The following is a 129,078-nucleotide window of genomic DNA, read 5'->3' as shown; positions in this document are numbered from 1 at the left end:
TTACGTATATGCTTTTTCCCAAAATGCAGCTGTCATCGATATTGAACCTTGTTCAAGCAATCAGGGTATGGATTAAATTTAAGTTACATGTGACGCAATGCTGATTGCATATGCAAAACTTTATATTTCAACAAAGTGTTTATTGACTGTAAACAAATGGGGGAGTATTGTCATCGCATATGTTTGTTGTGCTATTACATATTTTACTCTGTTTATAGTGGATACTGCGTACGAGCATGTGAGTTCACGTGATATGGTATTATGAACCGTTCATGTCTACGAATGTATGAGAAACATTCCTAAACATAAGTCATATATATGGGTATTACATTATGATGATGATTTATAGTTATATTGATTAATATGAATTTGAGAGAATGCTTATAGTAAACAAATGTTTTATAACAAATAACATCGTCCATTTACGCACTTAAATGATATCACGAGGATGGTTTTTGTTTGAATTGGATTTTTTTGTTGCACAATAGCATTCACTTGTAAAATGTAGTCTAAATGGTTTGCAATCATTTATACGTAGACTGTCCATGTCAAATGCAGTGTCTATATTCAACAGGCGAGAAGTCAACATATGGAGATATAAAAGAAATGCAATGATTTATTTGTTACGGAATATCTGAACAGTATGTTAATGATATATTTCATTACTGATGGATTTGTTAAAGGGGCCTTTTCACGTTTGGTAAATTGACAAGATTTAAAAAAGTTGTTTCGGATCTCAAATTTTCGATTTAGTTATGATATGTGTGTGGTGGCAGTTATACTAAACATTTACCATGCTTTAATATAGCCATTATATGCATATTTTGACGATTTAAAAATCTTAAAAAATTATAAAGCGTTTGACACGCGAAACAAATGAATGATTTGTAGAGTTATGTTGTTGTCGCTAGATTTTGTTGAACTACGATGATTGCTATATATAGTATAAAATACATCTAATATGGTATGCAGAAGAAGAACGGTCGAGAGATCTAAGTCGGAGACATTTTACGCCAGGACTCCAAGGGTCAGTGGTTCGAGTCCTGTTGAGGGTTACTTTTTTCTTATTTTAATTGTATTCTTGATTTTAACGGGAACTTTTTAGAACAAATGTTTACATTATCAATAGAAAGCATTTTATTACAAACTTCAAAACATGCCAAAATCTGTGAAAATGCCGCTTTAACATATAATTTTAAAATGTACATGCACATGTATTGACGATAGTTTATCCCATCGGGACTCAAAACCATGTTCTGTGCAACAAATAGGCCTTCGCCACGCGGTCATTCTAGTTGGTCATTTCCGCTGTTATTTTCAACATTAAAACGATCAAAATCATTTATCAATTTTAATGCGCGACATTTCCAGATTATTCCATCTTTATAGAATTTAAACGGCTACAGCTTTCGATTACCCATAATCGTTACTGGTTTAATTGTATTATCATAATCGTTACTGGTTTAATTGTATTATCATCCATAATCGTTACTGGTTTAATTGTATTATCATTTAAGGTCCGTACTCCATAATCGTTACTGGTTTAATTGTATTATCATTAAGGTCCGTACGGTTATTGCGATACGGCATGTCGCTTTTTAATTTTCGAAGCTGTGATAAGAGTTGACTTAAAGGGATCTTTTCACGCTTTGGTAATTGACAAAATTGAAAAAAAGTTGTTTCAGATTCGCAAATTTTCGTTTTAGTTATGATATTTGTGAGGAGGAAACAGTAATACTGAACATTTACCATGGTCTATATAGCCATTATATGCATCTTTGACGATTTTAAAACCTAAAAATTATTAAGTGTTGCAACGCGAAACGATGAATAATTTGGAGAGTTCTGTTTTTGTCGTTAAATTTTGTGAAACTACGAAGATTGCTTATATAAGGTATAAAATACATCAAGTATGTGTCCTCGGCGGAATAGCTCAGTAGGCTAAAGCGTTTTACTTCAGGACTCTGGCAGGACTCCAGGGGTCACTGGTTCGAGACCTGGTCCGGGCAATGTTCTTTCCTTTTTTTAATTTTATTCTTGATTTTTACTGGAGCTTTTACGATCCAATGTTTACATTTATCGATATAAAGCATTTAATGAATAAGTTAAAAAATGCCAAAATCTGTGAAAAGGCCCCTTTAAAGTCTAATCGTCATTCACACTTTGAACCTTTAATAATGCCCCATTGATTATTCACCTGTGTATAGGCCGCGTTTTAGAATTACTTGAATACTATATTGTTCTTTTGTTTTCTAACAGATCACGTTCCAGTAAAAGAGTTCGTCTCAACTATATTTACTCACAAAAAGCAAGCAGCCAAACTTGTTGGAAGTACAACTTGTTTCAGAAATGCTAGCCCTTTAAATATTGAAGTTAGCTGTTGGTATGTTGTTATCCGCGATTTTTGTGAAAGTTTTTTAAACGATGTAACCTATTATTATACGACCACCTGTTATAATGGGTAGTGAACTCACACATTGAAGGCGCATTTCATACACAATGCTTTATCCGTACCTGTTGGAATAAATTAATTGCTAGTTGGACACTGGGTAAATCAGTATCGGTCGTATAAATTTGACTTTAATGGATATGTATAATGAAAGATTTTCCCCAAAATTATCACGAACTGCTTGTGACCATTATATGCTCTACTTGCAAACAAACAGGGTTCCTCAGAAACGGGTGTCCAGCTTTTGCATGGTCGACTGATTGTACCTTTCACGGAATATCTGATTTATTCTTCCGTCCACCATCGGTTACAGAGCAGCTTACCCGGATGACAAGAAAGCGTAGACGAGACACCTTTGGTCAGGCATGCAATATACCGGTTTCAACAGCCAGCTATGTCACGATCACGAGTTGGCATCAACCCGTCGAGACCATATAGACTGCAATTGCGCAGTAGTCGGTGCTTTTTAAAACTGTAATATCTACATTGGTAGAAGTACAGACCGGTGATGAAATATCTGTCGAACTGAATGACTTTTTCCCTCATTCATTTGGAGGCAAATTATTTGGACTGCGTTTGGTTTAACCATTCGTAGGTTATGATATATTAATTTAAATGATACAAAATCCATTTTAAAATGTTAAGCATATATTACCGGAAATTTATGATTGATGTTTATAAATATTCCATTTTAAGACATAACTCTATTAATATTGTGCATTGTTTAAATAATTATATATAATATTACTTTTTGTTGACACAAGGAAGACGCAAATAGTTATCAGTGTAAGCTTTCAGTCATTATGCATTATTTGTGCGAAATTTCACTTAACTAGAAGTTTCGTTAGGTACTGAGGTTATTAAGTATATCTTATTCCGTCATGCTTACTTTTGATTTGGTTTGCATATAGATAACTACATTTTGTATAACATAGCAAATAAATATTTTGACTAAAAACGGTAATGGGATTTTGAAATTAACGGTTTTAATGTACTGAGACTACCCCGTTATCAAACAAATTTCGAGGATTAAAATTTCTGCAAGGATGTTCTCTTGAGCATGACTACTCGACATGTGCATTGATTCATAATGAATCGCTTCGGTATAAACAATGTATATATGTACAGAATAGTAGAAAATATTCTACATCATTTTTAAGAACATTAATCATCATAACGTTGTGTGTAAATGAGGCAGGGATATGAAGAACCATGCTCGTGATCAGTTGCGCGCAAAAACTCGGATATTAATAGTTCGAATACAATGATATTGAATAAAAACAGCCATTTAAAATGAGTATGCGCACATCATTTGGTTGTTTCAATATGATGAATTATGAAGGACTTTCCATGTAATTGTTTGTCTTGCCCATTGAATATAACCAGCGCAATGTTATACTGTATAGAGCTACTATATAACCAGCGCAATGCTATACTGTATAGAGCTACTATATAAGCAGCGCAATGCTATACTGTCTAGAGCTACTATTTGCTACAATGTGCCAGCGCAATACTATACTGTATAGAACTACTATTTGCTACAATGTGCCAGCGCAATGCTATAGTGTATAGAGCTACTATTTGCTACAATGTGCCAGCAATGCTATAGTGTATAGAACTACTATTTGCTACAATGTGCCAGCGCAATGCTATACTGTATAGAGCTACTATTTGCTACAATGTGCCAGCAATGCTATAGTGTATAGAGCTACTATTTGCTACAATTGCCAGTGCAATGCTATACTGTATAGACTACTATTGCTACAATGTGCCAGCGCAATGCTATACTGTATAGAGCTACTATTCGCTACAATGTGCCAGCGCAATGCTATACTGTATAGAACTACTATTTGCTACAATGTGCCAGCGCAATGCTATACTGTATAGAGCTACTATTTGCTACAATGTGCCGTATAATCAGCGCAATGCTATACTGTATAGAGCTACTATTTGCTACAATGTGCCAGCAATGCTATACTGTATAGGCTACTTTTGCTACAATGTGCCGTTGATCAGCGCAATGCTATACTGTATAGAACTACTATTTGCTACAATGTGCCAGCGCATGCTATAGTGTATAGAGCACTATTTGCTACAATGTGCCAGCGCAATGCTATACTGTATAGAACTACTATTTGCTACAATGTGCCAGCGCAATGCTATACTGTATAGAACTACTATTTGCTACAATGTGCCAGCGCAATGCTATACTGTATAGAACTACTATTTGCTACAATGTGCCAGCGCAATGCTATACTGTATAGAACTACTATTTGCTACAATGTGCCAGCGCAATGCTATACTGTATAGAGCTACTATTTGCTACAATGTGCCAGCGAAATGCTTACTTATAGAACTACTATTTGCTACAATGTGCCAGCGCAATGCTTTTGTATAGAGCTACTATATAAGCAGCGCAATGCTATACTGTATAGAACTCTATTTGCTACATGTGCCAGCGCAATGCTATACTGTATAGAACTACTATTTGCTACAATGTCCAGCGCAATGCTATACTGTATAGAACTACTATTCGCTACAATGTGCCAGCACAATGCTATAGTATAGAACTACTATTTGCTACAATGTGCCAGCGCAATGCTATACTGTATAGAACTACTATTTGCTACAATGTGCCAGCGCGATGCTATAGTGTATAAACTACTATTTGCTACAATGTGCCAGCGCAATGCTTTACTGTATAGAACTACTATGTGCTACAATGTGCCAGAATAATGCTAAGTGTATACAGTTACTATTTGCTACAATGTGCCAGCGCAGTTATATTGTAAAGCGATGTTATTATACTTACTCTGGATTAAATGAGCATGTTGTTTTTTTCTACAGTGACAATTTAAATGCATTGCAATGCTATACTGTATAGAACTACTATTTGCTACATAATGTGCCAGCGCAAGCTATGTCCTAGTAACGTACTATTTGCTACAATGTGCCAGCGCAATGCTATACTGTATAGAGCTACTATATAAGCAGCGCAATGCTATACTGTATAGAACTACTATTTGCTACAATAAGCCAGCGCAATGCTTTACTGTATAGAACTACTATTTGCTACAATGTGCCAGCGCAATGCTATACTGTATAGAGCTACTATTTGCTACAATGTGCCAGCGCAATGCTATACTGTATAGAGCTACTATTTTCTACAATGTGCCAGCAATGCTATACTGTATAGAACTACTATTTGCTACAATGTGCCAGCGCAATGCTATACTGTATAGAGCTACTATTTGCTACAATGTGCCAGCGCAATGCTATACTGTATAGAGCTACTATTTGCTACAATGTGCCGTATAATCAGCGCAATGCTATACTGTATAGAGCTACTATTTGCTACAATGTGCCATTTGTTGGTTCAAGCAATGCTATACTGTATAGAGCTACTTTTTGCTACAATGTGCCATTTGTTGGTTCAAGCAATGCTATACTGCATAGAGCTACTATTTGCTACAATGTGCCATTTGTTGGTTCAAGCAATGCTATACTGTATAGAGCTACTATTTGCTACAATGTGCCATTTGTTGGTTCAAAGCTTTTTAGCGATAACATGAAACAACTGTAGGTAAATTGCCACAGTGATATCTTTAGAACGACAAAACAAGCGTGCAAAGACAACAAGTTTGTAATCGTCAGATCGACAGCATGACACAAAACTAATTTTGTTATTATTGTGGATATATTTGTTTCATAGTTTGAGCATCTGATGTTTCGTTCTGGTGCGTAAACATTTTAACGGGCGCGAACACGAATATATACAACAATGTAGGCGTACGTCATACTTAGTTTTGGTGATGTGAAGGGCGAAGGCATAACAACAAGCAAACACGAAAATACTAAATATGTATATTATAAATGTTATTTTCTAACACGTTTTATTTTATATTTTTGTTCTAGTCGTGAGATCAAATTCCACATGGATTGTGTCTGAAAAACTACTGTTTATTTATTATTTCTTTACGATACACTTCATATAAGTGTTGCTTGTCCAAATTATGTGCGAACTCTGAATACAGTTGCTATTCACATTTAATCCTTTTTTTAATTGAATAACAAACGAGAAATACATTTGTATTTGTTTTTATGACGCAACTCATTCTTAGAATATATATGCTTTACATGCATTTAAGTTGATACATTAAAGAATAATACTAGTAAAAAAATAAAATTTTATAATTTGAAATATTGCTTTCTCACCACTTAGTTAAACTCCTATGAACCAACGCTTTTAAGGCGCGAAACAACCCTCGCCCTACTCGAGAGTTTGCGTGCTACCGGTCTTACCCACCCCAGCATCGATTGTTCGTTTCTAGAAATGCAAACACTACGTATTTATACCCATGTGAATGTATTCATTATGTTAACAGCTGAGGCGACGGGCGGGCTCTGGGTGAACGATGTCCACCTTCTTAATGTAATAGTTTAAATCGGATCGTCATGAACTTGAATGATAATGTGATTATGTTTATGGGCATAATGTCTCGGCCATGTTTAATTGAAGCTCACATATCTTGATACACTTAAAGTTGCCAGCTCTGTAACTCAAGCAATTTAAATAGGATCATCATGAACAAGGTATGCCTATTTCCCGACCAGGCTCGATTATAAGAAAAATAATTGAAGCACTTTATAAGAAAGACACTGGAATGATACAAATGCTAAAATAAGCTTTTTTTTGCTCTCTAACTCCAACAAGTTAAATCGGCTAATCAAAAAATTGTGGGATGATGCATTCGATCTAAACTAAACAGACACAGAATAGATTCGTTATTCACATTGATAAAATGGTTTCTTGTGTTTCAATAGTCATGAACGCAAAGTCTTTTTATTACTTATATTTATGTAAATTTGCTTTTTTAATCAGCAATAGTATCATGTTTAAAGCAGCACATTAACTGTTTGTATTGAATGGGCTATTACACACACACACACACGCGCACGCACGCACGCACGCATACACACACACACACGCACACACACACACATACGTACAATCGCATTCGATTGAGGACATCGGTCAAACTACCGTCAAATGAGTACACATAGTGCAAATGCATTTACAGCAACCAAACTTTGAGAAGATGTACATTAGAAGTCTGCGAACTCATTTGCATGTTTTCTTTACTGAATATTCCACTGGTTATGAGTCGGATATTATACCGCCAACTTGAGACGTGACATATACACAGCGCCAAATAGAGACAAAGCTACACACCTTCAACTAAGAACAAATACACAGGCCAAATAAGGACAAAATACATGCACACCTTCAATTGAAATTCTAATGAGGACGATTATACACAACTTTAAATAAGACGATTGCTAACTGTTTAATAAGGACGATTATAAAAAATCAAAGTCCAAATGGAAGATGTAAGTAAAATTGAATAAAACAAACAATTAATTTTGTTGGTTGTGAAATAATTCGAGACATATTTATAGAAATGTTAACTAGTCTTCAGTCGCCGCTTTGTAAACTTGTATCCGTCTCCAAACGAATGTACATGATATATATTAAATATATTTACAAAGCTGATTTTACAATAGCTAGAAAACGACTCAGTCTGGTAAGAAGAAGCATAATTATACTCATAGCATATGCACAAAACTGAAGCCCGCTCGTGATCACACATAGACAATGTTACTCATGGCATGAATATTTAGCAACATAAAATAACTTCAGTATGTCCTACTTGTTATGTTGCATCTTTGTCTCAGTCGGGTTCATAAATAGTCTACAATTTAAACTGTGTTACCTGATTATTATCTTCAGTGCTTAGATTTGGTGACATTGTTGTATTAAAATTAAAATAACATTTTTAATTCCTGTTGATGTCATGACCAAATCGAGTTAAAGCGCACATATATGCAGCGTATTGATCCCATGGCGTCTCTTTTCGTTTCAAAGTTATTTGCGTTACTACACTAATTGCTATGAAGTTTAATATACAGTCGATTGGTGTATAGCGGATTTAAGTGAGTAACGGATAGCTTAAACGTTTTTTTTTGCAAAATACTTTTATCTTATGATTTATAGTTGTCTATTAATTGAATACAAATAGCCTATCATTGTTAAGTCGATTCATGTTTTTGTTGATGCGTGTCAATGTTTACAACTGTTTCTTTTTTCGAAAGCAAAACAAGGTCACGTTATGTACGCGCCGTTTTTGTGACGACAGGAAAAGTGCAGGAAAAGTGCAGACGAATGGTTTCTTGAATTTTGCAGATTTTGTTTGGTAAACATAATGTTCATTGATGTAATATTTTAGTATTATGTGTCCTTTACAAAAGTAAGAATGCTCAGAAACCAGATTGACGCGTACCATATAAAATAGGCATGAAAGCTGCAACTCGGGATTTAGTGAATAACGGACATGTGGTGACCCATATTCAGGAAAGTGGGGATTGTCTCAAAATAAATATAAACCCAATTGAAGTTGTCCAATACACATGTGGTAAGCGTGTGGCTATGATATTAATAAATAAAAACATCATTTTTAATGAAAAATAATCAAATTATAACGAAAAATCGGTTTCTCTGAAAACATGTTTTCCGCAATCAAATCTATATATAGATTCAACTCAAAATGACCCGAATATAGGGTGCATCGCTTTGAACAGCAATTACTTCATCAATTGTGCAGCGATTTCCATGCATTTGGTCTTATTAAACGCAGAAATGAATTTCCTTTCTGGAAATGTACATATATTGCAATTATTTTATACAAATGATGTGTCAAATTTCAAGAAATAACACGATACACATGTTATCCGATAAAGACCTAAGCGATCCGGTAATGGCTGAATCAGTGTACCATGAAATTCGCGCTGTAAACAAATAGTATTATTCGGAAATTTAAAACCGCTGACATGTTTCAATAGGAAAGACATGTGTCTATCTAGGTTTAGTGGTTTAATTACTGAATGCATGGTGTTTACGTTGAAATGACACTCGAAGTCCTTAGCTATCCGTTATACACCAATCGACTGTATTCTAAGCCAGGGTTCAGATGTTTGAAAGTGTCCAATTATAAACAAGTGGCATTATCATCTTGATGTTTGAATCAAGACAAAACAAAGAAAATATGGGAATTTTCTTTCTCGTCCTGGCTTCGGCGTCGGCGTTGATGTCCATGTGGTACATTCGTAAAGTGTTTTTAAGCTCTGCTGTTTTCGGAGAAAACCCGAGGTATTGTCATAGCCAGATCGTCGTGTCGTGTCGTCCGCTGGCGTCGTGCTCAAACCTTAACATTGGCTCTAAAATCAAAGTGCTTCCACCTACAGCTTTGAAACTTCATATGTAGATGCACCCTGATGAGTTCTACACGCCACACCTATTTTTGGGTCACTGGGTCAAAGGTCAAGATCACTGTGACCTCTAAAAAATATTCTGACATGCTTTCATTTATTCAAAACTGCACCCGCAGCCGAGCGTTGGCACCCATTATGCGGTGCTCTTGTAAAATCCGTTTTTTCCTTAACCCTTCGGAATAACGTTTTGAATCTTGAAACACTTGTTAACAGTCAAGGCGCCATGCGTATGAAAGAGAACACATCAGTCTACCAACCACTCTTTTAATATTTGCTGCTGGAATCATAGGACACCATTTAGTCCAGGGGCAATTCTTGTTCATGCATAGGAGCATTTCGTTTCGGAAATTTAACGATGCATATAGCTTGCAACGACCATCGATAGCTATTGAATTTTGAACACAGAATGGATGTAGATATAGTTCAATTAAGATATATAGATAATTAGATACAGATTAGGTAGAGCTACATATCTTACACACTAATTTAAATGTATTCTATCAATGTACGACGATTCAGCCAATCCCTGTTTATACATGTAGTTCCGAAATTATGCTCCGGCAAAGAAAACTTAATTGAAGTCCAGGCCATTATACTGTACTTCTCTTCGTGTCTCTCTTATATTGTATGGCGTTTTAAACCAAATCCCGCCTTTAACTTTGAAGTTATGTTCCAAACAACAATATTCAAAGTTAAAAAACCTGGACCAGAACATTGCACTTTCTCTTAATGCCGTCAATTGTAATGTGACGGTTCGATCAAATTCATTTAATAATTTTGAAGTTTTTTTCTGAGCAAAGTTGTTTCGGACGGACAGACAAAATGTCAACATAACTTTATCCCTTAAGCCATTCAACCGGCGATTTTCATCATTGTAGGTAAGGCATCAAGCTTGATTTCCTCCTATAAAATTGTCAGAAAATGTATATAGTTACTAGTATTATGTTTTATTGTTGAAAATCACTTAATGAACCACATGGGTGTCGGTTTAATTCGTACGCGTGGTGTGTACACAATCATCGGGTGCAATCGCACATTCTCGGCCCTTTCCGTCAAACATCGGATAAGTACCTCGAAGGAGATAGTATGAATACACATTTCGGAAGCGGTATTGCGGTCTACCTACGCGGGCCTACGCGAATCAAAATTACATAGTAAAAACAAACATGGCCGGTTTTGCGAGTTGTTTACATTTTGCAAAGATGAAAATGGGGATTTTCTATGCTCTGAAGCCAGAGCAAGTACAAACTCTACAGGAATTATGGACGCCATCGTTGTTATTGTTTTTGTTGTTGTAACATTCTTAGAATGGTATCACGTGGGCGGACTACTTTCAACCCGTATTTCTCCCGAGTCCGATTATGATAATCTGCGAGGGGTACCGAATGAATCATCGGGTGTAAACAAAAGCCATACAAGGGACACCATTGACACTTTACTACAAGAACACTGTACTGAAGAAAATATTCTTTATTTTAGAAGTCACATCTTACACATGTAAAAAATAATTGTTCACATGAGTACATGTGCAAAGACATAATAACGCAGCATACATGTACATGCATACATGTATATTTTTTTCCCAACACGTTTTATTACAAGACAGGAAAACAGCTACATATATATGTACATATGCAACACAAACTATCATATGAGTCGCGTTCTGAGAAAACTGAGCATAATGCATGTGCGAAAAGTGTTGTCCCAGATTAGCCTGCGCAGTCTGCACATGCTAATCTGGGACGACACTTTACGCACATGCATCATGCCCAGTTTTCTCAGAACATGACTCATATAATTATAGACAGTGACATACAAAAGTACACATGCAAACGATTAATGTCACAGTGTCATACTTTATATATATATGGTTGTAGATAGTGACATACAAAAACAAAGCATTTTGCATAGAAGTTTGAAAACAAGAGATGTGTTTGTCAGAAACAAAATGCCCCCTACTTTGCCGCTTTGAAGCCATATATTTGACCTTTGACCTTGAAGGATGACCTTGACCTTCACCACTCAAGATGTGCAGCCACATGAGATACACAAGCATGCCAAATATCAAGTTGATATCTTCAATATTGCAAAAGTTATGACCAATGTTAAAGTTTTGGGACACACCCAATGAATGAATCCAGGAATGGATGACAGGCAGACAGGCCAAAAACAATGTATCCTTCGATCAGGGGGCATAAAACACACCATACCTTTATCATAGATGACAGAATGACTGACACATAATACACAGCATCTAGAGCAAACGCTTAATGCCTTAGACCATGTCTAATTGTTTTCTTAAATATTCTACAAAAGCTTATCATATAATTAATACATTATACTCTTAAGAGTGTATATATTACTTTTGTTTATAAACAAAATCACAAACCAAATCATGTCTTTGTTAGCTTTTACATAACCAATATTTACAACAGAAAAAACACAGATTCATGTCAACAGACATTCAGAGTTTAAAAAATGCTGTAACTATAAGACTGTTGCATGCAATTGTGTGTTGGAAAAACATTAAACAATTATTAATAGACAACAAAAGTAAAAAACTAGATATTTCAGTATATAAACATATTAAAAGTATGTATTAATTGTTATAAGAAATTAGTATATGCAAATTCAGATGAATAGAAAGCATAAAAAAGCAAAAATAGGTACATTTTCAATACAAGAGCACCGCCTTGCGGGTGCAGACCGCTCATCTATTTTCTTTTTAAAGGTGAAGGGACTCTCATTTTCAATCACAAAGGAGGGAGGGGTAGAGTGAAGAGGGGTGTATAGTGTGGGGGTGTGGACATTTATTACAATATCTTCCAAAAATGCGAAAAAAATGCAAAAAAAAAAAATTGGGGGGGGAGAGGGTGGGGGGTGGGGATGGGGATTCTTGGGTGGGATTGTTTGACGGTATTACAAACATAAAATAATAAAAATAAATATTTTTGTTTTTTAACCGTTTCAAAAAAAAAATTGGGGGTTGAGGTGGGGGGGGGGTATAGTGTGAGGGTGTGGTGGTAATTTGTGAGATGATATTAAAAAAAAAAAATAGGGGGGGGGATTCGGGTGGGGGGAGCGGGAGTGGGGGGGATTCTTGTGTGCGATGGTTGGACGGTATTTCAAACATAAAATTTAAAAAAAAATTAATAGTTGTGTTTTTTAACCGTTTAAAAAAAAAATTGGGGGGTGGGGTGGGGGGGGGTATAGTGTGAGGGTGTGGTGGTCATTTGTGAGATGATCTTAAAAAAAAATAAATAAATAAATTAAGCAAAAATAGGGGGGAGATTCGGGGGGGGGGCACGGGGGATGGTTTGGGTGGAGTCTATTGTGGTATGTCAGGTAAGAGTAGTTATGTCAAAGTATCAATCAAATCTAATCATAAATAAAGAAGTTATAGAAATTTTAGCAAATTTTAATAATTTGACCTTGAGAGTCAATGTCATTCAAAGGTCAAGGTAAAATTCAACTTGCCAGGTACAGTAACCTCATGATAGCATGAAAGTATTTGAAGTTTGAAAGCAATAGCCTTGATACTTAAGAAGTAAAGTGGATCAAAACACAAAATTTAACCATATATTCAAAGTTACTAAGTAAAAAAATGGCCATAATTCCGTAAAAATGACATCCAGAGTTATTCAACTTGTCCTTTTACTGTACCCTTATGTTTGCGAGTGTTCCAAGTATGAAAGCAATATCTATGATACTTTAGGGGTAAAGTGGACCAAAACACAAAACTTAAACAAATTTTCAATTTTATAAGTATAAAGGGCCCATAATTCCGTCCAAATGCCAGTCAGAGTTACATAACTGTGCCTGCACAGTCCCCTTATGATAGTTAATAAGTGTTGCAAGTATGAAAGCAATAGCTTTGATACTGTAGGAATAAAGTGGACCTAAACACAAAACTTAATCAAATTTTCAATTTTCTAAGTATGAAAAGGGCACATAATTCTGTCAAAATGCACGCCAGAGTTATCTAACTTTGCCTGCCCAGTCCCCTCATGATAGTAAGTAAGTGTACCGAGTTTGAATGCAATAGCATTGATACTTTCTGAAAAAAAGTGGACCTAAACGCAAAACTTAACCAAAATTTTCAATTTTCTAAGTATAAAAAGGGCACATAATTCAGTCAAAATGCACGCCAGAGTTATCTAACTTTGCCTGCCCAGTCCCTTCATGATAGTTAGTAAGTGTACCAAGTTTGAATGCAATAGCATTGATACTTTCTGAGAAAAGTGGACCTAAAAGCAAAACTTAACGGGACGCCGACGCAGACGCCAATGCCGACGCCAACGCCAAGGTGATAACAATAGCTCATTTTTTTTTTCAAAAAATAGATGAGCTAATAAGGACATTTGCCAGCGTACATAAATATTTTAAGTACCTGTGTGTATAAATTAAAGTAAGCGAATAGTGTTTGCATATGCAGATGAAAAAAAATGTATAGAAAAAAACAAAAAAGGTACATGTAATTGTGATTTATGACACAAAGGTTCTACCTATAATTTCTTTAAATATGTCATCATGGTCCTTTGAGCTAAAACAAAACAAAATGCATATTTATACAAAGTTGTAAAGAACAATATTAATTAAATTTAAATACTAAGTTTGGTCTACAATGGTAGTTAACAATACCCATTCCCTGACAAAGGATTCTGTATTATTATTTGAAATTGCTATTTTTTACAAGTTATCATATTCATACTATATGTTTTTTGGCTCCTGTTTGGGATGAATTTATTCATTTTACACTTGTATAAGTATAGCTTGATAAACAAAATAACATTATTTGTGGCTATAGCCGACTTTTTTATATACCCAAGTAGAAAACTTTTCTTATTCATAAAAGGAAACAATTAACCTGGTAATATCTCATCAATTAATGCTTTAGATATCTGACATTCCCCAAATTAATATTCTAAATTTTCCTCACTTTGTTTGCAAAAGGAGCACAATGGATCATTTGTTATTTTCATTTTGCTCAAAAGACTATTTGTTCCAAGTACATGTACCCTATGAATTATTCTGTATTGGAACCACTGTACCTTTACATCATTTGTTATTAAAAAGGGTAGTTCAAAAATGTAGTTCCATTCATTTTCATTAATTATGGTATTGAGTTTTATACCCCATTTTGCTTTAACTGAAGGTTGTTCATTGTTCTTATTTACAATATTATATTGTCTTTTAGCACCAGATTAGTTTTTCAATATGAGATGTAATAATGGGGGAAAAACGGTTTTATCATTTGTTGGGTAGGACAGGGTAAACAACATTTGTTCACAAATTTATCTATTGCTCTTGTCAACCCTATATAATTAATAAAATTTATTGTTAAACTGTACATTTCACTCAATTCATCTACAGAAATAATGGTTCCATTTTTTAATATATCACCTATACAGTAAATTCAAGCATCAAAACATGACTTAAAGTAAAACTTTTATTTCCTATCAATATATTTGGATTATAAAAAAGTGAATAATACAACAATTCTGCTTTTACTTCTAATTTACTACAATAAATTGAAAAGCTTTTTGAGACATCTACCCAAAAAGGTTTGAAATTCTGTTGGATATATTTAAAGCATAATGATAACTGCAATTAAAAAACATACATGTTTATTTTATAGAAAATGACGGTCGCCAAAAATGTCTTCAACGAGACTGCGATTACTTAACTTTATATTAAAATTAATAATTGAGCATACTCCATTTCTGAAACGATACTTTCCCTACAGAATATGAAACATGGATAAAATTCGTTTCACAATATAACTTTATAGTTCAAAATTTCAAACCGGCTTATCAACAAATGTTTGTTAAAAAGTGTAATATATTGTTTACTGTTACATAATGATATCGTCAGTTTTGGATTGTTTCCAAAACACTTTTGCAAATTGCCAATAACAGCATTCAAATCTACAGCATGTTGTTCTTTCCTCAGTCATTATAATTTTCCTGATGCTTGATAAATGTCTTTGTCTTATTTCGAACGAAGTCTTTAATATTTCTCCAACTTCTACTTAAACACGGGTTTTTTTAGCAATGTCTGGCATTTGGACTTCCCAGGCAATTTGTTTAGATGCATATATTTTTCAAATTCACTCATCACAACTCGTTGTTCCTGCGGCGTTGACTTCTTTTTTCCTGAAATATAAAACACCAAGATGCATACCATAACATGAATCAACAAGATGTGTTTGTGAAACACAATGTCCCCCTATATGATGTTTGACCTTGAAGGATGACCTTGACCCCTATATGATGTTTGACCTTGAAGGATGACCTTGACCTTGACCCTTCACCACTCAAAATGTGCAGCTCCATGAGATACACATGCATTTCAAATATAAAATTGCTAGCTTCAATATCGCAGAAGTGACATTACATGAGCAATTTTGACCCATATATTTGCCCTTAAAGGATGACCTTGACCTTTCACCACTCAAAAAATGTGCAGCTCCATGAGATACACATGCATGCCAAATATCAAGTTGCTATCTTCAATATTGCAAAAGTATTCATAAAATAAGCGATTTGGGCCACATATATTTGACCTTTGACCTTGAAGGATGACCTTGACCCTGACCTTTCACCACTCAAAATGTGCAGCTCCATGAAATACACATGCATGCCAAATATCAAGTTGCTATCTTCAATATTGCAAAAGTACTCATAAAATGAGCGATTTTGGCCACATATATTTGACATCTGACCTTGAAGGATGACCTTGACCTTGACCTTTCACCACTCAAAATGTGCAGCTCCATGAGATACACATGCATGCCAAATATCAAGTTGCTATCTTGAATATTGAAATACTGCAAAAGTGTACATTAAATGACCGATTTTGACCTATATATTTGACCTTTGACCTTGAAGGTTGACCTTGAACTTTCACCACTCAAAATGTGCAGCTCCATGAGATACATATGCATGCCAAATATCAAGTTGCTATCTTCAATATTGCAAAAGTTATTGCAAATGTTAAAGTTGGCGCAAACCAACCAACCAACCAACCAACAGACCAACCAACAGCCAGGGCAAAAACAATATGTCCCCCACTACAATAGTGGGGGACATAAAAAAAAATTGACAACTGCAACATTTTACGTTTATCTGTGTCGTCCACATAATAATGATATGATATGAACAACATTTCAAATTATAGGATGAGGACATCATGTTAAAAATAAGCAATGCTGAACCAAATATATACAATAAGAACAATTTTGCTGTTTCATGTAGCCAGAAATATACAGAGTACAAGTTATATCAAAGATAACAATTATACTATTAAGCAAAGTAATGCAAATATTCCTCCAAACAATTATTACACACGCAAATAACTATATTCGGGTTTAATGAATTGGTTCACTGGAAGGTGTGGTATAGCCTACATTCTAATAGCGCCTCCTAGTGGTATATCGTAAGCAACTCTGTACATGAAACAAGAGGGCCAAGATTGCCCTAGTTCGCTCACCTGAGAGGAGTCGGTTCATTCAATCTTTACCAAAAATCTTTACCAAACGTCAAACTTGACCTAGATATTGTCCAGACAAACATCCTGTTCAAGTTTCATCATTATTGAACCAAAACTCTGGCATATGGAGTGATTTTATGTTTGTAAGATTTGACCTGGTGACCTTTATTTTGAGTTGACCCCCCTCACCATACATCAAACGTTGCTTACAAAATAAATATTATGACCAAGATTCATAAAATCTGAAACAAAATTGTGACCTCTAGAGTGTTTACTAGGATTTTGTATAATTTAATGAAAATTTGGACAATCTAAAGGCAATAATTATGGCATTAATTATGTGACATATATAAGACCAATCTTTTCACCAAGTTTCATGATGATTGGGCAAAAAATGTGACTTCTAGAGTGTTCACAAGCTTTTTTTACTATATAAATATGAGAAAACTGCCACCCCCCCCCCGGCAGCCATGTTATTCAACTGACCGGAACCATTTTCAAACTCAACTCTCATATCAAGGAAACAAATGTTCTGAACAAATTTCATGAACAGGCCTCGACACTAACGGTGGTCCGGGGACCCGAGGCCCCCAGATTTTGGCGAGGACCACCAGTTCTATCAAGCTGGGTGGTCCTCCGGGAACCCTAAATTTATAGAACCACTTTGTCTTGATTGACCATTTGATTTTTAAAAGTGTCTCCAATTTTTAAAGAGCGGCATATAAAAAAAAATCGGTAAAATCTTATCCGAAAATGTACTGCGAATCGAAAGCATGCGACTGAGCATGAGCGGCCAGCGTCTGTCAGTTGTAAATATTGATTTTCGACGATGTAAGCGACCTACAGTGCAGAGTGTATATTGAAATCACTGAAGCGTGTAAGTGTTACAAACGGTGTTTTTACTGCTTTTGTCAAGTTTTATGGGGGTTATTATCGGATTATTAATGGCTCCTTTATGATATTGAGCCCCCAAAAAAGTAACACTGGGACAAACTGTCATGACGATCAGTAATTATTATAATTATTAGAGCCGCTATTTCTTTAATCAAAACCATAGGCGATCGGGCTGGCAAAAGCATTTAATTTCTCCACAAAACACATGCTGGTATACACTTTTTTCTACAGGTATTTGTGAGCATTTCTGTTTAATAGTTCCATTATTATAATGACCTTGGAAGGATATAATTTGATTAAGATACCAACAATTTCTGAAATAAAAAGTATATCGTTCACTTGGTGTACTATATTTCGGATATGTTAAAATTCTGACATTTTAAGACAGTGACATGCATGTGTTTGTTTGTTGTTGATAGTTTGTAAAAAAAAATTCTTTTGTTATTTCAGGCAACTAGAATAGATGGTGGTAATTATCTGGGCCTTTCTGTCAGGAAATAGGCGTGAACAATTTTAATTTAATTGATCCTGGAAATCATCCACCACTAACAGAAAACGTTTTAACAACAGAAGCTGATGTATGACATGTCCAAATGACCATATATAACTGTTTAACAAATTAAGTGAGATGATTTACTTTCTGATGTTTTATATTTCTTTTTCCCTTTCAAATGATGTAAATTGGTGTGATTCTATGTTTAAATAATTAATTTTGAAACATTTAGGCAGCATACTGTTTAATACATTGAAGTTATATTATTTTGGTTATCTGTGTTGTTTATCAAGTTGAAAAAAATGGTATTTATATACAAATAAAGCTTATTAAGACTTATGAAGGTATGACTTATGAAGGTACTTATTGTTTTTTATGTAATAATAAACTTTTTAAAGTGATAATATAGGCAATGACATTAATGTAGTAAGGTTTCTTTAAATGATTGTTCTTCTTAATAAGGTTGGAATAATCGACAGTTTTCACGACGCGAAAAAGTTGCAACAAGTTTTGTTGAGCCAGTGAAACCCCTGAATGCGCGTAATTACCTTTTCTTTCTTAAAAGTTTATAATAAGAACTTCCGAAACGCTAAGTTCTGGCGGCGAAGGGCAATGCTGAAGATGATAATGCTGAAGATGATTATGACAAGGATGACGATGCTGATGATATTGATGAAATACATGATATCAAAAGTTTACAAGACAAGGCTATGAGCTTTTAATGGGTCTGCTTTAAATGGCAACAGAATTGAATATAGGATATAAAAATGTGTACAAGTATGCTTCTTGTACTTATTTGCCCTTACGCCGAGAGTAGCTGTGTGTTGAAACAAGAGGACTCCCTAGTTTGGGTGAGGGCCACCAAAAGTTGAAAGTAGGGTTCCCTCCGGGTACCCTGTCAAAAAAGTTAGTGTCAAGGCCTGATGAAAATTGGGCCAAAAATATAACTTCTAGAGTGTTCACATGTTTTCACTATATACATACATGTATATAGAAAAATGCCCCGCCCATTTGCGGCCATGTTTTTTCACCGATCTGGATCATTTTCAAACTCGTCTGAGATATCAATAAAACCAATGTTTTGAGCAACTTTCATGATGATTGGGCTAAAATTGTGACTTCACGAGTGGTTACAAAGTTTCTCTATAGCCAAATAAGAAAAACTGCCCCCCCCCGCCCTGGCAGCCATGTTATTCAACTGACCGGAACCATTTTCGAACTCAACTCTCATATCAAGAAAACAAATGTTCTGACCAAATTTCATGAAAATTGGGCCAAAAATGTGACTTCTAGAGTGTTCACATATTTTCACTATATACATAGAGAAAAATGCCCCACCCACTGGCGGCCATGTTTATCAACGATCTGCACCATTTTTGAACTCGTCCGAGATATCAATAAAAACAATGTTCAGACCTGTTTACCCTACCGATTGCTTCTCATTAGTATGGAGGGCATCTCTCAGTAGTTTGGGGCTGTTGTCAGTAGTTTTAAACTTTTCAATCATTTTGAGCATTAAAACACCATGACTGGGTCACATATCAGTTTAACGGTACATAAAACATTAGATAAATTTACTTGCTAATAATAAAATCTGTTAGTTGATTTTTTTTTTGCTTTGATGTTTTACAGCCTGTGCCATTTGGATTGGTAAAATTAGCGCGATAAACCATGAAATTGGAAAAAACGCGATAAACCATGAAATTTGTAGACATTAAGCATTATACATATGAATATAAGTAACAAAATTAAAATTGTTTTTAAGTGCATGTTTGACAGCATTTTATATTATAAAGTGCTGCTTCAATGTCTTCTTAAAATATTTTGATAATATCCATCCATATGCATATTAAACTTGCAATAATCTATAGATTCTTAAATACACCATTTGATCATAAGCTCTTTAAGAGTAGCTATTAATTTAATTCAGTATTTTTTAAAATAAATATCATAAGGGGAAAACATAAACAAATATTGACAAACATCCTTTAGTGTTCTTGTTGTGTTAATGATGTTACAGTATTAAATGGAGTTAGAATAATATATTTTATTTGTTTACCTTTCAATATCTTGCACTTGACAACCTCAGTTCAATGCTATTTCATTAAACTGTACAGCGTAACAAACATAATAAAGCAGAATATGCATATGAATCTGATTAGACACAGATCAACTAACATATAAATCAAATCATGTTTGTCTCTTTCCATTTTCGAACGATACTCATCTTATTATAACAAATGCTCTAAGTTTGTGAGTAGACTAAACTCCAATTTTCCAACACTCGTTTCCGTGACGCACATTCACTGTGCAGATTTCTGATACATATTTGTGTTTTTTTAAATCTCAAACGTAGTATGTTGCGTTAATTGACACACGCATTACATTATTCCCTTATGACCATATGATATTATCCATTTTTAATTTGAATGGTATTTATTATTTTCGCCGTTAATCGCAATTTCTCGTCTGCTTGCCGCCATCTTGGACGTGTGTAAAAACGGGCGTGCTCAATCCCGATACATTGACTATCGTCGGTATTCTCCGCAATAGAAAGAGAGATGTGTATACTGGATAGCAACGTAAAATCGTATATATTCGGCTAAATTTGCGAACCAATACACATGTCAGTTCGGTGACGACTCGACAAGCTTGATCAGCATTCGTTCCCCGGGAGGCTTGAATTTCAACGTTTTTTACTACGCAAGCGCCAAATGATTATGATTGATAAATTACCCGTTAAGACCGAAAATAAGCGAAAGTACGATTAAAATCTGAAATTTGACCATTTTGATCAATGGATCCGTAGTTTTTAAGTACAAATCCGTAGTGCGTAGTTTAGCCAAATAATCCGTAGTAACTACGGCGAATCCGTAGAAGTAAACAGGTCTGAATGTTTCGACCAATTTTCATGATGATTGGGCAAAAATTGTGACTTCTAGAGTGTTTACAAGGTTTCTCTATAGCCAAATTAGGAAAACTGCCCCGCCTACTGGCCGCCATGTTTTTCAACGGACCGGAACCACTTTTAAACTCAACCAACATATCATTAAGACGAACATTTTGACAAAGTTACTTGAAGATTGGGCATGAAATGTTACTTCTACAGTGTTTACAATGTTGTTTGTTTTTTGACCTAGTGACCTAGTTTTTGACCCGGCACAACCCAGATTCCAACTCGACCGAGACTTCATTAAGGCAAAGCTTCTGACCAAGTTTGATGACGATCGGACAATAAATGTGGATTCTAGAGTGTTTACGAACAAATGTGGACGGACGGATGACAGACAGACGGACGACGGACAAAGACCGGTCACAAAAGCTCACCTGAGCAGTCAGGTCAGCTCCAAATATACCTAATTGCAGTGGATATATGATTGTTTTCCTTTTTCTTGTACAATAACCTTGACTTTTAAAATGGGGCAGAGTTCTTATGACGGGGGTCAACAATTTTCACCAGGGATGCTTTCTGCAAAAAATGGGGATCCAAAGCAAATGTCGAGATGTGTGTGCACTGTCTATGAATGCTTTATTGATAAAAAAATAGAAAAAATAACACCAACATACTTCTTTTTAGACTTGTTGAAAGTATAGCAAGTATGATGACAATTGTTTTATTTGAACTGGTTCAGATAAAGTAAAATTATATGCAATCATCAACACATGCATATTCCGTCAGACTAGTGGATTCTTATTAGACAACATTATCCTGGTTAAAATTTGCTTTACACAACAATTAAGTATTTCTATCACATAAACATTCTAAAATACATAATAAGATAATTGATCAATAGATCTAAACAATTAAATATCAGAGAAAGATTGAACTCATAAAATAATTAATCATAAAGACGGCTATGTTGATTAACATTTCAATGTTAATGCTCTGTAACCCTGCGAGCTCAATTTGGTGTAGACCAGATTTTGACCCAAACTTATGTATACACACTGCAGTGCGTTTGATATGTTTTTGTTTCGATATTTTGTAATAGCAATTATAGAAGTGGTTTGAAGAAGTACGCAATCTTATCATTGGCTATAGTATAGTTTTTGTTGAAATAATGTCCAATGCCTTATTAATTCAGAAGTGTAAATAAAATCAAACGCTAATGCGCACAGTCCATTTTAAGTTGTATTACCTGTAATGGTGGGAAGTTCAGAATCAGGTCCGATCTGCTTACAAGTATACACCGGGCTTTTTTTCAAATATATTCACCTACATTATGTTAGATTTATTATTTTAACATTGAACGCCAAACGAAACGCCAACTTGGAACAAAAGCTTAAAGCAACTGCCTATATATTAATTAATCGTAAACCAGCAAAGGTTGTCAAGACACACAATTATTACTATTACATAATACAAGCACCATTCCGGGCACTGTGACCTTGACCTTTGACCTAGTAACCTCAAAATCAATAGGGGTCATCTGCCAGTCATGAGCAATGTACCTATGAAGTTTCATGATCCTTGGCCTAAGCATTCTTGAGTTATCATCCGATCTACCCACCTACCGACATGTGCAAAACAATATACCCCCTATTCTTCGAAGGGGGCATAATAATGATAACAATATATCCTTCAAATTTCTAATTTACTTACTTTTGTATTTATGTTTGCAATGTATGCATTGATCGCATGATAAATAGTAACCGACATTAACATACTCCTGCACCCCACTTAACCCCTAAACCAGGAACCTATCCAAAAATGTTTGTATAGGTCTATGCGTTAACCTTTTATTGAGATACCTTCAATGGGAAATCTCAGAGCGATATTTTTGGGAAGCACTTAAATGGATACTTAACAGCGCTCATCATTTTGAAAAACAAATATTGCAAAGTTCTATCTTAAATATTAATAATAGTAATTAAAGGTAAATTTTAATTTGATAAACAGTATTTACAGTTTGTTCACAGGTTAAATGTATATAATGTATACAATGAATCTTATGTAAGTAAATGTTTGTTATGTGTGTATAAATTTAATGATGTATCAAGAGGTTTCTATATCATACCATGTTTTCATTATAAAAACAATGTTAAGCTTCTCATTTAGGTAACGCATTTATAAACAATTTACACACAAATATTGACCAAAACAAAAAACAATCGTGTCCCAAAACAAAGACAAGAGCACCGCATAACGGGTGCCACGCTCGGCTGCGAAAACTTGTTCGAATTTTTTTTCACAGTGACCTTGACCTTTGATCTAGTGACCCAAAAATGGGTGTGGCATGTAGAACTCATCAAGGCGCATCTATTTATGAAGTTTCAAAGGTGTAAAGGGAAGCAATTTGATTTTAGGGCCTATGTTAAAGTTTTATATTAGAGGTCACAGTGACCTTGACCTTTGACCTACTGACCCGAAAATGGGTGTGGCTTGGTGAACGCAACAAGGTGCATCTACATATGAAGTTTCAAAGTTGTATGTGGAAGCACTTTGATTTTAGAGCCAATGTTAAGGTTTTAGCACAACGCCTACGGCGGACGACGAGCTGGCTATTACAATACCTCAGGTTTTCTCTGAAAACAGCAGTGTTCTGCCGTGAATCTTTACTGCTGGGGACAGGGACCCATTAGGGTTTAAAAAGTGGGGACAAAAAGGAAAAATCTGGGGACACCGTAATATATTTGTAGCAGAATTAAATTTTCAGAAACTAATTAATGGAGTTTGTTTTCTTCGACTGGTCACTTTCCGCCATTTTGATAAGTATGGAAATTTCCTTGATATCTTATTGGTTGTTATAATCTCAACTTACCAATGCAATAAAGTGTTATTAATGTAGATTAACCATTGGCTGCAAAATGACGTCACGTCCAATTAAATAATTTTCTAGTTACACATTCACTCGATTACTATACCGACTTACAGATTGAATCAATGAGTTTTTATTCTTAATTTCTTTGCGCCCGCGGGCCCATATACGGAAAACGGGTGGGGACAAATCTTTTATTTTTGCGCCAATGACGCAAGGGCGCATCCACGGCAGAACACTGAAACAAGCCTAGCTCAAAATGGGTCTGGTGTGTAGAACTCAAGGTGCATGTACATGTGAAATTTAAAAGTTGTAGTTGGAAGCACATTTATTGTAGAGCCTATGTTAAGTGTAATATTAGAGGTCACAGACATTGACCTTTGACCTCGTGACCCAAAAATGGGTGTGGCGTGTAGAACACATCAAGGTGCATGTACATGTGAAATTCAAAAATTGTAGGTGGAAGCACATTTATTGTAGAGCCTATGTTAAAGTTTAATATTAGAGGTCACAGGGACCTTGACCTTTGACCTCGTGACCCAAAAATTGACAAATCAATCATTTGAGTTACAAATAATGAAAATAATAAATATGTACAGTAACAATGAAAAGAACTTAAATTCTTGGTAAGAAAATATATAATATGAGATTTATTATTATATAAATTACTTCCCTTCAAAATAATTCTCTCTAACAATTCTCTATTTTTAGTAGCAAATAATTAAAAGCCACTACCGTGACTGTAGATTCACCACTCAATATGTGCAGCTCCATGAGATACACATGCATGCCAAATATATAAAGTCGTTATGTTCAATATTGAATAATTATCTCCCTTTAAAGCTTATTACTTCCCTTAAATGTGTATTTTTTATCGTAGACCTTGAAGGATGACCTTGACGTTGACAGATTACCACAATGTGTTTGTCAGAAACACAATGCCGCCTACTGCGCCGCTTCGATTTATTTAACAAAAATATATACCTGGGCAGGTCAGATAACTATGTCCATTTAAAGCTTATTACTTCCCTTGACTTTGTTATTTCGACCCTAGACCTTGAAGGATGATGTTCATCTTGAAATTTTACCACTCAAAATGTGCAGCTCCATAAAATACACATGCATGCCAAATAGCAAGTTGTTATGTTCAAGATTTAAAACGTTATGGCCAATGTTAAGGTTTAAGCACGACGCCTACAGCGGTCGGCGGACAAAGAGCTGGCAATGACAATAGCTCGGGTTTACTCCGAAAACAGCCGAGCTAAAAAACTAGTTCCATAAAATTTATTAAGCTTGTAGTGACTTATTGTGTTTAAATATGACTCGATATAGTGAGCCTAATGATTCAGATTTATTAAAGATTGATTTTGAGGGGTAAATAGTTTTGAAAATAAAGTGCATGCATAAGCCAGGGGGGTTTTTTAGAGAAAGGGGAAGACGCTGGGTGAAAGGGGAAAAAAGAGTGCGAAATAGACATACCGGGTATTAGGAAAAAAAATAAAAACTGTTCATTTCAATGTCTATAACTCATCAAAAGAGGCTTGTCTCTGTCCTTTTTGTTCTTAAACACATTTAACACGTATTAAAGTCAAAGTCCTTAATTAAGTTGCAGGTGTAGATCTAATTATGGGAAATGTTTTCAACTATATTTTTGTACTGGGGCCGGGGGACGATGTCAATTTTGTGATTCCAATTTCATGATGAATGGGTTGAGGATCTTGATCTGCTACAGTATTGGAAGGGAAAGGAGCGGCAGCTGCCGATTGTCTACTTTCACTTTCACAATGTTCGATGTTGATTACCTCAGAATCCTGCTGGGTATTAACGGTTTTCGATGATTCTTTCTTAAAAATTGCCTCGATGCGTTCAGTATCTTCCGAGTCCGAATGTTTTATTTTGTTTGTGTAAGAACGCCAATTGTGAGACATTTTTTTCTGTTTTCACGTTTATATCTTGGCTTGCACATAACCCGGATGAAAATTCGACTGGTTTCTGGTAATTTATTGACGAAACACCCTTCTCGCGCAAGACCGGAATCCAGTAAAATAGTCACATGATTATTACGATTAGTTGCCCAGTTTACATGACGTAATTTAAGAGCTATATTTAGAATAACTGGGATTCCCAGATTATTTGTGTTCGTCTGGAGAGAGAGAGAAAGATCGTTGTGCATGGTGCAAATTGGGTAATTGTCGAATGCCCAAAGGAAAAATAAACATTTTGTTGAGAGAAAATATTATTTTTTGGTGAAAAATGATATTTTTGGTGGGGAAATTGTATTTTGATGGGAAAAATTCTGGTAGGGGAAGACACTTTCTTAGTAAAAAAAAAACCTGTAAGCGTATGTAAATCAAGTTTATTGTTGTCTTAATATAAAATTTGACTTCTAGAGCATTCAAAAACGCCCACTGGCACTCATATTGGTAGAAGAGATAGACCATTTTCAAACTCACAAGAGATGTCACTCATATTGGTAGAAGAGATAGACCATTTTCAAACTCACTAGAGATGCCACTCATATTGGTAGAAGAGATTGACCATTTTCAAACTCACTAGAGATGCCACTCATATTGGTAGAAGAGATAGACCATTTTCAAACTCACTAGAGATGCCACTCATATTGGTAGAAGAGATAGACCATTTTCAAACTCACTAGAGATGCCACTCATATTGGTAGAAGAGATAGACCATTTTCAAACTCACTAGAGATGCCACTCATATTGGTAGAAGAGATAGACCATTTTCAAACTCACTAGATATGTCACTCATATTGGTAGAAGAGATAGACCATTTTCAAACTCACTAGAGATGCCACTCATATTGGTAGAAGAGATAGACCATTTTCAAACTCACTAGAGATGCCACTCATATTGGTAGAAGAGATAGACCATTTTCAAACTCACTAGAGATGCCACTCATATTGGTAGAAGAGATAGACCATTTTCAAACTCACAAGAGATGTCAGTCATATTGGTAGAAGAGATAGACCATTTTCAAACTCACAAGAGATGTCACTCATATTGGTAGAAAAGATAGACCATTTTCAAACTCACTAGAGATGCCACTCATATTGGTAGAAGAGATAGACCATTTTCAAACTCACTAGAGATGCCACTCATATTGGTAGAAGAGATAGACCATTTTCAAACTCACAAGAGATGTCACTCATATTGGTAGAAGAGATAGACCATTTTCAAACTCACAAGAGATGTCATTCAAAAGCATCTTGTGAGCAAGTTTTGTGAGGAAAAAATGCCTGTAGAGTGTTTAGAATATTTTCATTCAATTTGAGCTAGCAACCTTGTGTTTGAACCCAGTTTTGTACTTCGCAGAGATATCAATGAAACGATTGTTTTCATGAAGCACAGATCATGTGTTTAATGACAATGAACTCAACAAAAAATTTAAACAAGAGCTGTGTTTGTAAAACAAAATGCCCCCTACTGAGCTTTGAAGCCGCACTGCAGCTATTTTAGTAAAAAAAGACCTTTGACCTTGAAGGATGACCTTGGCCTTGACCTTTCACCACTCAAACTGTGCAGCTTCATGAGATGCACATGCCTGCCAAATATCAAGTTGCTATCTTCAATATTGAAAAAGTTATGACCACCCTTAATGTTTTGAGACAGACACACACATACAATGACAAACAGATGGGCCAAAAACAATTAAACCCCCAATCATTTGACCCGGCGGCATAAAATTTCCTAACTAAACAGATGAAAATTACACAAATAATAAACACACACATAAAAATGAACAAATTAAAAGCTGTCTGATTTCTAACTACATGTTTCTTTTTAAGTATTATGCCAGCTAAACTGAATGTTTCAACGCAAGTTAATGATGCAATACAATGAGGACTTTGTAATGAAAGAGTATAGATTATCACTAACAAGGTCACTTTCAAGATATTAACTCATGCTATGAATAGTTAAATGCTTGTCTGCAACATGTTGATTCAATGGTCAAAAGTTTTTGTATTTAACTAGCAGCACCATTAACATGTTTGAACTTTGATATTTAGCATGACCTTGACCTTCGATAAAGGCTTTCAGGACTTGCACGTAAAACGCCTTCTGCACGTAATGAACATTTTTGGCAAATTACTTTTAAACATTGCATGATGCATAGTTCAAGTTACAGTGCAGAAAATCTGTAATTTTCTAAAAATCAAACATTTGACCTGTAAGGTATGTTTGAATCTGACCTTTGATCTCTGATTCTTAACTTGACATTTGAGCTACTAGAGAGAAGATTGTTACACATGACACACATTTGATCTCTGATTCTTTACTTGACGTTTGAGCTACTAGAGAGAAGACTGTTACACATGACACACATTTGATCTCTGATTCTTAACTTGACATTTGAGCTACTAGAGAGAAGGTTGTTACACATGACACACATTTGATCTCTGATTCTTTACTTATCATTTGAGCTACTAGAGAGAAGATTGTTACACATGACACACATTTGATCTCTGATTCTTAACTTGACATTTGAGCTACTAGAGAGAAGATTGTTACACATGACACACATTTGATCTCTGATTCTTTACTTGACATTTGAGCAATCATGAACACATGCATATGCCGTCAGACTATTGGATTCTTATTAGGTAACAAATACAATATCCTGATAAAAATTTGCTTTACAAAACAATTAAGTATTAATATCACATAAACATTCTAAAATACACAATAAGATAATTGATCTATATATCTAAACAAGAGCAGCGCACAATGGGTGCCAGCACTCAGCTGCGAGTGCAGTTTTAAATAAATGAAAGCTTGTCAGATTTTTTTTAGAGGTCACAGTTACCTTGACCTTTGACCTAGTGACCCCAAAATGGGTGTGGCGTGTAGAACTCATCAAAATGTATCTACATACAGTGATTTTTTTTGCCCAAAATTACTGCCGATATTCGACTGCTTCCCAATAGCAAAGCATGACGTTTTTTCCCAAAATATGACCAAAATTTCCCCCAAAAATGACCAAATTTTCCCCAAAAAGCCAAAAGATTACAATGTCATTTAGCGTTAATTTCGTAGAACGAGTGCCGATCGAGCTTGTCTAGTCTTCGCCGAATGACAACTGACTTACGAATGTTCGCGAATGTAGCCAAATGCGATTTTACGTTGCTATCCACACATCTATCTCTATATTGCGGAGGATACCGACGATAGTCGATGTATCCCAATTATTAACGCCTGTTTTTACACACGTCCAAGATGGCGACAAGCAGATGAGAAGTTCGCGATGAGCATTGAAAATGATCACTCAAATTAACAGCGGATATCACATGGTTATTAGGAGATTATTTAATGTGTGTGTCAATTTACGCAAAATACTACGTTTGAGATGAACAACAACACATATTTATAAGAAATCTTCACAGTAAATGTGTGTCACGGAAAATCAGTGTTGGGAAATTGGAGTTAGTTTAGTATACCCACAAAGTTAAAGCATTTAAGATGAGAATCGTTCGAAAATGGAAAGAGACAAACATGATTTGATTTATATGTAAGTGGATCTGTGTTTAATCAGATTCATATGCATATTCTGCTTTATTATGTTTGTCACGCTGTATAGTTTGGTGAAATAGCATTGAACTGAGGATGTCAATTGTGAAAGATATTAAAAGGTAAACAAATGAAATGTATTATTTTAGCTCCATTTAATAGAAATGTATTATTTTAGCTCCATTTAATACAACATTAACACAGCAAGAACACTAAAGCTTGTTTGTTAACATTTTTTAATGTTTTCACCATATCATATTTTACTTTAAAAAACATCCTGAATTAAATTCATACTCTTAAAGAGATTATGATTAAATCATAATGGTACATGTATATTGAAGAATCTTTAGATTATTGCAAGTTAAATATGCATGTGGAAGGATATTAACTAAACGTTGTAAGAAGACATGAAAGCAACACTTTATAATATAAAAATGCTGACAAACAAGAACTAAGCAATTTTTATTCTGTTCTTGTAATCATATTTATAATGTTTCCCAATTTCATGGTTTATCGCGCTATTTTTCCCCAATTTCATGGTTTATCGCGCTAATTTTCCCAATCCAAATGCCACAGGCTGTAACCAAAAAAAAACAAAAAAAATCACTGACATGAATTTTCAAAGATGTAGGTGGAAGCACTTTGATTTTAAAGCAAAATGTAAAGGTTTTAGCACGATGCGGACGGCGGATGACAAGACTAGCTGGCTATGACATTACCTCGGGTTTTCTCTGAAAACAGCCGTGCTAAAAAATAAATTTCAGAGAAAGATTGAACTCATTAATCATTTAATCATACAGACGGCTTTGTTGATTAACATTTCCATGTTAATGCATTGTAACTCTGGGAGCTCACTTTGGTGAAAACCAGATATTGACCCACACTTAGGTATACACACTGCCGTGCGTTTGATATGTTTTTGTTTCAATATTTTGTAATATAAATTATAAAAGTGGTTTGAAGTGGTACGCCATCTTATCATTGGCTATAGTATAGTTATTGTTGAAATAATGTTCAATGCCTTATTAATTCAGAAGTGTAAATAAAACAAAACGCTTATAATGTGTGTTCAGTCCTTTTTGAGTTGTATTAACTGTAATGGTGGGAAGTTCAGAATCAGGTCCGTTCTTCTAACAACCATACTCCAGACTTTTTTTCAAATCTATTTGCCTACATTATGCTATCTTTGTTATTTCAACATTGAATGCTAAACGAAACCCCAGCTTGGAACAAAAGCTTAAAGTCACAGCCTATAGATTAATAAATCCTTGTTCATGATGGGAAACTCTGAAAACCAGCAAAGGTTGTCAAGACACACTATTATTACACTTACATGATACAAGCACCATTCCAGGCAAGGATACTACAGGAATAAAAGCTACATGTTTAAGAAATTATCAACGTGTAAGCGTTGGTTATTGCGGTAATAACCAATGGTTTGCTTATTAATTAAACCACAAGTGGTTTGATAACAAGCCTCGGAACAACAAACGTGCAGACGATGTTAGACAATTTGCAGACAATTTGTAATTGGCTAAAATCAGACATTTGGCCTGTACGGGACGTTTGAACCTGACCTTTAATCTCTGAATCTTTACTTGACATTTGAGCTACTAGAGAAGATTGTTACACATGACACAAATTTGATCTCTGATTCTTTACTTGTCATTTAAGCTACTAGAGAGAAGATTGTTACACATGACACACATTTGATCTCTGATTCTTTACTTGACATTTGAACTACTAGAGAAAAGATTGTTACACATGACACAAATTTGATCTCTGATTCTTTACTTGTCATTTAAGCTACTAGAGAGAAGATTGTTACACATGACACACATTTGATCTCTGATTCTTTACTTGACATTTGAACTACTAGAGAAAAGATTGTTACACATGACACACATTTGATCTCTGATTCTTTACTTGACATTTGAACTACTAGAGAGAAGATTGTTACACATGACACACATTTGATCTCTGATTCTTTACTTGACATTTGAACTACTAGAGAAAAGATTGTTACACATGACACACATTTGATCTCTGATTCTTTACTTGACATTTGAACTACTAGAGAGAAGATTGTTACACATGACACACATTTGATCTCTGATTCTTTACTTGACTTTTGAACTACTAGAGAAAAGATTGTTACACATGACACACATTTGATCTCTGATTCTTTACTTGACATTTGAACTACTAGAAAGAAGATTGTTACACATGACACACATTTACTTGACGTCTGGGCTACTAGAGATAAGATTGTTACACATGACACACATTAAAATTTTGATCTCTGATTCTTTACTTGACATTTGAGCTACTTGAGAGTAGATTGTTACACATGACACACATTTGATCTCCGATTCTTTACTTGACATTTGAGCTACTAGAGAGAAGATTGTTACACATGATACACATTTGATCTTTGATTCTTTACTTGACATTTGAGCTACTAGAGAGAACAATTTTACACATGATACACATTTGATCTCTGATTGTTTTCTTGACATTTGAGCTACTAGAGAGAAGATTGTTACACATGACACACATTTGATCTCTGATTCTTAACTTGACATTTGAGCTACTAGAGAGAAGATTGTTACACATGACACACATTTGATCTCTGATTCTGTTCTTAACATTTGAGCTACTTGAGAGTAGATTGTTACACATGACACACATTTGATCTCTGATATTTTCTTGACATTTGAACTACTAGAGAGAAGATTGTTACACATGACACACATTTGATCTCTGATTCTTTACTTGACATTTGAGCTACTAGAGAGAATATTGTTACACATGACACACATTTGATCTCTGATTCTTTACTTGACATTTGGGCTACTAGAGAGAAGATTGTTACACATGACACACATTTGATCTCTGATTCTTAACTTGACATTTGAGCTACTAGAGAGAACAATTTTACACATGACACACATTTGATCTCTGATTGTTTTCTTGACATTTGAGCTACTAGAGAGAAGATTGTTACACATGATACACATTTGATCTCTGATTCTTTACTTGACATTTGAGCTACTAGAGAGAAGATTGTTACACATGATACACATTTGATCTCTGATTCTTTACTTGACATTTGAGCTACTAGAGAGAAGATTGTTACACATGACACACATTTGATCTCTGATTCTTTACTTGACATTTGAGCTACTAGAGAGAAGATTGTTACACATGACACACATTTGATCTCTGATTCTTTACTTGACATTTGAGCTACTAGAGAGAAGATTGTTACACATGACACACATTTGATCTCTGATTCTTTACTTGACATTTGAGCTACTAGAGAGAAGATTGTTACACATGACACACATTTGATCTCTGATTCTGTTCTTAACATTTGAGCTACTTGAGAGTAGATTGTTACACATGACACACATTTGATCTCTGATTGTTTTCTTGACATTTGAACTACTAGAGAGAAGATTGTTACACATGACACACATTTGATCTCTGATTCTTTACTTGACATTTGAGCTACTAGAGAGAAGATTGTTACACATGACACACATTTGATCTCTGATTCTTTACTTGACATTTGGGCTACTAGAGAGAAGATTGTTACACATGACACACATTTGATCTCTGATTCTTAACTTGACATTTGAGCTACTTGAGAGAAGATTGTTACACATGATACACATTTGATCTCTGATTCTTTACTTGACATTTGAGCTACTAGAGAGAAGATTGTTACACATGACACACATTTGATCTCTGATTCTGTTCTTAACATTTGAGCTACTAGAGAGAAGATTGTTACACATGACACACATTTGATCTCTGATTCTTTACTCGACATTTGAGCTACTAGAGAAGATTGTTACACATGATACACATTTGATCTCTGATTCTTTACTTGACATTTGAGCTACTAGAGAGAAGATTGTTACACATGACACACATTTGATCTCTGATTCTTTACTTGACATTTGAGCTACTAGAGAAGATTGTTACACATGATACACATTTGATCTCTGATTCTTTACTTGACATTTGAGCTACTAGAGAGAAGATTGTTACACATGACACACATTTGATCTCTGATTCTGTTCTAAACATTTGAGCTACTAGAGAAGATTGTTACACATGATACACATTTGATTTCTCTGATTCTTTACTTGACATTTGGGCTACTAGAGAGAAGATTGTTACACATGACACACATTTGATCTCTGATTCTTAACTTGACATTTGAGCTACTAGAGAGAAGATTGTTACACATGATACACATTTGATCTCTGATTCTTTACTTGACATTTGAGCTACTAGAGAGAAGATTGTTACACATGACACACAATCTCCAATGGATAACATGTGAAGTGCATCAAATTAAAATAGCATGATGAATGACAAAGGCACTGTCAGTGAACAATGTGCTTTCAGTCTAAATATTAAGATGGTGGTAATCAATTTTTAAATAGCGGAATGAATGAAAAATTACAGTGCAGACGACTGTGTCGTAATGCATGCAGGCAAATAAAAGCCACAGTCACATTGAATCTTATAAAAGCAATAAAAGTTGTTGAAATGATAAACTTTGTTTATGGATCGGTGCAAATACCTTGATAAACAGTATAATAATTAAGTGTGGAAATTAAAAGGTAGTAATAAGTGTAAGGTAATGGTGTTAATGAATTGCAATTCTCCTCATTGATATCTGCACAGTACACACCCATGACAGTTCATGTTGAAATACTGTAGTCTATATAAGATACATGGAAAGCCTTAAACGTTACATCATACAAACACAACAAAGGGCAATAACTCTTAAAAAAGTGCAGGGTTATGGTTATTGTACATTGCACATCTTCCTATTACTTTCTACACATTCATAAAGTTTCATGTTGAAATAGTGTAGCCTATCTGAGATATTGCCCTGAAATGTTCTATCATACAAATAAAACAAACACTTCTCACTATCAATATACCATCTGTCTATAATCTTCCTTGTTAAGAAGAACACTCACTGTTCTCAAGAAGTGGTTGAAGTGTGCGCTTATGACTTGGTATTAAATCTTCATTCTGCAGTATTTAGAGGGTGAATATTAAATTACAAGAATTTAATGTGGCCATACAAATTGTTAAATTAAAACTTTTAATATCATTTACAATGTATAGGCTTCAAACTTTGAAATGGTGTTATGAAGTCTGAGAAAACATATAGGGATCAACCTTATATATTCATCCAATGATCCAAAATCTGCAAAATTAAGCTTGTAGGAAAATGATGTCTTACATATGGCCTAATTTGAACATTTTTAGATATCTCTTTTGCATAGTTTTTAGAACATTTGTTCAAAGTAGTTTTATCTATTAAGTCTTAATAAAATATATCCTTCCAGAAATTGACACACAGACGCATGACAAAACAAGACTATTGCTCCACCATTGTCAGAAATTCCACCATTGTCAGATTTTTTTTTATTTGTTGCCATAGCAACCTGAATTTTTTACGTAGGACAAAACATTGAAATTGCGTGCATAATGTCCATATTGCCATCTATCCATGTTCCAAGTTTCATGAACAAATGTTAATAACTTTTTAAGTTATCAAAGGATCCAGAAAAGTGTGACTGACTGACAGACAGACAGACAGACAGAGCCCTAGTGGGCATCAAACGTTGTGCGAACATTGCTGCAACGTAATATTTAGGTCGCAACGTCGGCAACCATTACCGAACGTTGCCACAACGTTGCATACAAAACATTACCTGGATGTCCGGGTAATGTTTTGTATGCAACGTTGTGGCAACGTAACATTTAGGTCGCAACATCGGCATCCATTACAGAACGTTGCCACAACGTTGCATACAAAACATTACCCGGACGTTTCATCAAATGTTGCAGTTGGGTTGTCACAATGGTGTATATGAAATTTTTCCCCGACCTTTTTTTTCCAACGTTTCTGCAACGTTGTATTTAGGTTGCATTCAAAGGTTGCAGTTTGGTTGTCACAATGGTGTATATGAAAGTTGTCCCGACATTTTTTTCCCAACATTGCTGCAACGTTGTATTTAGGTTGCATTCAAACCTTGCAGTGTGGTTGTCACAATGGTGTATATGATTGTTTTCTTGACGTTTTTTTCCAACGTTGCTGCAACGTTGTATTTAGGTTGCATTCAAACGTTGCAGTTTGGTTGTCACAATGGTGTATATGAAAGTTTTCCCCACGTTTTTTTCCAACATTACTGCAACGTTGTATTTAGGTTGCATTCAACTTTGCAGTTTGGTTGTCACAATGGTGTATATGAAAGTTTTCCCGAATTTTTTTTCCAAAGTGGCTGCAACGTTGCAGTTAGGTTGCATTGTAACGTTGCAGATTGGTAGTCACAATGGTGTTTATGAAAGTTTTCCCAACGTTTTTTTTCCAAACATTGCTGCAACGTTGTATTGAGGTTGCATTCAAACGTAGTATTTTTTAATTCTTTTTTTAAAATAATAACAAGATGTGTTTGTGAAACACAATGTCCCCCTATATGATGTTTGACCTTGAAGGATGACCTTGCAATATAGCAAAAGTTATTGCAAAATGTTAAAGTTGGCGCAAACAGACAGACAGACCAACCAACCAACAGACAGGGCAAAAACAATATGTCCCCCACTACTATAGTGGGGGACATAAAAATAAACAAACTATTTACTGCCAACCGCTCTTTCGAGTATTATCGGCAGATATGCACACTGTCGAATCTGTTTCCTAGAAAGAACCAGTACTTATTGTCTAAAGAGGAGATAATAAAACGCTCCCCGAGTAGGAATCGTACTTCATAATCATATAGTTCATGCATAGCATCAATGAAAATCTGATTTCTTGTAAATTTTAGCAATTCAATTTTTTAAATTTTACAGATCAGTTGCTTAAACTTAAAGATGCTAAAGATGAACTTTAACTCAAAATCGCCAGATAAAATAATTTGTTTAAGTTGTGTTATGCATTAAAATGGTATAATCTAGTTTCAAAGTGTCAACAAAAAATAAATAGTCAGCATTTTTTGTCTGAAACTTTCAATTGTCGCCTTGGTGTAGTGGATAAGGTGTCCGCCTAGCGATCGGGAGTTGGTGGGTTCGATTCCCACTCGGGGAGCTGCTCCATTTCATTAACTCCTCTATAGACATCATATTTTGGTTCTTTCTAAGAAATGAACTCGAAAATGTCCATAACTGCCGATAGGTATCGAAAGAGCGGTTGGCAGTAAATAATTTTTTTTAAATTCTATATTATTTAAAAAAAAAGAATTTAAAAATACTGCGTTTTAATGCAACCTAAATACAACGTTGCAGCAGCGTTGGGAAAAAACGTCGGGAAAACTTTCATAAAGACCATTGGTACAACAAAACTGCAACGTTCGAATGCAACCTAAATACAACGTTGCAGCAACGTTGGATGCCCACTGGGGCGCAAACCATTATGTCCCCTCCGGTGAAACCGGTAGGGGACAAAAACATATTTGTAAGGCCATCCTTAAAAAATTGTTTGTTTGGCATAACCCGACCCAGGTAAATTTGGGTGGGTCGGTAGGTAGGGATTTTATTTTTTTTAGTAATTTTTTTTCCTGACATTAAACTCCGACATATACCAAACTGAAAGGTAATTATCAAATAAAGCTCCAAGTCTTCTGCCTCATGAAAGGAAATTGGTAAAGATTTTTCTGCACCGTCCGTATCACCGCACGTGTATTCATAAGTCTATTTTTTCTATAAAGAGCTTCTTTTCATTTACTTAATTTTTTATGCGACTTTTGCCATCGGCCGTAATATTGTAGGCAGACGACAATATCAACTGTGTATTCCATTATCAGCGCATGAATGACCCAATATTACCCGATAGCGAACTCAATGTTGATTGGCCCGCTTCCATTGCGCTTTAAATTGTTCATGGAAACAAAGAGAACAAGAGCACCGCCTTGCGGGTGCAGACCGCTCATCTATTTTCTTTTTAAAGGTGAAGGGACTCTCATTTTCAATCACAAAGGAGGGAGGAGTGGAGTGAAGAAGGGTGTATAGTGTGGGGTTGTGGACATTTATTACATTATCTTCCAAAAAAGCGAAAAAAAAAAAAAAAAAAAAATCGGGGGGGGGGGGGTTTTGGCTGCGATGGTTGGACGGTATTTCAAACATAACCGTTTTAAAAAAAAAATGGGGGGGTATAGTGTGAGGGTGTGGTGATAATTTGTGAGATGATCTTAAAAAAAAAAAAAAAAAAAAAAAAAAATCAAAAAAAAAAATTGGGGGGGGGGGGGGGTGGGGGGGGTATAGTGTGAGGGTGTGGTGGTCATTTGTGAGATGATCTTAAAAAAAAAAAAAAAAAAAAAATAGGGGGGGGGGGAGGGGGGGAGGGCACGGGGGATGGTTTGGGTGAAGTCTATTGTGGTATGTCAGGTAAGAGTAGTTTCATCAAAGTATCAATCAAATCTAATCATAAATAAAGAAGTTATGGCAATTTTAGCAAAATTTAATAATTTGACCTTGAGAGTCAAGGTCATTCAAAGGTCAAAGTAAAATTCAAGTTGCCAGGTACAGTAACCTCATGATAGCATGTAAGTATTTGAAGTTTGAAAGCAATAGCCTTGATACTTCGAGTGGATCGAAACACAAAATTTAACCATATATTAAAAGTTACTAAGTCAAAAAAGGGCCATAATTCCATAACAATGACAACCAGAGTTATGCAACGTGTCCTTTTACTGTACCCTTATGATAGTTTGTGAGTGTTCCAAGTATGAAAGCAATATCTATGATACTTTAGGGGTAAAGTGGACCAAAACATAAATCTTAACCAAATTTTAAATTTTCTAAGTATAAAGGGCCCATAATTCCGTCCAAATGCCAGTCAGAGCTACATAACTTTGCCTGCACCGTCCCCTTATGATAGTTCATAAATCTTGCAAGTATGAAAGCAATAGCTTTGATACTGTAGGAATAAAGTGGACCTAAACACAAAACTTAATCAAATTTTCAATTTTCTAAGTATAAAAAGGGCACATAATTCTGTCAAAATGCCAGTCAGAGTTACATTACTTTGCCTGCACAGTCCCCTTATGATAGTTAGTAAGTGTTGCAAGTATGAAAGCAATAGCTTTGATGCTTAAGGAATAAAATGGACCTAAACACAAAACTTAACCAAAATTGTCAATTTTCTAAGTATAAAAAGGGCACATAATTCTGTCAAAATGCATGCCAGAGTTATCTAACTTTGCCTGCCCAGTCCCCTCATGATAGTAAGTAAGTGTACCAAGTTTGAATGCAATAGCATTGATACTCACTGAGAAAAGTGGAACTAAACGCAAAACTTAACCAAAATTTTCAATTTTTTAAGTATAAAAAGGGCACATAATTGTGTCAAAATGCACGCCAGAGTTATCTAACTTTGCCTGCCCAGTCCCCTCATGATAGTAAGTAAGTGTACCAAGTTTGAATGCAATAGCATTGATACTTCCTGAGAAAAGTGGACCTAAACGCAAAACTTAACCGGAAGCCGACGCCAACGCCAACGCCGACGCCGACGCCGACGCCAAGGTGATGACAATAGCTCATAATTTTTTTTCAAAAAATAGATGAGCTAAAAATGGTTTTAAAAAAACACTCCGGATTAAAATGGCGGATGTTTTTAATGAAATTTAAAAAGATTTAAACATATTCGCAAATTATATTTTTCTTGAGCCAAATTCGCTATACTTTCGCAAATGGCGAACGACAGCGCGAGCCCTGAATTAGTGAGCATTTATTCCAATAATAACACGTTCACAATGCTCGCGCTGTCGTTCACCATTTGAGTCATTTGCAAAACTATTGAAAATTTGGCTTAAAAAAAATCTCAATGGCAAAAATGTGAAAATCTAGTGAAAGTCCGTTGAAAACATCCGCCTTTTTTAATCCGGACTGGTTTTCTATATTTGTCTCTTTGTTTCAATGAAAGTGTTTGCAATTCAAACAGTTAACGAAAGCCAGTCTGTACCCGATTGGACATTGCTTGACCTTATTGTTAATGAAGTGCACATGGTAGCTGGCCAATCAGCATTGAGCTTGCTTACACATGACATGACGTTGTCAAATGAAACGTGAGAACGGTTTGAGCTATCGGATAATATTGGGTCATTCATGCGCAGATGTTGTATAATTTGAATACACATTTAATATCGCCGTCTGCCTCCAAAATAGCGACCGGTCGGAAAGTCGTATAAAGAGATAAGCAAATGAAACAAAAACGTGACAATACCCGTCAATAAATATTTCTAAGCTGACCACTTTTTATCTTTCTACCGAATATTTACCGATCTGAATTAAAGAGTGATAATTAATTAATTAGTTTTATGGCGATAATATTACACATCTCTGCCGATTGCCGAATTGAATTGAACGGTGATAATTAATGAAATTGTTTTTTTTACTCCCAAACTATCCTCAATGACAGCAGCGTATTTTAAATAAAGGGATACGAGGAAAGTAAGAGCAGTTTAATTGTATTTTAAGTCTAATTAATCGCATATGCATATGTCAAACAAGGGCTGTTTGTAAAACATGCATGCCCCCCATACGGGCTTTCCGTTGTAGTGGCAGCCATTGTGTGAATATGATTTTTGTCACTGTGACCTTGACCTTTGACCTAGTGACCTGAAAATCAATAGGGGTCATCTGCGGGTCACGATTAATGTACCTATGAAGTGTCATGATCCTAGGCAAAAGCGTTCTTGAGATATCATCCGAAAATCATTTTACTATTTCGGGTGAGCGTGACCTTGACCTTTGACCTTGTGACCTCAAAATCAATAGGGGTCATCTGCAAGTCATGATCAATCTACCTATGAAGTTTCATGATCCTAGGCGTAAACGTTCTTGAGTTATCATCCGAAAACCATTTTACTATTTCGGGTCACCGCGACCTTGACCTTTGACCTAGTGACCTCAAAATCAATAGGGGTCATCTGCAAGTCATGATCAATCTACCCATGAAGTTTCATGATCCTAGGCGTATGCGTTCTTGAGTTATCATTTTTTGGAAAGTAACAAAAAAAAGTCAGTCAAAGACTGACCAATAACCACATTAGCTAACAATCATTGTAAAAGACACACACACACTGACAAATGACCATATTAGCTAACAATCGTTGTAGAAGACACACAAAGACTGACCAATAACCACATTAGCTAACAATTGTTGTAGGCTTGTAAGAAAATTCCATGCAAATTCTGTACAGAGTCTGTACAATATCTGCCCAGAATCAAGACATAATTTATTTTTTCTGTCCAGAGAGGACACATACCCAGAATATACCTTGAAATCTGTACAGATTTTCTAAGCAGAATTACAATGAAGCAGAATTGTATCTGTACAGATTCTGACACCAGACAGAATTTGAACACTTATAATTCTTTAAAAAACAAATTCTTATCACTTTGCATTTAAGTAAGGCAGAATTTTTGTTCTTGGTAGAAAAATTAGGCAGAATGTTGGACTTAAAAAAAAATCTGATACAAAATTTCAAAATGGGGCTTGCATAATTTAAGAAACATACTACTGATTTCAGTTTCTAATTGTTTATTGCAGGAAACATTTCTGTATTCACCAAAAACAAACATTAATGTTAAATGCATACAATAGTTAAAATTACCAAAAAAATACAGCATATTATTAGCAACAAAAAAATACAGCAGTCTTGTTCATGCAGGGATGGAAATTAGTGGTTGCCCGTGAGCCCCCGGCAAGTAGATTTTAGCCTGGGCAACTTAAATGCAAAAGTTGGTATTCCAGCCGGGCAACTAGCTTTTTTAAGCTTGAAACATTCAAGTACAATTAAACATTTAATAAAATTGGCGACTGTTGATAAATAATTTTAATAATATTTATTCATAAAGGCCAAGGAAATCATTCAACTCAGACTCATATTAAGACATTATACACAGAAAGAGTGTAATGTAAGCAATTTTGTTCAGTTATCTTTTATTTAAAGAAAGTATTGAATACACATGACAATACATGTACATTGTACAGGGCTCGTTAGTCTTTAGCTGGGCAACCAAAATAGTAAAGATGGTTGCCCGTGTGGGCAACCAATTGTAAAACGTTAGTTTCCATCCATGTCATGCCATAAGGAACATAGAAAGTTTTCAACTTAAACCAACAGGCATCAAGAAAAATCCATATTGGAGTAAAATAAGGTTTTTATTATTTTCTTATTGGTGGATTAATTGTCCAAAAATACTGAAAATCGCTGGAAAATGTCTGTTGTGTCTCAGCAGTGACATTTTAACTGATACTGAAAGATAGAGAGATCCAATAACGATTATGAGGTTATATCCGCTGTCTGTCCGTCCTGGTCACTATCTTCTCCTACACTTTTAGCACTAGAACCTGGAAACTTACACTCATGGTATATATGAGCATAAGTGCGACAGCGGCAGAACTTTGATCTGACCACTGGGTCAAAAGTTATGGGGGTTGGGGTTGGACTGGATCAGAGATTTCCTGCGATTGCGATTCGAAAAAGGCTCATAACTACTGTGTCCCTTCAGCTATTGCTTTCATATTTGGTATGCATGTGTATGTAGACAAAACCTTTCCATGCGCATACAAATTTGTACCGCTGTGACCTTGACCTTGAACTTGAAGTCAGCGTTCAGGTTTTGAAATCTGAGACCGCGATTCGAAAAAGGCCCATAACTACTGTGCCCCTTCAAATACTGCTTTCATATTTGGTATGCATGTTTATCTGGACAACACCTTTCCATGCGCATACAATTGTTGACCCTTTTGACCTTGACCTTGAACTTGAGGTAAGCATTCAGGTTTCGAAATATGCGACCGCGATTCGAAAAGGCTCATACCTACTGTGTCCCTTCAAATATTACTTTCATATTCGGTACGCATGTGCATCTGGACAACACCTTTCCATGCGCATGAATTTGGGATTTGCGTTCAGGTTTGTTTCAAAATCTGCGACCGCGATTCAAAAACAGCTACTAACTTCAGTGTCCCTTCAGATATTGCTTTCATATTTGATACACATGTGTATCTAGACAACACCTTTCCATGCGCATAAAAGTGTTGACCCCTGTAACCTTCACCTTGAATTTAGGGTCCGCATTTTTTTGAAATCTATTATGTGGTTATCTCCGCGGTCTGTCCGTCCCTCCTGGCCACTATTGTCTAATACACTATTAGCACTAGAACCTTGATACTTACACACATGGCAGCTATGAGCATATGTGCGACAGTCCACAATTTGGAATTTTGATCTGCCCCCTGGGTTAAAAAGTTATGGGGGTTGGGGTGGGGCCGGGTCAGATATTTTCACTCATTTTTTTAGGTAATTTTACATTATATTCTTCATTTCTGCACCGATCTACTTCAAATTGATACTGAACATATCTTATGATAATACGGTCAATCTTAACTATGCATGGCCCCATTACCAACCCTTGGGCGCCACTGGGTCAAACATGCTGCGTGGGTATACGCGTCGGCTTCTGCTTGCCATTTCTAGTTATGAATTGCAATTCTCCTCATTGATATCTACACACCCAAGAAGTTTCATGCTGAAATCTTGTAGCGTATCTGAGATATAGCCTTGAAAAGTCACATCATACAACAAAAACAAAGGGCAATAACTTTTAATTTAAAAAGTGCAGGGTTATGGATCTTGTGCATGGCAATTCTTCCCATATATTTCTACACACCCATTAAGTTACACGTTGAACTTTTGTATCGTATCTGAGATAAAATTAGCCCTGAAAAGTTGAATAATACAAAAAAGGGCAATAGCTCTTATTAAATAAAGTGTAGGATTATGGTTCTTGTGCATTACATGTCTCTGCATTGATATCTATATAACTATGAAGATATGTTGTTATAGTTTCTAAGATTTAGGTAGCCCAAACAGGTTTTGTGACAGACGGACGGACAACGCCAATTCTATATTTCAATAAACATTTGAATCTAACATGATTTTTTGTTATATAATTGGCACGTTTTCCACCAAACAATACATAAATGTGTTTTCGTGATGTCTACACACCAAAACAATATCAGGTCCATTAACATTATTTGAGATAATTACATTAAATAAGATATTATTGCTTACTGTATAATGCTAATTCAATACAAAATAAACACAACGAAAGCATGTTTGGGAACTAATATATATATAAAGTGACTACGACTTGGAAAGTTTTACTGTCCTGAAAGCAGAAATTATATGTTTTTTAAATGTTTCCTATATTGCAAATTTAAGGAGGCCCATTTTGCTGAACTGAACTTTTTGGGATTTGTGGAACTACCATCGCAACACAGGGCTTTCTTTCTTACTTTTGTATAGCAGAAGTAAACTGATCAATTAATGAAATAGTCACAAACATTTTAAACTCTTCAAAATTGTTTTCTTTTTTAAAACTAGTCACAAACTTGTAGAAATTATGAAAGTATGTTTTTGTATTCACGAACATAGTAAAATATTATAATATTTTCATTTGCTGGACACTTTTGCTTTCAACAAATAACATCATACATCTTCTATAAATTAAAAAAATTCAGACAGGTTAACTATTGTCAATCATATCAAATTCAATAGTAAATATATTTGACAAATATTAAAATGTATGTATATGATTGTGTTGTCTGTTGTTTGGCTGTACACATAAGTTATACATTGAATTTGTGTTCCTTTGTATGTCATTATTATTTACCAAAACCTTTGTCAATAACAATTGCCAGGCCACATAGGATTCCCTACACATAACAAATATTTACACTGTTTGAAAGTTTAATGTATTTCATAAAAATCCAATTTAATTAATTTGAATAGAAATGAATCAAACTTTAATTAATGTTAACGCATATACATGGATACAAATACAATAATCAACTCTAGATTGCTTCACTTGTCTCGCAATTAGCCACCACTTAATTACTCATGGGTTTTGACTTTTGTCCCATGATCTTTCTTATTCAAGCCATTTCCGTTGTAAAAGTGACTGCTTAATCTTACTGTGATTTCATTTAAGTGACTATAGACTTAAACGAATCTGCATCTGCATCCCTATTTTGACTTTTTTTAACAAAGGATCTCAAGGTTTACTATACACTTTACTTATGTTATAATGCAATGGTGTGGTCTATTAGTTCAGGTTACTTTACAAAACTGTTTTCACCAGTTTCATAATTTTAATTCCGTAACAACAAGCAAAATCGTATAATTGATATCCCCCGCCTTCTCTAATTTATATCTATACGTGCATGAAATTTCAGGCTGAGATAAAGCCCTAAAAAGTTTGTGACAAATAACCGGAGGGATGGACTGATAATAAAGGCGGACTGATACAAACGTATATCTCTCCGCCTTTGGCAGGGAATAATTATAAACCATTAAAACAAGCATAGCCCGTTTCCAGGGACAATTCTGTGAGACAGGTATGCATTTGCAGAAACAAGTATTGCTCTTAATAGTCAATGATTAACCGCTTGATATATTTAACTCAGATTGTTGTTAATTAATTTAAATGAGCCGTGCTCTGTGAAAAGTGGGTTTAATGTATGTGCGTAAAGTGTTGTTCCATATTAGCCTGTGCAGATTTTTGCTGTATGATACTCTCTGTAAACAACACATACCATAAAGGAAAAGTTTCATCTCTCGATTAGCCTGTGCGGACTGAACAGGCTTATCTGGGTTACACTTTACGCACATGCATTATAACCCCTTTTTACAGAGCAAGGTTCATTTAAGTAAATGTGAATAGTTTTTAGGGCTGTCACGATACGCCGTGAGCGTATCGCGGTATATCGTGGTACGGCAACACTGTATCGCGGTACGTACCGCGATATTTTACAGAATATGTATCTGTGAAGAAAACAGCAGAATAACAAGTTTTACAAACTTTATTAAACTCAATAATAAGAAAACACTGGTATCATAGGATGACTGAAACTGTAAAAGAAACTGTAATAAACTTGATAGAAGTAGTCATTGTTATTGTTCGCGTCTTTTTCTTAAATGTCCACCATGTTGTTTACAATAGCTGTGACTACGATCTGTGTAAATCGAACGCTTCAAGGGCATGTTCAAAATGCGGAGTCAGCGGGCCCAGTATTGAAAATCCGTAGCGTTCTGACTCTTCCTCGACTTATTCAGAATCTTAAGATAACATGATTCGGAAGTGCCATGCTTTGAACGATTGATATACTAAAGAAAGATAATAAGAAATAGAATAAACATCTTTTGGATAATTATGAACTTAATTGCAAAGGAAATCTGTCCCTAATTCCAAAAAAGGTACGGACCCATACATCGCCGTATTTTAAACGTGAACGTTAAACATCTACAAGTGGAAGCACTTGCTTGACCTGGATATTAACAGATTATTTATTTAGCCCTTTCGAATCGCTTCTACATTTTTCAAAACGATATCTATATCAAAATAATTATGTAATGTATTTATATCTGTGCTAATATAATAATATTAAAAAACCGGTGCGGCAACGCCGTACCGCGGTGCGATTTTTTTCACGACATGCACCGCGATATACCGATATACCGGTGAATCATGACAGCACTAATAGTTTTATTCTGAGTTACACTAAAAGTGAATTAATAAATAAACTATCGCAATTTAATTTGAAAATATTTATAACAAGACTATTGCCAAGCAATACATGTCCCCTACTGGCTCCACTATGTCAGAAATATTTGTCTTTTATTTGTTGCCACAGCAACCATAATTTTTGACGTATGAACAAAATGAAATAACGTGCATAATGCCCTTATTGCCATCTATCAATGTTTCAAGTTTCATGAAAAAATATTAAGAACTTTCAAAGTTATCACATGATCCAGAAAAGTGTGACTGACTGACGGACTGACAGACTCACAGAGCGCAAACCATAAGTCCCCTCCAGTGAAATCGTTAGGGGACAACAAGCAATGTGTTTGTGAAACACTATGTCCCCATATATTTGACCTTTGATCTTGAAGGATGACCTTAACCTTGACCTTTCACCTCTCAAAATGTGCAGGCTTCCTGAAAAGGCCCGACTTCCGGTCTTGTCCGGCAAAATTTTTTACGGTCCGGCCAAGTTTCTAATATGGCCGGTCCTTATGACAGGCCAAACAAAATATGACTAAATACCGAAAAGTCTAATACTTGCCAAAAGAAGGATTACATCCAATTGGAATCACTCTTTTCGTAAATTTCGAGCATTTTTGTCATTAAGAACACTAACGCGTTACTTGTTCTTAAGAGTACTCTCCCTTTGTTGTTGTTTTTCGAAAACGTCAATTTCATTGTTCCGACATATTACCATCTATCCAATTACAAAGGTTGTAACAAAAAACTACACATGAAATGAAAATGCTTATACAAATGATCGAAATTGTCAAATTTGAAGTTGTCATCATCATATATAAGCTATGTTTTGCTTTATGTATCGTCGGAACGTATGAAATAACACGGAAATGTGCTTATATCAGTGTAATATCGCATTATCATTGTACGGAGAATATATAAGAGTATATTTTGTACAAGTTGACTTCATAATTAGTAATTACATATTATATTGAATGAATCACATATTTTAAAACTACAGTGATTTACATTTGCATAAGAAAACATAAGAAAACATAATGATTTGATGTTATATGTTCCAAAATCAATTACTTATAGCTGTCCAATACTTATACACAGGCTGCACATTGCAATTAATATGAGTTAAACTTTACTAAATTCCTCAAGCGCCCTCACACTACTTTGGGGGAAGGGGTCCGCAGCCCTTAGGAGAGGGAATTTTCGCGGCGTTTCCCTTTTTGGGGGATTTTTTACTTACTCTCTCATAATTACATTTGTACATGTTTACACTATATTAATTGAATTTTTCATAATTTAGTATGTTTGCAAAGATTAAATTGAAATAGAATTGAGATATAATAATCATGAGACACATCTTTCTATTAAAAACAAAAACAAAAACAAAAACACATTTTTTTAGGGGGAATTTTTCCCAAAAAAAGGGGAAAAAGTATACTTTTCAGGTTGGGGACTGCCGCCGAATTTTGGCGGCAGATTTAATAGATTGAGGGCCCTGTCTTCAGTTATAAACTCACGCTGTTCAGTCAGGTGAATTTTTGTCCGGACAGGCTTACTTTTCCATCAGCCTGTCCGGTTGACAGGCACTGTTTGGGACTTTTCAGGAAGCCTGAATGTGCAGCTCCATGAGATACACATGCATGCCAAATATCAAGTTGCTATCTTCTTAAGCAGTGGTTGAAATGTGCGGTTATGACTTGGTATTAAATACCAGTATTTAGAGGGTGAATATTAAATTCCAAGAATTTAATGTGACCATACAAATTGTTCAATTAAATCTTTTAATATCATTTACATTGTATGGGCTTTAAACTTCGAAATGGCGTTATTAAGTCTGAGAAAACATCACACACTTTATAATGTAGTACAGTGACCAGGCATTTATCCATTGAAACGCGTCTGTTCCGGTACACAATTTCGGAATTAACAAATCTTCCGGATTATCGAACCAGTGCCGTTTTAAGAGTTAAATATTTACCTTATGACATAAACCCAGTGATTCATTTTGCCTTGCGTCCCGCGTGCCAGACGCACGTTTTTTTCTGGGGATGCATCATTCCCAAGCATGTGCGTCCTCGAGATGCATTGTTTAAAAACTCTGATTTTTAACATCGTCAAAGTTGTACACGATACCGAGTTCGATTTGTGGAGATAAGCGAAACAAATGTCAACACCGTTTTGAAAAGTAGAAAGGAAGTCACATTACTATATTCGGAATGTAGTACGCATATTTTGATTGGTTGAAATATATAAATTATCCAATCAGTTATGGTGTTTTATTAAAAGTTTGTTGGACGTTTCATTGGCTGTCCCATATGGTAAACAAAGAAAATGCCACCCAAAACGGTTTTCAAAATTGATACTCAACAATTTAAACTTGCTGTGTAGATATTTATCGATAACGCAGCCTCGATGTAAACCATGTGGTTTAAATGTGAAGAATAAACAACGGAAAACACAGTTTGCATTTGTCTGTTGTGTGCGCAGACAGTTATATTGTAAAGCGATGTTATTATACTTACTCTGGATTAAATGAGCATTGTTGTTTTTTCTACAGTGACAATTTAAAATTTGCAAGCTTTGAAATAAATAGCATCTTTTATTTTTATACGGTACATACATAATAGTGATACAAATCGTACAGTTTTCCGTCCTATGTAACGTAGAATGTAAGTCCTTTTGACAACACAGACATGAGACTGCTGTTCATACTGCAGGACGTGAAAGTTTTGTTTCTGTACATAATAAGGTCTTGACCAAATTCAGGAACAGGTTATCTGTTACACTAAATCTGTATTGAAGGTGTCAACCTTTTGACCAAAGGAGAAATTGTCTTTTGTCACACTGTTTGAAAGGGCTAAATTTCGACCCAAAAATTATAAACAATAGTCATCCAATTTATAAAAACTCTATAATCAGTCCAAATTGTTAAAGATATTAAAAGATCTCTGTTTAAGATGTTATATGTTTCACTGTTTGTTATTAAAAGTAAAACAAATAAATATTTAACTTTCTAAAAACCTAATTCTGTTTTTAGCTGTAGAATTGCATAAAAGAGCCCCCGGCTAAGGCGTATCATTTTAAGTAGAATATTTTTTTTACAAATTTACAAAGACACAATCTGGGACCCATTGTTTTCAGTTTGGACCCATTGTTAATAAATATGCGAGTCCCAGGGACTCATTGATGTAGATTTCAAAATTAATCACTGTAAACCTTATGTGTATGTACATTTACATACTGATTTTGCATCAAGAATGATATTTTCTTGATACTGAAACATTTATTTAGTTAAAAAATAAAATGTTTGTTAAACAATGTAAATACAAAAACGTGTAACTGCATTTTCGAACAATCATGTACATGTGCACACATGACGTAAAGCTTTGTGAATGTTACAATCACACTGTTAAGCATTGATAGCGTAGTATTTAATCGATATTTCATTGCTGTGTACACTTTCCATGAGGACTGAGTGTATCTCGTGTGATACTGCCGCAGTGAAAAGACCTTGCCATGGGTGGAATGCGAGCTGTAAGCTGGTGGTGTCACAGAGTCACAAATCAAGGGTGTTGAAGGCAAATGACAATACAACATAAAACTGCTATACTGTTTTAATATCCTCATTTATAACCTGTCTCATACAACAGAATATTGAAATAATTAAAATAGCGACACGTAACGTTTGATGCATTTTAAATGAACTGCTTGAATAATCCTAGCACAACTTTTCACACAGGATGACGGTCCGATTGTAATCAGTGTCTTAATTGGTCGCGTGTTCAGCTCATTAAAGACATTGTGTCATTAAATATGCATTGTGTAATGTCGACATCAGTTTTAGTTCTAAGTCGGAGTCGAACCATGTTTAGTCATGCCTATTAGCTATTACCCCTAAACACAATATTTCCCGCCTCAGTGAAGGCGCTTTTGTTTAAACGACGGGATGGCGATAAAGCCTAAAACAACAATACTTCACGCCTCAGTGATTGCACTTTTGTTTATACGGCGGGTGGATGATTAAGCCCCCATGTTGGGAAGCATCCGGATTAACGAGACATAATTACAGCTAAATACACAGATCGGTGTCGCGAAATCAATGTCCGGATCCGGAACGCAAGATTCCAGACTTAACGGGGCAAAATACTGCATAATAAATCCGTTCCCCTTGACTTTCGTCCGCATCACGAGATTTCTGGACTATCAAGATCCGGATAAACGCGAGGTCACTGTATTTATATTAATGCAAATGTGGAAAGTGAAAGTAAAAGCACAACAATGATTATATTTAACAAAATAGATTCATTAAACTGATTCTACAATACTCTTAATTAAGTGTTGCTTACAGGTCCTTATCATATAAGAAAAACAATAATATTAAAGTAAAACTTATCAATGCAGTTAATATATGGGTTTATTTTAAGAATAAGTTCCAGAAAAAGGCAATATATAGGCAAATCAATGAGCCAGAACAATTAGTTATATCTGCATTGAGAAAAATTGTAAAGAAAAAACCTGACAGGACACTGTGATCAGTTTCACCATATAGGGATCCAGTGTGTTTTTTTTTATGGCAATTTCGGGGCCGATATTTGGCCCCATTCCCCTAAAAAAATAGTATATATTTTTCCCCAATTTTTCTGAAAAATCCCCTCCAAAGTAAAAAAAAAAGAAATTTTTTATATATTTTTTTTTTTTAGAAACAACTGCCTCATGATAGATATATCTCAAATTCATTTTTAAACATCTAACAAGGTATATAACTATAATAAATATGATTTTTGATTATTATAAAGAGTTATATTAAATTAGGTTTTCCCAAATGAGTGGACTTCATGAATTAATTTTTTTCCAAAATGGCCATGAAAAGGCCTGATGTATCTATATTGTGTCAATATTTGTTGATAAAAAATTCCCAATTTGGCCCATTTTTTTGATAAAAAATGCTCAAATTTGCCATTTTATTGATTAAAAAAATCCCAATTAGACTCTAATTGGCTTGGAAAACTGATACTGTGCATGACGGCTGAATAGACGGCTGAACTGACTGAAACTAATGTTGAACAAATCATTGATATATACACAAGAAAAAGAACAGAGACATTCAGCTGTGAATATTACATTCATACATACATGTGTTTTCATATAATAAATATCATTACATATAAAAGAATGACTTCTTAATTTTCCCCTTTTCCTAAAAAACGACACATTTTTCCCCTTTGGACAGGCCCCGCCACCATTCCCCTATAGGTGAAAAAAAACACTGGGATCATGATCAAGTTTTAGAGATATTTGTGTAGAGTATAACTTCTTTTTAAAAAAACATTATGCACAAATTATACATATCAGAATAATAAACAAGACCTGTCAGATGACAGCGGCTCGACTATTCGAGTGCTTGACAGTATAACGTAAGCCATCATGGGGAAATTGTTCATATTCAATAATTTATAATGGAAGATCTTTCAAAAATAAAAAAAGGAAACAAATTATTTATTTTTTTTGGGATGGGGGGTGGGGTAGGGGGTTGAGAGGGGGGTATAATGTGGGGTGTGGTCATTTATTAGACGATCTTTCAAAAATAAAAAAAGGAACAAGGGTTGTTTGTAAAACATGCATGCCCCCCATATGGGCTCTCCGTTGTTGTGACAGCCATTGTGTGAATATGTTTTTTGTCACTGTGACCTTGACCTTTGACCTAGTGACCTGAAAATCAATAGGGGTCATCTGCCAGTTATGATCAATGTACCTAAGAAGTTTCGTGATCCTAGCCATAAGCGTTCTTGAGTTATCATCCGGAAACCATTTCGGGTCACCGTGACCTTGACCTTTGACCTGGTGACGTGAAAATCAATAGGGGTCATCTTCGAGTCATGATCAATCAAGTTTCATGATCATAGGAATAAGCGTTCTTGAGTTATCATCCGGAAACCATTTTACTATTTCGGGTCACCGTGACCTTGACCTAGTGACCTGAAAATCAATAGGGATCATCTTCGAGTCATTATCAAAGTACATATGAAGTTTAATGATCCTAGGCATAAGCGTTCTTGAGTTATCATCTGGAAACCATTTTACTATTTCGGGTCACCGTGACCTTGACCTTTGACCTAGTGACCTGAAAATCAATAGGGGTCGTCTGCCAGCCATTATCAATCTACCTACAAAGTTTCATGTACCTAGGCCTAAGGGTTCTTGAGTTATCATCCGGAAACCATTTTACTATTTCGGGTCACTGTGACCTTGACCTTTGTCCTAGTGACCTGAAAATCAATAGGGGTCGTCTGCCAGCCATTATCAATCTACCTACAAAGTTTCATGTACCTAGGCCTAAGGGTTCTTGAGTTATCATCCGGAAACCATTTTACTATTTCGGGTCACTGTGACCTTGACCTTTGTCCTAGTGACCTGAAAATCAATAGCGGTCAACTGAGAGTCATGATCAATCTACCTATCAAGTTTTATGATCCTAGGCCTAAGCGTTCTTGAGTTATCATCTGGAAACCATTTTACTATTTTGGGTCACCATGACCTTGACCTTTGACCTAGTGACCTCAAAATCAATAGGGGTCATCTGCGAGTCATGATTAATGTACCTATGAAGTTTCATGATCCTAGCCCTAAGCGTTCTTGAGTTATCATCCGTAAACCACCTTGTGGACGGACCGACCGACAGACCAACAGACCGACAGACAGACCGACAGACCGACATGTGCAAAGCAATATACCCCCTCTTCTTCGAAGGGGGGCATAAATGAAAAAAAAAATTTTTTTGGCGGAGAGGTAGGGGGGTTGAGAGGGGGGTTGAAAGGGGGGTATAATGTGGGGTGTGGTCATTTATAAATCTTTCAAAAATAAAAAAGGAAAAAAAAATTGGGGGGGGGGAGGTGGGGGGAGGGGGCAGGGATTCTGGGTTGGGGCGTGGGGTATTGTTTGGGTGGAATCCATTGTGGTATTCAGGTAAGTGTTGTTTTGTCAAAGTATTAATAAAATCTGATCATAAATAAAGAAGTTATGGCAATTAATTTAAGCAAAATGTTTAATTATCTTAGTATAAAAGGGGCCATAATTCTGTAAAAATGCTTGATACAGTTGTCTGCTCTTGATTATAAGTTGGGCTCATGTTGGTAAACAAGTATGCAAAATATGAAAGCAATATGTCAAGGGACATAGGAAATATTTGGGGTAGTACGCAAACTTTAACATAGATTTAACAATAATATGCATTATCTAAGTATAAACGGGGCAATAATTCTGTCAAAATGCTTGATTCAGTTGTCTGCTCTTGTTTATAGGTTGGGGTCATGTTGGTCAATAAGTATGTAAAATTTGAAAGCAATATGTCAAGGGACAATGAAAATATTTGGGGTAGTACGCAAACTTTAACATTTGCACGCAAACGCTTACGCCGACGCCGGGGTGAGTAGGATAGCTCCACTATATATATATATATATATATATATAAAATAGTCGAGCTAAAAAACAATAACAATACAAAAAAGGGACACGCACAGAAATCAGGTTTACAAAACTAGTTATTGCTTTAAAATGTATTCCAATCTAATTCAGTTTTCTATTACTGCTATAATATATTAAATCATATTAATAATATTTTAATAATCTATCAGATTAATTAAGTGTCTGTAGTATTGGCTGATTTTTTAAGCAATTATATTTGTTCATATTATTTATTATAAATATATATGTATATTCAACATGTACAATTTAAAAAACTTGCACTTTCGAACCAGCATAACTTTTCTTTTGGGAAGCAGTACTGTGTAGCAAGCATACATTAGAGCTGGGAATCAGTACTGAGATGTAAGCTGGTAAGCAGTAATGAGTAGTAAGAATGAAAGAGACACATTGGAAAACCACAAGAATTTTGGGAATTAGTACTGAGTAGTAAGCATAAAAGAGCAGAGAATCAGTACTGAGTAGTAAGCATGAAAGAGCAGAGAATCAGTACTGAGTTAGTAAGCATGAACGAACCACACTGGAAAACCATGAGAATTTCGGGAATCAGTACCGAGTATAGTAAGAATGAAAGAGCCACTATGGAAAATCATGAGAATATCGGGAATAAGTACTGAGTAGTAAGCTTGAAAGAGCCGGGAATCAGAACTGAGTAGTAAACATAGAGCCAGGAAATAGTACTGAGTAGTGAGCAGGGAATCAGTACTGAGTAGTAAGCAGGGAATCAGTACTGAGTACTAAGCTTGAAAGAGCCGGGAATCAGTACTGAGTAGTAAACATGAAAGAGCCGGGAAGCAGCACTGAGTAGAAAGCATGAAAGAGCCGGGAAGCAGTACTGAGTAGTAAGCAGCAAAGAGCCACAATGAAAAAACTATAAGAATATTGGTATGACATGGTTGAAGACAAGATCATCAAGGGGTAAATTGCGTAAACATGTTACTTCTATAATGCTCTTTTTTTCCTTTTTCATCTGACGTAGCAATCTTGTTTTTGGACCTAGTTTTGTAATAGACATATTTTTTATTTAGACCAATATTCTGACAAAGTTTCAAGAATATTTGAAATAAAAATAATCTAGTGTGTTAACAGTAAAAATTTTGATAACGGACAATGCATGTTTAACAATGGGAATAAATGTCATCACAAAATCACTACGTAAGCACATCGTGCTAATGTTCGCTAAGAAGAAAACAAGCTGTATTTGAATTGACAGAGCACTGTGAACAGGGTTTGTATTCAACAAGTTTGTAAATAGGATGGGGTCCTTTGTGTTGCAAGGCGTTTGACTGAAACTGGTTAATGGAATCTATTTTTTTCTGCTTACATTAACTATAAACTTGACTATTAAAGTGTTTTACCATAATAATACAATAATGTACACATTGAATCTTCTGAAAACAAAGTTGTTGACCGGACTGTGGTTTTCATTCCATAAAAGCAAAATACTTCTTCAAGTGCATACTCACAATGAGGGTATTGTTCTAGTTTGTAGATGCTTCCGACATTACTTAGTTAGGATTGAACACTTCTCACTATCAACAGACTACAAGCAGCGGTTTAAGTGTGCTGGCATGACAAAGTATTAAAATCTTCCTTTTGCAGTATGTAGAGAGTATGTGTGTATGTAGAGAGTGAATATTAAATTCTTACAATGGTAATGTTATCATAGCAAATTCAACTAAAAGCTTCTATATATTTGACAAGTTCAGTGTTTTAATCTTCAAATTGGCATTGATAAGTCAATGTTAACTTCAAAATGTAGTAACCCTGTTTTATGCTAAGTTCTATTTGATGAATATATTAAAATATATTTACATTAAATGTAATTTCCATGTCAGTCGGCAAATTAGATTTTTTTCAAATAATATATTACGTTAAAAAGTACTACATGTTGTGTATAGATGATTGCTTCCAAATGTAGTAACCCTTTACCACTTTGATGCACATTTTGACTCATTTGAAGTCCCTTAGAAAGTTTAATTTAATACAATATCTTTCTTACTAGTTTTAAGTTTAACGGCTTCATTTCCAACCATGAGCCACTGATGAGCAGCAAACAGCATAAAACCTGAAAAGCATGCGAGTTACTCGCAGGATGTTCTGGTTTTATGATGGTTGCAAAAAGCCATTTCCACTTTGCTTCTTCTGGGGAAAGGGTTAGCCAAGAACATTACAAATACATAACCAATCGGAATTATAATTACAGAACAAGTGCCTATAGTAAAAAGCATTTTTTCAAGATACAAAGGGCCATAACTCTGTTTTTAACAGATGGTATACAATGCCATTTTGCGTGCATCATCCTCTTATGCATATATATACTCATACGAAGTTTCAATGAAATAGGCCAAAGCACTTCCAAGGTATGGCTCCTGACACAAAAGTGCCTATAGTAAAAAGCATTTTTTCAAGATACAAAGAGCCATAACTCTGTTTTAAACAGATGGTGTACAATGCCATTTGGCATGCATCATCCTCTTATGCATATATACACTTCAACACCGTTATTTCGAAGTCGTCGGGACCGTTAAAAAAACTTCGGATTAACGATAATTCGAAATAAACATCTGACCGAAGTCTTCTTTGATTCTGTAAAAAAAACGTTGTGGAATTCGCATGGTTTGGTTACACGCTTACTGAAAAGCGTAAACTCGTCAGATAGCAATAGATTTCCACTTGTAACAAACGGAGGAATAAACGATTTTTTTTCTTGTTTCTGTTTTTGTCTAATTACACAACATATAAAATATAACGAATATCACAAACGATCAGACATACATACATATGAATACATTTTCGGAAATGAATTAACATTTTTTTTATCTAATACGCCATGTCTCTCTGAACACCGGCGTTTGCGCAGACGACAAGGTGTAATTATCGGCTTTTGACGCGCCACGACAAAGGTGTGAAATTACACTCAGTATTTTGCAGTTTTGACTTCGGATTAAAGATTGATAATTAGGTGCGAATTATAGTGTTGGGGCCGACTGAATCACTTCGAATTAACGATTTCTTCGGTTTAACGAAGTTCGGATTTACAATGAAATTTTACATTAAACAAAGAAGAACCAAACTCGGGACCCGAAAAATACTTCGAAATAACGGTGACTTCGGATTATCGGTGTTCGAAATAACGGTGTTGAAGTGTATACTCATACCAAGTTTCAATGAAATCCGCCGAAGCACTTCCAAGATATGGCTCCGGACACAAAAGTGCCAATAGTAAAAAGCATTTTTTCAAGATACAAAGGGCCATAACTCTGTTTTTAACAGATGGTGTACAATGCCATTTGGCGTGCATCATCCTCTTATGCATATATATACTCATACAAAGTTTCAATGAAATCCGCCAAAGCACTTCCAAGATATGGCTCCGGACACAAAAGTGCTGGACGGACGGACAGCCGGACGGACGGACAACGCCAAAACAATATCCCTCCGCCTCTGGCGGGAGATAATAAAGAGGGATGCAAAACTAAATGCATGAGTGATGCAATGAAAAAAGAGCAGTGCATTAAATAAAGGAGGATTGCATAATACAATATACTGCACTCCTCTTTTATTTAGTTTCGCACTCCTCTGTTTTTTATCTCGATTTTTTCCCTATACTAAGTAAGCCATTCCCATGACGTAGCTAACTTGTAACATTCCCACGAAAAATAAGTCGATCCCTTCCATCGGTTAGCTGACAAGCAAATAACAACATTAGTTAAAACTATTTTTAGAGGACCAAAATACAAGATGCAAGGAATATACTAAAGCAAAGAAAATTTAACAGTCATTTTGTTATACAAATTGTGTGAACCTTTTTTTGTGACCAGCTTATACAACTGCATTCAAATTTAAACCACTGTTGTAGAGAATCACTATGCATTTACAACATTAGACATAAATTTACAAAACCTAAGTGACAAGCCCATTTAGAATATAGCATGTATAAGTAGTTTTTGGTCTATCTAAGAGTTTAAAAGGATGTGGTCCATGGAGTGCGGAATGTAATCTAGACTCCAGGATCATAACTATCATTAAGGATGCTAGTCAACATACAAAATAGTAAACCTATTAGCTTTGCATGTTGAGGGCGCTGATATTGCATAGTATGTTGATACTTATAAAATCTACATAAACCATGTGACCCTTAACCATTCAGACCAAGTTTCATTTGACTAAAACAAAATATAGCATTTATAGTGTCTATATGCTTTTTTAACACACTTCACTTAGAATTGACCGTTGTTGTGATATTGTAATGATACAAATTCTGACTGAATTTCATCGACATTGAATCATTAGGGTAGCTTCTACAGTTTTAACAATGTTTGCGTAACCTTTAACCTGTTGACCAGGTTTTTTATATCAATTAACCCAAATTTTACCTCGACCTTAATATTGTTCAGATAAACATTTTTATTTCTATAGTGAAATTAATATGTGCATGAATTCGCTTGGACTATGTTATCTTATTGTCGGAGTTTGCTTTACTAGATCTGTACTGTAACTGTGATCGATTTTTGGTCATTTTTTCACCCAATTGGGAATGGGTCCAGTACACATGCCCTTGGGGATTTTTCGCGTCGTGAAATCATCAGATTGGGAAAAAACGAGTCGCGAAATCTTCCAATTGGGTAAAATCAAGTTGCGAATTGTACCAATGAAGAATGGTACTTTAATGACCTTGCCTTTACCATCTTTAACTTGTCCCACTGTTTCCAGTGTTTCATGAGCACCAGTGCTTGGTGCATAGACTTTGTCATCAACAGTTTCAAGTATCATAGGACTTGTAGCTTCGTCATGTTCGTCGTCAATCTGTATTTGGCTACTGTCAACTTTGACAATTTTTGTTGCAATTAAGGGTGTGTTGTTGTTATGAAAACACATTTATTTATGCAAGATCATGAAAAAAGTCCCCAAAATATCAAAATTGTGAAAAATTTAGTCATGATCTCCTCAAAATGTTACAAACAATAGTCACATAGAAATTGTAAAATTATGTTTTTATGCATAGGGGCGTCCGCGGACATGCCGCCCCCCCCCCCCCTAATCCTAATAATTTAGCCCATTTTGTTCTTGAAAACTTTTCTTCGCTGGTGAGCCACTTGCTGACATTTTGCCGCCGATTTTTTTTGTATATAGACATAGACACCGGTGGCGTTGTGTTAATGATACATTAACACCGTTAAACAGTTTTCAGTTCATGTGGTATTAAGGTTAGAAACCACTAAAACAACCCGCCGCCTCGGTATATATTATACGACATTTTATGCAATCCAAACATTACTTTTTTTCATTTTTTTTTGTTTTCGAAGAAATGCGTGAGAAATTACTTAGTCAGCATTAGACATGACCTTATATATCTCAACACATGAAAAATGCAGACATAATTTTGCATTAATTGATTGCACAAAAAATGCCTCCCTTTAAGATCACATAAATATGATCTTTCTTAGGCTTTTGAGTGAAATTTGCCGGCATTTAAAGGAAAGTTGAGTTAAAAACATATGTTTTTAAACAAGGGCTGTTAGTAAAACATGCATGCAGGGCTTTTTTTCCTTCTTTGCGTTTGGCCGTGGACGGACATATCACAATTTTGACACGGCCAATTCACAAACCTGACATGGCCGTGAATATTTACAAAAACGGCCGTTTTAAATCGTGAAAAACAGACTTTTTGTGCTCAAAACTGTCAAAAACGGCCATTTTGGAACAGAAATATAAGTTTCATAACCTCGTTTTTAATTCCGAATTCGCGAAAAACTGTCGACTCGCGTTACCGATGTTTGTTTGTTTTAATCGATTTTAAAGTGTTGTGTAACTGGTGAAACCGGCGTAAATAGTAAAAGCTCTGCCCAGCAACGTCACTATAAAAAATGGCGACGCCGAACGCTCTCTACTACACGAAGAAAATTTAAAAAAACGCAAAATAATCCCGATTTATTTAAATTTGGGATAACAGTAAAGAAACAAAAGCTTTCTACAAAAGGGTAAGATTTGAAACATGCACATTGATAACATTATAAGGAAAGTCATTTGATAAAAGTGAAAGTATCTGCCGCGGCTTATGTATTGATGGAAGCTAGTGAAAACGGCCCCTAGTCAAAACGTCCCCTAGTATTGATGACCGAGACTTGTTATTCGTATCTGTTTACGATTGGAAATCTTGGTTAAAATACATGTAATAATTTTATATATATATTTTTTTCATTTAAATGCATATTCATGACACATATTCATGATTCAAACTTTGTATGTAGTCTATTTATGCTTTGTGAAAAAATGTGAAAAATAAAATAACTTGTTTACATTTCTTACAAAAGTACTGTTTTTCAATGTATACCTAATGTTTCAGATCAAATGACAACCTCCCAGGGAGATCATCATACACTGGCGAGGGTCAGGCTCACAGAACATGAAAATAATCATATATAAGGAATTTTCCTCTTCAGATTTTGAGAGAATTATTGACATTTTCAAGAGTAAAAAGAACAGAGTTCTAAAGCTGTAAAGTCCAGAACATGTCTGAGTTATGTGCCCTTGAAATGTTCTATGTTTATAAATGTTATTCCTGTGGTAAAGAATTGTTGGGACCAGGTATTTTAGTTGCATTTGGTACATGAATAATTTTTTGCAAATCAGATATATGTATATGTGTTGTTATTGTATCAAATACAGTATTCATAGAAGGAAAATATGCCTTTATTGCATTATTTAAGGAAATTTTGATAATATTCAAGTTTTTAACATGCTTTAGCTATGCTAATGCATTGAACTTTGAATTTCACAATTTAAAGAAGTTCGCGACTCGTTTTTTCACAATTTTAAGAAGTTCGCGACTCAATTTTTCACAATTTTGAAAAGTTTGCGATTCAATTTTTCACAATTTTGACAAGTTCGCGACTCATTTTTTCACAAAGTGAGGGGCCAGGAGTCAGGAAAAAAAGCCCTGGCATGCCCCCCATATGGGCTGTCCGTTGTAGTGGCAGCCATTGTGTGAATACATTTTTTGTCACCGAGACCTTGACCTTTGACCTAGTGACCTGAAAATCAATAGGGGTCATCTGTGAGTCACGATCAATGTACCTATGAAGTGTCATGATCCTAGGCAAAAGTGTTCTTGAGTTATCATCCGAAAATCATTTTACTATTTCGGGTCACCGTGACCTTTGACCTTGTGACCTCAAAATCAATAGGGGTCATCTGCGAGTCATGATCAATCTACCTGTGAAGTTTCATGATCCTAGGCATATGCGTTCTTGAGTTATCATCCGAAAACCATGTTACTATTTCGGGTCACCGTGACCTTGACCTTTGACCTAGTGATCTCAAAATCAATAGGGGTTATCTGCGAGTCATGATCAATCTACCCATGAAGTTTCATGATCCTAGGCGTATGCATTCTTGAGTTATCATCCGGAAACCATTTTACTATTTCGGGTTACCGTGACCTTGACCTTTGACCTAGTGACCTCAAAATCAATAGGGGTCATCTGCGAGTCATGATCAATCTACCCATGAAGTTTCATGATCCTAGGCATATGCGTTCTTGAGTTATCATTCAAAAACCATTTTACTATTTCGGGTCACCGTGACCTTGACCTTTGACCTAGTTACCTCAAAATCAATAGGGGTCATCTGTGAGTCATGATCAATGTACCTATGAAGTTTCATGATCCTAGGACCAAGCGTTCTTGAGTTATAGTCTGACAACCACCTGGTGGACGGACCGACAGACCGACAGACAGACCGACATGAGCAAAGCAATGTACCCCCTCTTCTTTGAAGGGGGGCATAATTAATATATTCTTCCAAAGAAACTAGAAATGCGTCACAGACACTGATGCCCCCATGGTACATGTTTGGACACACAGTGTCAGATCGACTATTATATTCTACAAATGTCAAAAACACAAAGGGCCATAACTCAGCTCAAATGGGTGGCTGTCAAAATTATGTTCTTTACGATCATTGATGTAATTAAACTATGAAGTTAGGGAAAGATTCACACAGAAGTAAAAGGGGAAATAATAAAACACATTTTTTTAATAATATATATTCTTTAGTGGAAAAAAACAGACAAAATGCCATACTTTTGGCAACACTTAACACATCAAAATTCCTTTCTTTAATGTCATTTACACATAAGGCTTCTCATCAGTTCAGAAGGGAAGTTGTCCATTCCCGAAGATGTCTCTACTTTCAGATTTATTAAGTGTAGGGTAATTGTTTTATTAATTCTCCTCATTGATATATTTACACCCATGAATGTTCATGTTGAAATATTGTATTGTATCTGAGATATAGCCTTGAAAAGTTACATCATACAAAAACAACAAAGGACAATAACTATGAGTCCCACACATCCATGAATTATGTATCTGAGATATAACCCTGAAAAGTTCCATAGTACAAAAGCAACAAAGGACAATAACTATGAGTTCCACACATCCATAAATCATCGTATCTGAGATATAACCCTGAAAAGTTCCATAGTACAAAAGCAACAAAGGACAATAACAATGTGTTCCACACATCCACGAATTATCGTATCTGAGATATAACCCTGAAAAGTTCCATAGTACAAAAGCAACAAAGGACAATAACTCTTATTTACGAGAGTGAAGGTCATAGCACTTTTCCTAATTAATATTGATACACCTGTGAAGTTTCATGTTAAAGTCTTGCATGGTATCTTGGATATAGCGCTGACATGTTCCTTTATACTAAAACAAACAAAGGGCAACATCTCTTATTAAAGAAAGTTCGAGTTATGGTTATTGTGCATGGCACTTTTCCTCATTGATATCTATAAACCAACGAAGTTTCTTGTTGATATCTTATATAGTTTCTGAGATAGAGCCCTAACAAGTTTTGGTACGGACAGATTGAAGAACTGAAGAACTGGCAGACGACGGACGGATGGAAAACGCCATTTCAATATCCCTCTGCCTTGGTGGGGGATAGCAAGGACCATGATTCTGCCAAAAAGTGTTTCAGTTAAAAATCTTAACAATCATCTACATATTTAAGTTATTCAACTGTTTAAGCTTGAGATAGATCCACCAAGTAGTTATTAAACATGAGTACATGGAATATCTTCGAGACGGGCATCAGGTTTTTTATTCATTCAAAATTGGGTCTGGTATCGGCCCCATTACCAATGGAAACAAGGGCTGTTTGTAAAACATGCATTTCCCCCATATGGGCTGTCAGTTGTAGCTGCAGCCATTGTGTGAATACGTTTTTTGGCACTGTACCTTGACCTTTGACCTAGTGACCTGAAAATCAATAGGGGTCATCTGCGAGTCATGATCAATGTACCTATGAAGTTTCAAGATCCTAGGCGTAAGCTTTCTTAAGTCAATATCATCCAAAAACCATTTTACTGTGTCAAGTCACCGTGACCTTTGACCTAGTGACCTGAATGTCAATAGGGGTCATCTGCCAGTCATCATCAATGTACCAATGAAGTTTCATGATCTAGGCATAAGCGTTCTTGCAGACAATACCAAACTTCGTCGGACCGAGGGACATATCTGACAGATTATGACAAGGTCCGATCGATTTTGCAATTCCGTGTGACCAAAATGTCGGACTCAAAAAATATATAATAAATATCTATAATAATCATCGTCTGATCCTCCATGGGATTCCAATAATTGCCATCAAAACATGTAGAACTAAATACGTTAATACCAGTGTCATTTTTATGTTTTCGATCTATTTGTGTCCTCCGAAGAATAGCTCCCACATGTTCGGTTGTACGCGTTATTTTCCGAAATAACTCGGATCACGCGATACTATTTTCGTAAAATATTCTGAAAAACGTAGAGACGGAATTTGCCAAGTGTGTTCCGATGTATCTGAAATACAGTATATTCCGTGACAGCGTCTGGAAATTTCCGAACGGATATGTATAAAGTACTAGTTCTACGCTCATGTGCATGTCAATTCGCAAAATGCGAGAGCAGGGACCATGCAACAAAAGGTGCTCGCATATGTTAAGAGGTCAATTGTCTTCAATGTAAACAGCATTGCGAAGCGAAAATAACGTTGACGTTTAATTGTTTTCAGGTGATTTCGTTTTCAAAATATTGTTGTCTTCTTTCAAAAAGATTATTTCACAACTAATCTTAGTGTCTTTATATTTTGTATTGTGAGATTTGCCAGATAAGCTGAGGTTTCTTACCAAAGTATTACCTGGTACTAATACTATTATATTGAGAATGTTGGCAACACAAATTTGACGAGACTCAAGTGATTGATCATCTATTAATTGAAGGTACCTCAGATGAGCAGGAGACTGCTGAACCTGATAATGTCGTAGACTTTGACGCAGAAACTCAACAAATCAATGATCAATACTGTACAGATGACAAGAGTGATTACTGTTCAGATTTTCAGGAGGAAGGAGACAATTAGAAGATAATCAATTATTTTAATTCCAATCTCTATTCCGATATCTGATAATATCTAGTAATATATAGTAACATACTAGTTTTATTAAATTACTAGATAGTACATACTTGATATATGTCATCATGATATAAATAAATACTATGTGTAACCGTCATTGTATTTTGTGTTTTCTCTCTTTTTGTTTGGTCTGACAAACACTCATCCGGTCTGACAGAATTTGTCAATCCGTCAGACCGAATGTCTGACATCAATCTGGAAGTTTGGTATTGTCTGTTCTTGAGTTATCATCCGGAAACCATTTTTCTAAGTTGAGTCACCGTGACCTTGACCTATGACCTAGTGACCTGAAAATCAATAGGGGTCATCTGCGAGTCATGATCAATGTTCCTATGAAGTTTCATGATCATAGGCATAAGCATTCTTGAGTTATCATCCGGAAACCATTTTACTGTTTCGAGTCACTGTGACCTTGACCTTTGATCTAGTGACCTGAAAATCAATAGGGGTCATCTGCGAGTCATGATCATTGTACCTATGAAGTTTAATGATCCTAGGCATGAGGGTTCTTGAGTTATCATCCAGAAATCATTTTACTATTTCAGGTCACCTTGACCGTGACCTTTGATCTAGTGACCTGAAAATCAATAGGGGTCATCTGCGAGTCATGATCATTGTACCTATGAAGTTTCATGATCCTAGGCATAAGCCTTCTTGAGTTATCATCCAGAAACCATTTTACTATTTCAGGTCACCGTGACCTTGACCTTTGACCTAGTGACCTGAAAATCAATAGGGGTCATCTGCGAGTCATGATCAATGTTCCTTTGAAGTTTCATGATCCTAGGCATAAGCGTTCTTGAGTTATCATCCGGAAACCATTTTACTATTTCAGATCACCATGACCTTGAACTTTGTCCAAATGACCTGAAAATAAATAGGCGTCATCTGCCAGTTATGATCAATGTTCCTATGAAGTTTCATGATCATAGGCGTTCTTGAGTTATCATCCAGAAACCATTTTACTATTTCAGGTCACCGTGACCTTGAACTTTGACCTGGTGACCTGAAAATCAATAGGGGTCATCTGCGAGTCATGATAAATGTTCCTTTGAAGTTTCAAGATCCTAGGCAGAAGCGTTCTCGAGTTATCATCCGGAAACCATTTTACTATTTCGGCTCACCATGACCTTGAACTTTGTCCAAATGACCTGAAAATCAATAGTCGTCATATGCCAGTCATGATCAATGTTCCTATGAAGTTTCATGATCATAGGCGTTCTTGAGTTATCATCCAGAAACCATTTTACTATTTCGAGTCACATTGACCTTGACCCTTAAATTAGTGACCTGAAAATCAATATGGGTCATCTGCCAGTCATGATTAATGTTCCTATGAAGTTTCATGATCCTAGGCATAAGGGTTCTTGAGTTATCATCCAGAAACCATCTGGCGAAAGACCGACCGACAGACATGTGCAAAACAATATACCCCTTCTTCTCTTCCTTGTTTAATAAGATGTGTCTCATGATTATTATATCTCAATTCTGTTTCAATTTAATCTTGTCAAACATACTAAATTATGAAAAAAGAAATTAATATAGTGCAAACATGTACAAATGTAATAATGAGAGAGTAAGTAAAAAAATCCCCCCAAAAGCGAAACGCCGCAAAAATGCCCCCTCTCGAGGGTAGCGACCCGCTTCCCCTAAAATGGATTGAGGGCCCTGGATGGTTACTCTCAAACAGACAGAGTACAATGGATGGATAGCAAATGGAAATAAAACATACATGTAAGACAATGCCAGGAACATGGGAAATGACAATTATAATTAAAAGAAATTGGAAAGAAGAAAGTGAAAAATCTAAGTACACAACTAGATCTCTGCGAAATTGATGTGTCGCCTGATAAAAGCATACCTGTGTTAAGTGTGTACTAGTATATCTGGGATGGGACATTAACTCTTAATGTTGTACAATCAAACTTTAACCCTGGTTTGTCCTACTCAGTAACATATTGAATAAGCACAACATTTTTAAATGAAAGACCAAAATAATTTTCTATGAATATTGTAAATCTAATAACAAACAGATAGATCAAACACAATATTCCTTTCTTTGTACTATAATTTGTGCATTCTTTTCAATTTTAAACTTCTATCCACACAGGTTTGTGGTGGTTGTAGTACATTTCTAGTTAACCAACATCTTTTTAACTGTCAAAGTTCACAAATGTCAAATCGTTTATTATTAGTTATATTATAAAAAATGTTTTAAGTAAAGCTCAAGACATAGTAGTTATGAACCTGTTTTGGGTCGCAGTCGCAGATTTTAAAATCTAAACGCAGACCCTAAGTTCAAGGTCGAAGTCACAGAGGCAAAACTTGTATGCGCTTGGAAAGGTCTTGCCCAGATACACATGTGTACTAAATATGAAAGCAATATCTGAGGGACACAGAAGTTATGAGGCTTTTTCAAAAAAAGTGTGACGCCGCCAACAACGCTAAAAAAGTAGCATCTATATGACGTTATGAGCTCTTTTTTTTAATCGCGGTTGCAGATTTTGAAACCTGAACGCGGACCACAAGTTACAAAATTACATGCTCATTGAAAGGTGTTGTCCAGATACACATGCGTACCAAATATGAAAGCAATATTTGAAGGGACACAGTAGCCTTTTTTAAATCGCGGTCGCAGATTTCAAACCTAAACGCTGACCTAAGTTCAAGGTCAAGGTCACAGGGGTACAAAATTGTATGCGCATGCAAAGGTGTTGTCCAGATATACCAAATATGAAAGCAATATCTGAAGGGACAGAGAAGTTATGGGCCTTTTTCGAAAAATTGTGACGCCACTGCCGACACCGCCAAAAAGTAGCACCTATATGTCCCCTGTCCATAGTCAGGCGACAAGTGCTGTAACAATATACCGGTATATATCGCAATACGCAATCCGCATATTGTATTGCGATACGATTTTCATCATACCGGTACGAAAATTTTACAAAAATTCATTCACATTTCGTCCAGAAAAGCCATCCGAAATAATGATAACAAGGTAAACAAAACAAAGTAGTGTAAATATTTTTTTTCGTAAAAATAGCATTCTGAAAGTTTATTATACGGAGTAGCGTTGTTACATCGGAGCATTCGTTCAATGCTTTTGAACAGATTATCGTTGAATTATTGCGCACAGCTGTAAATGTTTCGTTTGATTCTGAATTGAGCATTATTAAATTTGTAATCCGAATTTCGGAAATACGCTTCCAAATTTTAATGCTAATGCAGGGGTTTTTTTTAGAAAAAGGGGAAGACGCTGGACGCTGGGTAAAAGGGGAAAATAAAGTTGCAGGGGTAGATCTAATAATGGGAAATGTTTTCAACTGGGGCCGGGGAACGATGTTAATATTGTGATTTCAATTTCATGATGAATGGGTTGACGATCTAGATCTGCTACAGTATTGCAAGGGAAAGGTGCGGCAGCTGCCGATTGTCTACTTTCACTTTCACAATAATCCGACAGTATTAATCGATGTTGATTACATGTACCTCTGAATCCTGCTGGGTTTCAACAGTTTTTGATGATTTATTCTTAAAAAATGCGTCAACGCAATTAATATTTTTAGAGTCCGAACGTTTTATTTTGTTCGTGTATGAACGCCAATTGTGAGACTTTTTTCTGTTTTAACATTTATATCTTGGCTTTCACATAACCCGGATGAAAATTCCACTGGTTTCCGGTAATTAATTGACAAAACACCCTTCTCACGCAAGACCGGAATCCAGTAAAATAGTCACATGATTAATATGATTAGTTGCCCGGTTTCCATGACGTAATTTAAGAGCTATATATAGAATCACTGGTATTCCCAGATTTGAGTGTTTGTTGGGAGAGAGAGAGAGAGAGAGCGAGATCGTTGTACATGGTACAAATTGGATAAGTGTTGACTTCCTAAAAGAAAAAAACAACATTTCTTTGAGGGTAAAATATTATATTTTGGTGAAAAATTATATTTTTGGAGGGGAAATGGTAGTTTTAGGGGAAAAATTCTGGTAGGGGAAGACGCGGCGTCACTTTCTTAGTAAAAAAAAAACCTGGCTAATGCGACAATAAAAAATTCTAGCGTCAAATAAAAAGTTCTTTATTCTTTGTCTCAATAAAAAGTGGGCGAAAATTATACAGACATGTAGAACGTTGCATGGAAAGTATGGGTGTATTTTGTGTTGTATAAAAACGGGAACATCACGTCAGGTGAATTACGCGTGTTCAGTGGAAAAAAACGCCCCGGTTGGAAGTTATTTCATCACATCTTTAAATAGTAATGAATGCCAAAATGTATTTGATACTTAAGAAAATTTGCGAATGTTTGTGTTTCTTGTTATTCTTGAGCACATTTATAGTAAATATATACCAGAATTTGCTTTAAAACTGGAATATACGGGATTATTGGGTAATTGGCAAGTTATAATTTTGGTACAAGTTAGCAATATATTGCAATATATTGCAATACGGGTTTTTGAACTGACAATATATTGCAATACGGTTTTGGGCGTATTGTTGCAGCACTACAGGTGACACAATAAGGAAACTGTGAAGGTGAAAATAAAAATTGATAAATTGGGTGTTACAAGACCTTCTAAATGAGATTAAGTCTTGAAGTTGGTCAACTTAATGGTCAAGTTGTTAGATGGAGTGCGTAAATTTTAGTTTAGTTAACCCTTTCCCACTCAAAGCAGTGAAAATGGCTATGTGCAAACAGCATAAAACCAGAACAGCATGAGAGTAACTCACAGGCTGTTCAGGCTTTATGCTGTTTGCTGCTAACCAGTATCTAAGGGTTGGAATTGAAGCGTTTAAAACTTGAATGTAGTAAGATAGGTCTGTATTCAAATTTAACTTTCTAAGAGACTACAGATGTGTCAAAATATGTATCTAAGTGGTAAAGGGTTAAACAAGAGATTGAACTCTGCATTAGTCTGAGCCAAAAGTAGGTCAGCGTCAAAAGCAACATGAGGTAAAGTTAGAGTGGGTGTGTTGATAGTGTTCAAGGACAACATCCATGCAAGTATGAAAGCTTTGTAGGAAACATTATTGATATTATATGGAATGTGTCATTTTGTGTTAACCGTGAAGAGATAGAAGGACGGGTCAATCTATATGTATTCCCCCTCATCAGTCAATCCCAGGGCATACACAATATTTTTGGATTGTGTCTACTCTTAACTATATTTATATCAGTACCACACACAATCGGATGTCACAATCCAGATCAACGGAAATAACCACTTGTGAGGAGCGCCAAGAAGATCTGGTAAACCTAAGGGCAAACTTAAATGTTGACTGTGTAGGACCGATAGCTACTATATCCTAGTTCATATATACAATAACAACCAAATTAAACGCGATAAGAGTTAACAACTTAACAGATATATCAAATAGTCACTAACAATTGTCCTATGTATATATCACTCCAGATTCATACAAACATTGCTAAGTTTGACAGGAAAAAAATAGTTGGATTGCCACAATCATGCTGACAAGCAAACCTTAGAAAGGCAACATGCAATACATGTTATAATAGCATCTGAAACATAACACTGTCTTAAAATTACAATTCACTTAAGGATGTTTCTTATTGATTATTTATATTTGTTTGACACAGAAGTTTTGCCATACTGCTCCAGATGTATTTGTTGTTGTTCATATAATAAACCAAATAGAGATGTAATCAAATAGATTGTGGGTAAATGGCATGTATTAACCCTTTCCTTGACAGGTACGCGTTTCTACGACCCTATCGATTCCCTGTCAAATACACGTATCTACGCCTGTATCGATTCCCTGTTATCTACGCATTTCTACTACCCTATCTATTACCTGATATATACGCATTTTTACGAGGCACGATTTTATTTGCTATTTCAATGCATAAAATAACGTTTTAAGTGTAACAGAAATGCATATACACCTACGTTCATCATTTTTCTAAACTGTCGAGTAAACATCCGGTAATGTTGCTATTTAAAGTTATGATGCAATTGGCGACCAATCAAGACGAGGGTTTACCATTTGACATGCGTAAATCAAGTTCCGGGATGTGCGCGCTTCGGGCATTTGGTAATGTCCTAAAATAACTGCTATTCTCGAACCCTTTAATTTGGACATTTTCCGAAAACGTATAAATAACTCGTTAAAAATGGCGCAAAAATTTATTTATTATTAACGAGTTATTAACACGTTCCATAGGAATATAATATGATTTGGGTGTAAAGCGATTTCATTCTTATTGTTGTTTGATTCCATTATATTGTAAATGTTTGTTTCCGAGATCATATACGAGAATTACATTGATACGTTTAATGGGCATGTACACTCAAATGTTTTTATAAACGACACGTGCTTATCTAAAGTTTGTGTTTCGTAATACACAGGATATTGGATTATAGGTGCTTGATTGGGCAATAAAACAAAGACGCAGTAGGCGGTCTGCAATATTCCTTTGAACTGACCAACATAATAATTAATAGCGCACGTGCTAATCTAACATTTAGGGATAAGAAACACGGGTTCTAGACACTTTGAATAAACATGTTTACCGGACGCAGCAGTAGTCTGACACTGGCGCGCGTGCCATGTTACCTCGGCGTTTTGTAATTTGGTACACAAATACACGGGTTTGTCGGCGACTTCTGGGTTTTAAAGTTATATTTCGGCGATCAGATTATAAACTGGAGTATTTGATAATCAAGTAGCCGCCTAAAATTGGAATTTTGCAAATAAATACAAGAACTGAAGACTTATTGAAGACGCCGACATTGCCGGATTTCGATCGGTAATAAAATACAAAATGCAAATTGATTATATGAATATTCATGGCACATTATGCAACATCCAATTAAATTGTTACCGGTATCTATACATGTTTATAAATCATTTGGTTAATTAATGTAATAGAAATACCAAGTATTGTAAGAATTTTATAAGAAACAAGGGACAAAATTGTCACAAAACCAGGTTTTCATTGTGAAAAAAAATCTGATAAAGGGAGACAACTCAAACTGAACTTTTGAAATGAACAAACAAAATTAACCTCCTTTGTATGTTTGTTTTAAAATAAATCTATTTTTAGTTGTGGCGACCTTGACATTGGAGATATTGACGTGATTCTTTCGTGCGACACACCGTCCCATGATGGTGAACAAATGTGCCAAATGATTTTAAAATCTCATAATGAATGACATAGTTATAGCCCAGACAAGCTCATTTATGGCTATTTTTTACCTTTGAACTCAAAGTGTGACCTTGACCTTGGAGATATTGACGTAATTTTTTCGCGCGACACACCGTCTAATGATGGTTAACAAATGTGCCAAATGATTTTAAAATCTCACAATGAACGACAAAGTTATGGCCCGGACAAGCTTGTTCCGCCCGAACGCCCGCCCGCCCGCCAGCCAGCCAGCCCGCCCGCATTCGCCAATCTAATAACCAGTTTTTTCCTTCGGAAAAATCATTTGGTTAATTAATGTAATAGAAATACCAAGTATTGTAAGAATTTTATAAGAAACAAGGGACAAAATTGTCACAAAACCAGGTTTTCATTGTGAAAAAAAATCTGATAAAGGGAGACAACTCAAACTGAACTTTTGAAATGAACAAACAAAATTAACCCCCTTTGTATGTTTGTTTTAAAATAAATCTATTTTTAGTTGTGGCGACCTTGACATTGGAGATATTGACGTGATTCTTTCGTGCGACACACCGTCCCATGATGGTGAACAAATGTGCCAAATGATTTTAAAATCTCATAATGAATGACATAGTTATAGCCCAGACAAGCTCATTTATGGCTATTTTTTACCTTTGAACTCAAAGTGTGACCTTGACCTTGGAGATATTGACGTAATTTTTTCGCGCGACACACCGTCTAATGATGGTTAACAAATGTGCCAAATGATTTTAAAATCTCACCATGAACGACAAAGTTATGGCCCGGACAAGCTTGTTCCGCCCGAACGCCCGCCCGCCCGCCAGCCAGCCAGCCCGCCCGCATTCGCCAATCTAATAACCAGTTTTTTCCTTCGGAAAAATCATTTGGTTAATTAATGTAATAGAAATACCAAGTATTGTAAGAATTTTATAAGAAACAAGGGACAAAATTGTCACAAAACCAGGTTTTCATTGTGAAAAAAAATCTGATAAAGGGAGACAACTCAAACTGAACTTTTGAAATGAACAAACAAAATTAACCCCCTTTGTAAGTTTGTTTTAAAATAAATCTATTTTTAGTCGTGGCGACCTTGACATTGGAGATATTGACGTGATTCTTTCATGCGACACACCGTCCCATGATGGTGAACAAATGTGCCAAATGATTTTAAAATCTCATAATGAATGACATAGTTATAGCCCAGACAAGCTCATTTATGGCTATTTTTTACCTTTGAACTCAAAGTGTGACCTTGACCTTGGAGATATTTACGTAATTTTTTCGCGCGACACACCGTCTAATGATGGTTAACAAATGTGCCAAATGATTTTAAAATCTCACAATGAACGACAAAGTTATGGCCCGGAAAAGCTTGTTCCGCCCGCCCGCCCGCCAGCCCGCCAGCCAGCCAGCCCGCCCGCATTTGACAATCTAATAACCAGTTTTTTCCTTCGGAAAACCTGGTTAAAAACCTGGTTAATAAAACAATTGATTTTGTAAATTAATGAAGTTGTTCGAGAAACTCTGTGTTTTTCTATAGTTATTTATAAGAATTTACATGAATTTTGAGGCTTGCAGAATGAATTTATAAAATAGAAAAAATCTTCAAGAAAGAAGAATTGTAGTTTGAAAAGTAAGAAAAAAAATTAATATTCCAAAATATAATTATTTGTATTTGATTTAACTCACCAACTTGGCAAAGTTTCTATATGAGCTGGAAAGAGATTTGCATTTAAACCCAGTAAAACACACAACAATAATGTAGAAACAGAAGTTTACACCACAGAAAAGGAAATTTTATTAGCTAAAACTTTCATATTGAGTGTTTTTCAATAATATTTCAACTTTTATGAGAAAATCAGGTTTAAAGGCAATGAGGGTTGCGTTTCCAAAGAGGTAGATTTGCATTGAAACGCATTAAAACACACAACGGTCAACTTTGCATGACTATAACTGACCAATAAATTAGGGTAGAAACATACAGTTTACACCACAGGAAAGAAAATATTTATTAGCTAAAACTTTCATATGAGTATTTTTCAATAATATTTCAATTTAATGAGAATATCAGGTTCAAAAGCAATGAGGGCTAAAAACAGCGTTGTTCCAATAATGCCTGTAAAGATGGGGTACTGATATTGATAAGATGGCTATCAGCCACTGGTCAGCAGGCACCTAGGACTTGTGGTACGTGGAGAGGCTTATATTGGCTAAATGGCTGTCAAGGAAAGGGTGAACTTACACAAGGTATATGCCCAGCAATTTTGTTACCATCTAGCACTTAAGCAATATAGCAGAGGAATATGTAAGCAGTTAACTATAAATAACGCAAGTAGATTGATCATTTTATATATGAAATATATACAATAATTATTATATACAATATATACAATATACACATGCGCAATTTGCATTCCTGGTTTTACCATGTGACGATGATGATTAATCTACGTGCGTTATTTATTGTTAACTGGTATTTACCTGAGAGACAAACTCAGTAAAATTTTATTACTGAATATACTGAAAATATGAAAACTTAACAACATTTTTCAAGTAATGGAATATACTAGACTTACTAGTCGTTATATTTAAATCAATATAAACTAATAGTTATAAAAAAACATGGTATTTTAAAACTTTTTTTTTCCTCAATCTTGTTGACTGTCCATTTAATCCAACCTCATGGCATATTCACATTATTCAGGGATTGGTTAACAAATGGAAGTGACGTATACGAGTTGACTCAGTAAAGCAAGTCCAAGGGAGACCACTCAAAATTAAAATATTGTACCAAACTCTGTTTGTCCAAGAATTATAAGTTAAATTGAGATTTTCAATCACTTTATGGAATTTTAGAAGTTCTTAATGTCTATACAAAAACTGAAATACATATGGCATACGCTTTTAGACATGAACTAAAGACATGAACATGTCATTAACTTGCTTTAATGTTGGTGTTAAATTTATGGAATTAATGAAATATTCATTCACAATAATTTAACCCAGTTCATACAAGTATTAATTAACAGTTATCTTAATGACTTGATAATTGCTAAGACCAACTTGCTACTAACAACACTGCAATGAATATTTGTCTAAAATTACAATGTTCAACACAAATTTACAACACACAGTATCACATATGGATTGTTTCTTAAATGGGTGAGAACTAAGAACGCAAGTCCAGTTTTTTTAAACTTCTTTCCTGTGTTACCAAAACACGACAGACAACACACAGCAGACAGTGACTGATCACAATAGCACACATCTAAGAACTTAACCTCAGTTGAGCATGCAATCTGTGATTGGGCTGCATGCCACTGAGGCTGCGACTGTTATTGATATCTATGTAATTTTACCTGACAAGATTTGACTTGTAATTTTTGACTGGACAGCTATCCCAAGCAGAGGCACTTCCACCCAAACTGGAGTGAGGTCAATACAGGTCCACTTTCTAACTTCAGTTCTATATCCAGTACACACTAAACAACTATTCCAACCACAGTCACTTCCATCTAGACAAATAGGATGTCAGTACTTGTTTAGCGTCTGGCTAGACTTCCATTTATGTTGCTCACTAGACAACTATTAAAGGCACAGTCAGTTCCACCTCAACAGGAGGGAGGTTAGTACATTTTAAGTGTCAGACTTGAGTTCCATTGTTATTGCTCACTAGACACCTATTCCAAGCACAGTTACTTCCACCTTGACAAATTGGATGTCAGCACATGTCCAGCGTCCGGCTAGGGTTCCATTTCTGCTGCCCACTAGACAACTATTTCAACCCCAGTCACTTCCACCTAGACAACAATGAGGCTAGTACAGTTTCAGTGTCTGGCTCAAGTAACATTCTTGCTATTCACAGAACATGATTCCCTGGCTCAAGTAACATTCTTGCTATTCACAGAAAATGATTCCCTGGCTCAAGTAACATTCTTGCTATTCACAGAAAATGATTCCCTGGCTCAAGTAACATTCTTGCTATTCACAGAACATGATTCCCTGGCTCAAGTAACATTCTTGCTATTCACAGAACATGATTCCCTGGCTCAAGTAACATTCTTGTTATTCACAGAACATGATTCCCTGGCTCAAGTAACATTCTTGCTATTCACAGAACATGATTCCCTGGCTCAAGTAACATTCTTGCTATTCACAGAACATGATTCCCTGGCTCAAGTAACATTCTTGCTATTCACAGAACATGATTCCTTGGCTGACCAGTGTGTCTTCTGTACATCAACTGTGAACAAACAAATATGAATGAGCTAAATGATCTAACTTGTGTAAATAAAATTTATTTGCAAAGAAATCTGTTTTGTTCTAGGAGTACTTAGTAGACCACCTGTTCAGGCATAAAATGTTCTCCTATAAGGTATGCAGGTTTGGGCAAAAAGTCATACATGAATCTCTTTTGATGCTTTATTAATAACTCAAAATCATGAACCACTGTATCTAAAAATGTTTTAGGCAAAGCATTTTATTTATGCTTTATAACAAAGTAGAATTGTCCCATGATCAGGTGGTATATGTGGAGGACACAAAGCGTTATAAGCGACATGCTGCCTATCGCCAGAACGTCTTTGAGATACATGGACGCCTTCAACATGATGACCGCAGAACTGTACCTGCCTGTTGTGTGAAGGCGATCAGTATTAGGTATCCAAGTCTTACTGGCAACTATTTGTTTCAGGACGAGGAGTAGAATGGTGAACATAGCATAATAAGTGTATAATCCTCAAGAATTATATGTTTGTTGAATTTTTCAGTCTGTATTCTACACAAAAATCAGAAAAAAAAGTTATTATTAACAGAGCTTTTTAAGCCATATCGTTGAAATCTCTTTAACATTTAAGTGGATAAATGGTTGTTACAAATTTATTACTTAATTAAATGATGTAATATAATTTATTGATTTATTATGTAAATAATAACAACATAAAGCAAAATTATCCATTACATACAAAATGAAATCCAAATGTACTGTTTTATGAATCATTATTTATTTATCTTGTTCTTTTGTCAGAACTATGAAATGGGCAGTTTTACAGTTATCCTCACAAAAAAAGGCAGTTTAAATATAGACATGTATTTAAACAATGCATATTCCAAATTGTCCAACAGTTTTATCCAGCAACAAAATTAATAGTACTTTTTGTTAAAAATACCAATTCAAACCTCTATTAAATTTATACTCATTTATAGTGTTGTGAAATCAACCCTTTGAGCGCTGGAACCGGATTTTGAAGGCCTTTGCAAACAGTTTGGATCCAGATGAGACGCCACAGAACGTGGCGTCTCATCAGGATCCAAACTGTTTGCTATTCTGATAGTGGTCTTAGAAAAAAATCAAAGAAAATGCTAATTTTAGAAATACAGCAGACAACATTTTAGCAGACGACAAATTTCCCAGCATGCAAAGGGTTAAGCGTGGAACTTCATGGGCATGTCATGAATAAGTAAACAGTCCAACCCCTCTTAAGCAGCCAGTCAAGGGAAACGGCCACATTGGCTGCTTAAGCAGGGTGGCCTCTTAAGAGGGGGTTGGGTCATAGGGAGTCTGGAGTTGATGAGTGCATGGCCAACTGTTCACTTTTTGTATAAACAAAATGGTAAATATGTGTACATATACTAAAAAATGTATTGACTTTAAATAATTGTATTTCTTCCTTTCTAAAATCAGCTATAAAACAAAATTTTCATTCAAAAAAAATTATATTCATCTTTCTTATCATCATCAATATCATCATCATCACCAGAATCAAGTCAATGAAAAAGAATCATTCTCATGATTCATTGTTTACACAATGCACATTGGATGGTCCCAATGCACTTAAGATGGGAACAGTTGTGAATCAGTTATGCGTGAATAACTCCTGTGTCACTATCAATCGATAATTTAATTGGTTTATTGCAGTTTTACGGCTTTGTAATACATACCACAGGAATTGTTCCCGACAGTGATCTCCTCCACGATAAAATCGTGGCCAGTTACTTAAGAGACTGATTATAGCAACCGGGTGTAATCCTCCTGGCAATCGAGCTTTTCATGCATAAATTATAAAAACATTTTTTCGCAGCATAAAGGGTTTTATCAAAATTAATATATTGAAATAATTGTAAATGTAAAAACAAGAGCACCGCCTTGCGGGTGCAGACCGCTCATCTATTTTCTTTTTAAAGGTGAAGGGACTCTCATTTTCAATCACAAAGGAGGGAGGGGTGGAGTGAAGAGCGGTGCATTGTGTGGGGGTGTGGACATTTATTACATTTTCTTCCAAAAAAGCGAAAAAAAGGAAAAAAAAATCGGGGGTGGGGGGGGTGGGGGGGGTGGAGAGGGTGGAGGGGGGGTGGGGTGGTGGGGGGGGGGGATTCTTGGGTGCGATGGTTGGACGGTATTTCAAACATAAAATAATAAAAATAAATATTTGTGTTTTTTAACCGTTTCATACAAAAAAATTGGGGGGGGTGAGGTGGGGGGTATAGTGTGAGGGTGTGGTGGTAATTTGTGAGATGATCTTAAAAAAAAAAAAAAAAAAAAAATGGGGGGGGGGATTCGGGTGGGGGGAGGGGGGGTGGGGGGATTCTTGGGTGCGATGGTTGGACGGTATTTCAAACATAAAATAATCAAAATAAATAGTTTTGTTTTTTAACCGTTTAAGAAAAAAATTGGGGAGGGGGTGGGGTGGGGGGGGTATAGTGTGAGGGTGTGGTGGTCATTTGTGAGATGATCTTAAAAAAAAAAAAAAAAAAAATAGGGGGGGGGTTGGGGGGGGGGCACGGGCGATGGTTTGGGTGGAGTCTATTGTGGTATGTCAGGTAAGAGTAGTTTTGTCAAAGTATCAATCAAATCTAATCATAAATAAAGAAGTTATGGCAATTTTAGAGAAATTTAATAATTTGACCTTGAGAGTCAAGGTCATTCAAAGGTCAAGGTAAAATTCAACTTGCCAGGTACAGTAACCTCATGATAGCATGAAAGTATTTGAAGTTTGAAAGCAATAGCCTTGATACTTAAGAAGTAAAGTGGATCGAAACACAAAATTTAACCATTTATTCAAAGTTACGAAGTCAAAAAAGGGCCATAATTCCGTAAAAATGACATCCAGAGTTATGCAACTCTGTACCCTTATGATAGTTTGCGAGTGTTCCAAGTATGAAAGCAATATCTATGATACTTTAGGGGTAAAGTGGACCAAAACACAAAACTTAACCAAACTTTCAATTTTCTAAGTATAAAGGGCCCATAATTCCGTCCAAATGCCAGTCAGAGTTACATAACTTTGCCTGCACAGTCCCCTTACGGTAGTAAGTAAGTGTTGCAAGTATGAAAGCAATAGCTTTGATACTTAAGGAATAAAATGGACCTTAACACAAAACTTAACCAAAATTTTCAATTTTCTAAGTATAAAAAGGGCACATAATTCTGTCAAAATGCACGCCAGAGTTATCTAACTTTGCCTGCCCAGTCCCCTCATGATAGTAAGTAAGTGTACCAAGTTTGAATGCAATAGCATTGATACTTTCTGAAAAAAGTGGACCTAAACGCAAAACTTAACCAAAATTTTCAATTTTCTAAGTTTAAAAAGGGCACATAATTCAGTCAAAATGCACGCCAGAGTTATCTAACTTTGCCTGCCCAGTCCCCTCATGATAGTAAGTAAGTGTACCAAGTTTGAATGCAATAGCATTGATACTTTCTGAGAAAAGTGGACCTAAACGCAAAACTTAACCGGACGCCGACGCCGACGACGACGCCGACGCCAAGGTGATGACAATAGCTCATAATTTTTTTTCAAAAAATAGATGAGCTAAAAAATATTAATGCTTTGTTTAATTCCCATATGAGAATACCGTAATAATTTGTAATCCGAAACACGTTCCCAATTGTTTTATGTTAACAAGACGTTTACAATATCTAGCATCAAAAAAGTCCTCATATATTTCCTTTGTCTCGACAAAAGCGCGCGATAATTATGCACCAATGTACAATGTCACGTGAAAAGCGTGCGTGTATTGATTTTATGATAAAAACTTTGTAGCACTGAGAACATGTATATCGGTTGATTTCGGCTAAAAATTGCATTGTTCTTTTTAACTTTAATTGGACTATAATTGTCATAATGTGTGCTTGAAATAGTACGATTCAACAACCAAAAATAATAAATTATAAATTAATAATCTCTTTTCCAGTAATAATAGGTGATATTCGCACATGCGGAAACAAAAAGATCAAACAGTCGCATATTGCTTTTAACCCGATAACCCGATAATCCGCCGCTAATTAATTGCAATTTGCAAACTGGCTGTCAAAATGTTTATCACACAACACGATTCAGTACTACAGCACCTAAACCGCTGGAAGTAAGTATCGATTTTATCGCCGTTGCGTCGGTGTAATTTTGCCAATGTACATGACTGACTTACTCGCGCAAGACCACTCATATGGGGGAAATTTAACATTTGGGATGCAAAATAGCTGGCCGCTTGCCGGAGAAACGGGGTTACCGCTTAAGAGGGGTGCATTTTATAGTGTTTATCGACGGTCGCAGCACACACCGGTCGCATACAGCGATGAGGGGTGACTTAAAGTAGGGGTTGGACTGTACTTAAAGTACAACGTACATGTACTTTCCTGTGCCTGCTTTGATATAAAAATGTTTTACTCAATGTTCATCTGAAAATAGATTTTATGTGTGAAAACCCAAGCAATCCAAGCAAATTCTTATTAATTTTATAGAGGTCTAAATGCTCTTTAACTTTTGAATCATGATGCAGTTTAATGTTATATTTTATGATGTTGGGGTTTTAAATTATGCATATTCTTTAATACATGGTCAGGTGTTGATCTAGCATGTTATTATAATAGTTTGTTCACATAATATTATTGAAATCAAAATTTAACAACTACCGGGTAGGTTCTCTTGTCTTAATGTTAATATCCATCGCAATATGCAGAGGGATATAGTTTTGGCATTTTCTGTCCGAAACACTTTAGTGTCTGGGAAGTGTTTATATCTAAGAACTGCTTGGACTGATTTCATGGAAACTTGATACGAGTTTACATATCGTAAGAGAATGATGTGCATCAAATGCTGTTGCAATCTATGAGCACATAACAGAGTAATGGCCTTTGTTTTACTTGCAAATAAGCACAATTGTGTGTTTGGAGCAGCATCTTGGAACTGCTGGTGCAGATTTCATTGAAAAACTTGGCATGCGTGTATATATTGAGGATGGTTCAGGACAAAGCGCTACTCTAACCATTTTGGCAATGACTGAGTTATGGCCATTTTTAAATTGAAACAGCAATTTGTTTGACCATTTTGGAAAAGTACTGGTACCAGGTCATTTGGGGAAAATAAGCATGACAAAGCTAAAATTGGGAAAATCGGTGATGTTAAGTCTTCAGCTTGGGGAATTGGTGTATTTTATTTGTTGCTAAAAACTACTTCAACATTGTTGTCAATATTATATTTTAAGCATGGGGTAATAAACTAAATGTTGCATTTTTTAGCGAGCTATACGGTCAGATGTGTATTTGACTATGTAGGTTGTTGTTGTGAAAAGTTTGGTATCTGCGCGCGCAATATCCGAACCTGAAACTGCAACTGGAAATGTCCAACGTAAATAACCGGCGTGTCCTGACTCATCATAATAATAAAATAGATAAAAATGATCAAATTTACGGCTTTGAAATATTCTAAAATTATTCTCTGTATTTATTGTGATTATATTTCGAATAACGCATCAGCATTCTGCGTGTAAAACATTTGTCTTCATTCCAGGAGTTCCCCGTTCGATGACGTCATCACCAAATGTATCCAAGTAACCAATGGCGTCACTGTTTTGTGTGTACATAGCAAGTGTCAACATTGACGGCTACTCGTATTTTTATTAAAAATGAGGACAAAACAAGTAACTGCTATTATTTAATTGGACGATTGCCATTGAGGAACAAACACACCATTGGTTGGCATGTACTCATATACCAAACTTTTCAAAACAACAACCTGCGCAGTCAAATACTCGATTTCATAATCATACTTATAAAAAATATTGAAGTTATTTAGTTACAAGGACTGTTCTGTTGCTATTATTCGCAGTTGGTATTGGAACCATATATATTTCTAACAGATTTGTGCCAAATAAGGTGATTTTATCTCAACTAAACAGTCGGCAAATTAGCACCATTTTACAAAAAGAAACTTTTGTGGGCTTTTCAAACATTACATCATGTGCGCTTTTTAACTGAAAATATACTGTTCTATATTACATTATTTCAATTAAAAGTAATTCTTTGTAAAATTTTCTTAAGCAAAGTTATCATACAGCATTGCAGTTTCCCTATATATTTTTCAAAAGGTCAGGTAACTGATAGAGCAACCCAGGCCGGTATCATTAGATGACTCATTGGTGGTTTTGGGTTCGAATCCCAAATTATTTTTTAGACTATTTTTAACAAATAATATTCTTTTTCAGAAACATATAACAGTTAAAGGGACTGTCAACTACAAACGACGAAAAAGGAAAGTTATAAAATACCGTATTTGTTACAATTATTAGTTTATATTGATTAAAATATCACAACTGGTATATGACATTACTTGAAAAGGTTATTAAGTTTTCATATTTTCAGTAAATTCGGTAATAAGATTGTACTGGGTATGTCTACCAGATAACTACAAGTTAACTTTAAATAACGCAAGTAGATTTATCATCATTGTCACGTGTTAAACCCAGGAATGCAAATTGTGCATGCGTGGTGAATTGTATATATTTCATATTTAAAAATATCAATCTACTTGCGTCATTTAAAATGTATGTATTGTAATGCCACCTATGTTCGTGTTGTACTTTTGATTTAACATCGCACAATTTTATTACCGAATATACTTAAACTTGAAAATATGAACTTTTTTTCCAGTAATGTAATACACCAGTTGTGATATGTTAATCAATATATACTATTTATTGTAAAAAAAACAAACTGTATTTTAGAACTTTTCTTTTTTCGTTGTTTGTGGTTGACGATAGCTTTCAGGCTTCATAGAGACCCTATAACCTCAAACTTCTGGCCCTATGGTCTCAAAGTCCTAAACAATGTTTACCAGGACGTTGAAGCGCAAAGATGGATGTATTTGCCCATTATGCTTAACCCTTTCCCTGAAAGACCTCTTATCTGATCTGCCACTCCAGGCCAATACCAGTCCTGCTGTTCTGATAACAGTGACTCCATATACAGCTGATAAGCCTGACTACACCATCTTAATAGGTTTATTGGGAAAATAATGGAAACATTCTCAACTGTTACACCTGTCTTGTTTAGGCTTAATTTTCACTTAGTTCCTTGCATTTCACATCATTTATGTCAATGTAAATATTGTAGAAAAAAAAATTATCATTCCAACCATATAAATTTTAAGTCTGTATTCTAATAAATAATACGAGGATATAAGACATAACAAGTAATACAAGCGTATGCGAATGCAACAAGAAATGCAGTGAGAAACCCACCTTGAAATATTGAATTGTAACGATTAATCTTTCAATTTGTCGGCATTTTGTTTTATTTCAGACTCCATGCAGCTTTAAGATCATAATCTCTGTGCTTTATTACCGAAACTCCTTAGTTTCTGAACGCATGTGCTACTGAAAATAGCCACCAGGATTGCGTTTTATGACCCAAACAAGCACAAAGTGTCTAGGACCCGTGTTTTTTATCCCTAAATGTTAGATAAGCACATGCAATATTAATTATTATGTTGGTCAGTACAAAAAGCTTACTGGAAACCGCCTACTGCGTCTTTGTTGTATTGCTCAATCAAGCACCAAAAATCCAATATCCTGTGTATTACCAAACACAAACTTTAGATTAGCACGTGGCGTCTGTCAAAACAAGTATTATACATGTCAGTTAACATCGAAGTAATTCTCGTGTATGATCTCGGAAAGGGGACTTGGTTTAAACATTTACCATTACGATATTATTTTTTTTCATAAGATTTGCTAAAAACAAATGAGAACCAAACAAACATACACAGACAACACGAAATATAAACAAGGGCTGTTTGTAAAACATGCATGCCCCCCATATGGGCTGTCCGTTGTAGTGGCAGCCATTGTGTGAATACGATTTTTGTCACAGTGACCTTGACCTTTGACCTAGTGACCTGAAAATCAATAGGGGTCATCTGCGAGTCACGATCAATCTACCTATGATGTTTCATGATCCTAGGCGTATGCGTTCTCGAGTTATCATCCGAAAACCATTTTACTATTTCGGATCACCGTGACCTTGACCTTTGACCTAGTGACCTCAAAATCAAAAGGGGTCATCTGCGAGTTATGATCAATCTACCCATGAAGTTTCATGATCCTAGGCGTATGCATTCTTGAGTTATCATCCAGAAACCATTTTACTCTTTCGGGTCACCGTGACCTTGACCTTTGACCTAGTGACCTCAAAATCAATAGGGGTCATCTGCAAGTCATGAGCAATCTACCCAGAAAGTTTCATGATCCTAGGCGTTTGCGTTCTTGAGTTATCATTCAAATACCATTTTACTATTTCGGGTCAGCGTGACCTTGACCTTTGACCTAGTGACCTCAAAATCAATAGAAGTCATCTGCGAGTCATAATCAATGTACCTATGAAGTTTCATGATCCTAGGCCCAAGCGTTCTTGAGTTATCATCTGACAACCACCTGGTGGACGGACCGACAGACAGACCGACCGTGGAGGTGGTGGTGGTGGTGGTGGTGGTGGTGGTGGTGGTGGTGTGGTGGTGTGGTGGTGGTGGTGGTGGTGGTGGTGGTGGTGGTGGTGGTGGTGGTGGTGGTGGTGTTGATGGTGGTGGATACAATTTAAATAAATTTCAAGGGAGGCAAATGCTGTAACTAAAAGAACATGCATAAACGGTAGTTGTTTCCCTTGTTTGAACCATGCTAAATCCTTAAAATGCCTATTTCCAGTAACTGTGACCTTCACCTGTGACCTTGACCTTTGACCTAGTGACCTCATAATCAATAGGGGTCATCTGTGAGTCATGATCAATGTACCTATGAAGTATTATGATCCTAGGCCCAAGCGTTCTTGAGTTATCATCTGACAACCACCTGGTGGACGGACCGACAGACAGACCAACAGACCGAGAGACAGACCGACTGACAGACCGACATGAGCAAAGCAATATACCCCCTCTTCTTCGAAGGGGGGCATAAAAATTGGGGGAGTGATATCCTCTATTCATTAAACATGAAATTTTAACTTATTGCATTTGTTTCCCCTGTATATAAGAAAGATATAATAGTGTATTGCCTCCCCTGTCCTGCTTATATTTATATTAATCAACACAATTAAACATTAACACAATATTTAATATACAAAATATACACACAAAATCATATTCTGATAATATTTTTACTGATCCACTTTATTTTACTCAAATGATGATGTTTTATTGGACTGATAATTATAGATTTAGGATTACAGACCAGTTGCTTCAGTTATATTGTTCAGAGTTCGCCCTGTTGGCCGCGTATGCATTCTTGAGTTATCATCCAAAAACCATTTTACTATTTCGGGTCACCGTGACCTTGACCTTTGACCTAGTGACCTCAAAATCAATAGGGGTCATCTGCGAGTCATGATCAATGTACCTATGAAGTTTCATGATCCTATGCCCATGCGTTCTTGAGTTATCATCTGACAACCACCTGGTGGACGGACCGACAGACAGACAGACCGACATGAGCAAAGCAATATACCCCCTCTTCTTCAAAGGGGGGCATAAAAATATCATGGGCATATACATGTATTTATTTCTGGCTACAATTTGTAACAGAACATTAACTGTACACGATGCGCGCACACCACATTATGTTATTTATGCTAGTTTGAATACCATTGTCCCGATTGGACACCTATTTCATCAAATCTTTAAATAGAAACATATGCTGAAATTTATTTGATACTTTAGAAAAACGACGGACCTTTGTGTTTATGAGTTTTCTTGAGCACTTTTGTCGTCAATATCAATCAGAATTTGCATTTGAAAATGGACATTGGGAATATACGGGATTATCGGGTAATGGATAGAGACGGAAAAATTCACATGTATGCAGTAATTGATTAAGACGGTAATAAACACATGTATAGGGGAATCCATAGACTCGGGATTCTATCAGGGAAAGGGTTATGATCTGTCACAGTTAAGGAAAATTAAACATATACGTCCACCTGATCATATGTTTAAATGTTTTAAATTTATTAAAACAACTGTCAACGAGAGGGACTTATTTCCCAGTGTCAAGTTTGACATAATTAAAACATTGTGGAAAGTTTTGTATTTGGATCAGATTATTTGCCATAAAGTGTTGGTAAACTACAAAAAACTACATTACTTTGTAGACACGAATTGGTTTTCGCGCAACACAGCAAAACAATTATCCTGTCATGAGCATAGCTGTTATTTTTTGCTATTAAACTCTTGAGGTGATCCGAAAATGGTTGTCCGAGGATATAACAAAAAGACAACGCAGTCTGTCGAAAATGATGTGCACACTGTGTAATTGTTATAAATCATGGTATAATGCATAATTATTAACCAGTGACTCGACATTAGTCCGAAGAGAATAGCTGCTTCCATCGAGTATTCTCTTCCTCTAGCAGGGTATGTGAGAGTAAGTCATTCTCATATGCCTCCCCCAGTTCCATGATGGCATAACGATAGGCCGACTGGAAAACGGACGGAACCAAGACTAGTAATTTAGAAGCGGTCGCTGCATGTGTTAGCTGTTTTACACAGATCCAACAAAGCTTTTCGTTTTGTTGGAGATTGAACCCCTTGCTTCATTAGTTGGGTGCAACTTGCAGTACAAACTTTATTTACTCGTCAAAAAATGTTGAGTGCAAACGCACCCAACGCACCCCGCTTGGCTACGGGTATGGACCACAAGCTGACCTGGTCTTGTGGTATTCTGCAGCCGCAATTGACATCTCCCCTGGACGTTGATAGCTCCTCCCACTTAGTCACGTGGCTTAGCGGTTAGAAAACCTAGATAAAAGAGGTTTCAGGCTGTCAAGTGACCTTTTTTCAAAAAGTAGGAAAAAATAGGAACTACTTTTGCAAGAAAAGTAGGAAAAAAGTAGGAAAAAGTAGGAACTTTTCCCTCAAAAGTAGGAATACATAATACTTATTTTTTAGACACAGGTCCAGGAAACATAGCTTGAAACAGAGCAGGAGTGCCATCACATGTTCTGTATGGATACCCACTTGAAGCTACCTTAAGGGCCCAGAAGATTTCAGCCTTTTGTACCTGTTCCTTGTGTGATGGATGTACTTGCATACAGATAGATTTATCCTCACAACCCTGAGAGCTGCTTGGCTTTTGGGCACTTCCAATCAAACGCTTTTGTGAATTATCATGCATGTATTTCATGTTTTCCTTGTGTTTTTATCCATCTGCATGACTTATAAGTTGATTAGCACCAGAATTACTACAAGATGGACTTCATTCAGACAGTACAATATCTTGCAAACTCATTGCCGGTATCTCTCTTGCACCATGACCCCAGTGTTTTTCCACTGTTGTCCAACTTCTCCATCCATGAAGGGTTAAACTTTGTTTTCCCACTAGGAATTTTAGCACTTATAGTGTATCTATGATAATTAAGTTTCAAGCAAAGCTACCCTGATAAAGAAGTATACATGTAATTAGATGCTGTTCATTTTGGTGTATCATCAAATAAGTGGTTAGAGGTCTTCTGTGTATCGATATAAAAATGGTAATTATATTGTGCATGTTATATCCGTAAGCAGAAGACCAAATTTATTTAGTGATACACCAACTTGTTTTACAAGATTAATACTAGTATATAAAGTAGTGTAAATGCTCTGCTACAGCTACATTGTGAAACCTTTAAATTGACAATAGGGTGCAGTTATAATGACTTAAGTTACATTCAAAATGACTGGTCATTGCAGAGCAGATTATGCAACTGGAGATAGGACCTTATCACCTGACATCTTTTATGACAGCATTGATTGGGCAATGAAACAGTTGCACTACATTGTTTATTCCAGTTTCAAATAATGGCTTTTACATTATTGATGACTTTGCGGGAGTGTAATAATGCCGTTTAATAATTTTAATACTTCGCTTTAACACCTTGAAGTTACCTCACTAGCTATGGCATCATTAGACAAGAATTGTGTTTGTCCGAAACACAATGCCCATGTGTGTGTTTCAGAGTTTATTTACAGGTCCTACTGGCCTCTTCACGAGGTTACGGTAGCCCGACCTGAACACAATGCCCACTATTGCGCAGCTTTGAAATAAAAATTCAATATATCATTTGGCAGGTTTAGAAATTATCTCCCTTTTAAAGCTTATTACTTCCCTTGGATTGTATTTTTTAACTTTTGACCTTAAAGGATGACCTTCACCTTTCACCACTCAAAATGTGCAGCTTCATGAGATACACATGCATGCCAAATATCAAGTTGCTATCTTCAATATTGCAAAAGTTATGGCCCATATTAAAGTTTTCGGACGGACACACACACACAGACAGACAGACAAACGGACTGACAGTACAACTGCAATATGCCACCCTACCGGGAGCATAAAAATGTATCAGGGCATTTAAGCTCTGTGCATTTATCTTTAATTACTAAACATGATGTACCTATGATATCAATAGAACATCATATCCGTTGTCATGTAATACAGAATTTATTACATTATATTTGTAAATGATGAAAACTCGGCAAAGCATCAGTTTGATCTTTTTTCCAATAACTTGTGTAATAAATTCCATATTACATAACCACTCATACAATACATGTATCTCTATATCTCTAAATTCCAAACAGCAATATCATGTAAACATGCATAAGGTTTGGTCAAATTGTTGTCAATGGAAACAAAATAAAACTGGAATAAACAATGGGTTCCCTCAGCTCTTGCATCACTGGGAACTGTGTAAGGTAGTGAAGTCTGCAGTGTACAAATGCTAAGGAAGTAAACAAGGCACTATTGTTACTTCAAAAAAAAACTTGTCAATAATTTTAAAAGTTATATAAGAAATAAATATTTATGCTCCTGAAGAGGTGCTAGCAGACAGTCAGCATGGGTTGTCAGGTCTCATCTAGATGAATGCACATTAACAGGGATACAGTAATGCCATAGATTCATTCATCCTGCAAGTTTACTAAATAAACTCTTTAAAAAAAAATCCTCCATTGAAAATGAAAAAGTAGGAATAGTAGGAAGATTTGGTAAAAAAATAGGAAAAAGTAGGATCCTGATGAAAAAGTAGGAAATAGTAGGAAAAAGTAGGAAAAAGTATGACCGCTTGACAGCCTGAGGTTTGTGTAACATATTTATAATGCAAATGCAAAATATATTTACTTATAAGAACATTAGCAAACAACCCCCGGTATTTCTGTACTTAAAACATGCTTCCAAACGCTTGCGCCCTGACCGAAATCTAACCTGTTACTACGTGTAATGGTGGTTTTAGTAATAAATTAATACCTCTAAACTGGAATTTACCCATGTTTTTTACAAAAATACTAAAGAAACATTTTGTCCACATGTATTTGACACGAATAACGCTTTATAACTGGAATTTCATTTTACACACTTTCTGACGCCCAGCGGGTACTGAAATACCCCATGGTACATGTATTATGTATAAAAGTGCAGAGCAACAAAACGGTGGCATTGATACGTTTTTATTGAAATAATAACATAAAATAGTTTTCGCTTGTTTCTGAATTAAAAGCGATTTATAACGTTGATTTCGTTAAGTTACACAAATACCAATATTCCCTATTACTTTACATACACACGTGATATAATTCATACTTAATATGGCTTATATGACCTTTCCAGTTTCTGAAATAAATTATTTTCTATATGGGGGATTTTGGTAATTTTGGTAATTCCACGTATTGAAGCTTCCATTCGGACTTGTCAAGACCACATTTCCCGCATTGGAAATTGTAGAAATTATATTCCTCTAATTTATCTATCTGGAGTAATATGTACCACTAAGCTAGAAATACACATATTTGCAATGAAAAGCTTTAGAAAAGCTTTATAAGTATCTATTTTTATTGATGATAAATCCATAACTGAACCCTTAACACGGGTTACATTTATTTTTTCAGAAGTCGTTATTTTTTGGCTTTAAGAGAAAGATGATAACCTACATGTTGTGATTTAAAGGAGCAGTTCATCTTTTTAGTTTTTTTTCTAATTGTTCATATATTGTAACTTCATATTCAATAACTGAAACCAAAAACTGCCCATGAATTGATTCTTTTGCAGTAAAATTGTCACATACATGTATAATAGAACAGACCTGTATAATTATGTACCATTAATACGGACATAGCCCAGGGGCAAACAAACATCGTTGTTTGTTACAGTTCACTGATTTCACCTTCAATGTGGCATATTTAATCACCACTGTGGGAAAGGGTCTAATTTGACATTGAAACCTTCACCACTGACATACGTATTTTGACATGTTTGTAGTCCCTTAGAAAGTTACATTTAATTAAATACCTTTCTAACTTAATTCAAGTGTGTAAGGCTTCATTTTAAACACTTAGATACTAATGAGCAGCAAACAGCATAAAACCTGAACAGACTGCCAGTTAATCGAAGGCTGTTATGGATTTATGCTGTTTACACTTAGCCATTTTCACTTTGCTTCTGATTGTGGTATAGGGTCGAAGTTGACATTTAAGCTCCTCAGATCATAAATTAATTGAACAGTTGCAGCTTGAAACGACATCACATACTAAGTTGACGTATTATTGGTTTATACTTTTGTAGTAAAATTAGCAAATGGTGACATAGTCCGATTGATTTCACATGTATATAAACAGATAGGTTGACTAAAGTATGTGAACTTGTATCAACTTTAAATTCAACCGTTACTTGATTTAGAACTGTATGCATATTAAGATATAGTAATAGTAATATTTCAATTTGTTGATTCAAAATTCACCAAAAATTAAAATTTAATACTAAATGTATTGTGATGTGACTTCAAATTTTGCAACAGAGTATAAGAATGGCAAAAGTTGTCAACACAGTTTTTCACTTGATTATAATGCTTTAAAATTTTGAACAATCATGTTTGACAAAAAAACTAGAGGAAGATATCAATAAGAAAGTAAGGAATGTAATTCCACTTGATAAAAGTGCAAAGTCATTTTTACTAACTTGTGTCATTTTATAGTCTTATTATTCATAAGCACCTGACAAGGAAAGTATGTTTCATTGTAAAGTCCAATTATTAATAAGCACCTGACAAGGAAAGTATGTTTCATTGTATAGTCCAATTATTAATAAGCACCTGACAAGGAAAGTATATTTCATTGTAAAGTCCAATTATTAATAAGCATCTGACAAGGAAAGTATATTTCATTGTAAAGTCCAATTATTCATAAGCATCTGACAAGGAAAGTATATTTCATTGTAAAGTCCAATTATTAATAAGCATCTGACAAGGAAAGTATATTTCATTGTAAAGTCCAATTATTCATAAGCATCTGACAAGGAAAGTATATTTCATTGTAAAGTCCAATTATTAATAAGCATCTGACAAGGAAAGTATATTTCATTGTATAGTCCAATTATTCATAAGCACCTGACAAGGAAAGTATGTTTCATTGTATAGTCCAATTATTAATAAGCATCTGACAAGGAAAGTATATTTCATTGTATAGTCCAATTGTTAATAAGCACCTGACAAGGAAAGTATGTTTCATTGTATAGTCCAATTGTTAATAAGCACCTGACAAGGAAAGTATATTTCATTGTATAGTCCAATTATTAATAAGCACCTGACAAAGAAAGTATGTTTCATTAATGTAAAGTCCAATTATTCATAAGCACCTGACAAGGAAAGTATATTTCATTGTATAGTCCAATTATTAATAAGCACCTGACAAGGAAAGTATATTTCATTGTATAGTCCAATTATTCATAAGCACCTGACAAGGAAAGTATGTTTCATTGTATAGTCCAATTATTCATAACCACCTGACAAGGAAAGTATGTTTCATTGTATAGTCCAATTATTCATAAGCACCTGACAAGGAAAGTATATTTACAACAACAATGAACACCACTCCCATTGGGTGCGCTACGTTTTTTTGTACTGGTCATGCAATTGGCTGGTACAATAAAACTGGGAGAAACAATGCAATATTATATTTTGCTGCAGCAATACTGAATGGTGTCTAATAACTAATACTATTTACAAGAAATATAAAGTGTGTAAAATTCCTTTCACCGACTCGTCTGAAACGGGTAATTTAACCATTGTACAAGTCACAATTTCATGTCAACCAGTCTGCCGACAAATGCAATATTGATCTAATAAAACGATCAAAATGTTTTGATGACAGAGATGTGAAAGTAGATTACCACAAATCAAGCCTATGCAGAGTGACCGACCAAGTGACGCCAATAAACAATTGCAGATTTGGAAACCTGAACACTGACCTCAAGTTCAAGGTCAGAGGGGTAAAAAAATTGTATGCGCACGGAAAGGTGTTGTCAAGATAGACATGCATACCAAATATGAAATCAGTATCTGATGGGAAACAGAAGTTATGTCAGCCTTTTTGGAATCGCAGTCGCAGATTTTGAAACCTGAACACTGACCTAAAGTTCAAGGCCAAGGTCACAGGGGTTAAAATTGTATGTGCATGGAAAGGTGATGTCCAGATACACATGCATACCAAATATGAAAGCAATATCTGAAGGGACACAGAAGTTGTGAGCCTTTTTCGAAAAGTGTGACGCCGCAGATGCAGACAACGCAATTAACACATATATGTCCCCTGACCATAGTCAGGCGACACAAAAACCTAAGTAACAATAGGGCTGTTTGTAAAACATGCATGCCCCCCATATGGGCTGTCCATTGTAGTGGCAGCCATTGTGTGAATACGATTTTTGTCACTGTGACCTTGACCTAGTGACCTGAAAATCAATAGGGGTCATCTGCGGGTCACGATCAATGTACCTATGAAGTGTCATGATCCTAGGCAAAAGCGTTCTTGAGTTATCATCCGAAAATCATTTTACTATTTCAGGTCACCGTGACCTTGACCTTTGACCTAGTGACCTCAAAATCAATAGGGGTCATCTGCGAGTCATGATCAATCTACCCATGAAGTTTCATGATCCTAGGCGTATGCGTTCTTGAGTTATCATCCGGAAACCATTTTACTATTTTGGGTCACCGTGACCTTAACCTTTGACCTAGTGACCTCAAAATCAATAGGTGTCATCTGCAAGTCATGATCAATCTACCCATGAAGTTTCATGGTCCTAGGCGTATGCGTTCTTGAGTTATCATTCAAAAACCATTTTACTATTTCTGGTCAACGTGACCTTGACCTTTGACCTAGTGACCTCAAAATCAATAGGGGTCATCTGCGAGTCATGATCAATGTACCTATGAAGTTTCATGATCCTAGGCCCAAGCGTTCTTGAGTTATCGTCTGACAACCACCTGGTGGACGGACCGACAGACCGACCGACATGAGCAAAGCAATATACCCCCTCTTCTTCGAAGGGGGGCATAAAAATTGATCCAACCATGCGACCAGAATCAATTTACTGTAACCAAGAATCTACAAGGCGAATCAAGGATGTTTGACAGGAATGATTTTGGCGGAAACCAGATTGGTAACTGTGGAGTAGTTCATGCTTTTCAAGATATGATTTTAGGTGATTTGTGATGTGTCTCTCAAATATCTTCGAAATTGTTAGGAGAATAGAAATTGGTCTATAATTGTTAAGATCACTTTTATCTGCACCTTTATGTATTGGCAAAACATATGCATTTTTAAGCTGGTCAGGAAAAATTCCAGCATTTATACAGGTATTAATAATAGAAGTAATCGGACCTACAATGGTATTCCACAATATTTGAGAATTTTAGCGCCAATATTGTCTATTCCGGCAGCTTTAGATATTTTGAGAGAGTCTATTATTTTCCGAACGTCAAATATCGTAATCTGAGGAATGTCAAATACATGAATTCCTATTTTTTTGTCTAAAAATGTTTTGAAAGTTTGATAAATGTTTGGGTCATATTGTCTTTTCGAAACAATATGGGAAATGTTGATGAAATGATTGTTAAACTCTTCTCAAATATCTTCAACATTTTCAATATCTTTATTATTTATCCTTATCTTTGTTGGGAGAGTTAGTGAAGTTTGTGGTTTTGTTAAAGCATTAAGAGTATTCCATAGATACTGAACTGATGCATTTTCCTTCACCGATTGGTAATAAAACTGCCTTTTACTTTTTCTTATTAGGAATGTTACACGATTTCGCTGTTTCTTGTAGTCATCTATTTTATGTTGCTTTTTTAACCAATCGCAAATTTTGATTTCTTGTCTTATTTCTGCTGTAAACCAACTGGGTAGACGATCAGATTTTATTCGTTTTGTTTTTAATGGTGCGTGAACGTTTAGCGCTTCATTAATTTTCTTTAGTAAATAACTATATAAGTGAAGTATTTGGATTTGCTATTGTTTCAACATGTTCTACATTTGACATTAACAAATAATTTTGAAAGTTTGATTCATTGAAATTTTTGAATTGCCTATATTCCTTTGTTAAATGCGTGTTTTTAGATAGTTTATAACGTGTCTTTTGAGTGAAACACACTGGAAAGTGGTCACTTATACTATAGGACGATACAAACATTTCCATGATTCGATCCGGACGATTAGTATACAAATGATCAATTATAGTGTTTGATGTTTTTGTTATTCGTGTTGGTTGCCTGACCATTTGTTGGAGTCCATTTGCGATCACAAAAGAAGACCATTTATTATTACTGAACACATCTTTGTCAGAAAGAAAATTTTTGTTAAAATCTCCTAATATATAAAATTCTGTATCCATTAAGTTATTAGCGTTTTTAAAATTAGATTCATATGTCGATATCCATTCAATTGTAGAATCCGGTGGTCTGTATACAAAGTTTATTAAGAATGATTTTGTTTGAGGAAACATTATTTCAATCCAAACTGATTCTAAAAAATTTACGTATCCAAAGTTGATTCTGTAATAATACTACAATTTTCATTAGAAAAACAATTATCTTTTTCAATGGTAGTGCTTCTTTCTAATAGAGAATTTTTATCATTAATATTTGATACTAAGTAGACAGCTTCATTTGATACAATCGTATTTAAAGTTCTAGTGTCAGAATCACATTTGCATACACAATTATTACATTCTATACATAAGTTATTCAAAACATCAAATCATTTAAATCATGTTAAATCATCGTTATAGTAAATGGGTTCAGAATATTATCATATTATAACTAGTGATGTCACGATGATCGAATACAATCGATTCATCGTTGTTGGATAAGAAAGTCACCAATAATCAAGTCTCTACCAGCACAATCAATGCAACTGACAGGGCCCTCAATCTATTAAATCTGCCGCCGAAATTCGGCGGCAGTCCCCCACCTGACAAGTATTCTTTTTTCCCCTTTTGGGGGGAAAAATTCCCCCTAAAAAAAAATAAAAAAAAATATTTTTTTTTATTTTTTTTAATAGAAAGATGTGTCTCATGATTATTATCTCTCAATTCTATTTCAATTTAATCTTTGCAAACATACTAAATTATGAAAAATGCAATGAATATAGTGCAAACATGTACAAATGTTATAATGAGAGAGTAAGTAAAAAAATCCCCCTAAAAGGGAAACGCTGCGAAAATTCCCCCTCCTAAGGGCTGCGGACCCCTTCCCCCAAAGTAGTGTGAGGGCGCTGACTGACTAAACAGCGAATAATTGGAAATACTCTGTCGGCAGTCAGTGGTTACCATCTCTGTCCATTTATTACACAGTTTAAAATACGTCCCTTTGATTATATTGTTTACATATAGCCTGTTAATTGTGATATGAATATCATTTTCCGCAGGGTGACCTAAGTTTTGAATACCCATGACTTAGATTTGATCTTTGTTATGATATTATCATTATAAAACTTTTGACCAAGTCATAAAGTGGTACTAGTTTTGTGTTACCTTTAAGCTGCTGACCAGGTTTTTGACCCCATTTGACCCAAATTTTACATTGACCTAATTATTGTGCAGAAAACTACTTTGACTTCTTAAGTGGTAAGTGTGTGCTTTATATTATTTTGAATCTAACATTATTGTTAACATATAATACGGCTTTTTTCAACAAAACGATACATAAATGTGTTTTCATGATGTCAACACACCAACACAATCATAAATTATGATGATTCATTAACATTATTTCAGATAAATACATTTAATACAAATATAAAACTAATAATGCAAATTTGCCATGTTACCAAGTGAACAATTCGAAAACATGTTTGGGACCTTATTTATGAAAATTGTACTACTTATGTGGTTTTACTGTGCCGAATACAACAAGAGCACCACCTTGCGGGTGCAGACCGCTCATCTATTTTTCTTTTTAAAGGTGAAGGGACTTATCTCTATACTTGAATCAAAAAAGATGGAGGGGTGGGGTGGAGAGGGGTGTATAGTGTGAGGGTGTGGTCATTTATTACATTATCTTCCAAAAATAAGAAATAAAAATGAAAAAAAAATGAGGGGGGAAGATTCTTGGGTGGGATAGTTGGATGGTCTTTCAAAAATAAAATATTTTTAAAATACCACAGTTTTTGTTGGCTGACAATCAAATACCATGGTCAACCATCAAAAACCATGATGGTCATCATTTCGCCTGAGATGTTTGGACGCGGTCAAATTTAATCTAATAAATATTAAAACCAAACAAATCTTCTTAATATACTTAATACTTGAGCAAAATACTACAAAGTGTCATAATTTTATGAAGCACATATATATGTCTTAACACATGAAAAATGACAAACAAACATAATTTGCAAAAAATTATCATCACCATCTTCGTACCGGATTGCAGAATTTAGAATTTCAGATGTTCAGTTTGCGGAGTCATTTTTTGCCAATTCCCAATTGGCCCAATATTTATTATTTCGGTTATTTACAATGTAGTTTGCGGAATGCATATTCTCGATTTCCATGGTGCCGAATTATTTTCATCGTGAAAAAAGGTGAATTATGGCGGTTCGCGGTGATTCGCGCTGATTGCCTGACAGCTAAATACATCACGCGACAGTCACCATGAATCACCGAGACATCATTGATTTTGCCATTCATGAAGGTGGTATAATAAATGTACCAGTAAAATTCCCTTAGTCATTTTTTTAACGGAACAAACTATAAAGTACACGAATTATTTCGATTCTATAATGCGGTTTTTACTAAAGATTTATACAATGTATATTATTTTTCTTGTGCACTGTCTTATGTGAAGTTTCGCCCATAAACATAACTTTCGGCTGTTCTGTCGATCAGATCCGCGACTTTCATTCATAATAATATTACCCGATTATTACGCTGGTGGAAAATGTATCGGCATGTTTTGTTTAGTTACAGCGCGTGCTTTCAGTGTATAAGGTGCACAATTTTCGACCACCCTTGTTAATTTCGGACGCATCTTTAATCCGCTGTTCATAAATTTTTTATTCTTCGTCTGACATGCAATAAACCGGTCCTGACTGGTTTAGAGACTTCAGCGAATGGTTCATCACACCTAATCGAGATAAGAATGCCATGAGGGGGGTGTTAGCATGTGCACTGTTTAATTGATTTTCACTGGAATTTTAGCAAACAGAATCAGACCGACTGTTTAGGATTTTCAATCGGTCTTTCATGACCGCAATCAGTGTAGGACCGACAAACCGAAAAAAATATGATCCCTGACTAACATATATGCTATGTTATTGATGACTACTATAACAAATAACTTTACATGTAGATACGTGTTGGATGCATAACATGTATTTTTGTTGCTGTTTTTTATGTCTGATTGCAAAACATTATTGTAAGTATTCAAATTGTATGAAGATGCAATTGCGAAATAAAATATGTTAAACATAAAATAATAAAAAACAAGAGATGTGTTTGTCAGAAACACAATGCCCCCTACTGCGCCGCTTTGATACATGTTTTTTTGTACCTTTGACATTGAAGGATGACCTTGACCTTTCACCACTCAAAATGTGCAGCTCAATGAGATACATATGCATGCCAAATATTAAGTTGCTTATTGTGAAGGGACATAGAAGTTATGAGCATTTTTCGAAACCTAAACGCGAAACCACAACGCAAAGTTTGACGGAAAGACGGACAGACGAACGGACGGTCCGATCACTATATGCTGTCCTTCGGGGGCATAAAAATAAAAAATAAAAAAAATAATTGAATGCTGATGGGACAAATTTCCTGTAATAAGCCTTGTTCCAGCATAATCTCAGCACTCCATAGCAAACATATAACTGCGTCTAAATACTGCCATACTTCCATTACTTAAATACTTTAAATAGTCATAGCTACGCAAACATCCATAAATTATACTAATTATGAACTTAACATTCTGGGCCTGGCGGTTATCGTGGAATGTTTGTGTAATATCTGCTAATGTTGACAATTGGAAGGAAGCTGCGAAAAACATGAACATGCAGAAAAACATTAACATGTGCGCACGTATATCTGCAATCAATTTTCTCTCTGCATACAATTATGGTAAAAAATCTAAGTCAAAAACCCATGGATAAGACAGCTACAGTAAAACACAAGGGTCATCACACATCCTTGTTGACTTTGAGCACTTAAAGTGGATTGTTGGGAATAGCAGTTAATTAACATTGCATCCGTTTTCTGAATTAGTGGCTCTTGACTGACTTCATAGAAATAAATGTAAAATGTTATTTAGTACAAATCATTCCCCATCACTGCCATGTCATGATATAGATACATAATTATGTATATTGAGCACCTATTATACAAATTACCGAGTGAGCTGGTAGGATGTTGGTAGTGAAGCAGGACGTTTAACAAAAAGTGATGAGACAGCATACTTGCACAAGAAACAGCTTTTAAGAATAGTATTAATCCTGGCCATTTAGGCCTGACTGGCCTTGTAGGTATACAAGAAAAGACACAAGGGCGATAAAGGTCCTTAGGCGCTTATCTAAGACTTTATGGAACTAAAGAATTATGAGCAGGGTTTTTTCGCAAGGTTTTACCAAAACGTGTTTACCGTAGGTTTCCACGTATAGCGCACACCCGTGTATAGCGCGCAGGCTGTTTTTTAAATGGAGAAAAAAATATTTCAAGACAATAAAACCACCAAATCGGACCGAAAATGGCCGCCATTTTACTATTACACAGTCCAATAATCCGGGGCATTGGAAAGCTTAATTAAGCATTCAAAATAGAAAGCGTCATTATGATTAGGAGCAGGGGTTGCATAGCACTATACTTTTCTGACAATTTTGTAATTTTCTAGCAAAAGATTAACAGTCCACGTGCATTTCGTGAAAAACGTGAGAAAATAAGAATTAGTGTACATCGTGTGATATTTCCTCGGGGAAAGCATGGGCATTACCGGTAAATTTGAATTACGCATAGAAGACAGGGATACAATTGTTGAGGTATGCGGGCGAAGGACTATATTTTTTTACAATTGTTAAGACTATTCTCTCGAGAATATGGGTGGCCCTAAGAAGGGCCGTTGTTGTCTTTGTCGTTCTTCCGCGGTCGTCTAGAGCAGTCTTCCGTCGATGTCAGATGCGTCAAAACCTTCAAATTCTTCTTCGTCGCTGTTGCTCTCAAATAACTTCTGTATCTGTTCGTCTGTCATTCCGGTCGGTGTTTCCGCGTAGTAGTCTTGTAGTTCGTGGTGGTCTTCTTCATCCACCCCTTTTCCTGTGTTCTAACGATAATCCCGGTGGGCCACGTGACACCCTTTGGAAGTGTCTTCCGCTTGAAGACAACATATGGGGGGGAGCTTTCCACCGTCTGCTGTGCATGCAAGCATGACGGTGAAGCGATTCTTTTCATTTACCGTAGTGTTGATGGTCACCGTCTTTGACCCCTTTGCTGCAATGGTTGTATGAGCAGGAAGATCAAATGTCAGCGGGGTCTGATCAGCGTTGCCAATCTGTGCCATGTCAAATTCAAAAGTCGTCCTCTTCTTTATAATATAGCGCTGAAACTCGATCAACTTGTCCTCGGTAGCTTCTGCGCTATATGCGTTCATCTTCTTATAGAGAGGTGGTGGCGTCTCAAAAAGCCGTGGGCCCATCGAACTGACACTTTGAAGTCTTTTGTGCACTCGCTCAGACTAGCAAGCCGACGAGCCTCCATACGTAGCTCAACAGTGGAAACCGCGATTCCACTGTCGCGCCTCTTTTCTACCCAGGCGCGCAGCTGTTTTTCGACATCTGGGTAGTGAGCAGACGACCCTCGCTGAGCCTGCTTTGAACGGGGAAGTTTCAGCAGACTGGACTTGTTCTTACGCCACACCCGCACCGATGACTCGCCGACATTGAACTCACGCCCAGCAGCTCGATTACTGTGAGTCTCGGCGTACTTGACAACATCAAGCTTTTCTTTGGCGGTATACGACTGACGTACACGACCCATTTTGACAATCAAGATAAATCTTGTGTTTATGGACAATTTCAAGATAAATCTTGTGAAGGTAGACAATTTCAATTGGATGATGTTCTGTATGACGATGTCAATATCTCTCTGTGTTGTAGTTCAGGTGATTGCTAACGAATGTTTGAAACACCACAGTTGAACGTTGAATATTTATACCACAAAATGCAATTGCATATTGTCACAAGTCGTGGCACATATTACTCAATATCATCTGCCAATTACGAAGTCCAAAATGACCCACTTTCACACCTACCGTTACCCGTAAAAATACCTCGTTCACACCTACCTTTGCCTGCTCTCTACAACAATCCCCATCGGAATTCATCGATAAAGAAAGTGTTAAAACACAAACAAAGAAATGTCCGCAAGTTTATTGAAACAAATTTATTTTGACAAAACTTCTTCTACCGCGTTCATACCTACCAGTAGCGACTTCTGGGTGTTTCGACGATGGCCCCTCAGTCAGTACATTTATAGGGTGGTGGTTTTCTGGAAAAAAAACATGGCGGCCATTTTGATTATTTACGATTACACAACATATTTTTACCAATTTAGCAGCCAGGATAGCGTTATATCAATGTATAACGCGCATCAGCTTTTTAATTCGATTTTTGGAGGTAAAAAACTGCTATGATGGAAAACTACGGTAAAGAAAACTGCCCCATCATCTGGCAGCCATTTTTTGAAACCAAAAATCATGCCAAGAAATATTAATAGCATGTTCATGTGTTTATAAACTTTCAAAATGAGTGTGTTATGTTAAACAAATGTGACTGCTAGAGTCGTTATATTGTATTTCACACCCATGCCCATGACAGTGTTTTCTGTCTTTTTAAACGCAACGTATAAAAGAAAACCGTGTTCGCACCTAGCTGTAGGATACCACACCTGCCATGGAGGAGTGTTAATTGAGTGTTTGATTATTCAATGAACAGTTTGAAGCCATGGAGAACTCATAACTGATTGTAGTAATCGTATTATCCCGTGTCTTTGGATTCCCTGATACATACGTGTCAACTGTCTCAATCGCATACATGCCACTTCTCCCATCTTTATCCATTACTCAAAAATCCCATATATGCCTGATTTCCATTTTTAAAATCAAATAATGGGTGGGTAATATACACGATAAGAGTCATAAACACAAACGTTTGCAATTTTGAAAGTATCAAACGAATTTCGGCATATGGTTCTATTTAAAGATTAAATGAAATAATCGCCCAATCAGGACGGTTATATTGCAACATGCGTACATCATCTGACACGGTTTGCACGCGTCGTGTACAGCTATTTAAGGTTACAATTTCTACATGAAATAAATGAATTTCTATGTACAGAAAAAGCGCGCAAAAATTGGCGTGGGTGTATTCATTTGTAAATACAAATTTTGTAGCGGGTACAACATTGAGATAATTTAATTCCCATGAAAAGTTTCGTTGTGAATTTCAACTTAAGTACCGGGATATCTCGCGAATTATTTGGTATTGACATTTCCTCTTCATAAAATATAATACCGCATTATTACCGTTACGCTGTATTCATTATTGAAACAATTATTGTATTGTATACTGACTGCACACAAGTGTCGTAACATACTGATGCAATACGTAAATTCGGACAGTACTTAATTCGGAAACAAGTAAATAAATGATTTAATACTCTCTCGATTTCTTTGAAACTCGATATTTGTTGTTAAAAAGGGTGATTGCATTGATTTACACCATAAGAGTTAATAGTATTGATCTTATAACCGCTTGATTTACGTTTTCGACTTTACGTACTGTCCGAATGCATGTGCACAAATTACGTGTAATATCTACATGTAGTATATGATTTTCTTTTGTACATTTACATTTAAAACGCGTGAATGACTCTCGTAGACAGGTGTTTACGATGGCTGCGCAGCATCGCGGTGATCACGGGTGTTCCCATTAACGATAGCGTGTAATCGGGGTGATTTAGGGTGTTCGCCGAACACCGCGGTCAGTAGCGTGTCCGCACCCGAGAAATGTCACCCATCGAGAAAAGTGAACACCGCGGTCAGGCGTTTTTATTTAAGTACACGGTGCCTGTACTGTATTGTGTGACACAACGAGGAATGCTTATATTATATTATAAAGTGTAAGACTTTTACTCCTGGGGTCAGTGGTTTGAGCCCAGTTTGAGCCCAGTTAAGGGTCACTCTTTTACTGGAACTTTCTAGATCTAATGTTTGCACTTATCAATATAAAACTTTTAATGACAAACTACAATATCTGCCAAAATCTGTGAAAAGTCCCCTATAAAGATCTACATGTATATGCTTAATCTGATAAACAAATAATTCTACATTTAATAAGGGATAAACATTATTTTGTGTTTTTTTATACAATGCTGTATTGAATAAGAGCGTTGCGTTTCTCACAGATCTGGTAATGAATGTAAAAGTAACAAGAGCTGTCACCATAGGATGACATATGCCCCCTATAAACGCTTTGATAAAAGTTATAGCATTTTTCGAAACCTTAACGCAGATTTCGAAACCTAAATGTGGAGGCCTTGTCCATATAAACATGCATACCAAATATGAAGGTTATATCTCAAGGGACATAGAAGTTATGAGCATTTTTCAAAACCTAAACGCAGATTTCGAAACCTAAACGCAGACCCTAAGTTCAAGGTCAAGGTCACTGGGGTAAATAATAGTGTGCGTATGGAAAGGCCTTGTCCATAGACACATGCATACCAAATATGAAGGTTATATCTCAAGGGACATAAAAGTTATGAGCATTTTTCAAAACCTAAACGCAAAGTGTGAAGGAAAGACAGACGGACAGACAGACAGACGGACAGTCCGATCACTACATGCACCCTTTTCTTTGAAAGGGGACATAAAAATGAAGGTGTGGAGGTGTCCTAGCAATTGTCCAAAGACAAACACCCTTGCATGAAACAAAGCTCATAAACAATAATAATTGATGCAAGATCAAATATATCATTGATGGTTACTCTCAAACAGACAGACAATGAATGGGCAGTGAATGGAAATAAAACATACATGTAAGGCAATGCCAGGAGCATGGATATTGACAACTATAATTAAAAAGAAAATGGCCTGAGTGAACAATTTAAATACAACATGAGGTAAATCTCAAGGTGAAAATAAAGATGGATAAATTTGGTGTGACAATAATTTAAACCTTTTGACTGAGTTCAAGTCCCAAAGTTGGTCAATGTCATAGTCAAAATGAGGCAGGTGATTTTCGTGCATTGAGAGTGTTCATAATATCCATGTAAGTATTTAAGCTTTGCAGGAAGCGTAAATGATGGAATTCATGAAATTTAGCTAACCCTTTTCCATTCTAAGAATTAGCAAATGGCTATGCACAAACAGCATAAAACCAGAACAGCCTGCGAGTAACTGCGATTAAGAGGTTTTTTATGCTGGTTGCTGCTAAATCAGTATCTAAGGACTGGAAATGAGGCCTTTAAAATTTGCATCTAATTAGATAGGTATTTAATTTAATATTATTTTCAAATGTGTCAACATATGTATATAAGTGGTAAAGGGTTAAAGAAAAGATTGGACTCTGCATTAGACTGAGCTAAATGTAGGTCAGTGTCAACAGCATCATGAGGTCAGGTTGATGTGTGTGTGTTGATAGTGTTCAATGACAACATCTATGTATGTATGAAAGCTTTGTAGGAAACATGGTAACATAATGTGGGGTGTGGTAATTTATTACATGTTTAAAAAAAAAAATGGGGGGGGGGTGGGGTGTGTGGGGGGTAGGGGGGGTGGGGTGAGAGGGGGGGTATAATGTGGGGTATGGTAATTTATAAGATGTTTAAAAAAAATAGGGGGGGTGGGTGTAGGGGGGGGTGGGGGTGAGAGGGGGGTATAATGTGGGGTGTGGTAATTTATAAGATGTTTAAAACAATAAAAAAAAATTTGGGGGGGGGGGGTTGGGGGAGTGGGGGGTAGGGGGGGTGGGGGGTGAGAGGGTAGTATAATGTGGGGTGTGGTAATTTATTAGGTGTTTAAACAAAATATTGTTGGGGGTGGGGGGGTAGGGGGGGGTTATGGTGAGAGGGGGATATAATGTGGGGTGTGGTAATTTATTACATCACCTACTGAATGTAATAAGTCATGTAACTGACATTTTTATAATTTTTACTTTTTTCCATGTTTGTGTTTATTAAGGTGACATACATCAACTGTTAAAATATTAAGTCAACCTTTTTGGTAAAAATTATGTTTTTATCAAATTTTCGAAATTGACATAACAAACACATGTCATTTTCTGAATGTAAAAAGTAGCATAACTGACATTTTGTAAAATTTTCAGATAAAGCAAAAAAATGTTTTATTAAAATAATAAACATTTTTCCGTATTCAAATTTTCTTATTAGTATTATAATAAAACTTGAAAAACGAAACAAACCTCCAAATTGATATGTCGTTTTTAAAACAATAAAAAATTAAGAAAGGAGCAGTTACCATAATTTCAACACTGAAATATTTTGAGTGCAAAAAATAACGTAAGTGCTCTTACTGTATTTTGGAAAATGTCTGAAAATATGCTTTCCTGAACAATTCACAAAATGTCAGTTACCCTAGTTACTACATTCAGTAGACGACATGTTTAAAAAAAATTGGGGGGGGGGGGGTAGGGGGAGTGGGGGTGAGAGGGGGTATAATGTGGGGTGTGGTAATTTATAAAATGTTTAAAAATAATTAAAAAAAAAATTTGGGGGGGGGTGAGAGGGGGGTATAATGTGGCAGTGATTTTTTTTGCTTTAATTTGTTACAGCCTGTGCCTTTTGAATTGGGAAAATTAGCGCGATAAACCGTGAAATTGGAAAAAAATAGCGCGATAAACCATAAAATTGGGAAAAATGAAGCATTATAAATAGGATTATAAGTAACAGAAGTGATATTGTTTTTAAGTGCATGTTCAGGGAGTTTTCTAGAAAAGGAGTCTGGTCAAATTGGTTTTTTTTTTAATCAATAAAAGTGGCAAGTTTGGGAATGATTTATGGACAAAAATGACTAAATTCAAGTTATATATTTTGTAAGATGTTTAAAAAATAAAGTTGAGACCTAGATTTAAGAAATCATAATTAAGTTATATGACACTTCTTTCTAAAAAAAAAAAAAAAAAAAAAAAAAAATTTTTTTTTTTTTTTTTTTTTGGAAGTTGGGCTTTTTTTGGGAAATTTTGGTCAGAATTTTGGGAAAAAACGAGTTTTTTTGCGATTGGGAAGCAGCCGAAATTCGGCTGTAAATTTTAGCAAAAAAAATCACTGTGTGGGGTGTGGTAATTTATAAGATGTTTAAAAAAAAAATTGGGGGGGGTGGGGGGTGAGGGGGTGGGGGTAGGAGGGAGTGAGAGAGGCATATAATGTGGGGTGTGGTAAGTTATTAGATGTTTAAAACAAGATGCGTTTGTGAAACACAATGTCCCCCTATATGACGTTTGACTTTGAAGGATGACCTTGACCTTGTGAAGGATAACCTTGACCTTGACCTTTCACAACTCAAAATGTGCAGCTCCATGAGATACACATGCATGCCAAATATCAAAATGCTATATTCAATATTGCAAAAGTATTCATAAAATGAGCGATTTTGGCCACATATATTTGACCTCTGACCTTGAAGGATGACCTTGACCTTGACATTTCACCATTCAAAATGTGCAGCTCCATGAGATACACATGCATGCCAAATATCAAGTTGCTATATTCAATTTAGCAAAAGTTATTGCAAAATGTTAAAGTTGGCGCAAACAGACCAACCAACCAACCAACAGACCAACCAACCAACAAACAGACAGGGCAAAAACAATATGTCCCCCACAACTATAGTTGGGGACATAAAAAAAATTGGGGGGGGTGGGGTGGGGGGGTAGGGGGGGTAGGGAGGAGTGATGGGGGGGGGTATCATGTGGGAATTGTTTTAAAAAAAAATTGGGGGGTGAGGATGGGGGGGGGGGATGGATTCTGGTAGGGGCGTGGGGTATTGTTTGGGTGGAATACATTGTGGTATTCAGGTAAGTGTTGTTTTGTCAAAGTAATAATAAATGTGATCATAAAAAACAACAAATGATCTCACACTGACATGAACAAATTTCCTCTATTTATAAAACATGAAGTTTAAACTTATTGCATTTGTTTCCCCTGTATATAAGAAAGATATAATAGTGTATTACCTCCCCTGTCCTGCTTATATAAATATATTAATCAACAAAATTAAACATTAACACAATATTTAATAATACAAAATATACAAAAAATCTCATATTCTGATAAATTTTTACTGATCCTCTGTATTTTACTCAAAGGATGATGTTTCATTGGACTTATAATTATAGATTTAGGATTACAGACCAGTTGCTTCAGTAATATTGTTCAGAGTTTGCCCTGTTGGTCGCGTATGCATTCTTGAGCTATCATTCAAAAACCATTTTACTATTTCGAGTCACCGTGACCTTGACCTTTGACCTAGTGACCTCAAAATCAATAGGGGTCATCTGCGAGTCATGATCAATGTACCTATGAAGTTTCATGATCCTAGGCCCAAGCGTTCTTGAGTTATCATCTGACAACCACCTTGTGGACGGACCGATAGACCGACAGACCGACATACCGACATGAGCAAAGCAATATACCTCCTCTTCTCCGAAGGGGGGCATAAATATATCAATGTTAGTACTAGACAAAAGTTGCTGTTACCATTGAGATCAACGGAAATAACCACTGGTGAAGAGCGTCAAGCAGATCTGGTAAACAGAAGGGCATACTTACATGTTGACTGTGGAGGATAGATAGTGAAGTATTGCTATTAAGTACATCCTAGTTCATGCATACAACTACAACCAAATTAAACACGATAAAGACTAAACCACTTTACAGTCATATCAGATAGTCGCTTACAATTGTCATTTGAATTGATCACTCCTGATTCATACAAACATTTCAAATTTTGACCAGAAAACACTAGTTGGACTGCCACAGTCATGCTTGCAAGAAAAGCCTAGTAAGGCCAACACTTTTTTATGTTCTGTTTTACGGGACCGCCGACCCTAATTTTTGCCAAAATGAAATAAAAATAAAATTCAATAACCTTAATTTTATTTTCCTTTTTCCCACCGACCGTACAATTTCATAATGTTGAAAAATAAAATTCGTCAATGATTTTTACCAATTCCTGAAATGCCCGGATAAAACATGGACTTAACCCGATGCTTGCTGACGGAAATAGCCGCGAAAACAGGTGACATTCAGACCTCCAAATTGGCTGATTTTCCATGATAAAAATATAGAGTAAGTGGGTGCACCATGGCTGTCCATGTATTTTTTGGAAGACATTCCCCAAACAATACTGAAGATATGTTTAAATTTGTATGATTTCAGGTGTAAACGTTGTGTCAGCAGTGAGGACGGACAGTGCCCCCACTCTGCCAGCCATTAGCCGATTTGTGAAAAACTGTAGTGTGCCCCCTAACGTTGCACTCTGGACCCAACCAACTTTTTATTGCACAAAGGAGACTCCGCAGATGGACGAAGTGTTACGATTGTTTAACATTGCTATCCACACATCTCTCTCTATATTGTGGAGGATACCGACGATAGTCGATGTATCCAATTGAGAAGGCCTGTTTTTACACACGTCCAAGATGGCAGACGAGAAATTTGCGATGAGCGGCGGAAATGATCAATAACATTCAAATTAACAACGAATATCATATGTCATTTAACACAAAATACTATGTTTAAGATAAAAAACAAAAAATATCTATTAGAAATATGCAAAGTGAATGTGCGTCAGGGAAACCAGTGTTGGAAAATTGGAGTTCAGTCTATTCACAAAGTTAAAGCATTTAAGATGAGTATCATTCAAAAATGGAGGGACAAACATGATTTGATTTATGTTAGTGGATCTGTGTGTACTCAGATTCATATGCATATTCTGCTTTATTATGTGTGTTATGCTGTACAGTTTACTGAAATAGCATTGAACTGAGGTTCTCAAGTGCAAGATATTGAAAGGTAAACACACTTCATGTACATATATTATTTTAACTCCATTTAATACATCATTAGCACAGCAAGAACACCAAAACATGTTTGTTGATATTTGTTAATGTTTTCACCATAGGCCTTTGATATTTAATTTAAACAAATGCTGAATTAAATTAATACTCTTTAAGAGGTTGTGATTAAATGGTGTTTTTAAGAATCTATAGATTATTGCAAGTTTATTATGCATGTGTATGGATATTAACTAAACGTTGTTGTCTTCATTGTAAGAAGACATTAAAGCAGCACTTTGTAATATAAAAATGCTGTCAAACATGCACTTAACAATTGTAATTCTGTTCTTATAATCATATTCATAATGCTTTATATGTTTCCCAATTTCATGGTTTATCACGCTAGTTTTCCCAATCCAAATGGCACAGGCTATAACGAAAAAAATCACTGACTTTTGTTGAGTGTAATTATATCAAACAACACTAGATAGAAAGCCCTCACACTTGCTCATCCTTAACATACTGCTTGTTTGCTTGCTATCACAATGATTGATAGTTAAAACTGCATATTAAAATTTATTTTTTAAACAATGAACATTATACAAAGTAAAAAAACAACTTTAATAATAGATGAGATGTATGCCACAGCAAACCAGCATTTTTAAAGATGGCATTGCAGGCTTGGGACTGTCGATGTGCTACGTGCAGCAAATCTAGTGTTAGAAGAACAACATCACCACTACTACACTAAAATTCACTACACACCTGGCGTGTTTAGTCTCTATTATAGTTATATACATGCAAAAGGTGCTTTTACCAATAAATATATATAAAAGTATGTCTACTGTTATTATAAAAAGCTTCTTCAACAGTGTAATGAGATATTTAAAACACTTAAAGGTAAATGCAAGTATGAATAAGGTTAAATTGGCTGAGATTTTGAATTTTCAGAAAAAAATATCGGTTTAGATATTTTTATTTGTTTGGTCGACTGCTCATTTTTCATGCTTTTATTTTTATTTATCATCCCCCCCCCACCTCATTTTTTTTGAAAAATCTCCCGTAAAACAGAAAATAATCAGGGGCTGTTTGTAAAACATGCATGGCCCCCATATGGGTTGTCAGTTGTAGTGGCAGCCATTGTGTGAATACATATTTTGTCACTGTGACCTTGACCTTTGACCTAGTGACCTGAAAATCAATAGGGGTCATCTACCAGTCATGATCAATGTTCCTATGAAGTTTCATGATCCTAGGCCTAAGTATTCTTGAGTTATCACCCGGAAACCATTAAACTGTTTTGAGTCACTGTGACCTTGACCTTTGACCTTGTGACTTGCAAATTAATAGGAGTCATCTGCCAGTCATGATCAATGTACCTATGAAGTTTCATGATCCTAGGCCTATGCGTTCTTGAGTTATCATCCGGAAACCATCTGGTGGACGAACCGACCGACCAACCGACCGACATGTGCAAAACAATATACCCCCTCTTCTTTGAAGGGGGCATAAATATAAGAAAACTGCCCCACCCCCCCCCACGGCAGCCATGTTATTCAACTAACCGGAACCATTTTCAAACTCAACTCTCGTATCAAGGAAACACATGTTCTGACCAAATTTCATGAAAATTTGGCCAAAAATTTGACTTTAAGAGTGATCACATTTTTTCACTATATACATATAGAGAAAAATTCCCCGCCCACTGGCGGCCATGTTTTTTCACCCATCTGGACAATTTTTGAACTCGTCCAAGATATCAACAAGAGCACCGCATTCCGGGTGCCACGCTCAGCTGCGAAAGCTTGTCAGAATTTTTTTTTTAGAGGTCACAGTGACCTTGACCTTTGATCTAGTGACCCAAAAATGGGTGAGGCATGTAGAACTCATGAAGGTGCAACTACATATGAAGTTTCAAAGTTGTAGGTGGTAGCACTTTGACTTTAGAGCCTATGTTAAAGTTTGATATTAGAGATCACAGTGACCTTGACCTTTGACCTAGTGACCCAAAAATGGGTGTTGCGTGTAGAACCCATCAAGGTGCATCTACATATGAAGTTTCAAAGTTAAATGGTGGAAGCAATTTGATTTTAGAGCCAATGTTAAGGTTTTAGCAAGACGCCTAAGGCGGACGACGGACGAGCTGGCTATGACAAAAGCTCGGGTTTTCTCCGAAAACAGCCTCGCTAATAAAACCACTGTTCTGACCAACTTTCATGATGATTGGGAAAAAATTGTGACTTTTAGAGTGTTTACAAGGTTTCTCTATAGCCAAATAAGGAAAACTGCCATACCAACTGGCGGCCATGTTTTTCAACGGACCGGAACCACTTTTGAACTCAACCAACATATCATTACGACAACAATTTTGACAAAGTTACATGGAGATTGGGCATTAAATGTGACTTCTACAGTGTTTACAAGGTTTTTCTTTTTTTTGACCTAGTGACCTATTTTTTGACCCAGCATGACCCAGTTTTGAACTTGATCAAGATATCATTGGGACAAATCTTCTGACCAAGTTTCATTAAGATCGGATAATAAATGCTTCCTCTAGAGTGTTTACGAACAAATGTGGACGGACGGACAGACGACGCGCAAAGACCGGTCACAAAAGCTCACCTGAGCAATCAGGTGAGCTAAAAAATAGTGGCATCATTTAGGTGTTTCCTTATGTTAAGCTGCATTATTGAATTGTCAGCTCATTTCTTAAATATAATGCCTCTTTTTTATTGAAAAATGATTTTTTATTTGCAGAACAATGATGAAAATTGAAACAATAACAAGTGCTGATAAGGTCCATTAGGTTCACATTTTCCATATAAGGAAAACTGCATTCCCTGCAGTCATGTTTTTAAACTGACTCGAACTGTTTCCACACTTTCTCAAGACATAATTGAAATGAATGCTCTGAGCAAGTTTCATGAAGATTAAACGAAAAAAGTGACTTAAATAAAGTGTTAACAAGGCTTCACTGTAGACACAGAAGGCAAATTGCCCCTCCCCTCAATAAATTTCGATGAAGATTGCGCCAAATAATTAAACTTCAGGTGTAAACAAATTTTCACGATAGCTATTTAAGGAAAACAGACCTGCACCACATGTGGCAACATGTATGTTTTTCAACATAACAGAACAAATACGCAAAGAAAGTTTCATGATGATTGGACATAAAATTTGACTTTTGAGTATAACAAGGTATCAATACAGCTCTTGAAGACAAACTTCCATGCACACGTGTTTTTCAAGACCATTACTGTCTTTTCTCACCAAGTTCCAAGTCTAAGGCCTAAATTAAAATTGAGTTTGTTTGCCCTTTACCGACCGACCCACTTTTGACCCCCCGACCCAAAAAATTTTATTGCGATTTCTGAAAACTTATTTTTTTTATTTTCGTTTTTTTCGACGATGATAAAAGAGCCGAAAGCAATATTTATTCATGCGCGTATTTATGTCTATTATTATGGGTGCTGGAGGTTTCGGTAAATAACAAGTTCGGTAAATTGATTTATATAGTAAAAGCCGTGGAGGTTTCGGTAAATTGATTTCATAGAGGAGGTATACCTACAACGAGGTGTTAATGACACCTATTATCGGCTTACAATAACATTAGGGGCATTTATTTGCAAACTGTGGATTAATTTTGAGTTGAGTAATTAATGCTATGCCTAAGGTAAAGAATTAAGGGAAATGAATGAGCTACCTCTGAAAAACGAATTCTGTTAGGAAATTTTTGGTTAATTTTACGATTTAAATAACGCAATACTGTTGTTTGTTTTTTAAATTGGTGCTTTTATTTAAATAACATAATAGTAACATAATAGTAATAAGAAATAATGATTTATGGCGGAATCAATGTAAGCTCTTCAATTAAGTTTAATGCTATTTTAAAAAGTTTCTTGTAAAATATGATAAAATAAAAATGAGTTCATGTTGAATTTTATATTTATTTATATGTTTTATTTTTTCTTTTTGGTTGAGAAAAACACAAGAAAAAACAATATATAAAATTTAATACGTGTACGTAATTAATAAAAAGTAATATAATGATACGCGTTATGTTTTATAATTATGTTAAGTGCGCGTGCCATTGAACGTTGAGTTAAGCGAAGAGATACACATAATTGAAAACTGATAAAAATGACATCTAACACAACGCCAGCCGAATTAATACACTGTGTAATAGCAAGCTGCTGTGATGATCATTATCTTATCAAATTAATACACAGGCACCTGGTTACTGTATTGGAACAATGGGTTTTACGGCCAAAATAACTGATATCATTTTTTGCCTAAACAAATCGGTTCAATAAAAAAATAATAACTGATTTACTTTGTAATCCGTTTTATTTACCATATATTATAAATAAGCAACAACTAAACCTTGGATACAATATATATATTTGAATATTTCATGTCATTTAAAAAAAATGAGGGAGTAATCACATATTAATTAGATACATTTTGCCACGTGGAGGCAACCTCTTGTAAGAGCCACATTATTATATTTTTTTAACTGATACGCTTTAATTAAGGTTATCAACTAATTAATTAAAAACATATATAAAATACAAAACGATCATGACCTTAATATATAATTTACCTCTATCGATTAGAATATTAATAGGTTGCAAGCCTGGATAATTAATAATAACACTTTGCAAACATCTCTAATTTGATAAAATCAAGTCCGTACATTTAAACAGATAATTTTATTAGTGGCAATAGTGCCAAACAACTCAATTAATGTACATCAAAATTAATTCACAGTTTGCAAATAAATGCCCCTAATGTTATTGTAAGCCGATAATAGGTGTCATTAACACCTCGTTGTAGGTATATCTCCTCTATAAAATCAATTTACCGAAACCTCCACGGCTTTTACTATATAAATCAATTTACCGAACTTGTCATTTACCGAAACCTCCATAACCCATTATTATCGCCCCTGACCGATCTAGGTCGCTCCGATGGTTGGAATTTCATACGCCCCAGAATAGACAGTAATGCAAGCGTCTATAACCAGCATCGCGATCGGCGGTGTTCCGTGAAAATGGCCGAACGACATCATACTTAACCATTGGTTCGCGAAAGTAGTCGGACATATACGAGTTTACGTTCGTTGTACACATGTTGTTAACGTGATCCAAGATGGCCGACAATTAAAAGAAATAACGATGCTCAGCGAGAACAAATAACTATCGAATTTACGACGGACATCATATAATTAGTATCGATTAATGAAAAGAGCGTGTCATTCTACGATTGAGCATAGGTTTTAGATACAAATAAAACTCTCTTTTTTTGCAAATGTATGAACTGAATGTCACAGAACAAGTGATGAAGTGTTTGAAAATTGGAATGCAGTCTACTCGCAAAAGAAAATACATCTAACAGTTACAGGATTTTTTTTGTCGAAAATGCAAAATAAAAGACAAACATGATTTGATTTATATGCAAGTGGATCTGTGATTAATCAGATTAATGTGCATATTCTGCTTTATTATGTTTGCCACACTGAACAGTTTACTGTAATGGCATGTTAGTGAAATGGATATGTAAAGGTAAACTTATTTAATTTATTAATGTCTCTTAGCTAAATACATCGACAACACTCAAGTATATATGTTTAAAGCGTTAGTATATCCACAAACTGAAACTAACACCCACTGTCCTACAGTGGGACTAACCACCCTCTCCCCCGTTGCGCCTACACCGAAAGGTCCTGCAAGTTGCAACGTACCTATCTAGATCCAAAATTTATTTCCCCAAATCAAGTTTTCATGCTTATGTTAGTTGCAATAATACAACTCCCAGCTATTGACCCTCTGAGCTGTACGTATGTACTCATAAAAGCTCAGAGCATTCAAGAAGAAATAATGCTTTATAATAATGTTCAGTTTGCACTTTTATGAATTTACTTTTCCATGCTGAGACTATGCACTAACCGGTCAAACACTTAAAATTGAGGCCTGTAAAAACTTCAACAGGCCTGTGAATTGTTTCTCCTGGTAGGCAAGTCTGGCCTGTAAAATGTGATGGTCTTTCGCCACGTCTGAATTTTTCCATTAAAGGCTTTGGGATGTCTTTCTACACTCCTTCAATGCTTGTTGCATGCTAATTAAGCCCAATTTAAGGGAAAGGTTTAAGTTAAAAATAAAAGCTGTCTGGCTGTTAAATAATTACAAATGCATTTGAGCAATTAAAATCATATAATGAACAAATATTTGATGTAATAACACACAAGCATGCATTTGATATTAATATATGCAAGAAACAGCAAACAAGATAATGTTAAGCTACATAGGGCTTCGTACACTGCAACAGTGCTTTAATAAAAGTGTTTTAAATATTCATAGACTATTAGTGTATTAAAAATATAATTTTTCAAATAAAATAAAATAATTTTCCTACCTACCTACCCACCTGTAAAATTTAGGGTCGGTAAAGGGCAAACCAACAATATTTTAATTGTGGCCTAATGGACCAACAATGTAACTTCCACAGTATGTACAAGGTTTTATTATTGCAATATTAGGAAAACTGCCCCGACCCCTGGAGGGCGTACTTTTCAAATGGGCCACTATCATTTTCGAACAAGGCAAAATTTTTGTATAACAAAATGTTATGGCTTTATCATGTTTTATAAAGCTTGAACAAAAAGTGACTTTTTTCTTTAATTTGACCAAGTGTCAGCTAGTTGTTTACTTCACATGACTCACCAATGACCAAGCAGCTATAAATGTGACAAATGTTCTGATGATGTTTCATAAATAATAGATGTGGCTCGAAGATTGTAAACAATCTAAATGTGGACAATGCACGACTCACACTGCACAAGGAACAGACAAAAGGCATTCCCCAAAGCTCATCTGAGCAACAACAAAAAGCAGTTAGCTAAAAAAAAACAAAACATGGCCTGTATGTACCTTTTAAGAGCACGTACAGAACACATAAATATGACAACTTGCGGCAATATACTACAATAGGAAGGAATAAGATGTCAACGTATTATGTTATGCTTCTGATTTAATCAAAATTAGTTCCCATGTGGAGCTTAATGACCACAAACACAATCATTCTTTGACAACTCCATAACAACTTTCTGTACTGGCAAAAATAATTACCTAAATCATGGGACAACAGAAACTCTGGAGGCATTCCAGATCTAATAAATCATTATTAAAAATATTGCCAATATTATTCTTTCCAATTTTCTATCAAATGCATTTATTAGAACAGATTATTTTTTGCATTTTATCAATCTGCTGAAATAGAAATCAAAATGTTATGCAAATATGATAGAAAATTGTGTTTTTGACTGCCTGGTGAAGTTTCACATGTTTAAGAAGCATGGCAAACAAATTGACATGAACTCTGATGTTATGGACATGGATCAAAGGAAAACGAGATTTATGTACAAGATTTGATTTAAGTGATCATTTGCAAATCAGAAATTGTAAGAAATCATCATAAATAAGAGATGTCATAGGAAGAGAACTATATGCATATGTTATATACCTAATAATTTAAGCCTTATTCTTGGGGACTGCTTGATGCATGTGTGTAAAGTGCACATGGCCGGTTGTCCAAGAGTAGCAAGTGCAGTTGGCGTTAGGCATAATAAGGTTACAATATACTATACAGTTGGCATTCGGCATAATAAGGTTACAATATACTAATAAGCCCAGTTTTTACAGAATGAGCGAACTGCACAAGCTAACCTCATGGGCAGACAATTTACGCACATGCATTAAACCCCCTTTTCACAGAGCACGGCTCAATTATATATTTAATGGATGAAAAAAGTTATACTTTGTTTGCAGATTATTAACTTTACACACAGTCCGGCAAAAGATAAGATTGCATCATGCTGAATCTTAGCTTAGTGCATCAAATAACATTATAAGCTGGATGTAAAACTCTTACGCCCTTCAAGAAAGAAGATGGACAAGGTCTGCCACATGATTTAATTGCAGACATTTAAAGGGCTGTCTAAAGAAGAAACCCTATTAATTAAGTATGCAGCAACACTTTGCATCACATCATTCAGCATGATAAAATTCTGGGAACACATGTTTTTGTCAACAATTCAGACACAAACATTAGTTGATGGCACAAAACATCTGTCACTGTCTCCAAATTACACAACAACCTAACTGTAACAATGCTGTTTAGTCAGTTTACCACAGTCTTCAATCTAAGACAAATGATCATTACAAGAACAAAATATTTTGAAATCATTATAACAAATGAGGAATGTGTGATACAAACATGCACTAATTACCCAATGATGTAATTACTGTTATTGCAATCATAATATTAATGACACAACATGCGTATACAAAAACTGGCTGATGCTTGCAACAAATAAGTAAAAATCATTTTATGTGAATAATATATAATATTGTGTTGTCTTATAAACAAATATAGCACAGTCATAATGACACAAAGAACTTAAGTATTGCTTTGTTGTTAATGGTGAGAATTGTGGTGTTTAATTGTGGTTGGTGACTCTGTAGCATAAGGTTTTTATTGTTGTTATTGTTGTTTGGATTACATTTTGCTTCAAACAACATCTCCCACTGAACTGCTAAGTGGATTGTCACCAAGAATCAGAATGAGGAATGAGGAATGAGGAATGAGGTATAATATTTGGTGTGTAACATCATCTGATGGTCATACACTATTGTACTACTATACTCCTCTATTGTTCAAATCATGCCACTGGCTGACTCAGGGGTCAAAACTGGCAGCGTCCCATAATTTAACGAGAGCGCCGATGGCGTTAAAAGCATAGGTGCAAGATACAGGGAAGAATGGCGTCACGTGGTATAATATAGTTCGATATCGCCATCCGCGAATTTCTCAAATCAATAATTTCAAACAATTACCGACTATTTAAATAGATAACCTTTCCATTTACATCAGTGTTTGAAACGCTTATGAACAATAATTACCCAAGCCTTTCAAAATTTAAGCACGGACAGATCTGTATCGAACTATTCTTCTCACAAATTAAAATAGACGCTACCCTATTCGTCTGCGTCAAGAATTTGTCGTAAAACTTGTGGTAAGCGTTAGATGCAGACGTGCACAACAGATTGAGTTATGAATACAGATTTCTGAATGCAGATTTTTATAGAAACTCCTCACAGCAGTTACTTCCCTTGCTTCGCCCGGTCAGTAACTTCTAGTATAAGGGAGGCCACTGCGTAGGAGATTGAGATTTATAGTGCAGATAGAATTGTTTTACGAACGAAATTTGTTTTAGGTTATAAGAAGATTTTTTAACATAAAACGGTCTTAGAAAAATCCACTAAAAACGGTGTCAGCAATATTCTTGGAAGAAAACGTTAGAAAAACGTTTCAAAAAAAAAAATTGTAAGAATGACCATATACTAAATTAAATAGATATTTCGTCTGATTTTTGATCAGGTAAGGCTTCATAAAGGGCAACCGACCGATGTGGATTTTCGAAATGTGGTATATACCATAAGCATAGGTGCGTAAACGCACCTATGCTAAAAATTATTCATCTTTATAACCGCAAGCATAAGAGGTAAAATATTTGTTAAAAACTGTCCAGTTGTCGTCTACAAAGATTGCATGTCATGTCCCTGGGGTGAAAATTCAAAACATGCCTCGCATCACATGATTTATGCAGATTATTCTAAATAACTTATAAACTCTTCTTCTCTGAAACCGTAAGTCACATAGCTTTGAAATTTAGTGTAAATACATCAGAGAGGCGCTGAACAATTGGTTAAAATCAAAGCACTGGGCTGAAAACTGGCAATGCCCCAGGGGTCCGATTATTTATATAGACTTATATAATATATAACTTACAAAAAATATCTTAAACTGGGAGGTTCAAAGTTAAAATATTAAGATGTTACATTGTATAATGGTCCTCTACAAGACTTTAGCAATTATGCAACTGGAGTCAAAACTGACACTGCCACAGTGGTCACCAGATTTCTATGGTCTTAAATGGTAAATAACTTTAAACATCTCTGAAACCACAGGACTGAAATATTTTATGCATGATATTGTGATGCTTTACAAAGTTTGTTGAAATCATGCTCCTGTGGTCGATATTGACCATACCCAAAAGGTCATCTGATTTATTAAGACTTAAAAATATATTTAAATATCTTCTTAAATATTAGGGATTAAATATTCAATACGCACCATTATGTAGTGGTCTTTTACAAAGTATGGTTGAACCATGCGCCTTGGGTCGAAACTAGCCACAACCCAGGGGAAGCATGATTTATATAAAGTTCTATAGAGAATCACTTTTTTAAAATTCTTCTTGGACATCCCAATTCCCAGCCCTTTGATATGTGTTATAAGATTGTACTTATGTCAGATCGAGGTTGTTCAATTCATGTCTTACAGTGGTCACACGATTTATATCCACTTAAACATCGTGCATCATCATACTTAAAATATCTCCGGAACTGCAATGGTCAGAGGTTTAATATTTGTGGTCCTCTACAAAGATTGTTCCGATCATAATACCAGCAGTCCACCCCAGGGTCACATAATTAACACATCTCTGAATAGGCCAAGAGGTGTAATATTAAGCATTTAACGTCAGTGACATAGTGCCCCTAAACTAAGATTTTTAAATCTTTACCATAAGGTCAATAAAATGTTTTTCTATTGAAATTTATTTTATGTTACTTTTTATTGAAATTTATTTTATGTTAAATCATATTGTCATCTCTAACAAATCATACCGCTTGCCACTCTCAATTTCAAGAGTGAATGATCTATGGCCATCTTGTCCCTCTTGTTTTCATTTTTCATTTACAAGGAAAATAGTGTAATCATACTGGTGAGTAATTTATGGCATGGAAGCAATAACTTTGAGATAATAACTGGGATTTTTTCTCTAAAAAATGTTAAAAGGCATCTGTAATAAAATTGCTATAACCACTTTGTAACAATTTCCAAGGCCTTCAAACTAATTGCCTGTACGAAAAACTTCTGACATTTTGATGTTCCTGCAACAAAAATTATGATGTAAAATTAAAATGTATGCCCATTTTTACAAGTTGTTTTGAGCAATTTTCAAACACAAACTCCAGATGACAAATTTTGTTCCACCAGTCGTGATGTTGTTCATAAGACATAATGAGCCATTTGTGGTGATTACCTATAAAGGGCAGGCAATTAAAAAAGGTAAATTGTCTTTAAATGTTCATTCAAGGTTTAAAGCCATGAAGTATAGCATACTAAATATTTTCTCTTTTCTTATTCAGCAATATAGTAACATTAAAGAAGCAACTCTCATAATTTTATCTGCTACACATTTAAGAACAAAAACAAAACAAGAATAAAGACAAATCTATCTTAAGATTATTTTTTAGGCTGTTGGCTCAAGCTAGAAATATTCAGTCTCATTCAGGAACTACTTCTTTATTCAGCAGGCTACAACTCAGTAAATTAATGTATTTATGAGCTGTGCTTTTGTTAAAGTGAGGTGTACATTTATTGTGATGGATATTTGTTAGTAATAATATATGCAAAGATATACATCATTATAACACATCACATGGGAATTATATTCCATGTTTTCCACAACTTTATGCATAACAAATTCCTGCATAATAATTCATATATTCATGGTACTTCTGTATCGGTCAGTTACTTGTTAAATGCGTAGTATATATTACATTATCAGTGCTTCATAACAGTGCATTGACTAAGTACAGTTCATGGAACAATTGTATGAGCCTCTTGCAGAGAATTGTTGACTAGCCTTGATTCTTCTAAAAAAACCTTTAAATTTGATCGAATTGAGCAAATCTGCAACAATTAAATAAAACTATTACCATTAACTACAGTACAGCCAACACGGCACAAACATAATCCGCGGCTACGCCACTGGCAGATTATTAGTACGAGGCGGCCGAAGTGTGTGTTCACGCGACGTATCGCCGTGGCACTCGACATCAATCCGCGCAACGACACCGAGTCTGTATAAACCTCGCGTCCTTTCGCGGAGTAAATCCGCAGCACACGTACACTCGATCGAGTGAAAAGATATCCACCTACATGTACATACATGTATGTGTAGCGTAGAATTAATTACACGCAACTGTTAATGCTTCGTTCGTTTATCATTATTAAATTTGTAATCCGAAACACACTTCCGAATTTTAATGCTAACGCGACCTTTGGCAAATTCTAGCGTCAAATAAACAGTGCTAAAATATCCTTTGTTTCATAAAAAGCGCACGAAAATTATGCAGACATGTAGAACGTCGTTTGGAAAGTTTGGGTGTATTTTGTGTTGTATAAATACATGAACATCACATCAGGCGTAAATTGCGTGTTCAGTGAGAAAAAAACGCCCCGATTAGACGTTATTTCATCATCTCTATAAATAGTAACAAACGCCAAAATGTATTGTGTATCGTAAATATTTACCAGTATTTGCTTTAAAACTGGAATATACGGGATTATCGGGTAATTAGTAGCAATATTAACTGTATAATATGAACAAAATAAAACGTGTTTATATACACATATTCAAACAATAGTTATAATAAGCTGATAATTAACAAAACAACAAATAAGTCGTCACCGTCTTGATAATTGATGTGTCTTAAAACTGCTAATTTTATCAGCTTAAATATAATAGCAAAATCAACATGCAATTAATTTATAAATCGACCATATGCAGGATCCTTGACCACTTGTATGTGCGAAAACATAATTACGTGACCTTGTTTATGTGTGAAATACATGCACTACGGGCGGGCAAAACTTTAATTGGCCAGACACATTAACTATGCTTACATGTATATGCTAATGCAATCCGCGCACAATAAATTTATTATGATTTTGATTATTATTATAATTATTCTTTCAAAATTTGTTAACTACATGTACATGTAACTAATAATTTTAAAAAGATTTTTTATTTCATGGTGCGCATCGACTCGGCATCATGTCGCGGATCGCGGCATGCCTCGGCGGACAGATGCGAAGTTTGGCGACGAAATGCGACTTGCTGCCGCATACTGACGCGGCTTCAACAACTGACGTAGCATCGACTCGTTTCGCCTTGCCGCCTATTGGCTGTACTGTACTTAAGGAGTAAAATGGACCAAAACACAAAACTGAACCAAATGTTCAATTATCTTAGTATAAAAGGGGCCATAATTCTGTCAAAATGCTTGATACAGTTGTCTGCTCCTGTTTATAGATTGGGGTCATGTTGGTAAAGAAGTATGCAAAATATGAAAGCAATATGGCAAAGGACATAGAAAATATTTGAGGTGGTACGCAAACTTTAATGCTTGATACAGTTGTCTGCAAACTTTATCATAGATTTATCAATAATATGCATATTGTAAGTGAAAAAAGGGCCATAGTTCCTACAAAATGCTTGATAAAGTTGTCTGCTCTTGTTTAAAGGTAGGGGTCATGTTGTTAAAGAAGTACCGGTATGCAAAATATAAAAGCAATATGTCATGGGACATAGAAAATATTTGAGGTGGTACGCAAACTTTAACATAGAAAATCTAAGTGAAACAAGGGCTGTTTGTAAAACATGCATGCCCCCCATATGGCACGTATTTTGTCACTGTGACCTTGACCTTTTACCTAGTGACCTGAAAATTAATAGGGGTCATCTGCGAGTCATGATCAATGTACTTATGAAGTTTCATGATTCTAGGTGTAAGCATTCTTGAGTTATCATCCGGAAACCATTTTACTATTTCTAGTCACTGTGACCTTGACCTTTGACCTAGTGACCTGAAAATCAATAGGGGACATGTGCCAGTCATGATCAATGTGCCCGTGAAGTTTCATGATCCTAAGCGTAAGCATTCTTGAGCTATCATCCAGAAACCATTTTACTGTTTCGAGTCATTGTGACTTTGACCTTTGACCTAGTGACCTGAAAATCTATAGGGGTCATCTGCCAGTCATGATCAATGTTCCTATGAAGTTTCATGATCCTAACTGTAAGCATTCTTGAGTTATCATCCAGAAACCATTTTACTGTTTCGAGTCACTGTGACCTTGACCTTTGACCTAGTGACCTGAAAATCAATAGGGGTCATCTGCCAGTCATGATCAATGTACCTATGAAGTTTTATGATCCTAGGCGTAAGCATTCTTGAGTTATCATCCGGAAACCATTTTACTATTTCGAGTCACTGTGACCATGACCTTTGACCTAGTGACCTGAAAATCAATAGGGGTCATCTGCCAGTCATGATCAATGAACCTATGAAGTTTCATGATCCTAGGCCTAAGCATTCTTGAGTTATCATCCGGAAACCATTTTACTATTTCGAGTCACTGTGACCTTGACCTTTGACCTAGTGACCTGAAAATCAATAGGGAACATCTGAAAGTCATGATCAATGTTTCTATCAAGTTTCATGGTAGTAGGCCTAAGCCTTCTTGAGTTATCATCCGGAAACCACCTGGTGGACGGACAGACCGATGAACCGACGGACCGACAGACTGATGGACCGACATGTGCAAAACAATATACCCCCTCTTCTTCGAAGGGGGGCGTAAAAATGTTGGCCTAAGATCACATTTCTGTTATAAAAGTATATACAAAATAGCATGTCTGCGTATTTCAATACAATTACCTTACGGATGTTTTTTATTGGTTGTTTATATTTGTATGACAGGGAAGTTTTGCCTAACTGCTCCAGATGTATGTTTTTGTTGTAAAAAACAATAAATACAGTAGTTTTTTGAGAATTAACATTTATTAACTAACAAAAATGAGGTATATGCCCTGCAATTTTGTTACCTTCTAGCACTTAAGCCATATATCAAAGGGAAGATATAACACTGCCATTTGAAAAACTCGGATATCAACAAGAACAGCAAATGAACACAAAATCACTTGCAACCATCACTGTAAAGACTTATATCTTTGGCAGGGTATGTATTGCCATGATATGGTTGTATTGAGCAGCGAACACAATGACCTGATTGTTGTATTATGCAGGGAACACATTTGTCTGATTTATTTGTATTATATATTTGTATTATACGGTGAACATGTTGACCTTATTTCGTACTATTATGAAGCGAACACATTGACCTGATTGTTTTTTAATGCAGCGCCCCCACATTATTTAACGTAGATCATGTTTGAGCATGTTTCTAAATATATAACATTCCTGCCAATCCCTTTTCGAGTAATATTTACATCTACCTTTTTTTCGATTAAATCAGGGTGTTAAAGTTTACTACACATGTACCACATAGGCGTTTTATATTCAAATGAAGCACATGTCCACAAAAGCCAATAAGAAACATACAAATATTATTTAACATAAATAATGCTACATTTATGAATTTAATCAGTCAATATGTTAGGCTCGAATGGTATAGCAAGACGGTAAACGCTTTTATTTCCTTTGTACATGTAAAAATTATAGTTTACTTAAGTTCAAATACTTCTTCAGACACTGATTTAAAAAGAAGAAAGGGAGAACACACATATGTTGCTTCCCTGCCTGTTTATAATGCACAAATTATAATAAGTTTAACCTAAGTAAGCATATTCGTATTATTACTTTTAAATCATTGCATATTCGTATTATGCACGAGCAATTTGAGTTGTAACCTATGTAATTAATTTTTATAACAAACAATTGGTATATTTAATATTCTAGTCTGATCGGGATATATGCTAATCCAACCTCATTGCATATTCACATTATTCAGGGATGGGTTGCAATACAATTGGTAGAATGAACCAATAATTTTGTACAACATAAGCAAAAGATGACAAATGATATCAGGAATACTATTAAGGGTTTCAGAAAGCATTTTCTGTTTGCCGCGGGGTTCAAACTATTTTATGCGCTAAATGTGAGGCGAATTCCTGACCAAAATCAAAGTAATATTACTTTTAAATCATTAACGTATTGGCATACACCAAGAAAGTTGTAGAATATTTGCGGGAAACATAAGAATTTCGACGAAAACTTGTGATGTGAGATTTCGGAATGGAATCAGAAATTACCGATCGTCGTTTTTCCGAAAAACAGCATGGCGCGGTTTTCAAAAAACAAATGACTGCACCCAAATATTTTAATGTTACTGACTATAACGGGTTGATACATGTATGATTTTGTTTCTCATTAAATAAAGTGACAATTTCAAGGTCGATTCACTTGAAATATGAAGGATATTCTGTCCTTTGGCCTTTGGCTATAAATATATCAGTACAATTTGAAATTTCCAAAACCAATCCGAAAGTATTGGCAGACACAAAATTTAATCAAAATTCTTATAGTTTCTTTAAATATTCTACCACTTGTCTGGTGTATACCAATAAATGGATGTTTTTCAAGCAATAGCAAATTGATTTCAATCAGAAACACTGCCTAAAACCGCAAAAACAAATATTCCAATCTTTTTGGTTTACATTTTTGTGATGAAATAGCTAGCATGTAGCATGGAATTGAATGTTCTGTCAGATTAGTGTTTCGACTTTCTGGAGTGGGGAATTTCGGACTGTTTAATCCAACTAGAAAAGAGCTCTTAAACATTTGTTAGACTCATGTAAAGTGAAGTAATAAAGAACCACTTTTTGTAAACAACCCAAATGTGACCTCCCTTGTTGGATCATGCTACATTTGGAAATGGAAGTGACATATACGAGTAATGCCAGTCCAAGGGAGATAACTCAAAATTAAAATTTCTACCAAACTTCTCTGTTTGTCCAGGAATTATTACTTAATTCTCTTCATGGAACTGTAGAAGTTCTTAATGTCTTTATTAAACTGAAATACATACTGCATATACTTTTAGACATGCACTAAAGTCATAAACAATCATGATGTAATGTTTGAGATAAATATATGGAATTTATGGAATACTCATTCAAAATAATTTGACCGAGTTAATACTGGTGATAAATAACAGGCTTGATAATGATATGATAATACTGGTGATAAATATAAGGCTTGATAATGATATGTTATTACTGGTGATAAATATAAGGCTTGATAATGATATGTTATTACTGGTGATAAATAACAGGCTTGATAATGATATGATAATACTGGTGATAAATATAAGGCTTGATAATGATATGTTATTACTGGTGATAAATAACAGGCTTGATTATGATATGATAATTGCTTAGAACAACTTGCTATTATCTGCGATTAATAAATAATTGTCTTCAACTTCAATGTTCAACACAAATTTCCAACAAACTGTATCAAATATGGATTTCTACTCTATTGGGTAAAGACTGCAAAGACATCTACACATTTTCCTGTGGTTTGAAGATGTCAAGAGCCAAAAATGGTACTTGAAATGACAGGCAACACACATTTGACAGCAGAAAATGACTTATCACAATATCCCATACTTTAGAACTTAAACCACAGAACTTTTCAGCTCATAATCTGTGATTTGGCTGCATGCCACTGAGGCTGTGGCTGTTATTGATATCAAGGTTATCTTACCTGACAAGACTTGGCTTGTAATTCTCGACTTGGCAACTATCCCAGCCGCAGTCACTTTTACCTCAACAAGTTGGAGGTCAGTACAGGTCCAGTGGCTGACTTAAGTTCAATTCCTGCTGCTCACTTGACAACTATTCCAACTTACATCACTTCACCAAGACATGATGGAGGTCTGTACATGTCTAGTGTCTTGATTTAGTTCTGGTACCACTACTCACAAGACTACTATTCCAACCAGTCAATGTCACCTAGACACTTTGGATCATGTCAGTACATTGCCAGTGTCTGATTTGAGTTCCATTATGCTGCTCAATTGGCAACTTTTACAACTACATGTACTGTACAGTCACTTCCATATAGACAGCAAACGAGGTTAGTAGTATAGTACATGTCCAGTATCCGGCTAGAGTTCCATTTATTCTCAATACTAACAGAATATGTTTCACTGGCTGACCAATCTGCCTTCGGTTCATCAACTGTGAATATACAAAAACAAAAATGAATGAGATAATTAATCTGATTTTTTTTTGTGAATATACAAAAACAAAAATGAATGAGATAATTAATCTGATTTTTGTAAGTAAAATTATTTGTAAAGAAATCCATTTTGTTCTCTACATACATGTAGAGTGAATTAAAATAGTGTATTAAATGTGCATTCAATGCGCATTAAATGCGCATGTTATTGGCACCGTATTTTTTGCTTAACAAGTGATTTTTTTTGTTAAAAAAAACACTTTACTAGTGTATTAATACACATAAGTGTAATTTTTTGCTTAATATTTGTACACTTCTTTACAAGTTGACAGTAAGTGTATTTTATTAGTGCACTTAAGTGTGTTTTTCTTCATGAAATAATGTGCTTAAGTGTATTTTTCTGTTCAAAAGTGCACTTAAATGAATGTTCGAGCGCATTTCTAGTGCATTTTAGCGTGTTTTCCAAGTGCATTTATACACTTGAGTGCATTTCTAAAGATACAAATAATACGCTTTGTAGACTATTTAAGTGCATTTATATGCTCGAGTGCATTTCTAGTCATACAAATAATACAGTAATAAAAGTGAATTTTATAAGCGCATTATACACTCAAGTGCATTTTAAGCCATACATATAAATACACTGTATGGGTTATTTGAAGTGCATTTTTAAGCGAATTATACACTCGAGTGTACTTTTCATCATTTAATGCAGATGAGTGCATTTTATAGCAAATTAATACGCTTAAAAAAGTAAATCTCCAAAAAAAGTTTCTTACTGCATTTTGATGCCTATACATTTTTTATATAAAAGGTCTGCGGTAACACATAAATAAAAACAATAAGTTTAATTAAATAGATAAATAAACACATTTATTAGAATCTAAAATATAAAGTTACACATTTACATATAACAGTGGAGTGAAAGATCATCACAGAGACATGTATTCCCCTTTCACCAAGCCAACACTGATAAAGTATATATAAACATAAACGAATCATCACTGAATAAAATGAATCGAAGAAAAAAAGCCTGCTTAAATCTTACTATAAAATCAGTAACCCTTAATATTTCAGAAATGTGAAAGACATTGACCATTTATCATGTAAGGTAAAAAGTCTCATAAAAAGTTGACATACAATACTAAAAAGGAAATACAAAACATAGGAAGACATTCCTTGACAATATTTTGTTAGCCTTAAAAACATTAATAAAAAAAGCACTATGAAGTTATTGAACCAACAATTTGAGTAATTTAAATAACACTGTGTTTCTAATATATACATGTCCATATTTACATTTGTACATGTACGATAAAAAGTCTTATATTGACATACAATACTGAAAAGGAAATACGAAACATAGCAAAGCACTCCTTGACAATATGTTCTCAGCCTTAAAAACAACAACAAAAAGCACTAGAAAGTTTAAGAACAACAATAAGAGTAAGTTAAATAACACTGCGTTTCTAATATATACATGTCCATATTTACAGATTTACAAGGTCATTCACTTATTTGAACATCAAATAAAATCTGTGCAAAGCACTTCGCATCTTTTGCTCCACAACAGGCTTGTCGACTTCAAAGTGTCTGGAAATAACATCTGAAATAATAAGCGACATATCATAAAACAAATATTTACAAAATTAAATACATGCATGAGTATTTGAGAGTTATTTCTTAAATGAGATGCCAAAAGCAGGGGGATAATGACATGGAATACAAATATTTATTTTTTTAAGAAACTTTTATATAAAAGTTACCAAGTTTAAAGTACAAATTATGTTTCTACAGGTGTATCTAATACAAGGTAGAATTGATTGCTTAAGATAAATTAATTACCAATAATTGTGTCTCGTTCTGCAACCGGCAGTCCCAGACGAGGCAGTCCTTTTGTTGTGATACCTCCTTTGAAGGAGCATTCGGCCAGCTGCTGCCTTGTAAAAACTGCCCTCATGGCTTTGGCAAGCGCCTTCGGCAACCGTGTTTCATATTGGATTATTTCCGAAACTATTTTCTAAAAAATTAGTGATAACATAGTCGCCGTGGTGTAATGGATATGGTGTCCGCCTAGCGACCGGGAGGTCACGGGTTCGATCCCCACCGTGGGAGCGTTCTTGAGATCTTCCCCAAAGACACCAAGTACTGGTTCTAGGCCCAGGAAACGGACTCGAGAGCGTTTATATAAGCCTTGGGCTTTCGATGCAATCGAGCTAAAATAAATAGGTTTAAACTAATTCCTATGCTAGGTCTGTATGTAAGCAATGAATCTGCATACACATGATATATGCAGTATCGCAATCCAAACTCAAGTTATTGAGCAGAACTTTTTTTTTAAGTCACCTTAGCACTAAATGATCATGGTGAGCTATATGATGTCAGTCTATGTATGTATATATAAGATCTTTTAAGGAGGCTTTTAGATCACCTGAGCACAAGGTTGTTCTTATTGTAAGCTTTTGTGATTGCCTTTTATCCATTGTGCCTCAAACATTTACCATGTAAACACTGTTGTGGAAATATTTAATGTCAAATCTTTATGAAACAAGAAATCTTTATGAAACTTGTTTTGAACATTTTTTTCAAATAATAGCACTTTTGCTAATCTTAAGAAAAACAACAACATTTGTTTTAATGGTAATACGCCAAGTTAGGAAATGGTTCCTATACATACAAAAACATAGACACCAAGGTAATTCTTCCTTGTATTGCTATAATGAAATCTTCTGAACACAAGTGACAAACTGCACAAATCAATTGAGTTTAACTTTGGGTCTTAGGTACTGGTAAGCTCAATATTTTCCTTTGACCCTCATTTTATTTGCATTAGCAGGCAAG

General features: G+C 35.4%; 1 protein-coding gene and 2 long non-coding RNA genes across 3 annotated transcripts in view; 1 reads left to right on the top strand and 2 right to left on the bottom strand.

Annotated features, from left to right (window-relative positions):
• Positions 1–14,789: 14,789 nt before the first annotated feature.
• On the bottom strand, positions 14,790–75,891 carry LOC127864039 (uncharacterized). Its single transcript, XR_008041394.1, has 2 exons — positions 75,011–75,891; positions 14,790–15,933 (listed from the first exon to the last, which is right to left on the bottom strand). It is a non-coding gene; the product is annotated as an uncharacterized LOC127864039 (long non-coding RNA).
• Positions 75,892–127,083: 51,192 nt separating this feature from the next.
• Positions 127,084–129,078, bottom strand: part of LOC127864688 (uncharacterized) — a 14,091-nt gene continuing 12,096 nt past the window's right edge. Inside the window, exons 10-11 of the mRNA XM_052404590.1 lie at positions 128,083–128,257; positions 127,084–127,843 (exon numbers count right to left, since the gene is read on the bottom strand). Of these exons, the coding sequence (XP_052260550.1) occupies positions 127,752–127,843; positions 128,083–128,257 (267 nt within the window). The 3' untranslated portion in view covers positions 127,084–127,751. The remainder of the gene's footprint in view (positions 127,844–128,082; positions 128,258–129,078) is intronic.
• LOC127864047 (uncharacterized) overlaps positions 128,996–129,078 on the top strand; it is a 2,835-nt gene continuing 2,752 nt past the window's right edge. Inside the window, exon 1 of the long non-coding RNA XR_008041404.1 lies at positions 128,996–129,078. This exon is cut by the window's right edge and continues 132 nt beyond it. This is a non-coding gene — a long non-coding RNA (uncharacterized LOC127864047).

Source organism: Dreissena polymorpha, chromosome 1, assembly GCF_020536995.1.
Source record: "Dreissena polymorpha isolate Duluth1 chromosome 1, UMN_Dpol_1.0, whole genome shotgun sequence".
NCBI lineage: Eukaryota > Metazoa > Mollusca > Bivalvia > Myida > Dreissenidae > Dreissena > Dreissena polymorpha.
This window is presented reverse-complemented; position numbering and strand designations above follow the sequence as displayed.